Source organism: Achroia grisella, unplaced genomic scaffold (genome assembly GCF_030625045.1).
Source record: "Achroia grisella isolate CSIRO2021 unplaced genomic scaffold, CSIRO_AGI_Agris_v1 utg2906, whole genome shotgun sequence".
In the NCBI taxonomy this organism is placed as follows: Eukaryota; Metazoa; Arthropoda; class Insecta; order Lepidoptera; family Pyralidae; genus Achroia; species Achroia grisella.
In genome coordinates, this window is record NW_026712780.1 from 141,902 (window position 1) to 286,080 (window position 144,179).

The window sequence follows — 144,179 nt, forward strand, 5'->3', positions numbered from 1 at the left end:
GGGTGAATAAGTGAATGGTGTTTCTTACCACATCTCCGACATGTAGACCTTTGTTTGCATTTGTCAACGGTATGATACGGAATCAAACAGTTGTAGCATAATCTGTTCTGTTCCACGAAGCGTTTGCGATCAGTATATGTAAGGTGGGCAAATTCCTTGCATTGATATATAAAGTGATTCCCGTGACAATATTTACAACTAGTTTTGAAGGTCGTGTGAAAGGTGTTAGTAGTTGCCTTGTACTAGGAATTTGACATGGTCTTTGTGGATTCCAACATCTCAAGAGTGCGAAAACGTGACTCAAGGTAGCTGCATAATTGTTTAAATGTCGGCAAGCTATTACCGTCGTCTTCTAGACTGATTTGTTGTTCCCATAAACGGATAGATTCTGGATCTAACTAGAATTGCATCCCAACTCAAGGTGTATACTCCAATATTGTTCAATGCACTTAGACATTCATTTGTTGTGTCAAGCAGGTTTTTAATAGTTCCTGCTGATTCTGTAGATAGCGACTTTTGTGACAGTAATCTTTTTAGAATAGATGTGACGATAAATCGTTTATTATTATATCGCTTTTGTAATATCACCCACGCATCTTCATAATTAGCTTCACTTATGGGTATGTGTTTTAATAATGTTGCTGCTTCTCCACTCAGACTCAGACTTAAGATAATGTAGTTTTTTACGTCCATAAGTGCTGAATTTCGATGAATAAGCGACACAAATAAATCATGAAATGGTATCCACTCGGAATATTTTATAAATACGGGAATATTAATATGGGGTAATTTTAATTCCGGAGCCATAGCTGTATGCTTTCGACTGAGACGACGTGGTCTGATTACTATCTGAAGTCGGATTAGGTGAACAAAATGTCTTAAGAATCTCCTTCATCTCACATTTAGCAGCAGTAAAAATATCTTCAGTTAAATCATAAATTTATTCTTTATGTAATCTGATTCATGTATATTAATCTCAGTGGTTATCATCAATATTTGATGATTTTGTTTAAAGTTGTTCCATAAATCTTCTAACAATTCTAATTTTACTTGAGCGTATGTTTCCGTCAGTCTAGCTTTAGGTGTTTTCTTAAAGTTTTTTAAAGCCTTGTCTAATTGTTTATGTAATTCCATTTGTGTTTTAATTAAATTCGCCATGTTAAATTATCACAAAATAAAGTCCAAATGAAATATTCACAAAAACAATTTACTAATCAGAGAAAACACAAAATGTCATTTAAACAGTATATTTTAAAGTCCTTGCAATGTAACACGAATTATTCTAAGTCTCTGACAGATGCATATGGTTACAAGTTAATAAAATATTGCTATATTTCAAAGTTCCAAAACACTCAAATTTCTAAAGTTATTAGGAGTATCAAATTTTCTATTTGATTAGAAGAAATTATTCAATGTTTTTAGGAGTATTCAAATTGCAAGTTTTTAGGATTATTAAATTTTAAAGTTTTTAGGAATGTCTACTAAATTTTTTACTACAAAGTTACTTTTAATCACTTTTAATTCACTAAGTTCCACTTTTAATTATTTTGTACTCACTGTTCTTTAAATATCCAAAGTCCTTTGTCACTTTCAATCACTTATCCACTTTTGTCACTTTTACTTTTTCTTCACTTAACTGTTTTTCTTCATTTTACCTTTTACTGTCTAAACACTACGACGCGATATTAAGCGAACGCGATTTTTTTTAGAATCCGGCTCGAAGGACCAAATGAAGACGTCCGCGCCGCGATATTCAGACAGCCCAAAAACCTCGAAATGAAACACCACATACGAGGGAAAGAGTATAATGATATAAAAAAATGGTGTTACAAAATACTGAATAATAAAATTTTACAATCGTGTATATCAATCGATGAAAACGAAATAATATCGAGTTTCAGAAATCTAACAGCGCCATCTAGTATTCATTTCGGACTAAATTACGTAAACAACATTTGCATTCTACAGATAATCATTGTGAAATATATAACCTATTTGCTACATTATTTTTATACTAACAATACTATTTAATTATACAGATACTACATTTATAATTAATACATACTAGATATAGTGGCGCCCTCAACAAAGTTGTGACATATTATTTTATTACACAAAGTTACCAACAAGCATAACTAATAATACTAATGAATACGAATACTGTAATTTGTCAATATCGATATCATTTACTACATTTAAAATAATGAGTACATCACTAGCAATAAATCTGAACCGCTAAAGAAGCTTACGTCACTGACGTATTGTTTATAAATCAGAGACCGCCTCATAATCTCAAGCCGACAGTATTACACAACCAATTTATATACTACCCACATAATAATCATGTTTTGTATAAAACAAAGGCCTCCGAAATTTAGCCGGGTTAACCTGTCAGTGGGAATTGAAATTAAAATAGCCAGGCAGTATTGTACTCGTCTTATTTTAGTTTGATAAAAGCTCACTTTAATAATTTCCGGATTTTTGTTTTCTTGACTACTGATAAAGATTTAAGAATAATTTAAATAGGATTAATTGTTAAGTAGAGTGTTTTTGTTGCAATTATGTATAAATGATGTAGATTCAATGTAATGTAAATGTGTTATTTTTTTATATTTAAATGATGTAGATTCAATGTAATGTAAATGTGTTATTTTTTTTTATTAAAACTGTTTCTAAACAATGTCAAGTATTTTTTTTATTGTTGGCCATTAGGACTATTCAGAAGTAGCACATATTTTGTACTTTACAGATCAAAAGAGATGTAAGAGTCGTTGACGTTAGAATCTTCTGAGGGTAAAACCAGTATAGGTGCGCCACTTTTTGAAATTGCCTCCTAATTTTCCTTTTTTCATTTGTATAGGTATTCTTATCCTTGCAAAGGTTGCAAGCTTCTGGTATAACGGAAGCGAGTGACATATGAACTTTTGACACCAGATGGCGCCACTAAAATGTACAATGTAGGTATATATTTTATCATTTGAATATAGTAATTAATTTACTTAAATATTTGCTCATTTTAACTAATTTAGGTCGAATAATAGTAGGTATAGATAGCTCGAAAAGGGGTATAGGTATCGATGCATGAACATAGTTATATGTGAGGACACATTCACATACAATATTAATACCGAATACCTTATTAGTTAATGGTCATCAATTTATTTCCATAGGTTACACTCATTCACTACAATAATTCCTATAGTTGGAAAAAAGTTAAAATAAAAATTGCAGCGGCTCAATAGTGTAATGGTCTCACAAGAGACGTGCCTAATTCGATAATTAACAGGTCCAAGCCATTAAATCGAATTATCTATGACACGTTCACTCAGAAGAGAAAGATAACTACTCATTAGATGTAATATGACCAAAATTGTTAGATCTCTTAAGGGAGGACTAATCGCCCCTTTTTCGTCTCGGTGTTGGGGATCAGGAGACGACAGATGGATCAGGTAATAGTGGTATCGGGTTAATAGAGAGACTGCTGATTCACGTAGGTAGACACCTCGGTGTATCAAAGTGGTAACGGCTCGGTAGAGTTCTCACGATCGCGAAATTGATAAAGACGTTAGAATTCTTCAATACGATATTGGAGTAGTGAGAAAGAAAAATAAAAAGTGTTTTTATTATTTAATTATATATTAAGGTTTATAAATACCTACTTGTCTAAATGGAACGGTTAAATATACGTTTGAGTATTAGATGAATCTGTTAGATTTAGATAACAAATTTTTAGGAGACCGTCACTAAGTTAAAAATGTACTTAGTTGTTGTAACCTCATAGTACTTAGGTATTAAAATAAGGAAATATTTATTTTGTTATTTGCACAAAGTTTTTTATGCGATCTTTTCAGTTCACTATACAGTATGCAATTATTACACAATAATAATACCTATCTAAATCAATAGGTATTATTATTATTATAGGTATAAATACTAGTTGTGCCCGCGACTTCGCCGACATGGTACCTTAACCAAATAATGAAAAAATATTTGATAATGTAACCAAAAAAATACAAAAAAAATTTTTTCATCGTTCTAGCTTTAAAAATGAGGAATATCCATACAAACTTTCATCCCCTATTTTATTTTACCCCCTTAATAGGTAAATTTTTTTACAAACGTTGAATGTCATAATTATTTATATTTAATCAACAGCTTAAAAATAAGTTTCAGTCTCTAGCTTTAAAAATGACTTCCGTACAACCTTTCATCTCCCCTTTCCACCCTTCTTTCGCATTGAAAAGTAGCCTATGTCCTTTCTCAGCATTTAGACTATCTGTATACCAAATTTCAATTAAATCGGTTCAGTCAATCATTCATTGGTAGAATTAATTAAAGCAACAGGAAATAAAAGTGCTTACATCATTGCTTATGACTTAACATTGGATCGATTCCCTGTTGCTTTCAAACAGGGGATCCAATTTACTGCTGAGCCAAGGTTCGAAACCATAGAGGTCCCACAGACTCAACTCCTGTTTGAGAGATAAGACTTCAGATCTCTCAAACAGGAGTTACCTTTTACCCTCTTCATAAGTCCTTTCGTGGGTTTAGAAACTGTATTCCACTGCAGTTGTCCGCTGAAGCTGTAAAGGCCAACTATGTCCAAGAATCTTAGAATAGTTCCGAAAAAAGCACTCATACGTCATCATTCACATTGCATATAATTTCACTGCTAGAGATAGGTTTCGCTCTATGTTCTGTAAAGATTGAGTTTGCTGTTGGTATGTTCATCAGGCGGAATGACGGCAATTATATCCTCTTACAACAGGCTAGGCTTCATTCCACTATTTTTTTCTATATATGATTAAATATTAGTGATATATTTTCTGCAACATATACGAACCTGTGTTACCACTATAAAGCGAATATGACTGCAAATTTGGTGTCCATAAAAATATATTTTAATTATAGATGTAGTTGTAATTCTATATAATGTGTATGGGTAAAACAATAAGAATAAATACTATACATTAATCGTAAAAACACAATCAATATTACAATTTCATCATGACAATACCTCATAATAATAATTACTTTATTTTTTTAGCAAAATCAAGCTCGTCATATGATTAATTATTAAACACTATCATCAAATTAACCGTTAATGAACATTGAAGGTGTGGTGATGCTAAATCTTTGTCGCACCTATAGTTGACTGTAAATACCTATTTGTAACATATACAATCCAGTTTTTTATAAATGATGATGAAATGGCGAGTTCTTGCTAATGATAAGTATGGTACTCTGGCAGGGCTTAAGTGGAAGATAACCAATATGATTCCAGGGGTTTAGGAGGGGGCTATGACAAAATAGCATGCGATGAACGAATATGACTACCGGGCGATTACGACTACTATAGACATTTACCATAAGTATAGCAAATGTCCTAACTGTAATATGTAAGTTTATTGTGGTCATAATTAAAAACATTACATTTTTGTTATTTCATTATAGCTGAGTAGGTAACCTGCACAACTATACAGTCAGACCGATCAAATGACGATCGTTCGTTTTGGTGTCCAAAATCTGTGACCTTGAAAGAACCGCATACGACTAATAAGAGAGGAAACCGCAACAGTTGCGGAGCGATCCGACTCAAATCTGACCACGCCTCACGGTCCGTTCAGTAATTAGCGATCATTTATCTTTGCGCCTCTGTCAAAACTGTGTCGCTCACACCAAAACATTTTAAAATATACCATAATTAGGGATCAGTTGATTAATTTATCCGCCAGAATGAGCTCTCTCAATGTCGAATTTGGGGTCTTTCAAGGTGTGAATTAGACGATTTTTCTCGTTGATAAAGGTTGACGGATGGACGGAAAATGTACTTTTGTGTATTAATTATGCATGGTTATCTGTTAAATTTATTTAATTATATGCTGCCCGCCAATTGTAGATGGATCAGCGGTCTGGTTTTGTAATGTTGGGTTCTGATTAATGATACATTCATTGTATTACATATCTAGGTAAGAATTTTAATAATATCGCATTCAAATTGTCTTTAATGTTATTATGTGTAAAGATAATGACTATTTTTATTCAATATTAACGTTAATGTGACTAAATCTATCAATAAATTTAAATATACTAAGTAAAACGATTAACAGTCCACTGAAGGACATTAGAATTCCAGATAAATTTCCGGTTAGAAGAAATAACTCAATTTTTTATGCTACTGGATAGCTGACCTGATGAAAAGTGGTAACCGTTGTCAGGCCTATTCGAATCAGCATTAGTTAGCTACCTTATATATATTTAGATAATCCTCTAGCTAGCTACTCAATTTATTTGGGGTCATAATGGTTTTGGTCTTGTAGGTCTGTTTGTTTATACGGGGTTGTTACTTGAGAACGTTTATCTAACTAATTTATTTCCAAATTACATAATTCAGATATATTATAATTAACATTTTCATTGTGCCATGTTTTGGTTATCAATATCTGTGAAAATTAATAGGTTACATGCATTGACTATATATCATTAGTCATTGCATACATTAACTAAATAGCGTCTAAAGCGAATAAAATTAACATAAAACATACCGACGTCTGTACGAAGTACGCATACATATAAAGGGTTACCCAAATTATCCTTCACAATGGCCCCATGACTGAGAAACCTGTAATTTTCTTTTTGTGCCCTTTCACAATTGGACCCAACTATTGTTAGCAAGTCGCGACTTTGGAATGACCTAAGTGGATATTCATAATGCTATAACAATAAATATAGAGCCTTCAAAGAAATTATTTAATAAAAAAAAACCACTTAATAACTGTTATTTATGAAAACAAATGACCTATTTTTACTATTATTTCTTTCTGATTTTTTATTTCACTTGATATTTATTGCAACTATGCTATAGTAAAAATATAAAATCGTATTTTATATTTTTACTATGGCATGGTATTATAAAAATGTTAAACCGTGTTTTAAGAACAATAGTTTAAAACTACTTTAGTAGTATCGACTTGGTGTTGGCGATTCAGATAGGACTAATTAAAACTATTAATGAATGTTCATTTGCGAGGTAGTTAGTATTATATTTATCAGGTAACTTATTCCATTATATTTGTTATTAGGATTAACATTAGAAATTACAGTCTATGACTATAAATTATTTTTAAAGTTACTTTATATATAAATATTTTGGATCTAACATTTACTTAGATTTTATAGTGTAGTACATCTTAGTGGTAATATTTAGTTTAGTTATGAATACATCCATATCCATATATCCACACTTACTCGAAATAATATTTAAGATGGATCAGTTTATAAGTAATGTAATGGTCATTTAGATACACAACAATAGGAATTACTTATTCATCTGACAGCTCTTCAAATCAACCCAAAAACATCGATGATAAGTCATCCACTAATTGATATCGACACCCATTAGGTACATCCGTACATCTCAGTCAAGCACTCGGCCCGTCCGAAAATGACAATCACTCAAGAACAAGTAATCGGTATTAAACCGGCTTGTCAATTTATATTGTCTCGTAAGTAATTCCACATTCCCAGCTCGATTGTAAGGCGTTATAATGACAGCAGGATGACGTATGGATTTGTCGCTTACGGCGTTTGGAGGCGCGCGCCAGCGGCCACATCAAAGAGGTGGGCTCCTTTGATGTTGCCGCCATTCCGCGACGAGTGATGGGAAGTGACTCCCACTGTTTTAAGGCTTGTCGATATTGATGTTTATCGAAAATACCAGCGCTCAACCTTTTTAAATAAGACATCTCAGATCTCCATTCCAGTACAATCTTCAAATCTTCGAATTGAGCATTCGAAGATATGAAGATTAGACTCCAATGGACTCAAATTAGATTGAACATTAAAGGCATATGCTTACGGCCTAAAGAAAAAACTCACTGGTCAAGAGGTCTGAAGAATCAAATAATTAATTGAAATATATAGAATATTTCAGAGGACTAAGGTAACTTGCCTCTTTTTTCTAAAATGTTACTGTCTGATTAGGAACAGAATTTTTCTAACACAGCTTACAATGCTAGCTGCTTGGGGGCTGAAATAGATGAGACTGAGGTACCTACCCTCGGAGATACTTACAAACACAGCTTGTATGACTGCGCCAATCCCAAATAAGGGGATATACTCTAACATAAAACAATTATAGTGACTTTTAAGAAAAATCTATGTCCGCAATTTCTTTTCTTGAGTTCTCTTATGTTTAATTTCTGGAATCTGATCAATTCATATGCTAGACATTCATTAGCATGATCTTAATCATTTCTATAGAAATTGAATATTGCCCATGGATGCATGGATGTGAGGACAACTTAATATTTTGTACCTATCTGTTTAAGACATAGAAGCATATTTTATAACAACCAATTGTAACCAAATGTACATACATAATTCTTTAAACTACTGTAATATTCTACAGAGTGGTAACAAATAACGCAGAATGTATGCAAAATATTTCTATCTAAGGACTGTTGTAACCTAAATTCTTATAGGTATTATTATATTAAGCGTTGTAGCATGGTCCTTTTATACTACAGTGTTAGTAATCAATCATATTCGTCTGTGATACGTGTGTTAGCTGAGTTCTAGCTTTTATTTAATTGTAAACTAATATATAAAACACATCATATGTATAAGCCAACTAAGATAAACTTTTTTTCAGTTGAATAAAGCTTAGCTGTTATTTTCGTGTAACACAATTAATTTTAGATGTTTAAATATACCAATAATTATATATTTTTTAGCAGATGAGTTGACGCTGAAGTTGAATTCGAGTGAATTTTACACGAGGTAGGTTAGAAGTAAATTATTATAGTTTTGTCGATATCGATAATTCTGCGCCTTATCTCATCGCAAGGTAATAAAACGAACGGAGCACGTATTTTGACGTGGAGCGGCGCTTCTGGTCATTTGTCCCGTTCGCACGGATTGCTTCGTCCCTCTCACACCGGCGAAGTGTCTGGGAGGCTATTATAGCGTTATAGCTTGGTTGAGCTTTGCTATAAATTATGGTGCAATAGTGCTAGTACTCATTCTTTTGGACACCGCTTAGGTAAGAAGCGAAACAATCTGGCAGGTAGGTATTGCCAGCTGCAATACAAAATGGGTCTTATATTGCAACTACATGTATAAAATACTAGAGTAATATCAGAAATACATGGACTTCTGAAGCATAGGTATAACGTTAGACTATTTTAGACGTAAAACAATTTAGGATGTTTAAAGTTAGTTTTAGCAACTTGTCTTCCTTTTTTCCTTAAAGTAGGTACAGGTTTAGTCCTAAAGGGTACTAAGTCAAAAGCCAGATAGAATACTCATGAAACTTAATCAATTTCACCGGGAAATAGAGGAGAGATCTTAATAAACATGTTTTTGAACTTTTTCTACAAAAATAATCAAGTGACGTGAGAGTTTTTAAAAACGATTTTATACACTTCACTGGGAATGTTGCTCAGTTTCATGAATTTTATCAAAGGATATCTGCCTTTTGCTATTTGACCTGTGTATAGTTTACGAGATTTTTTTTTATGTAGGTACTTGGAATGACAAACAATCTGAAGGCCCACCTCATGGCTAGTTACATAATAGAATTATCATCAATAATTGTCTGTTTATTAAAGAATGATGCCAGTCTAACCACCTTTTATAACAATATCTACTTATGTATATTTTTCACATGATTTCCACGTGGTTGTTTGCGGAGGGCGAGTTTCTCTTTTGATTATCCTACTCTCCAACTTCAACATATCTATGATTAAGGAGAAAACATTTGTTTCTCTCTTTGTTTGGCATGCTACGCATGCATGCATGCTATGGCATGCTATGCATGGTATATGAGTAAATACTATGGTATTTACTCATATACCACCTACAAATTAATGTACCCACACAGTTATTAAATATATATTCTATTCTTACTAAAACCATCAGCTTTAACATTGAGGCGTAATTTATAATAATCTATGACAATTCTCGCAATGTCATCTAGTTTCAAGCTAAGCAGGGTTTAAATTATGGGTTCCTTCTAGACAACTGACATAAATACCTAAATATATATTTTTTTATAAATACCCAGACAATTGTACACGTGCATATAAATGTTTGTACCGTTTGAGGTATCGAATCCGCGACTTAGGAAACTTCCAGAACAATATTCATGAATGTTGTGCCAAGATCGAATCCGCGACCATCGGAAGTATAGCAGTTTACTAAACCACATAAGCCGTCTGTGAGTACTTGTGCCAGAGAAGAGCGGTTCGGTCCAATTGTGAGTAAAACTCATCACTCAAATGTCTACGTAACTACCAATACTAGGTAGTAATATTTCTACGTAGGTACTAAAGTTAATACTTAAGTCTTAATTTATAAGTCAAACGGGAAATCCATCCATCAAGCATTGCACAATACGAGGTTTAAACCGAAAGGCTCAAATTGATGAATTGAAATCTCTGATTCGTCTTGTTTACTCAAAAACTTAGATTGAAATAAAAAAAAGCGGGCCAATAAACAAGAGAAACCTCTTTGGCGGCATTCGTGGTCATAAAAATAGCTATTAGGATGTCTTATTAACACCTATTTCGACATAATTAGGACCAATCTACTACTAAAACGGTCGAGAGTTATTTAATTGTTTGTGTTTTATGTGAGTAAAGGTCGGTAGGTATTAGCATGGATTTGGTAAAATTTGGAGTTAGTAGACTCACTTGTAGGTCGCAGGCATACACCTTGTCCTAAATAGTAAGAGATTAGATATGTACTAAAGTACAACGATAATTTTTGACTTGATCATAAAACATAATAGGAAATAATCTTTTTATACCTAGGCAAGGTATATCTATTATACAAGTATTCCTCAATAACAACCTTGTTATCCTATTTTCAGAGTTACGAGTACATTGCGTCATAGAAACACTAAAGATCCTCAGAAGGACCTAAAGAAACGGTAAATTACAGAATATGAGAATGAATTTTTCTACTTTTAGTGGTAGTAAATGCTTGCATGTCTCAAATATATTGCTTTAACAAGTGCTTAATTTAATTTACCTACTTATTATCGAGCTGACATGGTACAATTTTAGTTACTAATCCTCATTGCTCTTGCTATTCTTCTCCTCTTTCCGGTGTAAATAATTTGCCAATGGAGGAAGAGGGATGGGGCTTGTTAGTGAGGGGCACTGGTAGATCCATTGCAAGTTCCACTAGTTTCCACTGTTCCATGAATTCAAATAAATGCAAATGATAATAGTAACAAATACCTAACACCAAAGCCAAGTGCAGAAACGATAATTTATCATCTAAACAATAAACTAACCGGTGCCAGACGCACACACATGGTGTGATTTATAACTTATTTTATGAAACCCGTACGGGCGGGCGATGTTTCTTTTATAAAATTAAGACCCATATTCATCAGATACCTGTAATGACCTTTAATGTTCTTTGTTTAAAACATCAAAAAATTAAGAGTTTCCTATGACATGTGAATTGTAGTAAGGGTTTCTTTAGATAAAACCATATTGTAAATGGTTATCTTGTGCCTTGTGATTTGTTCTCAGGATTTATTTAGATTATACCATATAATAACTGGCTAATTTAAAATATTCTAAATTAGAATTAGAGGTTTTTTAAAGTTCTGTTCCTGTTCCATCCTTTTCTTGATTCACAACTTGATTCACACTTTAATAAATCTCCAGTCTCTGTATAAATTATTTCAATTTAATTATTTATATAAATGTCGAAATACATCAAAAATTCCAACATAACATTATCTTGTATCAACTACTAAACTGTATCTAAATAGAATGTCAAACGAATTCTTCTCTCCTTCTAAAGAAATCAAATGTTTTCCATTTAATGTGTATCTTTCGTTACATTTGAAGTCATGTAAACAATTTTTATTCCCTCCCCCTCTTTTCTTGTATTTTTCCCTGAATAATAATTTTCATAAATTCATCGTGTTGTATCAAATGTCCCAACATTTTCTCTCATCTGTATTCACATTCAGAGGTTAGTAATGTGAGCATAGTTTAATGTTCAAGAGAAACAAAGTTGGGAAATCATCTATGGAGCCATGGATCGTGTCAATTATTATAGAAACTAGGTATATGAGATCTTTTAGACCAACGTGTAAATGAGTCTTAACAACCTTTAAAACGTGCGACCGCATAGTGAATACTCGGCTTTTATATCAAACGAATAATTACAACTTTATGTCATACCTTTGATGTTAATATCTTGTTTGTTAACTATGAAATTACAAACAGTGATGAAAGTGTTAAACAATATTGTGCTTTAACTCTATAATGCGAAGGTACTATACTGATCGTTCTATAATGACTAGTATCCTGTATTTGTATAGGCAGCAAATATCTTCATTGGATTAAAAATAGGCATGAAATTAGCCAGAAATTGTTATATAATTGAATTATGGGCAATGAAATTTAGATAACATGCTTTAATCTTTTTGTTAATACAGCAAACATCCTTATTTCATGTTTTTAGTTATTACAGATCACGCTTTAAGAAATATTAATGCTTACGTCTGTTTCTAAAAAAGAATATTAATTATAAATAGAATATATAATATAGTAGCAACGTCCTTATTTAAAATTAGAATGTGATAGAAAGGTTTTATAACTAAAACATATACGAATATATAGTATACACATGATACTTTGATCCTGTATGAAATTGAATTTGTAATTTTACACAATTTTTTTAGTGTAAGACTGTACAGAAAAAATAAGAAATAGACATTTTATTTCCTAGTGCAATGTTAATTAAATGTCTGTATACCTAATTATTTCATACAGCAGGATTATAGTGAATATAAATAATATAAGGGATAATTCTCTTATATATAATATAAGAGAATTATCCCTTAATATAAATCCACACTATGGGAATATTTTTTTTGTTCAATGAAATTTTGTTCTATGTAACATATAGACTAGACTTTGGTATAATATACTTCAATAAACAGTCAAAGAATGTCTCAAATCGGTGCAGCGGTTTCTTAGTTTCTTCGGTTTTCCTCATTCCAAAAGCAACTCTTTCTCTTTATAATATAGTGTAGATACACATTGGCTTAGAATTTTAAGCTGTCTTATACAAAAATCATGCTTAATTAGCTCTAACTATAAACATCACAAGTATCGAGACAACTTTAACCGAATGCCATAGCATTAACTTCACAACCGATCACATGTTAAATAGATCCGAATAATGTTATTAAAGGATTAATATTTTATTCTATTCATTCTGTATACAACTTTCGACTTTAGTGCAGAGGAATAGAATTGATGATCGTACAAAGAATTAATAAGTCAAATCCGCCGCTTGACAGCCAAAGTCCTTCCAATCAAAAGGACCTTGCCTCATTAGTACTTATAGTACGTCTGAATTGATACGCGAACAATGACGTCTGGATTCCTAATGCGACAAGGTCTTACTCGGGAGATTAAGCACGTGTCACAAGTATTAAGTTCTGAGGTGAGTAACAAAGACGCGGTGCCTTTGACTTTGATGTTGCTTGTTAGTTGGACGACCTGCCTGTCTGGTTGTTGATCTCAGACGAGTGGAACATGATCAATTAAATGTATCTTGATTCTGTTGATGAAGAAAATTAATATGATGTTTGATTTAAATCAATATTTACTCGGCATTCTTATATCGGATCAATAATGAATACAAGTAGGAAAGCGAGTACCTAATTGTACTATGCTTTAAAGGTCTGATAATTGTCTTCAGTTAGCAATAAAAGTAGGTACTTATTGTACCAAAAGTACCAATTGAATTTCTGTTAGATTCGATTGACACTGATAATACGGATACTGTGTACCCGTGTCGAGGTTTTTTAATTATTATTCTTTTCATCGACTTAACCCCTGTGTTAGGTACAGCACGTATTAACGTGGAATAACAGATAAGAATGATTATGAAGTATAATAATAATCTGAAAACCGTTTCCTATATTCCTATTTACATTGTGGGCAATTGCAAAAACTGTAACCCTTGGCCTTTAATATAGAAATACATGAAACATCTCTATCTGCACTTAGATACATGATGTATGTAGAGTCATAGTTTTTTGTATATCTTGCCCACATTAATTTTAAATATTAATAATATTTAAAATAATAGTTGTATGATTACATGTTTTATTCCTATATACCTAACTAATTTTAGCAATAAGAAAAATAAATCAATTTTAGTCTAAGATGAGACTTGAATGTTAGGTAAATGGTATTCTCTACCGTCTAACTTTTAGTTATAAATAGAAGACATGGTCATGGAAGAAAAACTGTTCATGGAGAAAAAATATTTCTACAAATTGTAAATTAATATCTAAATCATAAGTTTTAAGTAATTTAATAATATCTATTGGATTAACTAATTGAAAACCCAATTGGTGACTACAATAGGAATCAATATAACTAGTATAGATTTTGTTAGTTATCGCGTAATTATCTTATTCTATAATATATCATAATTGTTTTATTTTTAAAGTAGGTCCATAACATTTGCGTATAGCATTATATTACTTATGGTACATCAATTTCCAAACGCCAGTTTCACAACTCTCAATCCGCTAATGGTCCAATAAACGCCCATTTATAACATAATTGTAGTTTAATATACCCACACACGCGGCCAAACGGCTAAAACATGACAAAACCGCTTCATTATCGGCCATTGTGCGATTTCACTCCACTTTCAATAGCTATTGTGATAAATTTTTGGCATATCTGTTTATATACCCTTAACACGTCGACGGAAAGTTTAAACTTGCATGTTAATAAATTATGACTTTAATGTCATCGGTGCAAGTAGGCGATAGTTATATCATTTGTTGTATTTGAATTTCGGTCATGTTCGTATTAAATTTAAGTTGCAAATTGTTTGAATGTACTGAATTATAAAAGCATTTGTGTTTGTGGTTGTACAAAGTAGTGTCGTTTATTTTAGGGTCCCGTCATGATCTCCCATAATCTAGTGAATTCATATCGCTCCTACTATTGTGCAGGATATACCATAGATACTATTAATTACTACAGAGGCCGTGGTTGGAGTACGTGATTTTATTTCTGGTTTCTCTTCTATCTGTATTGTGTTTGTTCTCTTAATTTTTTAGGATATCTGATATGGAAATATTAAATTCTTCCTTCATTATCATATGAAAAAAAAGTTGAATGAAGCTAGTTAATACTGTCATAATGACATTCCGTCGCGACTGTTACCAAATGAGGTAGTCAGAGGCATTATCACAGTTTAATTAACTCTACACTTGACATGTCTACATTTAGCTGAGTAGATTTGAATTCAATGTGAAAGAAGGCGACCCTACCAACTTCTCTCGGATTATTTTTTGGTTTGTTATGGTTTCCAATACCAGATTAAACTAGACTAGGCTAGACTTGTACTTATGACCTGGTGTATTAGTAACAACTAGAACATGACTTTATACGTTAATAATCGGAGGTAATGGTATTGTGTATCTTACCTAAAATACATAATTATAGCAACACTAGCAACCTAGTATTTTTTTTATTTCTTGGTCTATTAGTACCTAATAATTTTAATACTAATACCTACAGAACCTATGCATGAGTGTTTTTTTATAGAGAAACAAATGTTGCGATATATCATTTTTGCGATGTTCTCTCGTTAATTCGTCACAGGAGGCTGGCTATATTTGGGTCATTCTTTAGCCGCAAGCCAGGGGACTGTGAGAAAAAAAAGTTGTTGCAAGGGGATGACGCGGCGTCAATGGTTTGCCAGTTTATAGGATAAAATGTACTCGCGATAAAAAAAGTGACATAGTTCCGTTTCTAAACAGCTGTTTAATGAATATAGATTAAATCACAATGAACGATATAGGCTGTAATGGATAAAACGAACGTAACCACGTGCAACAACAAGTACTTAATAATTTGTCCACAATATATGCAATATCATCAATGTCAAATTATGTTTTAAATAATCTATTATAATTGTAGTTGCTTCCTGTCGATTTTAGAGGAGTAGGTATGTTTAAATAAAATTTAGAAAGCAGAAACCACGATGTAAACATTTTATTTGTGGCTAATGAGGGAATTATCTATTATTTTGTCGGAGAATATTGGTCGAGTATAATTTATTTATTATATAGCGGAAAACTAGTTCTCTTAATAATTCATTACATGGACAAATTAAAACAACATTTTATCGGATTTAAAATTATAAAAAGCTAGTCACATTAGTCACATTATTAACAGAGTTACTATTATAACGTGTATCCGGACATATACCTATAGATAAATTTGTTCATGATTAGGAGTTTCGCAGTCTGAAGTTAATGGTCATAATAAAACAATAATGAAGTAACTAGTAATTCAGTCTGAATTATAATGTTTTTAATTAGATATCAACATAAATATAACATAAAATCATAATACTCATAACTTTTATTTAAATGCTATCAGAACAGTAACTTACTTGTTTTTAATTTTTCTGCGAGATACGGTTAATTGACAATATATTTATAGTTTTTAAGCACATCTATTAAGTACATTTAGTAGAAAACATAAAGTTATAATATAATAAAATGAACAAAATAATTCTAACGGCAGAAGAATATGTAGTGGGTGTAAGAATAAAAAACATGAGGCAACTGTCAGCGCCCGGGGCGGCGCGTGCCGCACCTCAAATTAATTATAATGACGCATAAAAGTAATTAAAATGACGTTTCCATTAATACGGGAATTATTTATAAATTACTTGAGTAGTGGAACGTTTAACAGAAATATTTAATGACTTACATTAAGAAGCACAGTTGGGAATTAAAATGGTGACAAATAGTAAATAACGGTAGATTTTAAAAGGATATAGAAAGATAAAGGATCCGGCTTAGCTTTAGGACAGGCAGTGAGTTTAAAATCGCAAACAAGCTTGTTAATTTACATTATGCGATAGTCAGATAAAACTATAGTCAACGTTGCGTAATTTCAAGAAATCAAAGCAGGCAGGCATGAGCGGCATGAGTATGAGTAGATGTGACGTGGAACTGTATCGAGAATTCCTGAAAGGTATCAGATATTTGATGGTCGATTAGAGCCATACATAAATTATGTTTCATTAATTTAATTTTTTTTTTAATATTTTAAGGAAGGAGTTACATATGAATTTGAAGGCTGAAGCAGAAAGCTGAAAAGATATGGATGGACTGTGTGTAAAATTATATGGTAAGAAAGGAAGTAAATACTATATATAGTATAGTTAACATTTAGTATTTGAACATACTGAAATTGAATTGTTGTTTGATGTCTAAATCTTTCAAGGTATTAAACCCCTACTTCTTTTTAAATTTAAACTAGATTATTATACATACTTTACAGATTTTATTGTAATACATGTATTTTATTTATGTAAATTTAATAGCAAATAATGCCCTGTAATATACAATATAATGTCATGTAAAATATAATGGAATGTCATGGCATGTGCTATGCGTTTTACATGGTTCACAGGAGGTGTATGTACTTACACATAATACTTACTAGGTCATGCATTACTGGTATATACCGCTGCTGTATATGGACGTTTTGTATACGATGCGGTTCGCCCAAATTAATAAGTACATACTTACTTCATTCCTACCATCCGCCCAACCGCACTTCGCGGCAGAAAGTGATAGGAAACCGCGCCCAATGCAAAACGTCTTAGTATAAGTTTTACCTTCTATAACTATACAATAAGTAGTATCGTGTTGTGTTGACTAAAAAGTTGATGTTTGTTCACACAGTTGTCCATCCTTTAATGTAGAGAGTCGACCAATAGTGAAGGTAACAATCTAGAAGTAGTAGTGAAAAAAAACCTAATCCATTATGCCCTTTTTTTAAATTTATATAAAAACATATTGCAAATGATTTACTTACCAACTAGGTATATGATGATATTTTTATTTATATATATGACTCTTGGAACTACTACCTATTAAGACTTGGAGTTTAAATCTGTATGTTGATTCGCCTTGTTTCCAAATAATTATTATTGCATTTCTTGAATTAGTTAAAGTACCTATGCATGAGTATAGTAATAAACATGAAGTCGCCACATTATGCTAATACTTACTCAACATTAAACTGAATACTATAACAAAGTAAATTACACAAATGATTCGGCCAAAGAATAATTACAGCTTGCAACACCTCCACAAAACAAATTTCCTACCTTTCATTGCGGTTCTAAAAACAAATGTAACATAATAACATCCTATGATTGTACGCCATAATTATTTTCAATTTGGAATTGTTGTATTCGAAATCAACAACTGTTTTTCAATGTTACCAATTTGAATTGGCCCCTCGCATGTTTCGCCCAGTTTGCCAAAAGACTATTCAAGTGGTTTTCCAGTTTATAGCCTGGGGCACACCTATAGTGGTCACATTACAATACAACGTTTCACCCTGCCATCGCTACAACCAACCTCAAAATTAACGTTTTAAATTTCGAACAAAGAGTCTGAAAGTTGTACGTTTAATTTTTTTTAATATCGATTCCAACCCGTGGATCAAAGAAAAGTCTTAATTACTATATGAGAAGTAACATAAATTAACAGCTCTCGGCCATATTATTACTGGTTTTGTTGGTATGTGTAAAGTTTCGCGTTAATATTTGTATTGGTTATTTAATTTTACAATTACATATACTTCTTATTATGAATGTTTTGTAGCGTCGTGTATTGTTACTGATATTCTTATTATTTGCAAATATAATAAAAGAAAACTTATTTAAGAATTTATTGTGAGAATAATGCATTGCACTTACAGTGATCCGTAGATCACTAGATGGCGCTGTACATTTCTTACATGGAGATAAAACGTTTTTTGTACGATCTGCTTTTGAACAGATAAATAAAAATTTACCACAATGTACTATTTTTTAAATGGGACATTAACATAACTTGTACATGAGACTTACTGAAATTGTTGTTTTATATGTTGACATACATACATTTTATATAGACATTATTAGACATGTTTCAGTGAGAAGATCAGTGACTAAGAATAAACAGGAGAAAAATATGATGACTATTGGGTCAAGTAGCTATAAAATTATGTTTTGATCATTCAATTACCATTGTCCACGTGCCGTCTATGAGGTTTTCTATAATATCTATCACATTATAAGGTTCCGACGATAAAACTACATAGTTGTACCTACTGCAATTATTTATTGTTTACGCTTCATCACATGTTTGAATGCTGACCATAGTAAACGCTATAAAATATTCAAATATGATCGAACTCTCGCGTGATAAGTCTCATAGATCCAACCATATTTGAACTCTGATTTCTGTATTTGTATGAAGTGTCGCAGGTCTCACCACATTGGTGATTGCGGTTTGTGGGCGATCAATTAGAGAATAACAAACTCGTATCCGTAACTAATAGTCGTACAGTTTTAACAATTTGAGCTTGAATCGTTCGATGTAATTTGACATCGACCATTTTGTGCTTAGTACACACTGATGTCTAACATTAAGTATTACAAATATCAGATTTATATTAAACATATCTCAGGCTATTTATTGTCAGCCCCTCACTGTATTTTTATGTTATTTAATGAGTAATGTGGACTGTCTGAAAACCAGCGCTGTATAAGTCCTCCTCCTCCTACCTCAATGAGGTATTGAGGTTGTACTTATATCAACAACAGCTGAGGCAGCTCCTATTGCCAACTTTATATGTTATTTTTTATTTTGTGTACTATTTGTAATTTGTTGTATTATGTTGGCCATAAATGAATTCTATCTATTTATTTCTAAACTAAATTTAAGTTTAAGGTAGGTTTATAGCAATATACTAGAATATGCTGACGTATGCAACCTAAAACTTATTTCTTGTGATGTCACTTTACCTTAGATGTAAAATTCACAATGATTGTTATACGAAATACTTAGATGTGTACCTACATATTCTACTATTTAAGAACTTCAATGTTTTTTATTTCCTATTTAGTAAATATTACTCTTATAATGTTCGAATTAAATATTTTTTACTTTGTAATAGTCTTTATTGTATACAGTTTACAAGTATAAATCATAATGTACACTATTACGGTCATTAGAACAGTAATTTATAATATAGGTAGCCATCTTATTTTTACTATTTAATTATCGGCAAATACGTAGTAATGTAACTTTATATTATTACTGAAACAAATTATTATTTACACAGTCCGTAATATTCTGAAAAAATAATTTATCAGCTTAGGAAGTTATCAGTAATCATATTTTTACATCTGTATGTTAGGTAAGGCAGGAAAATGTATCTGCTAACATCAACCAACTTCAGTGAAAATGCTTCCCTGAACTAGACTCTACTACTAAAAAAGTCGTCTGTTTGGGTATCAGTCTCGCCCATTTCTTATTAATCGGCTTGATAGCAGAAATAGGTGAAACAGATACCTAACGGATACGGAGATATGGTATTTAAATTACAGCATAAGGAGGCAGGACTGCTTTGCTCTCAGGAATGGCAACGTAGGTATAGGTACGTGATAAGACAAGTATAACCCCATCCATTCCATCTTCTTTAAGATGGTCCATGAACTTGTTTGCCATATCTATCCATTCTAGGGTATATAGATAAAGATTGATTATTAATTGGTATTTCATTTTAGGATCAACAACGGTGTGCAATAATCCTTAAACTGTATTTGCTGTGGGCACGCGACGCGCTAACATCAAACGCTCTTTTGCCCAATTCAAACAAAGCGAAATCACGAAGAGCCTGATCTAACGTCTCGAATGGATTTCATACCAGACCATGAGAATATGGTCATTTAAGACGGCCAAAACTCAGTATGGAGTATTTTTAATTATATGAATTCTTAAGAATTGCAGTCAATAATACAATAAATTACTTTCGATCATTTGACATACATTATTAAAATATACTCCGAATTAATATCAGTATTATCGAATACGTAGCGTAACAAAATTATAAAGGAATAACTAGTGTAAGTACCATATGTTTCAATTATTACCTTCAAATTCCTCATTGAGTTAAAGAATAACATCATCTCCTTTTCCTTTACAATGCCTTCGCAGTGTCTGAGTGAATTTAATTGAAGTGTGTCAATCTAAGATATCATCTATCAATTAAATATAACTAATTTGATTCAAATTTCTTTTATCCTTTGTATACACAACTATATAAAAAGTCATCGAACATTTTTACAACATTTCACAGTTGAAGTTATTCAGTAATGGTTTGAATACTGAAACTCTACAACAGTATATTTTAATGAAATTATTTAGGGTTTTTGTATCAATTGTAAGTATCTATCAGTTATTGTACTTAAACAAATAACTTTTCACTTCATCAGTGACCAAATTGTCTTTGCAGCATTATCTGATGACTTGGCTATAATAAATTGCAACTATATACGATTTATTTATAAGACTGTTCTAATTCTTGAAACTCTCCATCAGCTAATCCATTGTATCATATAATTCACAATTTTGTGTTTATTTTTCCAAGCAAAAAAACCTAGGTAGGATTGTTATTTTTTTAAAGTTATGTTTGTTATTGTTAACTTTTTATCTTTGTATGTATCGATTTGTTTGAGTTTGCATTTAACTGTTGTTCTAATTTGTTTGTATAAAGTACTGTCTATTGCTAAATATGTAGTATTTTGATATTAAGTTTCGTCATTGAAGCATTTTGTCTTTAATATTACTGAAAATTGTGTGTTTTTTATGGGGTTTCATGGGTTTCAAAAGAACAAAAAATAGGTAATAAAAGTATTTTTACGATTTTATTTAATATAAGCTGTCATATATTTTTAAAATTTTAAATAGCATATCAAAGGTACACATTTCATAAATATCTCCATAATTATTTATAACAAAAATTTTGAAACTTCAGCCGTTGAGACCTCATCTCCCTGGGCGTCTCACCTAAAAGTGCTCGCGCCGTGAACAAGCATGACTTATTATTGGTTTATCTAAAATTAAAAAACCAAAATGATTCCGTTAGTACATACATATATAAAGCTCGTATTTGAACGAAGGAAAAAAAAATATATTTACATTTTTTCTCCGACTTTGAACAAAAAATTTAATTTTTTGGTTAAAGAATCGCCATTTATTGGCTTAAAAAAATAATTATAATTTTCATCTTCTTTTTGGGCGCATACTCATGGCTGTTTCAGCCAAGTTTCAAGTCCATCCCACGCAACAAAGCTGAGACTCCTTCATTGAATGTGCCAGCAGCGACATATGGCAGCGATCCTACACGAACGTGGCACGATGGGCGGAACTTCCGAAGGGTCTAGCACTTAGAATTGTATTTAGGATCGATTTAAAATTTTGAGAGAATTTTTTTAACATATTGTACTATTTAATAATATGTAGTGTAACATGTACATGTAACCCCTTAATATTAATATCGTTGGCCGTAGCTAATCTTTACAGCTTTATTTAAGCGATAATGATGTATAGGCTGGCTAAGCAGGCACTACAACTCCTGTATAGTCTTATGTAACAGCTGAAGGCCAATTACTACCTGACTCATAGACTTTAGTCTGAGGGCACTATGTAGGCCTCGGCTCAGGCCGTTGTAATTTAGATTCCCGTTCGAGTGAGACAAAAGATCGATTACAGGGAGGACGGGAGGGAAGAAAAGGGTACAAATATGAAAAAAATCTTTCAGAATGTTCAATGCACTTTCTTCCTTTGTCATCCTTGAAAAATAATCCACATGGTATGTTATGGGCGAAATCATGGTCAAGTGTCATTTCGTTTATATAGGTTTTTCGTTTATCGTCAAGGATACTATCAAACAGATAGGATCAGTAATCAGTAACCCCATTGTTATCAATGTTTCATGTCTGCTCGATATCCACGCGGTCGCCCTTGGCAACCATAGTGGGTAATTCTTGGTGAACTTGGGGTACCAAATTTGAGTTCATTGTTATCCTATCATCCTACTAGTTACTCGCCAGGGCATTGCGTTAGCTAAGACACTATATTACCATCAATAATAAAATCCCACAATCCACAGTTAGGTATATTATCTTCTACAAAACTTAATTATCGGACTTTTGCATGGTACGCCTATGTCAAGATAATAAATTACTTTTTTAGATTAGGGTAAGCTTAAATTATCTCAGTAGGGGGCAAATATTTAAACAGAAAACCGGTTTAGAACACATAATAGTTTATTTACACTAAGTAATATTCACATAGTTCGTGTAAGCACGAGTGCCCTAATGTATAAAAAAAGTTACATTTACAATAAGCATGTAACGGTAGTAGGAACGAGGTTTAGTCTTAACACATGATAGTCTAAAATGGTCACTTTGATTAATAATAAAATTCTAAAATGATTCATAATTACAATTCATCTAATTTGACTACTTTCAATGAGGATCCGTAAAATTTTATAATGATAGAAATTTTATCGAATGAATTATAACATCTGAATCATTCCAGAACATCAAATGATGAACAAAGTGAACTTTTTAGATTCGAAGTACACATTACAATTTGAAACTTGCCTAAGTACATAGGGCTGTGATTCTAGTGAATCCTGATCAAGAGAAATTTTTTGTTTTGTTTTTCATGTTTAGGTTAATTTTCATACGAATTTCATTCGTTTAGTGTACCGGAATTAATCTCTTTGATTTTTGGAGTAGGCACATAATATTAATGACTTATGAATGATTCTGAACTGAACAATACTGACGCTATATCTTCATTTCTGTAGTCATTTTCTTATTTTGATTTTGTATTGAATAATACAACAAATCTCGTATCGAGCAATTATTTTCGTTTCTTTTTTTAATATTGTACCTGGAAATAATAAATATCTAATTGATATTGAAATATCAAAATTGCAGATAAATTAGGAATATTTACAAATATCGTTAAAATATTTTTTAAATTAGGCATGTATTATTCCCGACTTCATTTTTCTATTAGGTCGATCCTATCATTCGGAAATCTATTTTGTCTAAAATGAATAATGTTTAATTTAATTAATAAGAGAAATATTGTAAAAATGATAGAGATAATGGAATTTAGTTTATCACACGTTGGGAATAGCCAACTTAAATATATAGTAGCCAGATAAATTATTCACTGCAGATACTTCAAACATATTTGCAGATAATTAAATTATTAATAATCCGACAAGGTAAAATTCATTTGATTTGATTTGATTAGGAGTTTATGTTTATGTCATTAAAGGTCAGTATCTCAGAAGAAATATGTAATACAAGTATGTAAGCAAGAAGCTATGCTTCGAAATTGTAAAAGATTGGAATAAACGGATGATATAAACTATCTCAAAAGATCCCAAAATATAGTGCGTTGAAATATGGTTAATTTTATGTTTAAATATAATTATTGAACTAACTATTCCAGTGTTCAAAACGCATTCAGCAAATCAAATTAATGCGAGAATTAGTTATAGGTTCGCTTGCCCTCTACCAAAGTCGGATTAAACAGTGTTATGGGCTAGTAATTGTACCATCCTATTCTTTATGATTGTATAAATGAATATATATTATTATTTATCAAGTTAATCGTTTTATAGTTTCTAACATTCTAATATTTCGCATATAGATGTTACTGCTTATTTAGTTACTAATTAACAAGTAATGTATTCATTAATTTTAATTTCAAATACGTTTAATTAAACTGATGTAACTTATTTATAGTTGTAGTAGTAGATTATTCAATATATCATTTAACTGATTCACACATAAACTGAAGTGGCTGTATCTAAATGCTTTATTCTCAATTCATTTAAAATACTTGTATATTTGTACTACGATTAGGAAAAATCACGACATCTTACCACGTTTTATTTATTTTTATTGAGTTCGGTTGAAATTCTGCAGAAATATCGAGATGATTTTTGACGGGTGATTTTTCGTAATTGTACCTACGTACCCATAGGTAAATGTTAACCGCGTTATATTTATATATTTGGTTTTGAAATATTCCCCTGAATTTAAAAAGAATGCTTGTGGTACAAGTTATATATTTATGTATGTAGCAAATAAAATGTATTCTTTTTATACAATGAAGGGTTTTAATACTTTGATTTGTAATTAATAAATACAATCTAGTTAGCTTTATATCTCAGACATTTTATATAAGATAGCTAATTAATTAAGTACATTAAATACAGATAGTTTTGCGTCTACAATAAAAAAGAACAGATTTTTTCTGGACTAAATACATATGTTACAAGATATTTATAATAATAATTGAATATTTAATAAGTTATGCCTTCTCACTGAGTAAAATGAATAAAGTAAGTTACCTATGTACTTAGTTTAAATATTATTTTAATGTCGAAAAACAAAGTACCCGATAAATAAAAATAATAATTCATGAAATTATTCTGTGTCAAGGACAATAATAAAAATATTAAATTTGGCAAAATTTCAATTAAATTAAAGTGAGATAACATTACACTAATAGTCACTTTATTAATATTGGAAAGTTTTAAGTAAAAAATTTCACTTCTAACTAATTTAAAATTAGCAAAATTACTAATCGTAAATTAGACTAAGTACATATTTGTTTTTACATTTATTCAACAACTTTTTATAAACATTAATTAGTAGAATAATTTTAAACTAATAATCTACATTTACAATTAAAATTTATGTACAAAATTGGATTTGCAAGTATAATATCGCTGGTCTATAGAAACAAAGTTTGTATTTTTATATTGCACTTTTAAAAGTAAATATTAATTTCTAATATATAAAAAGATAATAAATTATTTTCTTCACTGGTTAAACATTGCTATACCTATTTCTATATGCCAGACAATAACAACCTGTCCACAATAAATAATTATAGTATCTCTATATAATGTTAAGTACTTAAATAATAAAATCAACTATCACATTTATTTCGAAGCTTCTTCATAATGTATTTTGTACAACGATAAACTACAACCTCGTATGTATTTATTTACAATTATATTTAAATAGTGATGTACTTGACTATTCTAGATTAGTGAAGGGATGAGCTAACGTCACTAATGAGTCTGTTTCGAAAATTAAATAGTGTTGCACATAAAGTTCATAATCGAAATCGATTTAATAATCGAGTACGCGACGATTGTAGTTAGCACTAGGCGCGATCGCCCGCGCCGCCTCGTTTCATTTTGACGCATTCACGACAAGATTTGTAGCCGCCTCCTCGCTCGCACCTATACTCATGGCTTTCTTCTTCAGTATTCCCAAATCAGTCACGTTTTCTAAGAAACTCTTATGCGCCGAGAGTACTTTAGCGCTCTCTACATCCTTTTTGAGTTCCTCCATATCTCGCTTCAGTTTTGCTCGTCTGTTTTGAAACCATGTGATTACTTGGGCATTGGAGAGTCCTAAGGAACTAGCTATCTCGTCTCTGTCGGCCGGCGATAAATACTTCTGGTAAAGAAACCGTTTCTCCAATTCGAATATTTGATGATTTGTGAAAGCTGTTCGTGATTTTCTCTTCTTTTTCGGCTGTGGTCTGGAGTTGAAGAGATTCAAGTGATTTGACTGACCATCTGAAACAATATAACGACTTATATTAATAAAATAAATAAAAAAAGACAAATTGTATCGTTCTGACATATTCAAATTAATTTGTACTCAGTATTACCAATTAAGAATTTATTAATTGATTTTTTATGATCAATTTATGGATCAAAAATCCGACTAATTCAATTTTACCAAGTCTATAAACCAGAAAGTGATCTTGTTTCCTTTCATATCATAAATGGAAAGTCGAGGGTTTGGTTTATAGATAAAATGGTTGCGTCCGAGTCGTTATCAGGCACTAAAACATTATTCGAGTCTATGACACTATAATAAAGTGCCCGCAGCGCTAAAATGTTATTTCACTGTCGTAAAGCATATAATAAAACACACCCAGAATCGTTACATTTTAACGAGCACACAATCACATACGGGCTGTTTTAAAATGGTTTTAACACAGTAAAACAATCAATGTAACTTTGTTAATATACCTAATATTAGATAGCTCGATTCTCTATCGCAGCTAATTGCAATTTTACGGGAAACTATCAGTTTTTACGCTGGCTAGAAATCCAATTTTCCTTTTATAGCTCTAATAAACATAACGGAAATGAAGATATGTATAACAATGGAGCTATCGGAATATCCGGTAGTCGGTGGCCTACTTTAAATGTAATATTTTCATGCATCCAAATTGTGTTTTGTATAATTGCTTCAGTGTAATTAGCATATTTTTTAAGGTTCAGCGTTTTTATTAATATTTGATAAAGTTTTTCATATTACCGTAATTTATTAGATATATAGAGAATATTTTATACCAGAGTATCATCAAACATTCAGTTCGCCTCGTTGTTGCAGCTAAAGTGGGATTTCACCATCATCTACTACCAATGATGAAGGTCGATCTTCATCCTTAATGGCATGAAGTCATGAATGGCATCGCCTTTATCATAGACAGCATAGATTAGAAGCCAGAACAGCCAGAAATAGCCAACCAGTGAGAATGTCAACTACTCAGGCTAAATGAACGACTATTTTCTATGAAAACTAATCAGGTCAGTATAACACTGAATTTGTATTATTATTAATATTGAATTTGTGAAACCTATTTATGTACATATACTCAATTACTATTTTTGACAAAGTCGTTTCTTTACTATACCTAAGTATTTAGAGAAAACAACTTCATGTACATAGTTGATTGATTGAAAACAGTATGAAATACGATTGATGTTTTTTTAATGTCTCAACTATACTTCACAATGCTTTTTAAATTGACTTATAAGTTGTAATAAATTAGAAAGAAATCTTATAATTATTAATAAATACGTTTTATTATTAGATTATTAGCAATTAGAAAACATGTGAAAGGATATTAATTTTCACATACATTTCTAAAACATATTTATTATTGTTATCTAAAATGAAATTATACTTATACTTAAACACATATAGAGATAATTTTTTTAATGTAGCTAAAATATATTATATAAAACATGGTTTTAATTGAACATTAGGTATAAGTTACAAAAACAAGATTCTTTTATGCAGCAATTGCCTTGTACTAAAACTTCTGTGTGTACGTGTGTGTCAACATCTGTCTGCCTTTGCCTCTATCGCCATACAATATACTTTGCATGGTGATGGGGAAATAATACTTGGGGACATATAGCTCGGAATCACCACATATATTGAAATGCTCATGCCCATTATTGTATATAGCCGACTATTACCAGATACTATAAGTTATGCTATTTGAGTTGCAGAGCAAATTCAAAAAGATATTACCAAAACCCACACATTGTAATCCCGTTAATGTTTCATTAAAAATGTTTACACTTGTAATAGCATAACCTCTGCTATTTAATTTTGTGCTCGTAAAAAGAATCATTACCAACGCGACCTCCAGATATATTTTGAGATGTTACCACACCGGTATTCGCAAGTCTGTGTGGTAAACCACAGAAATTAATAAAATAACACATTACACTTTAAGATCTGTGTCGTTAGTTTAACTGCCTATGCATTGTCGAATCATTGGAATTTTTAACAGAAAATATCATGCTTTGAGACGGACCGCATGTTTAACTGATACTTTAGTGGTCGAAAAATTATAATAAACTCCATAAGGGTAAATTGAAAATATTTTTAGGCACAAAACTAATGGTTTACCTCATATCGTTTATATATTACTCATGTGAAATGAATTCATGTGAATGTTGATGTAACTTTTATTATTTTGTAATCCTGTTTTGTTATTTTGTAAATATTACGTAGTGACAAATGTTATTGTATTATTTATTATGTAATTTATTCTCTCTTTAACTAGTCGTTTTTGTCTTTGCATATTCCTATCCTTATTATTATTTTGTAACTAAACTGATATTATAAATTTTTCTATTTTTTTACTTGAAATGACGTAATTGATTTTGAGAATTGTTTCTGATAGAAAACACTAGAACATAGTACATAATTAAAAAATAGATATCACTATAACAACGATAGCAGTACCACGGGGCGAAAAAAAAGAACGTACTTCATTATTGATCTTGTAATTATAAATCTACTATATCTTGTATATGCATGTTTACCTCATTAGTGCCCGCGTAATCTACTCAATTAAAAACAATAACTTAGTTATTGTTCAGATACCCCAACACTAATTTGAATTTAAATGCAATCACATTTATTACGCGTCGATTTACTTCGGTCACCGTCACGTTCAATTTAAGAATTACAGAAGATTGCCAATTCATTTATAAAATACATGTAATATACCGTCAGCACCAAAATGGCACATCAGCAGTATTAATCATGGCCTAATCGCATCCTTAGCGAATCAGAACCTCAATTAGGACTGTATAAAACAGCAAAACTGCCAAAAAAGCGCTACGTCCAACAGACATCGTTAGGTCGCTGGCAAAAAATCACTAATCGGACACGGCTCTGTGAATTGTGACTGTGACGCATATAGCATTGATGTTTTTTTTTATTGGATGATAATGGTATGGTGTGGTGTCTTCGCTAACGGTATACGGCTAACAGGGCATCAAGGAGTATGATAGAATGAGCATGAAGTCGATTGACTTTACGCTCCATTCCATCCAGCTTGGTTTCCAAGGAGGAGGTCTATATCACATAGCATATTGCATGCAATGCACTACTTAATCCCTGTTACTAATACCCCCCCCCCTCCCCCTCACTAGCGTCGATCGTTACTTGTCGATAATAAGAAATCTACTCGAATTATTATTCAACGGACGCGACGTCTAGAATATTTTATTGCTATTTTTTGCATTAATTATACTGTCATACCTACCTATTACCCATTTCCGTCAGGTAATTAATAAGATATCGATAGATCTTAAGCTTTAGATACTTAAATACCTACTAATTATACTTAAAATTATTTATAATAGGATTATAGTCATAAGAATATTATGATATTAAAATGTTAATAATCTAAATCTTAATCTAAGCGTAGATCAATGTAAAGCGTTTAAAATATCGATCACAGGAAAATTTTGGGTTACTGTTATATTACTTTCTTCATTGTTGTATTCAAATCATGAAAGTCTAACGTATAAATATAGAATTTATTAGTTTTATGCAATTGTTCAATTTCTTTTTTACACATAGTATATTTTAATTAATATTATAACCTACATGTAGGTTATAATGTTATCATTATGAACCAAAAAGGCAGTTTATTGTCCGTACGACCTGCCGTTTATCCCATCACTCTATTTTAGAGACTACCAACTATCTGTTTCAGCTATATATCCCAAAAGGTGGCGGAGTCAGCTCTCTTAATTTTCTAAATATTATATTTTTTGCAATGAGGCCTAAATAAGCTACCACCGACTTACTAGACTACTATGTTATCTACTTTTTGTTACTAATATTTCAAAGGTTTTTTTTTATTCAATAGGTACTTGAAAACTCGTCTTTTTATATTGTTGCTTAGGATTGGCTACTTAATTAATTCTTCAATAGCATCACGTAGGAACCAGGTTTGTGAGGACCAAGTCAGGACCCTATACATTGATTTTATAGAAAATACTTGTTAGCGTAGCTATTATAAGTACATTGCTCTTTTTGTATGATTAGAAGAGACAACTTTCCACTGTAAAGAAGCAAGTGATTGTGTTCTTGTGTTTTTGTTGTATTTTGAAAAAGTTTAGTTGTTCTGCTTTGATATAATGAATGGAGTTGAATCCAATACAGATCGATACGCACGTTTTACGCATGTAGCTAATAATGTTTAAGAAGTTATAAAGGTGTGTATACACTTGTTACCGGAAATTATTTATCCTTCTAATTTTAGTAACAATAAGGAAAATTTATGAGGATGGATGATGTTTTTTTCTGGATGATAATGGAATGCTGTACTCGCCTGCGTATAGGTTTACACTGACGGGGCACTAGTGGAGGATGATATAATGATGATGCTAAATTCACGATATGCTCAATATATTATTTAAATTAAAACTATAATGATCAGTGATTGCTAATTTTACTTCAAAACAAATTCAGATTGTATAATGATTGTTAACATAGGCTACCATATGCATAGGATTCATATTAAGTATATTAATATTAGTTTGAAGTTACTGTTTATAAAAAGGACGAAAAATTATATTTAATTGATTGAAAATTTCTCCCTATATTTGCTCGCCAGAAATCACTACACCTACAGTTACACCTTTAGTGCTCGTGATGTTTGAACAAAAGCTGTATACAGCGCGTTAACGATCACAAATTGAATGTCCTGCTTAAGTTTTTTCTCTAAATACTTAATTTTTTCCTATCGTACGCCTTGTTATGCGGAACCCTGCATAAGGAATCTAACAGAAAAAGTCTTTTTCTCATGTCCGTTTCTATTGTGCGCAGAAAAAGCATAGCGAAACCGAATATACGCGTAGGTAGTTTACCAATACCAATGGATTTTAAAGAACTTGATTGATGTAGATCGATTGAATTCGTATGAGCTTTAAAACAGAATTTTTAGTATATGTTATGATTTTTTTAGTTTCAACTGTTATTGTTTGCGTAAAAATATGACTGTAATCTATTTCTTGCATTATGACATTCCCCGATCAGTTATAATGCATTCATAGTGATAATATCCTAATGTCACACTTATTGTGATCGACAGCGATTTGCTTAGCAACTCGTATTTCAGTTGAAAAACGAGTAATGGCATTTTGGCATTTAAAGAAGGAGGAAAACGCTAGGTAATTTTAATAAAATAATTCATAAGCTACGGTAACCATTTACCATCAGATGGGCCGTATGCTGGATTGCCACCATCGTAGTATAAAAAAAATTGTTAATTTATGGATGGGAATAGTATGTTAGTTAATTGGCCCACTCATAAATTACGTTATACCAATTTTAGTCCTTTTTACCCCCTCCTGTGGGGTGGGCCCCTTGTCACAGCGGGTCAAATTTTAAGAGTTGAAAGTCTGGGCTCTTTATGGGTATTACTTAAATTGAAACGTAATATCACAAAATCTAAGACCGGCCAGAGTTTCCATTTTTGGTATTTTAACTTTTTTTAATACATAGTTTCATGCACTCTTTTTCGAACAAAAATGATTATTCTTTGGTGGTCCAATCCTGAAATCCAAAGTATGAGTGCGGGGTTCATGTGCGTCCAGTGATGTCCATGCTGACATTTATGCATGGAACTGGTTACAAATTTCCATTAGGTAGATCATTGACCAACAAGCTTCTTTGACCTTTTAATTACAAAATGAAATCTATTTGGACAGTCATCTAATTTTTATTTTGTAATCGAAAACATTATTTGATTGTATCTTTCTAATTAGAATGCAAACTATATGTTCGTTCGTAATACAATTACAAAAAGTGGTTGTAATAAGCAGGTGTGAATAAAACCGAACAAAATAGTAGTTAGTATGCATAGCAATGAGCGAACAAAAGTAATGACACACATTTTTCATACTGTTTCTATTGATCATTAACAACGTTATGTACTCGTACCTACGTATAGATATTAACCCTACTTAGTATCGATAATATATATTATTTCGTGTGGTTCAGACTTTAATCCTTTTTTTTACGGAGGGGTTTGTGTTATTACTAGGTGTTATAGATCTGTAGCCCTGCGACCTAGAGAAATGCTGGCTCTTTGTTTTACATTTCGCTGTCTAGGTCCGTTATAAACAAGAATTGAAGGATATTCATAGGAGCGATGGTTTTTATCTCCTCAGGATAGAGTGTGTACTTTCCAAAGGAGATCTTAACTCTCATATTACATTTATATTTGCACTGACAAAGAAGTATTCATGTTCGGTAAAGTACATAAAGGCAAACAATGTATTTTATACCACTGCAATGGTAATGAAGTCGATAGACGATCTGATGGAAAGATATCGTCACATATATGCATAATGTACTAAATCTTACTTCTTTGAGTATTTGGAAATACAATAACTGCTTATGATCTTCAATGTGATGATGCATGTTAAAGAACGGGAATGTTCATATGAATAGAAACAAAGTTTTAAATCTTTAAGTGGAAACCAGAAAATCATTATCTGGTGATGAATACATATACATATTTTTCAATTATTTAGGTCTAAAAATCTAAATCAAGAATCCCAATTAAACTGCGGTAATATTGTGTTTAAGACATGATCCTAGGTACATATCCTATGATAAGGGTATAAAATTCATGCAACAGTTGATATAATTATTTACTAGGTATGTTTATTATTATTTTAGATTTCAGACAGACATAGCAGTCTGTCAGGTAGGTACTGTCATTCCAGACTTATTTATTTCGGATCTTGTAATTCTAAAAGCAGTATAGCATCGAGTTAAGGAGACACGAGTCATTTTTTCAGCCATTACGCGGCATTATCAAAACATATCCCCACAAAGTGTGTACGGTTGAACGGGTGGATTCCCATCACGGGTGATTTAGTGGCGCGGATGGGCGGCGAGCGACAAACGCGCGACTGTCGCGTCGCGCACACAAAATGGCCCATGACTGTGTTTGGGCTTCTTAATTAGAGATAAGTATCCGGTTAAGTGTTGTTTTTTGATAATTGTATGTTTTAGTAAACTTAAGTAGGTAGTCAATGATGTTTAACCTTGATATAATATTTGTAACAAGAACGTTCTATAGAACCATTTGTGTATGTAAATATATCAAGAAATAGTTTAAGATAATAATACTACTATAAATAATAGTGTATGTTTATTTTAGTATTTTGTGTAATAATATTTTTACCGTTAAGTTATGATTATAATTTTAACTAGCTTTTCTTGCTATTGCTTTCAAATATTTGTACAAAAACAGCAACAAAGTGAAATAACGCGCGTTTAAATAAGGGATCGCTTTTGTCTCAACAAAATGGACAGATCATTTCTTAGAACGTTTTAACATCCTCAATACTCTCTCTCTCTCTCTCTCTCTCTTTCGATGTTATACTGTGGATCTAACCGTATTTACAATTTTTTTTTTCATTTCACGCCAATATATCTGCTTAAAACAGAAAAACAATATTTCTTAACACCATAAAAAATATGCATCAACCAATTTGACAAATGAGTGAGCATTCAAATCGAAACGAATTATTCGTGGCCGATTTACTCCATTGCGGGCTTGCGGTTGTTTCTTGGTATCGATGCCAAAATAAATTTAGATTGTATCGGAATATGTTTTATTAAAAAAAAAAGACTATTCAAATAAGTTTACAATGCTTCATATCATTCATATTGTAAATGGGGAAGACATGCATAGTCATGCTATGTCTTTCCTATTTACAATATTATTTTACTGTGTCAGTCTATGATTGTTATTAACTGCTATACCTTACTGGTGTTTTGTCAAATTCCTTTGAAAATTTCAAGCTGTTTTTAATTTATTACCATTATATTCATTTTAATCTATCCAAATTGGAATATTTTAGAAAACTGACCGTAGTTGATAAGTTTTCTTAATTTCCTAATTATCAGTCACGCATTTGGCGTTACGAATTGAATATTCATAGTTAAAACAGTTCAACGTCTGTCAGCTCAGTTAGTTCATAATAAAAATGTATCAACGGCTTCGCAGGCAAGAAACTCACGTCTATTATTCTGCGGTAAAAGAAAAAAACGTTGTCTTACACTTCTTGCGCGTACTTTGGTCTAGCTAATGAGAAAATGATCAGGTGTCTTGAGTGGTTTAGTTGGCTAATTATGTCTTAGCAATGAACATTGTACATGTTACATGAGCACGTAATTATGTTAGCTACTTATTAAACTTTGTAAGCTGTTTGTTGGCTTCTGCCCTTTAATTGCTTATGTGGTTTTGTTAAACTTGAATGTTAAGAGCTTAGACAATGACAATGTACACTTATTTGTTAGATAATTACGATAATGGAGTGCAAATGGTTTCAATGTACTATTAATAGAAGAACATTAAAAGCATTTATTTTATATTTGTGTTATAAATGGCGTTATTTTGCTTGTCTGATATTGTGTGGGTGGTAATCGCCTAAATTTTGTCTTATATTGTTAGATGATTTATTCATTTTTGTTGTTGTATGTCCTAAATTATTAGATAGACTCTACCTATTTATGTCATGGCAAATTTCGAATCATAGCAAGGCGTAATATCCGTGATGATCGCTTATGTAAAAATAAATTAATCAACATTTAATCAACAATTTACTTTATTAATTAACTAACCAATTCACACAATGCTATCTAGTCCCAAGATAAGCAGAGCTTGTGTTATGGGTAGTTACTAGACAACTGATTTAAATACAGAGTTACAGTTTTCTTTGTATATACGTACATAGACATAAAAACACCCAGATCGATACAAACAATCATACTCATAAATACAAATATTTGTACCGTGTGAGGAATCAAACCGGTGACGATCGGACGTAAAGCGGTATGCTAAACCGCTAGACCACCGAGGTCGTTTTATTCCATTAATTTGTTTTATGAACAAATTAAATAAAACAGCAGAGTCTTTTCGAAGACTGCAGAACATAAATAACATTATAGATCCACTGCTCTAGTGAATATAAATGAAATTAGTTTATTTAATATAACAATAATGTGGGTAGTAAGAAAACCACATTCTCACGGGCGCTGTTCACACGGCGTGATTTTTGGGTGCGGACCGCGACACGTATCGCTTCTGGTTTTACGCCCCGTTGATCTGAGATTAGATCGTTTTTATCGCAGCATCACTGTAAAAATGTTACGATATTGGATTTATTGAACTACGTACCTATATACCTGTTATACATATATTTCCAAGACCGTAAGGGTTTTTGACGATTTCTATTCGTGTTGTTTTGGTAGCGTTCAAATATTTTGCAACCCAAATGTAATGAAAACCAATAAGCGTGTAAGTTAATGGTAATTTTTTAATGCAGCACTTTATAGGAGGCTAGTTTTCGGTATACTACTTTGTTTCATTATTTTAGAATATACCGAAACCTATTAACTTTTACAGTTTTCACAGTAGTAGAAGTTATAAGGTAGAACTAACAACATCTAAATATTAGTCAAGTGAATGTTGTTGGCGCACATTTTATTGGTGTAACGGTTCACTTTATAATAGATTATGGAATTTGAACCCCAAGTGATCTAAAATTACTGGTATTGTTACAAATCTATGCTGGGCACTGCCTACATACATAGTATCATAAAAAGAAGCTACAAACTTGTATACTCTATTGTTATATTTATGTAATTCTTTATTCCATTAAATTTAAAATTTCGAACCTGATATGTTGAAAATGATATTATATAATACCTATCTAATACCTATAGGAATCTGAATCTGTGATAGCAAACAAATAAATACACACCAGTTTATCTATTAGATACATTAATATACTTATACTTAGGTCAGCACTGTTATAAGAAGACACAGTGGTCACTTTACGGTATTTATAAAGGCAATTTATTTTAGTTGTCTATTTTCAATACGGAAAAGCATCATTTAATTTACCTGAAACTTAGATAATGATTTTTATATCTTCATATAGCTACGTTAGGTATTAACATGATTAGTATATATGTACTATATAAATTTTCAATGTGATCTAACTACCAATTAAAATAAACATTTAGATGTAACGACCAATTAAGATAAACATTTGATTGATCGCAACAACATAATCTCAAATATAAGTGCGCGGCCGTTGGGCCCACGCCAGAACAACACAATGTCTCATTATGAACAATTAGTATGGCATAAATTAGCCAACATTGTCTTGACATGACGCGGCACTGTTGCTGTACCTAATTGTTGTGAACTATTATTGTCTATTGCTGTTAACATTACCAAGATTAGTACCTGCTTTACTATATAACGATTTAATTATGCGAATGTAGGCACATTAAAATAATTACAGTTTTAGTTAGCTACATATTAATATAATTATTTTTATATTAATGTCTGACATATCGTGCGTAACAATCGTATATAGGCTGTAGTATTTTTAAACCAATTGACACTAATTTACAATATCTTATTAAAGATACTTTAGACATAAAAATTTATAATATGTAATTTTAGTATACTAGTTTAGAAATTTATTTATTCATACTTGTTTAAATTTTAACTTATTTTAGTATTAGGTACTATTGATTATATTAGTTTGTGCCTAATTAAAAAAAAAACTAATCATTCTCTAAGTATAAGCGGTTGGTCACGCGTAGCAAATAGCGAGCATGTGAAGTCTCAAATTCGGCGCCTTGAACTTTAAAAAAGAAGGTATGACTGTGTTTTTAAAGTTTACCACTGCATAAATAACTTTTTTACAATATTCATAAATATGAATAATTTACATTTCTCTTAATTTTTTTTGTATCTTCACTGATAATAAATCTATAAATAATACAGGACATATGCTAGAAAATTACAGTAATCATTAGCGGCGCTCTCAAAGAAGGCGCCAAAATATTTTAAATATATCACAAACGTAAATCAAAGGCGCTTAATAGACCACAGTGCATTTGGAATTCAAAAATACGTTCCGCAGTTCGCTAGTTGAAAAAACCCAGTGGTGCAAAAAGCGCGACACTTTGTACAAAAACGTTGCACGCGTGGAGTACACCGGCAGTTAGTGCACAGGCCGTGACAGTGTAACGATCTATGGTTATCATACAGAACAAGGGCTGCCAACTTAATAAAGAAGAAATCTGGTAATATTTCGTACAATAGCTCATTTTGATTTTCATTCCATAATGGCGTGTGCCAAAGATGGCACCGAACATGGCTCCTACGTGTGCTAACACTGATGACCGTGGCGATGATGGCTTCGTCAGACAGTCAGAAAGTCGTACAGAAAGAGGCACTTAAAGAGGACCAATCGAAATCACTGTGGCACGGCACTTACTGGGCCCAACTTCCTGTTGCATGCTGCTACACCGACCACGGCAAAGTACCTGTCCCGCCTACATACGAATCAGGAGTATACTGACATTAAGGGTGACACACCTGGAATCGAGTAATAACGCGAGTTTCAAATCGTTTGTTGCCCGAATTCCCACCGACATGCTGACCACGCTCTATATCTGTATCGGCGCTACCGTGGCAGATTCCCATCGTCAGTGCCGTGACCATAGAGACAATTTGAATTTATATTTTATTATTATTTCTTATGTATGTTGATCTATAAGGTATTTATGATATGGAATAAAAAAAATTCGAGCGATTTTTGTGGGTCACAATCTCGAGTAAACTTGTACGACTATGTCCTTAGGACATAGATTAAGAAGCTTGTATTAGTAAAAGGTTCCTCATACGATTGCCATCCCTGCTCTGAACGCACATCTTTACTGCTGACAGCGACACGCTTGAGTTGATCATCTTTTAAAACTTAAGAAATTAAAATAGCTAATTCGAACGAAAAATGTAACTAACATACTATACTTATGGGTCTATTTTGTGTATGATTATATATATTATGTTCTATTTTGTGCAAAGTGCAAGCTTAAGAAATGTTTATAATTGTAAAGGATATATAATTCTATATACTTAAAAAGTCTAAAAATATATGTTACTTGACAACGGCCGAAACGCTCACTTTGAAGTTTCATTGAGCTAGCTGTTGATAACTTTTTATACTACCTCTTCAGTCCCAAGTAGTCAAAACAAACCATTTATGTCTCCTCTAAGGTACCACTTGAGTTTATTACCTTCCTTTATTTTATGTTTTCCTTTACTACTTTTTGTATAGTTAAAACAACAATATTAGATAATTATTTTACAAGGATAGACTAGTCAATTAAGATAATATTTATTGTTGAAAGTGCTAATAAAAATATAATAATTATCATTGTTTAGTTACGTTCTCATTATCAATAACACGTAAATAATCCACACGACTACTACTTGTCGTAATTAATTATAGATTTTGATGTTTGGATCACGTCTCCGCCATAAAATATCTAGTAACATGAAGTACATTGAATTTTGAATTTTAGTTGCTTTGTTATAAACCCGATTACTCATTAGCATCGTTACTTGAAAGACGTAGATATGTGGAATTGATATTTGAAAATCCAATTCCTTTCAATAATACAATACGAAAGCAGATAAATAATGAAGAAACGGTCATAGACATTTGTCTCCCCTTCAGCAGTAGTAATCCGAGACGTTTGTCTTTGTATTCCCACAGTGGGCCGAGTCAGTTGCGCGGTTGGACATAAATCGCGTTTAACAACAATTTGCGAGAGTTATGCGATTGTCGATCTGTCGGCGCACTGTGTACACATACGGTATTCGAGGCCCACTGTGCGGAAAATCTATTTATTTGCGTGGCTTACCTCCTGGAAAAACGAGTCATATATCTTTGAATTTTTATAATAAGAATTAAATTGCATTTATAGTATATGAGTATAAATTGTTTTATTTTATGATGTTCTGAATAAAGCATACATACAAACATCTGTTTGTATTTTTTGCCCAAAACTTAGGTGGCGCGTTCATTCATAAAAGTTGTTATATTTTGATTCGTGAGAGAAAACTTCTCTAAGTCAAAATAAAATAACTATATTTGTAACTTTAATATAATTTAATAAATGTACTTTAAATTTATCATTGTTATATTGTAAAAGAATAATATTACAACAAAACTGAATTTTTAGGATTAATAAAGGAAGCGATATATTATTTATACCAATTCATACATGTTACTGTCTTTACGACGTTTTAAATATAATATATATGTTTTAAATGTCTATTAATATATTTGTCAGTTGATTTGATAATAATTTCGCTACAAGATTGCATTTTGGACACGCTTGAAGCAATAACGCACAGACCACCGACGGCGTCAATCCAATAAGACTACTTAATCGATTAGATTCACCGAACTTTTTAAAATATTGTTTAGGCCCTGTGATTTATTCAGTGATTTATAAATATACTATCTGAGCCTGCAACTTTGTACCCATATAACTTTGTTGGTTGGAATAAAAGAAATGATAATTTTTAAGTGAAGTAGGTATTTACATCAAAGAAAATGGTTAAGCTCATTAGTTCGTATAAACGCAGCAGTATCAGACAAAATTGCTAAAAAAATCTTATATTCGGATTCTTTTACGTAGATAAAGTATCCCAATAACAGTTTTTCTCATATATCTTTTATAAAGTGCAGACAGCGATCAGTTACGTTTTTATTGTGTTTATAAATGTTAAATTGTATATACCTATATTGTAAATTAACTGGTTTGTTATGAAAACAAATTGTGTATACACATGAAACAAAGATTCCTTGAAATGCGAATTAATCTGCCCCGAAAAAGCCCAATCCAAAACAGTAGCCACGTGATTGGATATAAATCACTGAACGCCAATAATGTGGGCTGAACTGCCTCAGGGGATCAACACTGCGCTCACCCCAGCTTTAGAGAGAAATTCGTACGATGAAAACACTTCCTTTTGTCACATAATTGCCTAAATTGTTATTAGACAGAATAAAGACATATGACTGTGGGACGCAGCCGACGGCGAACAGGGGGACATTTGTCAGTTTCTTGCTTTTTATTTAGTGGCCGCGAATGGGGCACGTATTTATAGATGGCATGAGAGATGTTCGTTTAATAGTGTGATTAGGAGCTGTCTGGGTACGCTCGTAATATTTGGGGACGTCGGTTGTAATTTCCGAACGGCTGTGAAAGATTTATGCTAATTATTTAGTGAGTAAGGCGGCGACATATCTACTTCACAATGTGTTTGAATAATGTTCTCATTTTACTATTATAATAACGGTGAGATTATATTCATTAATAAACGAGAAAAAGTATTGTAATTGGTACATTAATCATTGTAGTTCATAATCTGATATTACCTATAGAACAAGTGTTTAAAGGGTTTGTTCAAGGTTATTTTCATATATCTTTTAAATCTAATGGGCGAAATTATTTTTGAGACTAGTATTTCTAATTCATAATTAGTAGATACATTACTTTCCACGCCAACGATATAGCTATCTAGAATTGATATTTAAAGTTACGGTATCTGTTAGTGACTAAACAAATTTTGATACTAGCGACGTGTGAACAGAAAACACTCAACACAAATGGTGATGTTTATAGCAGCATCTAATTAATCGGCATCATGGGGACGTCTACTAGTTGGCTATCAACATGCATGTGGATAAAGACATTTACGACGATTTAATGTATGGAAACGTTTAGAACTTGTATCACAAACATTTCGGCGGCCAATAATAATAACAAAAACAACATTTTGTGTGCGGTCTAAACAAATCACTGCCACATGTTCGGCACTAAAACCTACAACAAAACGCCCCAATGACAGATATATTAGTGACATTGCAGTCGCATAAAAACCATTATACGTGCACAGATGCATAGTGAATTTTCAACCCTATGTACCTGATTTTATAAATGAAATTCCCATTTTAAATATAGAAACTGATGTAAGTGAACCTAGGTACTGTCAAGTCGAGCGGTTGACACTTGGAATATTGTCGCATTTTTGACATATTTACACCAGTGAAGCGGATTTTTTTATTCAGATTTTTGACTTCTTGACATTATATCATTTCACACTGTGCGTCAGGATTGCCAAGTAGCAGATAAATAAATTGCTTTGCCAATATGGAAGTCTGTGCTAGTGTATTCACGTGTTATACTTATTGAAACATCTTGGGGAGCCGGGTGGTAGTTTTGCGTGTGGTCTAGAAATCATTTATTGTTTGTTTCAATTTGCCATATAGGTACCTTACAGTAACAAAACAATAAAAAACTAAATGTGTACGTCAACTACAATCTGGGTGCATACAATGACTTATTACACTAGTTTGAGAAATATTCAATAAAAATAGGTTCACCTTCTTTTCCGAATCTATTGTTCAGATTGTTCTATAATATATATAATCTAATGAATATTTTGTCTATACATTTACAATTATGATGACAGCCCATCATCATTATAAAAAATGCTACATTCGATTTCTTCATTTTGCCGAAATTCACATTTCGCAAATGTATGTCGATTTAAATACTACCTATATAGATATCTTTAACTTCAATTTGTTTTTTGTTTCTAGTTTTTAGTTCAGATATTTCATATATAGAGTATTTTAGTATTAATATGTCTTTCATAACGTACTCCCGAATTGATTCTAAAATATTATTGTTAACCTGCTAGAACTGTTTCTAAAGTAACAAGTTTCTAAACTAAATCTACAATTGAAACGTATCGAGCAAAGTCAGGGGCCATTGTCAATATAATGAAACAGATGTATTTTTTTATTTTAAGGGATTTTTAACCGCATACCATACTAAGTTTGTCCCCTCACGACGTTCATTTGTACCAGTGTGCGTCACTAATTGAGACATATTGCGTAATGTAGTATGTTTCTCGCCACATTAAACAATACTGGAGGCCTACTACGTGTACTATATCAGAAAATGAGTGTAGCAGGCAGATATTTTTGTTTCAATAAACATAAGTATACCAAAATCGTTAAGATTCGTTCAACCGTGAAAGAGTAATAAACTGTAAGAAAAAAAAACTTTCGTATTTATAATATTACTAGTGTTCGCCCGGTGGTCAAAATTCGACCATAATTCATTTAACATTCAGTAAGACTTATACGTAACAAAGAATATTAATCTATTCGCAATTGATTGACGAATTGATCTAGCCGTTTAACACACCTCTTTACTTCCGATGTTCGCGGGTTCAATTCCTCGCACTATGCATTTGATTTTTGTATCGGTCTGGGTGTTTTCTATCTATATTATCTATATATCAGTTGTCTAGTAGTCATAATACAAGCTCTGATAACCGTGGGACTAGATGACGTTAATTGTCCAAGGTTATTTAATTTGACCACAGATATTAACAATAAACAATAGAGTATATATGAATGTGAGTGTCAATTATATGTTTTATTTATTTTTTATGCATAATTTAAAAAGAATCCTTCTTTATATAAACTGTAAATGTGCGAAATTTCATAGTCTTCCGTCCGCGCAATTTTCGTAAAGGAGGTACAAAGTTTTTGCTCCACGTATTAATGTATGTATATTGTATACTTCAAGAAACAAGATAAAGGCAGCGATACACGAGCGTTTACGGATATCGGCAATAATCGGGGTGCGGTGTCGACCAACAATTTGAACGTCGACACGGATTTAGATTTATTCCTTGTAGCGATTTATTGCGTCTCCCCATTCGCACGAGACCCGCACAGGCTGCCTCAGATTCTGTGATATATTCTCACTTCCCTGTTGGCCACAAATAGGTAGGAATATTTTGTTAACAAAATATTATTGGTAACATTGATCAACTGTGTTAATTTTAGGTAGGTACACAGGCTTAGCTTCCTTTTATTTACTGAAGCAACGATTTGAGAACTTCGTTTCTATCTTTTCTTACACATTAATATCTATAGAGTATACACTATATAAACTACAAAATAAATTCAAACTTTTAGTATTATAGCAAGGTACAAATGTGTTTTAGGAGGTAGTAGTAGGTACATATTTATGCGGGCGACTATACTATATCCATTATGTATCTAATCATCTAAATAGGTATTATTAATTAATTTATGTACCATATTTCAAGCACTTATATACATTTCATTTCCATAATTATAATTACAACTTATTCATACAACAATTCAATTATTACACTATCATTAATTCGGTAAAGATCACCTCGTTTTCTACTATTAGATTACAGTCAAAATACCACTATTTAGTGGATTGATAAATCGATATCACCCTAGCAACCGTTTTTGAAGAGAATGCAGTGAGTCTTTTATTTTTTAAGCTTTGAGATTTGTTAGTAAATAACTTCGGCGTAACCTACTTCACAGTAATAAGACAGGTAATGTACCCCGAAAGTTTCTTTGTTCTGAAAGTCCTTTCAAAGTATAATGATTACTGATAAATAAAAAAAATTAAACATATACTTCGCTATAATTTATATAAACGAAACTATTTATAAAAATATGGGTATTTTGAAATCCTTCATGTTTTAATTTTTAATTAGGTAGGTACTAATGCCTATGGAATAGAAAAATTATTATTATAAGAAAACTTTTGTTGAGAGTTTTACTACAGAGTATACAAATACACAAATTTACTAGACAATACAATACAAATGATGTGTTAATTAAGACACAAAATAAGAAAGTACAATTCGTTTTTTTTCCACAGTGGTTACTTGATTAAATAAAAAAATGTGTTTAAAATCAATGAAGCGTATTAATTAATTAATTAATATGCATTAAAAAGCGCATTTAAACTGATAACCCTTTGAAGTCGATTAATAAAATAACATAGACTTCATTAATGTAATGTTTGACTTATTGCCCTGACTCTGCATTCGTGTCACGTAGTGTTGTCGCAAAGTTCCCGGGATCCCTTTAGCAAACAAATGATACCGGGGTGGGGACGATTTAGCGGGATAACACGGGACTTGAGAGCGCGGCCCGCTTTCAATTTGTTTCAATTACTTGCCGACTGACTCTGACTAAATTGCCGTTAGTTTGCAAATAAGTATTGTCTTGCAATTTTAGTTTCATTACAATTGTTTACATTTTACACGTTTTTTGACGATGACTATAATTAGAAACCTATATACTTTACTGACCAACATTTATTGCATTTGTTTTGGAATAAAAAATACTATACACAACTTTGTAGTAAGTAGGTAGATTTTGTCAGTTACATTTTATGTATAAATGTTTCAACATAATTATAGTTAGATGTACGTAGAACCCCATTTAATATTTTAATTTCATTTAAAAAATATCACATTTTCACAAAATTTACACTTAAGAAGTAGGTTAATATGCAGATAGATTGAGTAGTGTATAATAAAATTTCAGAAATTTAATACATAATTTCCACATGAGAGAACACTGTCCGCCTATCACCGTAATGATCAATTTACGCATATCCAAAGCCCCTCAAACAAATTTGTAGTTCCTTTAGAGAGCTTTAGCGGAACGAATCGCTTCACTTTAGTCTATTTACTTTAATTCGAACTTAAAATTATCAACAGTGAATGTTAAATCGCCTATTTGAACATATCAAGTGCACGGTGGATCAGTCGGCGGAATTAAGCGGACGAAATTCGTTCGACAAAGTGAAATTTCGTTAGCACGCGTTAAAGGGAGTTCGAGGGGAGTGTTGGGGTCAGGGGGAAGGTTGTCACTGGAGGGGCGTTTTCCATTTCACGCTCCGTTCACCGCTGATGACACCGCATTCCGTCGAGCAAATGGTTCGACAAATGAAGTGAGGGCGCAGTCGCGGACACGCCCTGCCACGTCATAACTGTCACTTCAGCTGAAGGGAGACTTCACCCGCTCCCATTTCGGAAGTGAAAGGCTTTATACTGATAAATTGATTCGATTTAACACCACCGCCGTCCTTTTATCTAGAACTTGTCTTTTTAGTAAATGAATCTATAACGGTAAATGGATGTGTATAGCTATATGTCTATTTGATACGTTTCTATAAATCATTTTCTTATCAATGATCGAAAAGAATGAGCCATTCTTGTATTTAACCACCAATATTAGGGTTTATGAATAGTGGAAGCTTAAATTAAGGAGTTCATCGTTACACATCCTACACAATATAACGCAGTGTCATTACTTATATTAAACTCAATCATCATTTTCTATTTAATTATCTCTTTCAAACATTTAAAGAACAATAAATAGTTGTTATTTAATCTGTGTTTAATTGTTTAATACAAGGGCTCGCTGGCATTGTTTACGTAATATTTTATTAGGTGTGAGCACAGTTCGAAAATTTTCCGTAATGCGCAGACGGGTGTAAGTATTTACTATAAATTAATTCATAATTATAAGAACGACGCTCTTGTCGTTGGAGTTTTTACTACTTTCCACTATCTTCCATCATATCTTTACACCTTGATACATCACGATTTCAATTCTGTCTTTAATTTGCTTGATGTAGCTGTGCCTAGATCTTCCTCACCCCCTTTTTCATTCTATGTATCTCTCTATAATAACTTTCATAAATTCATCTTGCCGTATCAAGTGTCTTAAGATTTTTATTAAGCATTCATATTGTATTCGCACGTAATGTAACAGCCACGAACAGTCCAGAAGCGAATATTACATCAGTTTCGGAATGCATTTATATCGTATTCTTTACAATAGGTACTTACATAAACATAGATACTAGAAGCATACTAGATCTTAATTATATTAATCGATTGTAACTAAGAACTTTAATTGTATTTAAGAAAACAAATAAGTATATATATACTAGTGGAATACAAAAAATAAAATTAGTATCGTAAATCAGTTGGGCAGTATAATAAAGAGTTACTATTGGTTTGCATCGGAAGGTGTTTTCTTATACATGATATTTTTATGATTGTCACGGAACACTCAAGTCGTCGCAAGGTGTTTGATGTGCAAGAAGGCAATATAAAAAACTCTTTTGTTGATCGACTTACTTAGTAGCCGCAGTAGGCGCGTGCTTCTGTTTATAGTTACTGGCCATTGGCACGCACGATTATTCTACAGATAGCTATTGTTACGCGATCTTATATTGATTGGTTCTATGATTATTGTAAAGATCATCATAAATGTCTCTAGCTAATGTTACTTACTTATTATATCTAATTATATTCAAATCTTAATTATTTACTGGCGTCCCGACCCGGCACTGCACGGGTGAAATTTTTTAAAATTATTATATAGCTCATGTTATTTACCGACTTCTGTACCTTTCCATAATATTTAAAATCAGTTAAATAACAAAAGTTTGTTAATAGTACTCTACAGGACTCCTTACATCCACCTGCTGGCTTGCACGGCATTCCCTATTTTTAAATAATACTATTATATCTTCTACTACGCCTTTAATTACCACCATGGTGATGATGACTGTACCGACCTCAGCATCCTATATACAGTCCCACACAGTATAGTTAAATTTATTAGTGGATGGATAAGAATGATCGGAACCAAATAAGTGAATGAACCTTTCCATATAAGTATAAATTGATTCGTTTCGAATTCACCTGTACCTATATGCACTTACGTTTAAGAAACGAACATAGATTCCCGATTATGAACAGTGATGACAGTGGGATCGATTTGAATCCCGGCGGGGTGCATCCCGCGGCAATCCCGCAGGTGGCGGGCTATGACAATTTGAAACCCATAGCTGACAATTTAAAAATGGAACGCGACGATAACTCGTCATTCTATGACAATTTGTAACGCTCGCGGTTTACAGCACTATAAATTGAGTGAAATGGTTTTTATGAAAAAGTGGTTCAGAAGCTTGCAGCACAGTAAGCATCGTCATTATGAAAATAGTGTTGAGTTACACTTAACAAAAAAATACCCATATTGTCATTACTGAGTGTAAAAAATAAAATTAGGTAGAATCGTGATTCGTGTGCAATCTACAATGTGCTAACCATCATCTCAAGTAGGTACTCAATTTCTTTGGAACTGACCTCAAAAAGGAAGTGCACAATTGAACTGAGTTTTTGTGTGCGGATATGTTACATCTCCGTCAAGTTTGAACCAACTGTGAAAATATTTTTTTTAAATAAAAGATATTGTTAATTTATACTAATATTATTAATCTAAAAAATAAATTCCCTGTTTTGGATTTTTTTACCTAATTCTGTAATAATAGCTATGAATATACGTAACTTTATAGAAAAACATGTTTTAAATGACGAAAATATGTCCGCCATAATTCGAGTTATGTTCTTACACAGATACAAAATACATGGCAGAAACACTTAGCAAAAACTTAGCATGCCACGCTGTTTATTAACCCTGTACAGTACTTAACAGTTTAATGCGAAAAATCGATTACTGTTAGGCATAATAAACACGTATTTAGTAACACGCATACTGCAGGCTGTAACACATTTGCATATATTTTTGTAAATAATGCCGGGTGTTTTTTTTAAATTGTAAGATAGAGAAAAAATATTTTCCGTCTCTATTAGGTAAATGTCTAGCAGTTGATACATGTTATAAATGGTATAAAACTTGATATGCTGGTACGCACTTCTACATGTATTGGATATACTCGTACATAATATTACGTATCTATCATACTTACATGTAACATGTAATTTAATAAGAAAATATTGAAAGATTTAGAAAATAAATTAGTAGTTATAAATTTAAATTAGTGCATAACCAACCAGTACGCAATCTGAAATATCAGATAAGAATAAAAAAAATAACATTGTATAGCAAGCAGCTTTAAAAAACATTTATTTAAGCTTTTCCTTCTATAGTATAACTACCATATGTGATATCTACATTCAATATATTGAAATTATAGGGAATTGAGACAAGAATGGGAATCAAGAGAAGTAGCTATACTACGAGCGTATATAGGCGATGGATCACTTTCCATCAGATTGCCTGTCTGTTGTTGCCATTTCAGGATATAATAAAAATAACAAAGAAAGTAATTATTGTCTTCAACGCCTGTTAATAACTGTAGAAAGAAAAAAAAATATTTCTACCTAAGTATAAATTGCCATGTCTGTCTCCATATTGTATTTGTGTCTTGACATATTTTTCACAGCGTACAGCACTGAAAAATCGTATTGCTTTTCAGCGCATACGTTATAACTGGTCCAAGTGACAGCTTGTTAAGTGTCACAGATTATTAATGTCGCTATTTTGAATATAATTTAAGCCCGATGTAGAAAGCTTTTTAATTTCGTTACAACGTTAACTTGAATTTTATTTTTAAATATATATAGTTATAAAATTATACTCCAGTTGGATATATTAAGTTTTTTTGTTTATTTCTATGTTTTATAATATGCAATTTGACCCTTAATTTTAATTAATAAGGGTACTTACCCTTTATAACTACACTAAATTGGTATTAGGTATACGTATGATAGGCAGTAAAAATGTTTATTTCTTAATATAATAGTACCTACGCAGTACTACCTATGCAATTACTAATTTTCACCGCAAATATTCAAGGGTGTTAATAAAAGGAAGTATCTATGTAATTGTAATGCAATTTTATATTTTACATTGTATTTTGGGCTTAAAAGTATTGATTTTAAGATCTTTTTGAAATCGATACAGTTAATTTGTTTTCCAATAATTATTCTGTAGGTAAGTCTTATTAGTTTTGGCGTATCTATTGAAAACTTTTAATGTCAATATATGTATAACTAGATGTGCCGACGGTTTCACCAGCCTATATTTTTATTTAGCCCATATAAAGATATATAAAGTACATTATTGGAAAAAGTTTCATTAAAATACATTTAGTAATTTTTGCGTAAAAGAGTAACAATCATCCATACTTACAAATACCATTTATAATATTAATAAGATTGCTATTTTCAATTGGGTATGTTGTTAGCGTGTTTACCGTTCCAGTTACATAAAAACTTATAACATATATATTTAAAAAAATATGGCTCTAATGTACTCTGTTATATAAAACCTAGTTTAAAATATAGTCTGATGTCCCAACCCAACTCCAGCAAGCGTAACGTCAATGATGAATGTCTTACATATGTTAAAAAAATTTAAAAAATGGCGTCTAATTAAACAGCGGTTTGTGATCTGCCATGGAAATGTGCCAGAGATCCGGTACAGTTAAATCTGGTCGTTTAGATCGGACGATTGTGGCTCGCGATTTAGATAAAGTATTTTGATGCTATTATTTATGTGATTCCTCTAGATAAAGGCAGTTTCTTTAATCTGTGCTTGTAATTAATTACGGTGATAATGTTGCTTGTTTCTATGTGATTATATGTGTATACACTTTCACTCTACAATCATTATAATGATTTGATGGCTGTTCTTATCAGGAATAAATGACAGCCTCGGTGGTCTAGCGGTTTGGTCTACCGCCTTACTTCCGACGGTGATGGGTACTTTTCCTCGCTCGATACAAATATTTGTTTTAAGAACTATGGTTGTTTTCTTGGTTTTTGATTTGATATCCTACATATTGTATATTAGGTAGTTATATATAGGTAGTCGTATTAGGTATTAATATCTAAGTATCACACATATACAAACTTACGTATTGTTCAAACAGAAGTAGATAATTAAAAATGTATACTTAAGTCATAACAAAATAACATTCTGTCATCCACAAATGACTGAATAAATTAAAAATAGTTCGTAAACCATAAGCAGAACAGGTGCAAACTGTGCTTGTTTACATTCCAATTTAGATCCAATTCGACAACTCATATAGTAACGGTGAACTATGAGAACTAGATGGACAAATAGACGGACAAACACAGTAATATATGCCAATCTGATTTAAGCTCTTTGTTAGCTACAAACCTTTTATATTTTAGAACCAGTCGGCGATTTTGAGAGCAAAGGTTTCGAATGAAGTCTGTACCCATAGACGAACATACTTACAAACGTATGTGCATACACATAAATATAACCAAACAAACATATAAACGTTACAATCAGTACGTGCTCTGTATCAGAAGATTAATCTGTGTAAACTTAGTTAAGAAACTTAATGAGCCACTTTCATATAGATCTATATAGATAAGATGTCAAATGTGTAATGCACAAATTATTAGAATATATTGACATTGAACATAATATCGTCTATTCGAAGTGACTTTGTTGAGTTTTTTATTCATTGATCACAGATATTAACCTCGCTGAATACCATTTTTGTAACTTATGTAGCATAGGTATAGAATAGATTCTATTCTAGATGTCATTTGACATCCTTTAGAGTTCGATTCGATTTCACGTATACATATATAATAAATATCGTACAAAATCCAAGCTTAATGCCTGATAGCATTCTCCACCAGCTTACTTTTAGGTGTATGTCGGCATTTTTACAACGTTTTTATTTCTATTCTAAATTACATACATATTACTTTCCCTAATATATTATTATATATACACATAGGTATCTACTTATTATTACATGCTTTATAGGTTAATATAAAAATAAACATCTCAAAAACAAATAAAACTTTCCACAAACACGCCGACATTTAGTCGCCCGAGTTCACGCACACAATCGTGGCATTGTGCTACTATCCTATCATTTTCCGATTCACTACTCCCACATATTGCTTGCTCCTTTTTATTGGTGTTTGCTCGCCGCTATAGTTCACGGAGCCTTACACATGTTTCGGCTCTTTTGTTGTTTGTTATTAATAGTTTTATGTTTGATGTTCGTGTGTGGTTTTATACTCAATCATTGCGATAAATTTATTGAACCTTTATAGCTACTATTGTATTTGTAATGTAAGTGTTTGAATTGATTTGTTTTACAGCATCGTCCTTTGTGTGTAAATGTGGATAAACTGTATTCTTTTCAACTGACTTATAAATGGACATTAATTCTTCAGTTAATTTTTTCTACATTTTATATTCTTGTTTGACAAACAAACATATTGCTTTAATTATAGGTTTTACACTGGCTATATTTTATGTAAGGTTAATTTTTATACAAATATATTAGTACTAAAGCATGACCAAAATTAATATGAGTAGTGCTTGTTACTTTACTTAACGGTTACTAAGAAAACTTCTTGTTGAATTATGAAGGTCAAGGGAGAAGGCCTAAAATAATAAAATAGATCTAATTCATTATATATCTATACAACAATAAATTCCCTAAAAAACTAGAAACAATATTTTCTTACGTTCCAATTTCAAATTAAAATTAACAAAATGTGCAATCTGTCGAAAGCGCAACGAATCATCCCCTTTAGGCGTGAACTATAAAACATTAGCGAGGGATTAGGCGCTTTGTTTGCAGGCCGCCTGAGTCTCCAATATTATTGTTAACGGTCTGATGGACTGAATCACTGCTAAACACCCTTTACATTAACTCTCACTTCGCACGACACAATGTTGATTATTAACATTACCGTCAATGTAAAACGACCATTTTAATGTAACACTTTAAAAAACGTATAATGACAAAGCGGAATTATTTGTAAGTCTACGACGCGTAAAATTGAATTTCGCCCAATAAAAATATTGTTGCAAGTGTGTTTGGTGAGCGTTCACTCAGATAGAAGTGCATTAGGGTTAAAAACTATATTGTTCATTACAGTCTTAGAAACATGGACTGAATATATAAATATTGTAACATTTTCTTCAGTATCTAGCTCTATGTAAATTGAACCTCATAAATACTACATGTATTGAGTAGGGAGTAAGTACCTAGGTACTACAGATACTTTCACAGTAGGTGTATCTACTTATTTAAAATACTTAGCCGCGCAGAGTTACTTTTTATTTTTATTTGAAAAGAATGTATGTTTTTATAATAAGTAATTTACTTGTTATATAAAATATAAATTTTATATTTATAGAATATCGATAATTGACATAAATTTCAAAGTCCTTATGATTCCCATCAGCTTTCATGGTTTTCAATTCTTTTTTGTCAGATCAGTTTCATACAACGACTTATTTCTATTAACAATTCGTAGACTTCTATTAGTAATACTTCTGATACTTCTGTGTTCCTAGTATTGTAACTTAAATAATAATTCGTTACATTCAAGCAGTTATTGCTCCGTAGACCGTAATTAACATAGTAATGGGCGGTCAGAGACCGAAAGTCGCGTGTCCGCGCAACTATCGCACGACAATCGCTCAACTAAATCGTGTGCTCACACGACATCCAACGACAAATCACTGGTATTACGAACTAGCCCTCATTAGCGACGATAATTCTGTTTAACTGAACAAGAAACTGTGAACTTTTTGGGCGAAAACATATTGGAGTAACCCACGCACTCATTAGCCTGCTGAATAATTTTTGTGATATGGTTTCGAGATAAGGTAGCCTTACGTCGTTAGCTGAATAGATTTGTACTTGGTTAGTAATTTAATTAGTATGGCCGTTTATTCGACGGCCTCAGTGGTCTAGCGGTTTAGCATACAACGTTACTTCCGATGGTAGGTCTGGGTGTTTTCTATGTATATTACGTAGGTTACAAAAATATTCTATGTATTTATATCAGTTATCTAGTAGATACTTATTACCTACTCATAGCACAAGCTTGCATAGCTTTGGTCTAGATGACTGTGTGACATGTCCTGTGGTATTATTATTATTTTATTCGTCTGGGTGTTTGCCTTTAAATCTGTTATGCGCATGATGAATAATAGTGTTCTTAAATTACCTAAAAGTATCAATTATGTTGCTTTGCAAATAGATACGTGCAAGTCACTTACACGAATTAGGCACACCTACAGGTATTCTATTTTACCATGTAATTACTATCTTAAAATATATTTACAAAATATGTTAAGTACATATATGCGTAATATACAATTTTAACGTAACAAAATTCTCTTCTTAATCGCTATACGCTCGAATTAGCGTTTATTAGCTCGTAAGGGAACACAACGGGCAATAAACGAAACAACAGCACATTGTGCACCTCCCACTGCAAACATTATTGAGTTTTTCTACAACGTCCTACTCAAATATTAGGCTGGACACACACCGCCCGACCGAAAAAACAGATAACGAGTTGCGCCGCTACCGGTCAAAGCAGCCGCCAGTGCTGCCGAGGCATGGGCGTGGCACGTCACGCACAAAACAAACTTAAAACGACATGCGGGCAACCAAGACGCCAACATACGACACTCACGCACCAGAACGAGAAAGGAACAGCCCGGTGCATGAACACGACTAATTTAAAACTGGAAAATAATTGATGGTGCGCTCAAAACAAACAGATATGGCCGAGAAAAAGGACGGTGGTATACGAAATGTTCATTAGCGACAGAGTTGGAGCTACTCTGTTCTTAATTTAAAAATTGAAAGCAATCGCAACGGTGAGTCGACGTTAATGTCAAACGAGGACGTTTAAAAAAATATATTTCCAATTTAACCACGCTGATGATTTTCATAAAATCAAAACAAAAGAGAATGATAGAGCGGAATTAGATGGATGTAATGAATGAGCGGTGGTTATTAGCGAATTGAGACCGTTAAAATGGAATTAACTCTGGCAAGCTTCATTCTGATTCTAATTAATGGCGTAATAAATCTAGTGAAATCAACTGGAGAACGAAATAAAGTGCCGGTAGGGGATAAGCTCGATAGATATCCATCTACACAAACAAAGCGTTCAAACAGTAGATACTGTTATGCAGGCAAGCTTGCAATTATTATTTTAAAATAAAAAAGTACAAATTTTTATATATTATATTGTTCAAAATTTTTATCGAGAAATGTAGTAATTTTACTATTTTAGATATCTTCGAATCTAGTCCAAAGTATTTAAATTAGGCAGTTACAACAACATTTTTATAAGAATAATGCTCATTTTATTTTAATAATTTTAGCCGTTTTCGGGCATTCGTAAGTAGTAGCGGTAAATAGACTTACAACAATTATAAAGAATCTGTAGTCACAAATTAGAGTTGTATCTACGAATAATTCATGATATTAAATGATATAAGCACATGGTATAATTACATAAAAAGTCTACGCACATGCAGAAATTAAAAATAGAAAATAGCTAAGATAATACTGCAAACTATAAGGTTTGTGACCACATCTGTTATATCTGCTTGTATAGGCAAAGTATGAAAGTACATAACTTTGCCTATACCTACAGGTAAAAGTTACTAATTTTCTTTGGCAAGTTTTAATAGGCAAACATTACTTATACTACGCTGTATGCATTAAATAACAAAATTTATAAAAAAAATAAGAGCAAACCAAAAAGGTTTATGACACCAGAGAGTTTTTCTGAATGTTTTTTAGAAGACTCGTGGTCTTGGCGCCAATATTTTGACAAGCCGATGCCGAATGAACACAAAACAGACTCCAGTGCTTCAATATTATGAAATATCGCTAAGTGGGCGTTTAGATAAGAAACACGTTTGAGTAAGCTTCCCCTTATATTATTGGTTCTATTGATCTTCGCGTAATGGGAGGTGAGCGCGTGAGCGCGTCTATAATAAATAACTGTAAATAAAATAAACACAAATATTATTTTTATTTTATTCTTGGTGAATGTATGAGGTAGGTAAATAAAATATCTTCTATACCTATTTTTTTATTTTTATTGGGTTGTTTGGGCTATTGTCAGATGTGTAGCACCTGTAGCACTGCGACCTACATAGATCTATTGTGCTCGCCCTTTTCAGAGTTCGCTACCTAGACCCGTCAGGGACAAGAATTGAAGGATATTCTTAGGAGCGATCGTTTTTATCTCCTCGGGAAAGAGTGTAAACTTTCCAAAGGAGATATTTCGTTTATGCATGAGTGGGCTACAACCACATAGGATGTGAAGCGGCGTTTCCTCTTCAGTTTGGCAGAATCTGCAGATACTTGTCGTGCATAGGCCTAGCTTAGCCATATGCTTGTTCAATTTGCAGTGTCCTGTGAGGGCCCTAGTCATCATGCATATGTTGTTTTTACTCAATTGCAGTAATCTATTGGAGTATTTGGTCGAGAAGCCCGATATAAGGTCTTTTGAATGTATTAATCCTGGCATTTCTTGCCAGTGATTCAGTGCTTCTCGTTTGGTTATTAATTTGAGATGTCCCAGTTTTAGGCAACGAGGCACACCACAGAAGGGTTCGGGGCCCAGTTGGACGGTTTTTGCCCCTAACTTTGCCAGATGGTCGGCATTCTCATTGCCCTCAATATTTGAATGCCCGGGGACCCATCTCAGAATAATATTATTTCTGCTTCCTACTTCATTTAGTAGCAGGATACAGTTTCTAATAAGTTTAGAACGGATTTCGTACGAGTTAAGTGCTAGTAGAGCAGCTTGACTGTCCGAATAAATGTATATGTTCTGATTGATGTAGTTGAGGCTTAGGATTACTTCCAGACATCTAATTAAGGCGTAAGTCTCTGCCTGAAAGATTGAGGCGTATTTTCCTAAGCCTATATAGTTGCAGATTTTGGGTTTTACACCACATATTCCACATCCTACATCATCTCCTATTTTGGACCCGTCTGTAAACCAGACTAGGTCATGCTCTGAGTGAGACGGTGTATGGTTATTTTGCCATTCGTCTCTTCTAGATATTTCGATTTTGTAATATTGTACAAAGTTACACTCTGGTGCCATGTTGTCTTCAGGCATTCCCAGAATAGGATCACTCATAATCGAGTCTTGTATAGTTTTTATGGCCAGGGAATGCCAAGATATCCTCCTTTGGGAACTTATTCTGAGCATATTGGCTTTCGCCTTTTCCTGTATGAATAGAGGAAGGGGCGTCAAGTCCAATAATGCGTCTAGAGCTGCTCCCGGCGTGGTGCTCATGGCTCCTGTAATAATCAGACAAGCAATTCTCTGTAGGCTGTTTAGCTTGGTGGCAGCTGTGGATACTAACTATATATATGTATAATAAAAATGTCATGTCCGTCTACATGGAAGATATATGAGAAAAATTACAATTGGACTTTATGAACAATACAATTTTAGAATGTTTATCTGTTGGTTTACGTGTTTGTACGTTGTAATGTCAGAAACGGCTTAACCGATCTAGGTAAGGTTTTCACTAATGTATTGTGGTAAGCTTCAATATAAGGTATTTGTCTACCTAAATATTTACTCTGAATAATTAATTACTGCTATATAACTTAAACCTATTTTTAATAATAAAATTTCCATTTGATACCACGACGAAATAATTTTCTATGGACCAGCATGAAGTAAATTACAAATAGATTTAACTCGAAACATTCATAAAATCCAAGATACTTTCGTAAAATTTTATAGTTATAGAAATAGAGTTATAAAGAACGGTGCTTCAAAATCGACCTCACAATTGTAAAAACATTAGGTCCCACTGTTAATAGGTTTGAAAGTATCTATTGTAAATATTGACCGATTGTTTATTCATAAGAAAAGACAAAGTAACTTAATAGTTTCTGTATAAGAATTTTGAAGTAAAACCAACAGAAAAACCAGGAGACCACACAGAATTGTGCAAGTGTTGCAACAAGGGCTTGAATAATGTCCTTTTTTATAATACTTGGGTGACCCACGTGCCGACGGCTGACCGTAGACAAAAATAACAACGTTGCTATTTACGCAAACTCTATCCTGTGATCTAAAAATTATGGTTTGAGAAATAGAACGTAATGTTCCTTTTATTCAACTAGATAGTATCTGAAATATATATATATATATACCTACCAATTGTTAAAAACGAGAGTTGACTTCAGCAATCGGTATATTGCAAAAGTGTGCCATAAACAATATAAATAGGCACAGAACAGATGATCTTGTGTAAAGAAAATGTTATTTCTATTAAGTAATTTAAAAGTATGAATGGTAGGTAAATGGAATGGTCAATTAATTAAAAGAACAGCACCAAAACTCCAGTACCAGAACTAAATAGAGTCAGTATAAAAGCATGTGAAGTATTATATTCTACAAACAAAATAAGTATAACGTTATATCGGGCAGTGTATAGATGAAACGTTTCTATGTAAGACTAATAAAAACAAAATGTAAACTGCACGCACTCGTTTTTATATGCCCATGATTGTTATATGGAGGGAACTTTTAGAAAATATTCTTGTGAAAAAGTTAATTGAAAACGATTTGTGACTTTGATGTTTATTTCCATCTACTAACCGGGTCACCTTCACCTGGATACAATACGAGTAGATATACCAAACTTTTACCAACTTCACCTATATTATTTTTTACGTGTGACATTATCAACCTCTCTGCCTCAAGTTTTTAGTATCAATCAACGATTCTTCGGTTTTCATAGACTGAAATAGTTCGACTTTCGGTTAATAAATCAAATCAAAATATATATCTTAATTCGTAGGTGCATTACAGACACTTCAGTCAAGCTTATCGTCAGGTCGGAGTGCTTTTGAGCTCAGAAGAACTTGTAACATGTTTACAAAATACAGATGAATGTTTAAATTAAGTTATAAAGAATTTAGTGACCCTCAGTACATATTTGCCGTTGCTTTTAATCAGCAGCCGTTCACGAGTATGGGATATATAATTTGACTCACTAAACTCATCGTAAGGTATATAAAATGGTTCGTAAAATATACTTCAAAAAGGATATTGTTCTTTTTGATAAGATAAATATATATCTAACATTGAGTTGGGTAAGACATTTGTATTTCATCGTTGTAGATTTAACCAATTTAGGCACTAAGTATGTTGTGACGATAGATATATTAGAACTCGTCTGCGTTGACAGATTTATACAAGACGTTAGAATATACATTATTTGCAATTCGTTATTTAACGAATAGTTTTTAATATGTAATTAATTTTAATTACATATTAAAAACTATTAATATTTATATAGGTAGGTACATATGGGAACATTACTTTAAATAAATATCACTTTTTTGTAGATCTCTACCGAAGTTTAGCAAAGTGGGCCACAATTAATATTTAATTTAAAGAAAAGTACTCTTTAAATTTTAATTAGTTTAAAATAGTATTTCCAGGGCATTCAACAAATACAAATTTCCTTCAAAAACAAAGTAGGTATAATTTTTCATCAAATTCAGCATAGCCGTTTACGAGATAATTACTTGGTTATTTATCCTTACTTAACAGGCTTTCCATTCAATTATTGATTTCAAATTGTACTCGTATTTACTATAAGTTAATGTCTGTTTATCAAAATACAAGGTACCTACAGGAGTGGTGAAAAAAGGGGGAACTTGTAATATAGACTTATACAGAGGTCGAAATAATGAAGACGGGCCAGTTCACTTGTTCTAATGAGATACAACATGATCCCCACGTATCACCCCCGTAATAAGGCATGAACTTAGAGCGATGAACTGATCGCTTACTGTATTGAATATAAAATTAAATTAATGTATTTCATATTTACAAGAGTGTATGATACACTTGAATTATTATATTCCATTTTTTTTCTTTTTATAAAGGTTCTATTTAGTTTATGCTATAAAGCAATTAAAATTTGATAATGTCCTTATAACATCCGTTTTCGGGGAATAAGTCTCGTTCGTCTCTTCTGGGAGTAAGACGGTTTGAAATAGCGTTTTATTTAAGCTATCAATCTCCTACACCAATGTAATTTATTACTTTGTTACAACATTATTACATTGAAAAGAAATGGTCATGAAATAAATAAATAATAGACATCATTCCTGATGTTGGCGTAAAAGAAAGTGAATCTTGTAACATCATTTTCCATAACATCTGGGTATATTCATTCAGAGCTAAGTTGTCATATTGTTTATCCTGAATGATATTTACAATTCATTACTTACAGAGACATTTAATGTTATGATACTAGAGGTCCTTTTGACAGAGTTTACACTAATATAAATTCACGTAACGATAATAATTAAAATTAAAGACTAGTAAATATTAGGCAGTGCGTAAATCCGCTACCATTTTATGAATTAAGCCACACCCCACATGTAACTTCCAGTGCGCAGTAAGTAACCCACACGAGAGAGGTATCGTTAACTTACATCGCTCGTTACTTACTCATCATTTGAGTAATTCTTCTAATTGGTTTCGTTATATTCATATTTGCATACGAGAAAGCTGGGGTTAAATTTCGGGCCGTGAATACGGATAAGAAAATTATATATTTATACATATTGTATAAATCATAGTTGAAAATTTGTGGAGATAAATAAAACGCCATGATGGAATTTTTACATCTCTAACAATATTTTTATTCTTAAAACAAATGAATGAAATTTAAAATAAATACAAAGGAGTTTTTATGTCTCGTACATAAAGCTCCCAAACAAACAAATGTTAAGAAACAACATTACATAATATAATGTTTTATAAAAATCTTATTAATAAATAAAAGTAATATCGTTTAAGTAAAGTATAGTCTACACACTAAAGAAATTAATAACTGTTTTGTTAAGACATGTTAAAAATACTAATGTTCAAATCTTTTCCTAGCTCAGTAATTCATTCCTTAAAACTATTATAGAATGTATAAATATATCCGATAACATATTGCAGTTTAATAAGAATAAAACATTTATTGGAATTGTTAACAAATTACTAGTACACGAATCTTTAAATAAAATAATGTATATACCTATCTTTACTACAGGTTTTTGATATATAAACTTTTGAATGATGATAATGCATAGTTTTAATAGATATAAATTCCAGATTCCCTAAGTGATGACTTGTACCACCGGAGGCTAGTATCTCTCAATATGTGAGGATCTACCACACACAACAAATATTTTGAAGTAATCGATTTATGTAATAACAACAGAATGACAAGTATTGGAACAAGTTAAATCATCTTGTTTATTATATACAAATACACTCAAACTTGTAAGATTAATTGTTTTCATCCTACATGAAGTAATTTGCGAATCACTAAATAACAATAAAAGTAAATAAAAAATTAATAAAAGAAAAAAGTAACTGAACTGAAAGCTGAGAATTAATTATTAGCTTATTCTTTAACACAACTATACAAAATGTTATAAAAATCAAATTTACAACAATAATATAATTTTTATATATACAAATTTTTTATATGTATAATATATACAATAACCAGATGCATTGAGACTTGTATTATAGAATCCCACTAATTGAATTGTAGGTGAATCTTTTAAATATAAATCACGCTTGACACGTGGTACATGTAGCTCTAGGTATACAAACAAATGATCATAGAGTAAAGAACTTAGACATTTAGTCCTGCCACTATATATCAATTTTATAATATTGTTATTCTTCCTTATAATAGGATAATATGGCATATTAAGTAAATTTATAGACACATTACCTAAATTACAAAATAAGGCATATTGTGAATCTAAATAATTGTTACTAAATTTTATATATACATTTTTACAATATATATCATTAGGAAAACGTTTATTTAATAATAAATTCATTCTTTGCATAATTCTTGTAAACAAATCACATACTTTAAGTTCACTTACAAATTTGACATTCCGATACATTTTAAACTTATTATTTAAAATAACACCATTGTGTTGATGTACTTTTTCAGTAAATGAATGTTTTGTTGTTGCTGTAGCATTGGGAGTGGAAATATCTACATTCGAAAGTTTTTCTGAAATATTATCTACTGATTGATTTGCGAGTATATGCATGGAATGAGTATAATTGCTCACAGACTTGCTGTGAATTTCCCCCGAAACAATATAACCGAAAGATGTATTCTGTAATACGCATCTCCCTGGCCCTAATTTAATCTTGCCGGGAAGCAAAACATCAAAAAATATGTCCGCGGCTAATAATAAAGAGATAGGACCTGGAACGTTAAACGTGGTGTCAGCCAGTATCACATTATTAGGAATTTTAATGTTACACGAATCAATCTTATGTTGGGGAATAGGTAAAGTAATATTATTTACAACAGAACAATTTATGGAAGTGGAATAACTCGTGTTTAAAGAACTTATATTAATATTTACGCCATCTTTGACCTGCTGCGCCTGTTGACCTATTGTCACGATATTAAATTCATTTTTAAAAGGTGTAAGACCTAATTCTTTAACAAGGTTACGAGTAACAAACGAAGTTTGACTACCACTGTCCATTAATGCGCGAACCTTACGAAAACTGCCATCACTAGCCTGTACATTGACTATGACAGTAGGTAACAAGATACTTGTATTTACAACAGTGCTACTGCAAGCAGTGCTGACAGAAGTAGTTGGTGTCTGTGTATCTTCTTCATAATGAAGAAGAGAATTATGACATTTGCTACTACAATGAGAACATTTAAATTGAAAATTACATTTTTTGTTCATATGCTTATTAAGACATATCACACATAAATTATGTTTATTTACAAAGCTTAGTCGGTTGTCTACAGACTCCAACTTAAAACTAGTACATTTGTATAATCGATGATCAGTAGCGGAACAAAATAAACAATTATATAATACAGGTTTAGTATTAACAAAATTAGTAAACTTCATCTTACCCAAATGAATTTTGTTACCATTCTCGACCTTATTACCCTCTTCAAAACTGCAAGCGCGGCGCTCTAAAAACTTCAATAAGTCATCTAAAGTAGGAAGCTTGCTCTGATCACGTTCTGCAAAATATGCGCGACAAGTATACTGGTCCAACTTGCGTGAAATAATGGACACAAGAATCATATCCCATGCGCTAACGGGTTGTCCCAAGCTGTCGAGGGCGCCGACGTTCTGCCGCACGACGGACACCAGCTCCCGTAGGTTGGCTGCTGTGCCTCGTGTGAGAGGTGGTATGTCGAATATATGATATATATGACTTGTAATTAAAATATATTTATTACTGTATCTATCTTCTAATAGTTCCAAAGCTTTTGAATAGGATTCGTTAATGAGCGGAAGACCATCAATCAGACTAAGAGCATCGCCGAAGAGATATTTTCGTAAATAAAATAGTTTCTGAATATTTGTAAGATCACAGTCGTTATCAATAATTGCTCTGAACATATCAATGAATGTTTTATATTTACATATATCTTTTCCATCATAAGAAGGAATCTCCAAAACCGGCAATTTATTTTTTATGGATTTAGGCATATTGTCAATGGATTCACAGCGGGTAGACTTTAATTTCAAATTATTAATTATAGACTTTATGCGTGATAAAACATTTAAATATAATTCTTCGGTATCGTTGAATAAATCACTTTCATCTGTCTCTTCAAGAAGGCAAATTTGTTCTTGCAAGCTATCATATTTACTATAAGCCATATTAATTTGTTCAATTCTCACCTCCAAATCCATAATGTCTTCATATTTACATTCTTCAATATAATTAGCAACTCTCGTTATCTTACCCTTATAATATGCTCTCGACCGCTTCAACTTTTCAATATTATCTTCTTTAGTCTCCATTTTTAACAAAAATAATAATATATATTTTCCAACAAGATGCCCGTGTTATAGACACAATCAAATATAACTTTGATTTGAGGCGAATTAAATGTGAAAACAATTAACTATAACGTAAATTGTTATATTGCACTGGTTCTAATATTATTAATATGTCGAAGGACCATTAACTATGTATAAATCATAGTTGAAAATTTGTGGAGATAAATAAAACGCCATGATGGAATTTTTACATCTCTAACAATATTTTTTATTCTTAAAACAAATGAATGCGAACCGCGTTCGAAATTTAAAATAAATACAAAGAAGTTTTTATGTCTCGTACACATATTAATGTCAGTATTAGAAATTTGCTTTATCTTTTTAACCGATTTTAAAAAGGAGGCGCAGGCGGTTCAAAAATATTTTTTTATAGTTTCATTGATATCTTCATCACTTGTAAACCTATTTTTAAGATTTTTAATTCATTGGGAGGGTATAAAGTTGTTCTCACAACGGTGGACCTGATGATCTGATAATAAGATCCCAGGGTTATTATAATTGAAACATGTACTATTATAAACTGGTATTTTACATTGGAGAATTATTACTTTTTGATTTATAAATCGTTAACAATTGAAGTTAGATTTATGGTGGCTTGAATACGTGTAAATTATTTTCAAAAATTGTACATTAATAAACTTTCTGCAGAACCATATTGCTTGAAGTTGTCTATATAAATAATGCCTTAGATATAAAGATAACTATGACCTATTTTATTGTCTTATATGTTTTAATCAACCAAAGAAAAATTGAATCAATTTATATATCTGACTGAGTCTCCGGTGAATATCCGACAACCAAAAATTAATCCGAGAAACGGTGCAGTTTTCTCGTTTGTTAGATACGGCTTGTATAGATATACAAGCCAAATATGTACATGTCATGTGTAGTGTTCACCATAATGTCTACAGTTAAGTATGCCTCTGTCTAACCCATCTGGGATATCAGTCATAACGATATGCACTATATACGTAACATGGTCGATAGCTTTTTACAAATCGACTAAAAACTTGAAGCTTTTTGTATTTCGTACTTAGACTATTTTAATTACTGATAACGACTGATAAAGTGGACTTTAAATAGCACTTACGCATTACAAAATAGTTGCCCACGTATCATTTGCGGGCATTACGTGGAAAATTATTACAAAGTTGGTATTAATTACTTGGCAATTATTTAAGCTACTGGCTGCAGTATTCTCACGGCCGAGCCAACATTCATTGCATATTGAACTCTATAGCTATACGAGAGAAAATATAATTTGCTTTGTTATGAATCATGTACTTTTCTTTTATCAATAATAGAGCAAAAGTATAATGTTATACGTCCATATGAATTATCAGTCCTTATAATAATATAACAATGTCGTGTTAATGTACTTAATAAAATTATTGCATTTTGTAATAAAAAGGCTGTTTAAAGATATCGGTACCTATAAAAGAAACTTTATGATACATGGATTGTAAGTAAAGATATTTATGATGAAAAAAAGCGCAATAAGGTTTCTAAAGCCACATAATTTATAAAAAAAACATGTATGAACTTCGATGGTGTTAAAATTGTCAACAAAATTCAATTTATGTTGTTAAATTAATTTTATAAACTCATTTAATATACTCAGGTCCTTATGAGAGCTACTTATAAAAATTAAAGGCCAGCGGCCACCATCTACATTGTGTCAATTAAGCATCTGCTGCTTAAACGAGACTGGAAACATGTATTAAGTGTTGCCGCGTCAAGTTCCAATAAATATGACATAATTTAATAAAGGGCGGTGTGACCCTGGGTAATAATACTCGGAAATTATGGCGGCCAGACATGCGACTACATCGCCGCTTATTGCTGTATATTTAACAGATTCATAACTGAAACTTGACTTTATGTATATTGACAGTCTCGGTGGTCTAGCGGTTGAGCACACCGCTTTACTTCCGATGGTCGCGGGTCCGATTCCTTGCAAGGTGCAAGTACCTATTTGTATTCATGAGTATGATTGTTTGAATCGGTCTGAGTGTTTTCTATATATATTATGTATGTATTTAGAAAAACAATATCTAAGTATTCATATCAGTTGAATAGTAACTATAACACTTGCTTATACAACAACCTTTCGTCCTGTGTTTTAATAACAGCCTATAAAGGTTATATGTGCTTTCATACTTTTTTTAATCAATGTTGTATTCTTTATAGTCTATACTATTTCAATTTCGATTTTTTATCAGTTTACTAACTTATTAGTTTACCTTCATTTTGTACGAATAACAAGCCTCTTGTGATCTTCGCCATTCATTCCGTCAGTACTAATTAGTCTAATTATGTTAGTAATACAGTTCAATTAATTTTCAGCTATGGGGCAACTATGCTATTAATTAAATCAATGTGCTTAATAACTGTAGCAATGGCATAATCGCTCTTGCTAAATGCTGATTGGTAATTAAATTACGGAGTATGGGTGGAACCTAGTGTTGTTGGTGGGGCAAGGGTGTCACAGGTTATAACACCCGTCGGAGTAATTTTGTAAGCAGTATAGTTTATTATTTCATATTTTACTTAAATTAAATAGAGGAAGCGTCTATTTGTACAATGTTGCCTGCATTGTAGTTGTAAAATGAAAAATACTGACTATGATAGAAGCTATGTATATTGAGTATTATATGTATTTATGTAAGAAAGTATAGCCCTTCTATTATACCCTTCCACTTTGTATAGGTGTGTATATTTTGCAACTAATAAAATAATTTATTTCAAATTAAATGTATTAAAATAACATGAATTGTAGAATCTAAGTTCCTACGAAGTTCGAAACCTATAACGAAAACTAAACTTAAACTAAAGTTCTAAACTCTCATTAGGTAGGTATACTCAACAGAATACCATTGTAGGTATACATACAAATGTGTAGATAGGTATATGTAGATTTGTAAAACCAATCTTATATATCCGTAATAAGGTTAATATATGCTTATTATACGTTTTAACGAAAGATCAAGTCAAGAAGTACATGAACGTATGCCTGAGGCAGACTCATTAAGGTGAACTAACGATGTAATTGGCAAACGTAAGTACTTGGTCTATGCCGCAGATAATATGCCAAATTGGATAATTGGCTACTTGTCTTGTTGTCTAGGAGGGTAACGTGCTTCACGATTACAATAATATCAGAAGATTGACTCGCAACATAAGGTACATCGGTTACTCCTACTTTTACATCCCTATTGTTTTTGGATATTAAAAATACTACAATGGAATAGGATATCTTATATATAACTAATACTTTGAACCAAAACACGTCTTACAGATACGCTGATTGGCAGCTGAAATATGTCCCTTTTGGTTTGTTGCATAAATTTTCATTTATGTTAATTATTAACCGCTTCATTACAAAAATTATTTCAAAGTCATCACATCAATTCGCCACAACCTTTTTAGTAGTTACTTTAGTATAATATACTTGTTCAAAATAAAAATGTTTCCACTTACTATTGATAGATTGGTAGATTACTTGTACTTCTAATATATTTGACATAAATAGGTATAATAAATACATCTAATTAAATTCAAATATTTTATTAGATATGTAAAATTATAGATTCATGTCTGTACGTGGTATCTCTGAAATTATTTGTATAAATAGAAGGTTCAATAGACAAATTATCATTTGACTAATAACCGGAATTGTCCATTTTACCGTAACACTAACAACATAGAACAGCGACATGAATGGAGTCGAACATTCGTAAAGATGTATGTTAACTGTCACTGTTAGACCAAAGACAATAGGCGTAAATGTCGCCTCTAGCGTATACTTGAGATAAATATGTTGTTATTCTAAATATAATTGGGGACTTTATCCACTATCCATGTAACTAGGTATAAGACATTTCGCTATTGCTTTTTTCGAATAAAAATTTAGTTTGAACAAAAATTTTTGATAGGTATTTTTGTTGTTAATAAATAATTATTAATAAAATGTACTGTATACTGCGGCGCTATCCGCTTAAATTTGTATAAAAATTATTCTATATACCTAATTATCTAGGAAATGTTTTTTTACATTGTACCAAATTAAATCCACTTTAAAAATTTGATCATCCCATTTATTAGTCTCTAACCATCTTTAAATAATAATAACACACGGGCTTCTGCTATAGATAGGTAAGATAACAATAGAAATATAGATACATTTTTTTTATTATAAACATATAAAATGTAATACAAATATCTGTATCGAGCGGGGAATTAAACCGGCAACCATTGGAAGGCAATGTGCTAAACCATAGATCACCCGGGGTAGTCAAAATGTTTGAAATATATTTGTTAATCTATTAAATATGGATAAAAAATTATTATCCATCGAATAATTATGACGTATAAAGCTAACAAATTAAAGTCCTATTTACATATCTAACGTGTTTAGAAAGTTTAATTACACTGCTTGTGTTTACATGTATACCTATTTGCAAATAACCCCTTAATTATAGGCCAATTAAGTGAAGAACCAAAAGATAATATATTGCTATAAATATATTGTTAACTAATCATACAAAAATAAATGTCAAAAATGCAGTAAATTGTTGTAGTTCTCAAGTTATTTGTAAATGGTACGGTGGAACTTTGTAAGGCTTGCTCATACACGCATAGCTGATACTAATAGCTGTGTAATATTTTCATATCTGTGTATAGTATCCTGATTTTAAATTTAGAAATTGAATCCATAAAATTGAAATAAATGGCCGATCAATTATCCTTATGACAATGTAGTTAAATGTAGATGATGTCTTGGCAACATTTTTTGGTGGATTGCCAAGCCCGAATATGCGGACATAATAATTTCGACATCTTTAAAAATAATCATAATAACATCCAATAAATAATGTTTTTTTTTATTTTCTACAATAATAAAATTATTAATAAATAAAAAAACAGTCATATCTAATTTTATATGTACCTAAGCTGTTTGCTTTCCTTTTTTGTTTTTTCTTCTAGCTAGAAAATATTTGCATATTGTAATATACAGTATATTATACAAATATTATATAAATTGTATAGTATACAATTGGCAAATATTTTCTAGCTAGAAGAATAAACAAAAAGTAAAAACTTTCGTTTTAAAATATAACGTGAACGCGTTTGATTATTCATTTCACCAGCAATATTTCAATCGATTAATACCGTCCTGTTCCCTTGGATTTAATGAATAATAATCTGGCATAAATTAGCAACAAACTTAAAACATTATGAAGACAACAACCCGATGCTTTAGGGCTCGATTATTCATCGATATCGATGATGACGGCGCTATCGATATTATAAACCATCGAGTATAGTAGCGGCATCATTTTCAACTTATTGAGATGTTATTATGTAAACCTACAATTATCCTTAAATACTAGCATAACGTGTTATAACGCTGATCATTTGTAAGTACGGTATCACACTTTACATGTAGGAATCAATGAGTGGTCAACACAATTTGGTCGTATTTCCCAGAGTCTCGCATTATGGTGCCTCGGGGACTATCAAAATTATCGTTTTTAAACTAGCCTCAATCATGCAGTTGTAATGTATTTTAAATATGCTAAGCCGTTGGTTCATTAAACGCGGCCTCTTTCATCTCGTCGGATGCCGTCAGATCGCGCCATTGTTTCTCGTTGATGTCATTTTTGATTCGTATTGTAGTTATTGAACGTAACAAGAAAATGATAGACCTAATAATAAACTGCTTATGAGAAAAGTTTTGACATATATCACCGTATGCTTTTTCGTATTTAGTTATGTATAATGTTCTAATATTTCCACGAAATATGTAACATTTATATCTAAAATCCAGACTTAGTTTTTACTATCTTAAGTTATTACATAGGTATTTAATTTATTACTTTATTTTATACAACATATGTAATTTAGTTTTCACTTTATAAGATTATTAACTTGATAAAACTCTAATTTGTAAAATCTAACAAAAATTTACTAGGCTGATTTATTGATTTTTACAGTACCGTTCCTTCTTAGTGGTGTAAAACGTATTGCGAGCTATGTGCCTATAAGTGCTGGGAAGAGCCGAGTGGTCGCCCGCCCACTATCATGTAAATTGCGAATGTTACTTCTGCTGTGACGTACAATTTATTGGTCTGTATTAAACAATAATAAATTTATGACCAATTAAATACAGTAATTGTGCCATTACGTTCCTATCACATTACATACTAATACAACAAATTATAGATCATTGTATTCTAGCGCCACCTACCACCGTTTGTATCCTGTTACTCTGTTAATTTTGATTCATGTAATTTATCTGGTGCAATAAAGAATATATTTATAAAATAAATAAATTATAGCTGTTCTATATGTATAGCCACATCTGTTTTGAGTCCCATTTGACTTCAGAATATGCCAGAATTTTTGCAAATAACAATGAGTGTCTTCTCGTCCTGACACGAATTGTTACTCAACATAATAACTCGGTTTGGAGGACTCCAACTGGACACTGCCCTCACAATTAGGCCCAAGTCAAAGTCGAATTTAGACAGTTGTAAAATCGAAAGTGGGAGCCAGTCGGTCTCAGCCGGGTGTCGAGTTAATCGCACTTTAATAGCGGCGGCGATCTACAAAGAGAATGCGCCCGCGCCGTCGCCCGGCTCCAGGATAGGGTTGATAACAAATATAAAGTTGAAGAGTGTTTGAACGCGCTAATTTCGAAAACTAAATTGAAAAATATGGTAAAATTTTATTGTCTCAGTGCTTCAAAAGATTTCTCGCTTATTTGATATAAGTAGATGAAGTTAGGCTGATCAGCTATTCATTATGTATATTGCAAACCAAAGGAAATTGAAATAGAATTATAAGTAATTAAAATCCAATGAAAGTAATAAAAAAGTTTTAAATATCAGCCAGTAATATCATATTTAATAGTTAATAATTATTTAACTGTAATGTAACAAACATCCTAATATTATTAAATTTAGAATGTGATGTTCCAGAATCAGCGTAGCCCACTTACTTAAAAAAATCCTGTCTTAATCATTATAAGATCATCAAAATAGAAAAAGTATATTTCTTTACTTAGTAGTTTCGGGTGATTGATTAGTCTGTCTGTTCAGTAGTTAGTTTCTATTTTTATATAGGTAGGTAACAATATTTATTTAACAGATGACGACATGAAACTGAATAAAAGATGTCGGTATTATATAAATAAAGAAGAAAAGATATAAAAACAATGAATCAAAATCATTTGCAACTGAAATAAACATTTACAAGAACTCAGAGATGACAACCCTACAATTACATTGGAACGTCGTGCTTATGAATGAGAATCATTCATATAAAATACTTACGATTAGAAATGTTTGGAGTTTTAACATTACGAATAGTTGAATACCAGTAGTTGAATATTCTTCTACTCCGTTGAACAACAAAGATTTGTGTTGTTGCACATCAAATTATTAAGAAATCTTAATTATAATAATTTCACTCACCAGTTATATTAAATAAAATATTAGCACTTGATTATGGACATAGCAAGTCACAACACTTGCCATTCAAGTGCTAAGAGTCACAATAATGATGACAATGAAAACAAAACCTGTGACTGTGGTCAAAAATCTAATAACAAAATATTCATGTAGGTCAGTTTAATCGCTCATATTAAATTTTTTTCCTTACCACTACAGTACCGTTCTAAGGATTGCGTAAACCTATGTATTATTATTCATCAAAATGAAATTTACAAACACACTAAAATATTTATAATAATAAAAAATGTTTTTATCAAGGTAGGTGTATTTATAAACAATTAGGGGAACTATATTAAAATAATGTATTTAACGTTTCTTTAATTTAATTACTTTTACGTAATTAATTTACCTGGATGATTGTAAAAAGACATCTGCGTGTGTCGTCTTAGTCTCACCTATTTCAGCAGCTTGCTTTGTAAGCTATGTTTCGCTTGTAGGGTGCGATTAGGTAGTGAAATTACAGGATAAGACACATGACATATTAGTTTTCTGGAATGAAACGGGTGAGGGGTATCACTGTGGTGCTGTTCATATATATAGGCGACATTTATTACTTACCATCAGTTTGACAGTCAACATCTGTGCCATTCCAATTACATAAAAAATAATTACTTAAGCTTTAACAAAGTTAGTAAAAAATATTTAAGATGCACGTGACGATTTAGAGCAGACAAGTGTTAGTAGTATTTATTACAATTATAAAGAGAACTGTTTGGACAAGAAAATTATTATGAAAACATTTGTCTACGAAAACAAAAGTGTGTGAACAAATAACACAAAGACAATATGAAATTACATTAACTAATTACCGACTCCAGCCCTTGGTGTTCAGTAAAATTTCCGGTTCGGTTATTTTTAAAGTTTCACACTAGAGTGCATACTTGAATAACTACTTTTATGAGTGGAAGAATTATTAAGTAGTTTTACTCATAAATACATAGTTTTTATTTTGACCACTGCGACTATCAGACTCATGTTCCATCAACAAATTATAAAAATAAAAGTTAACAAGCATATTTTGTACTACAAAAAAGTTCTACTTCTTACTACAACAGTAGTGTCCAAATACCTATTGTGCAGGATCAATACTGAAGTAAATTTATTCAGTTTTAACATGTAGGTATGCGTACAAAGAATACAGTAGAATTAGAAATCTCCACATTTTAGACGGTTGAAAACCAAAGACATATATCTAAGTCATGTGATATACTTATATTTCACATTTAATATTGCGTTGTAATAAAATATGTAAACTGTGCCAAGCCTATAGAAATATATATAACATTTTAGAGTAAAATGGATTAAAAGTAAAATGGACAAACAGTTTCATACAAAATTATTGTGTGCCTTGTGACGTAAGCCCGCGATAGAGGACTATCATTTAATTTTTTTAGTCTGCTAAATTCGTTCAACTCACCATTCCAAATTCAAATATCCGTAAACTCGTTCTCTTTTTAAAATCTCATCTAGCATTATTTTTAATTTCCCGCTAAGTCGACTAACACCCGCTGGTCGTCATAACCAGACAGTACGTGACCGCGGCACTCTTTGATATCGAGCCTTTTTTCTCCCACCATTTACACTTTTTTCTTTATGTTTTCTTTAATTCATTTTTGTTATTGGCCACAATATTAGGCGGCTACTGGGCAAAGCGCAAAGGGCTGTTATAATTTAGTTTTATTTATGCAAAATAAAAGTGATATCGCCGTAAAGATTTATTATAAGGATGCGGGGTGGCCGCTTTTGTGTAACGTACAATTAAGACCACTGGTTTTCGATTTGTTATGGCAGATATTTTTAAACAGTATTCAGATCAGTTAAAAGTTATAGTTTTTTCGTAGGTAGATAGTTGGGTTTTATTAATAAATTTGTGATAATTAGCGCTGATGTCTTTTTAATTAGTACAGGTACTCAATGGAGTTACTATTGATGATTCCAGTCTTTTTATCCCTAAGTAAGTGTATTATGTTTTCTGTGGTATGCGTCAGCATAAAAAAGGAGAGTATAATTTTAATATAAGGTATTATTTATTTAAATATGTGGACAATATTTTAAAATCTATCTGAATGTGTGACTGAGTAAGTAAGGAAATTGCCGACGGCACTGCGCCGCAGTGTCCGAAACTGAATATTTGTCGAGAAGAGCTGTTGCTTACCTCCACATAATATATTCTGGTGTATATAATTAAAAAATGTAGTTTGAATTAAACTTAATAAATTAATGTTTGTTTTTTCAAATATTGTAATTGTTATGTTATTTACATTTTATACTCGTACAGCCCTTAACGCTAAGAAAGTTTTCTAAATGAAATTAAATGTAAATGAATTTCCTATTGGAATGTTCATTATTTTTTTGTATGTAAATATAGATCTTTAAAAAGTAATAATATACAAATAATAAAAATAAGCGGAGGCTAACCTTTTTTCTAGTCCTAAGTTATGCTATTTTCATACATTATTAAATTAACAAACTCAAAAATTTCAGTAAAATAATCATGAATATATACAGGAGCCGTAACTGGACTATTTTTTTTTTTCTCTTTATTTTTTTTGGGATTTTTGTGCACATAGTGTGACGATGACAATCCCATCGTACCTATACTAAATAACAAAAATAAACTAAAAAACTTAATCTAATATGATACCATCCAGAACAATAACTTGGCTGCATCGGAAGCTGGTTCTGCCAATAGTTCATGAAATACTCCTACGTCTAACCTATTTAACATTAAAGCTTGGATGGTATATTCTCTTTTATATGCGTTACGAACACATTCCATTAAAATTTGATGCAGATCTTCTTTTCCACAAGCTTCACAATTAGGGGATATCACTTTTTTCATTAAATAAGCAAATTTATTTAATGGAATGTGTCCGGAACGCAGTCTATTCGCAATAACAATGAGCTGCCTATTAATCTTTGTGAGTGCGAACCATGGAATACGAGGAGGCTAACTGGACTAAGTTTCACTGTTTTATTACAGAGCTCCTATTAATACGTCCAACTTCAATAGACCAGCTCATTATTGCCGTTATATTATATTAAGTATTTTAAAAAATTAATTCATAAAATTCTGCTAATGCGACTGGCACCGTGGCACGCTATAGAATGATATTTATTCGCAATAATGTTGATGTTAAAGAAACACTAATAAATGCACTAAATGTAGAGACACTAGATTAGCCAGAGATAAATTAAGATTTTATGAAAAAGAACCCTTCATTATCAGAATGAGACTGTAGAAAGGCATATTGAACTATATATCTACACATTCACAATATTAAACGTATATACTTATGTTCTTTTCACTCTACCAAAGAGATTCTAAGACAGTTAGAGTTTCTATAATCAATTACGAAAATAGTCTAGCGAAATAGCACTTAGTACTCACTGCTTAACCTGTAAGAGATGTGGCATAATGATAGACAAATATTTCAATAGCTAACGTAAATAAATTAACTAACAGACACGCTAAAGATAATAATCTAAAGATAATAATCGTAATAGTCGTGATAAATTACTTTCTTCTATAACAAAACCGTTTACATTATCACATAAAAAAAAAAAAAAAAATCGTAATAGTCGCTTTCTTCCATAACAAAATTACATTTGCAAAACAAAGCGAATACTCATCTCCTACTTGAAAGCCTATGAGCAATGGTGTCCATGGCGAGGCTGGGTGGGGTGTGCGGGTGAGACGGCAAAGGTGTGAGCAGGAGGAATATAGCGGTCGGCACAAAGCGGCAGACGCCAAAGGCGGCGGCGTCCGCTAATTGGAGAGCGCGGCGGCTTCAAAGGTCGCCGCCGCTACAACGTTTATATTAGGCAGGTAGACTGCGCCCGCGCAGCGATTGATTAATTTCACCGCGAGATCCGCGCTAGGCAATTAGTATGCTTTTGTTGTGTGAGGTCACTTGATACGCTTTTTGATAGATTCGAGTATCATTGGTGCAATATACTCGAGGACATATCGAGCTTCAGTGTGGTAAGCAACTCAAAATAAACTATTCATATTTTTTTTTTTCTAATTGGAATGGCGAACAAGCTGGTGGACTACTTGATGGTAAGTGATAAACTCGCTTATTATATATGAAAAATACCAAGGACATCACGTTATCATGTGATGCAACTTAGGAGTACTAAAATGCTCCATATATAAGACCTACATTTTATGTAATTTCACTACCTTGTCTCCAAGTAAGCTGCAGCTACAATAGATGATACTGAGGAACCCCCGTAGACGACTTTTTACCCAGTCAGTTTATGTACAATGAATAAATCTTTATTTATTGTACAGAACTATTTATATAGTATTAATGTAATAGTATTTTCAATTTGTAGATGAAGATAATTGTGCAAAATGAGAACGCATTGTCAACGAAGACTCTCAAGTCCACCTCTACGAAGGTCCACTGAAAACTACCGTTGCGGTCATTTCCTGATTAATTTGCCACCATAGACTTAACTTCACTGGTGCCCGGACACCATGCCATAAGCACATCTTGGATCACAATTCCAACATTATAAAAGCCTATCGACCTATTATTAATGGCATACTTGACAATAATTTGTATAGGTCTATATACCAACATCCCGATTTCTGAAGTGCCTTCAGTCTTTATCGATTTTCAGGTTCAGCTTTGTGTCCATAACAAAACCAGCATATAAATCTACCTGCCCAGAACTATTTTTATATAGATACTGCATTGCATTGCATATTCAGACCCACACATGGATACAATATAATTGTTTCCACGCGTGGGTCTGTGTAGGTTTTAAATTATTACATTAGCTACATGCCATTATTTTCCTTTTTAAACATATTTCAATGCAACTTTTCTTAACTAACCTTATTATATATCACATCTAAATAAAAATATAATAAGACTAGTTATGCCTGCGGTTTCGCTCGCTTGAAATTTATAGCCTATGTGTTATTCTGATGTATTAGCTATATTACTGTAAAGTTTCAACAAAATCCGTTCACTAGTTTCTGCGTGAAAGAGTAATAAACATTTATCCATACTCACAAACCTTCGCATTTATAATATTAATAATAATAATAAGATATGTCCTAAATAAATAATATACATTTAAGACGCTTTATTTAAAAATGTTAAATTGATCAATTAAGTAAATTAAATAATTTTAGTGTAATACGTAGGTTACACTGTTTTATTTACAGAATCCAGAAAGTAGGTAATTGAGTAGGTAGTGTTTTTTTAAGGACCGATAGTAATTGATTTACGGCTAGCTGAAATTACATAGGTATTTGTTTTGTTACATTAAATGTAAGTATAGTTGATGATAATTATCAACATTATTAATTTAAAAACGTTATAAGAGTGGGAACTATTCTTACGAGATTCTTATAAGAATAACTTACGTTAAAAATAATTAGTATGCTATATTATGCTGTTAAAAAGTTGCAACGTGAATGTAGAGTAGATATATAATCAATAGTTTACGTAAGTACATGTTACACGTGTAAGTCAAAGTAAGTAGGTATCTATATGTAAATGGGATGTTATTCAAATTGATGATCATCAAGAACGCGATCATGCCAAGACACAAATTGGCTCTTAAGTAGATGATACTTAAGGGAATATATGTATAATTTTATACAGATAGTGATCTATAAATTTTCAATATATAAGTAGGTGTTGTTTTTGTTTAGGTAACTAGAATGGCAAACTAGCTGACCACTGATAAGTGGCAACCGTCGCCTATAGGTATACCTATAGGTTAGGTATAGGTTCACCGAATATGTTCTACCGATCCGTATCCGTATCCCCCTTTGTACCATCCATCCATGCGCTGAAATTCTGGATTATAACATCATTCCTCCATACTCTGTTATTTCACTGCCAAACCCCACTCTTCAATCGAAGTATATTTTAGAAAGCAAGCTATTTGATAGATGAAAATTATTTTTTAAATTTATGTTCGTAAAGATGCACCCGCCTCTGCTCATGGTAGGTGTAATACCTTGCCAGACAATCAGTAAAGGAATTTTTTATGGATGATAATGGAATGGTTTTTCCGTCTGCGCTAACGGTTTACGCTGGCGGGGCACCAGTGGAGGATGATAAGATGAGCATGAGGTCAGGTCAGTTAGCCAACCGTGACAAATTCACTGAGAATTTATCACGATGGTTTCCAGGGGGAACCGCGTGGTCAGGTCAACCTAACATGGTACATTGCTAGTAATGGTGTTATCAATCCACATTACTAACAATCCAATCCCCCCCCCCCCCCCCTCCAGTAAAGGATTAAATCAGGTCACTTAGCGACTTCACGAGAAATCCACGATGGTTTCATAGAGCAACCCTTGACGCTTACGCTTGGTGTTAGGACCAAGAATTACTAATAATTCATCCTCTCAATAAAGGTACGTATTATTACCTATAGGACACAAACTACAAAAATTAAATATTAATAAATAAATGTGTCCACAATCTGGATGTTTCGATACAACCTAGTTTTCAAGTCTATTGACTTGAAAACTAGGTATATATATTTAAGATCATCGAAAAAAAATCATGTACATATCTTTATTAATAAAGAAGTTATAGATTTATGAGATTATCAAAGAAATTGTAGAAATAGTAAATATTATTCTGGTTGAAAAATACAATTACTTTATAATTTATGTAGTCGGTGTGAATTTTATCACTTATCATTTAAATGAGGTTAATAATAATTATACAGATTACCCACACTGGGTTAATAATTATGCTGACAATCTACTAAGTAATTTTCATCTTGTACCACAATTCAGTGTTACTTTCACGCTTAACCCAAATATTACAGACAGGGAAACATTACCCGGGGCTCAACTCACGGAAGTCAGTCGAACCAGTCTCACTACAAAGGTGTACAAACGCTCAGAAACAAGCGTATAACTCAGTTGTGAGCCACAAAGAGTACCGCTCCATTGTACCCACCTACCCCCATTTACACCATCATCCGTGAACTGTTGACACTAAGTCCGATTTCGTACCGATTTGACACGGCTTCTCTCATCTAACTCACCGACTTACGGTTACATGCCTTGTCATTCATATGCAAAGGGGCTAAGGTTTAAAATAGCCTGTTCTGGTGACCGGAATAAGTTGATGAGGATTTCCTTTCGGAGCTTTTGATATGATTTGAAGTTAGAGACAATGATTGCTTTACCAATAAAGTATTCTATGTCAGATGGAGACACTATAAAATAATGCATTGTCGGAGTTCATTAATTTCTGTAACACTGAAGAAAATAATTTTCAGATTTTGTTTCAAACAAATTGACTTGCAACAAAATTATCATAAAACCAGAATTATGTTTTGGTATTGATTAATTGAAAAAATAATTAATAAAATGTTTAACAAAGGCAAAGTCTGCTAGGGCAGGTAAATCTATTAAAAAATGTGGAATATAAAAATATTGCATTACCTAGGTATTCCAAAACATTTTTTTTATAATTCTAATTTAGAATGCTTTTTAAAACTACTTGAAAACAATTATATTATCAGTGACATTAAGCATAATGAAAAAAAATATTGTGACCATAATGAATATACTGAATATTATAAACCTATTAATGTAGGTATGCCCTAACAAGATCAGTTGAACACTGTTTAAACCACCAAAGCGGTTCTAATTCATAATGAGCGGTTACCAAGTATCAAAATAAAATGAGAGCACAATAAGAACAAGAGATCATCTAGATAGCGATGGAGGGCGATGAAATGGCTTAATCTAAGGCTCACGGTAACCATGGATGTATAACAACATTAGGATGAGCAGGAAATTATAATATATCGTCCAACGGAAGAGATATAGACATTATTATAATCTGTATTACAAGAACAATATTCAAGAAAGTGAAGTTTTTACTGTTAATGAATGAATGATAACCGTCGCTAATATTCAACATCAGGGACATTATAGAATTTACTGTGTAGCTCGAATTCGATTATGAGATAGTAATCATTTCAGTGACTTTATTTTATAATGGTAATAATAATAAACATGTTTAACTATAACTACCGAAAAAAAATCTTTCGTAATATTCTCCATATGTAATATACGAAAGTCACGAGTCGAAAGTCGAATTTTGTAGATGAACCTATACCTGTACCTGAAAAAAAAACCTAATTGAACTTTTAAAAATGTAGAATAAAGAAGCTGAGTGTACCTAAATATATATATAAAGATAATTTATCGCATTAGATATACATTTTATACGTCTATCAAATGAAAAATTTAATTGGAAAGAAAGGGACTTATTAAGCTTATTAGTCTTGGTTTGTCGTTACTATGAAGTATAAATATATCAATATAAGACGTAATAAATACATCACGTGTCATCTACGGCGGACCGTTTGTTAAATTAGCAAGTCAAATACCGGCGAATCATAATATCGATATTAAAAATCACACCTCGAGCCAAGTGCGAAGGCTTTTTGAGCACGATCCTGAACCGGTTCACGCGGCATATGTTCGCCGGTGGTCGATCGGAACTAATTGTGAGGCATTAACCTTATTATTCCCCGCCCGCATCACTTGCACATCTTATGCATTCTTCAGTATGAATACTTGAAGTATTCAGGCTAGTTTTTAAAACGATTTTTTTGTGGTCCTATTATAATATGGTCGGTTAATACGCGCACCGGTTAGGTCGATTTCATTAAATATGAATAATGTAGTTGTGCTACGCAAGGATGGCTGGCTCATCTCCACTGTTTGTAGAGTTAGGTACAGTATTATAATGTAAAGAAAGAAAAATGTAGAAATAACAATCATTTACAGTCATCCTGAAGACTAAATTATTTTAGTTCCACATTTTTTAAATTATAAAGTCAACAGTCTTGAAATTGTCTCAAATTATCACTGAAGAGAAACAACTGAAGTAATATGAAATAAAATTGTATGTAGAGTCTTTGTACTTAGGTATAATTAGGTACTAGAGGGGTAATTGCTATGGTAGATGGTATTATATATTTATATTCGATTAAAAAAATATGACATAAATAAATCAAATGTAATAAAAAAAATATATATATTATCATTATTACCTACACTAAAATTTAACCAAATCTGAATAATAACTAGTTTTTGTTTTTAAATAGAATAGATTTAATTCCTATGCTCAGTTAATAATAACAGTTTCTACTCTTCTTTCGGATCACACATCCGAAATTTTTTACTTTAGGCAGATTTTATGGTACTTACCTATCAGACTGGTATATATATATTATGAAACGTCAATATCATATAGTCATTTCATAACGTTAAATTTATGGAGTTTAACTTGATTAATCAACCTTTAATAGCACCCCATTAAAGGTTATTTCGAATCAACCAAACTCGTACTGGTCACAAATTCCATACATTATTGCCAGATGTAAACCTCTGAAACCGTACGGTACTGAAAGTCACATAAAATCGCACTGGGACCAATGGCACAGTGTTTAATTAACCCCGGTCTAATAATACTCAATGCGAGTTACCCAAGTTACGAAGTTGAGATGAGGATATATCGATAAAATTGTATCGATGAAATTTATTTTTATCAGGGCTAAGAGGATTGGGTGGTTGTTAGTACCTAATAGTGATGGTAGCCCTTTTACTAACAACATAACATTGGAATAAGATAGGTAATATTTTAAGACTCTATTAAAAGTTCAAGTAAATAAATTAATTAAGTTGAATTGAATAGGTAGACCTTTATGAGGTCTTGCTTGGAAAGTATAGTAGTGAATTCCTAGTGAATTCGCCACAATGCCGGTGGCCCAATAGACGTGGCTTCATGCTCATCCTGTTATCCTTCCCTGATGCCTAACATATTGTACTGCCATTGTAATATCGTCCATTAAAAATATACTATATCTATAATATTTCGTCAAGATCGGCGAGTTTTGAAAAATTTATTATGGGACTTAAAAACTTAAAAATTCTTCAGTTTTGAAGTCAATAGGTAAACTAAATTATTGATTGCCTTTGGTGTACGTAATTATAATGAATAGTCGATTATTATTTATGTACGATATCGACTAAGACGATGTAGATAATATTTTTTAAACCTACTAATTTTCCTATCGATACTTTATCGATACCAACAAAGAGTTGACTCGCGACGTCGATTAGTCAACTCTGGATTAGAACAACAATGGTCTATTTAAAGCGGTCGATAGCCACCGCCCGTACCGATCGCGATGTATCAAGTATCGAGCAAATCGGCTATTTATTGTGTCGAGTGGTGATTCGACTTTGTTGGTATAGTATATCTATGTGTATTCGATCAACTATAGTGAAGTAATATCTATAGAAAACATATATTGGTATTTTAATATTGATTGAAAACCTGTAGGTATATATTTTTTGCGTTATTTTTCATGAACACTGACTGAGATGCTGCAGATCCCTTTAGAATGAACAGTAATTTAAAAATGCAATTCTTTTTTATTTTTTTATTCGGGAGTTTGCACTATTGTCAAGTGCTTTGGATCTGTAGCACTGCGACCTACATAGATCTGTTGTACACTGCTTTTAGAAAATAAATTTATAAAGCTGTCTTAATTTAGTAGGTGAATAATTAAGTAGGTAGACATTGAGTTAGAAGAACTGGCGAGAAATTTAACTACTGTTTTCAAACAACTTCTTTTAAAGTCAGTCTAATTGAGGGTAAAATTCTAATCGTAATCGTAATTATTTAGAATCCCGTACATGAACCACTAATACCATGCCGTTTTATCATTTGAGTATTTGAGGCTTTGCGCAATAAATATATTTTATTAAGTTTTAAATTTATTAAAAGGCAATTCCATAAATCCTTTGGTATTAGAGTAAAGCTTCATATCTCCATAAAAGACCATTGATAAGGGTATTCAATTTACAATTTAAATAATATTGAAAGTAAAGATACGACGCATTCATTCATTCATTGAATTGATTAAAGAAATATTGTTACTCAATATTCATTTTTGCATAGACTATGTTGAATTTTATTAAATAAAAATTAAATTAACCTTTATTATTGTCCAATTAGATGTCTACTGTTAGTTCCAAATTCAAATGTTCACAATATATTTTTATTATAAATAAAAAAGTAATTGAACTGAATATGATAAATAACCAATAGGTAGATAGTACCTATAATAAAATTCCGTCAAGCAGTCAGTGAAAGCGCAGAGTGCGAATTTTCACAACAGTTTATCATTTTCGCTTATTTAGCTCTAATTGAAATCATAAAGTAATTCGCAAACTATTAGCCTGTCAAATATTTAAATTGCCACGCAGCTTCCTCGTCTTAAATTGAATGCGGTTTGTGTTATAAAGTGCAACGCAATACCGACTGCGGTTGAGTTGCGTTTTGACTTTGTGTCAATCTCCCCGCTGGTACTGACTTATCTTTGTATAATATACCTAGTAGAAATAGCGATTATAACTAGTAACTATTAAAATTAACAACAAAATATAAACATTTAGTATTACATACAATTATAATTAACGGGAGAATGGTAACATTTTGACACGGTATTTGCAACGCAACAGAAAAGAGATATTGATAAGCAGATTTTTAAAATGATTATTTTCTTATATAGTACCAGGCTGTCGTAGATAAGGCTATTCAAGTCACATCAATAGTTTCACCTACAGCAGTCTGGCGCAATCGTATTATCTATACATCTATTAAATATTACATATAAATAAAATTGGAGTGTCTGTTTGTAATATTGAAATAACAGTTTTTTATTACATGCATATGAATATAAATACGGTACATATACACCAAAAAACGCCTTTTTACAATTTGTCTATCTGTCTGTCGGTCTGATTGTTCCGGCTAATCTCTGAAATGGCTGGACCGATTTTAACGGGAATTTTTTTGGCAGGTAGCTAATGTAATAACGAGTAACTAAGGCTACTTTTATTTTAGAAAAAATATTTTATTTTAGAAAATAATGTTAAATTCCACGCGGATGATGTCGCGGGAACAGCTAGTATACCTAATATATTTTCAATCATTAAAAGTAAATATTTAATATTAAATAAATATTATGATAAAACAATTAAAACGAATATTGTATAGCAAAAAGTTTATGTTTATGATCACATAATTTTACAAAATATTGGATACACACAGAAGTAGAGACCTACGAGTATAATAAATGCGTTTTGGCTCCCAAAGACAGTAAGGTAATGTAATATGAAAATAATTGTTTATATAATTGAGAATAAGATATATTATTTTAATGTAGGGATAACTCTATACAAATTACTTGTAATATCTATTGAAACTATATTATTATATACAACTCTCTATAAAATTTTCTTCTACACAAAAAAACGGCATATAGATTACAAATAAAAATTTTACATTCAAGTAAATCACAAAATATATTTGGTTGTTCGGAAATGGTAAGAAAATCTTTCATTGCCATATTAGGTGTAATTTCATTTGAATTGAATTCTCCCGCTTTTATAGTCGTTGGAAATGAACGAATTGTTGAGTTTCATATGAATGTTTACAGTAAAATCAACAGAAATTACTATAAACATACTTCAACGTTTTTAATTCGTCTTATCACCATTGGTTAATAATAATGTCAGTGGTCCGCCATTGTTCCGAGTTAACCAATGAAAGCCGACCCAGCTAGTGTCACGTTTGTAAACATAATTCAATTAAGTAGTTTACCCACACAGCCGTGTTACAATTCGCTTATCACATGTTATCGCAGTCGACAACTACAACCAATATGCTTTATCGATTGTAAACAACATAGGTAAGTCATTTACGATGTGCATAATCTGACCAAAGCGAATGGCATATCGATTATCGAGAATCGATTTAATAAATGGAACATATAGTTGATTTAACACAGTACCTACCTTAATGAATTATTATTTTATTTTACATTAATTTATTATTATATTTCAAATGTACCTACAGCTGTTTTCGTATTTTTAATATTGACATTTTGGGGGGGAAGGTAATTGTAAGTAATGTGGACTGATAACCCTATTGCTAGTAATGTCAGGTTGACCTCCACGCGGTTCATCCTGGGAAGCATCGTAATAAATTCCTAGTGGATGGGCTAACTGACCTGACCTATCTCCTCCACTGGTGCCCTACCACCGTAAACCGTTAGCGCAAGTGGGTGAACCGGTATGATTATAATTATCATCATTAAAAAATATGCATATTACTCTTTTTTTATGTAGAGTGTTTATATATAGTATATACCTATATAAAACAAACCAAAGATACTTCATTAAATATCCCTTACCTAAAATAAAATTTGGCTCCACCCATTAGGATAAGACAAAAATATGGGGTGTCGTACGATTTTTATCGGCAACCAATTAAATTAGGTCGCACACCTGACCCCAAAAACTTACAAACCCCCACGGTAACGCATAATTTTGGGCGATTCGGTGGAGGCACAAAGGGAGAATAAAAAATCAATCGATTGTGTTAAGCGATTAACTTATCTGAATCAATATCTAAAGGTGCGTTCCTACTGAACGAAGTTTGTAATAAAAATTTTATTTACAATGTTATATTTTTCGTAATATCCGATTGGGGGATTTACTGAAGGGTGACAGAAATAAAAATGTTATTCTTAGGTTTCTTTAACGGATGAGTTTCTTTTACACTTTATTATTTAAGTAACAAATTATATTACAGAATTACTATTTCAAAGTAATTAATAAATAATTGTAATCTATAAACGTATGAGTAATATAATAAAAGCTGTGAGTGGTAATTTTATGTTTTTTTTTAATATTGTATACCTACCTAATATGTATTATTTTGTCATTGTTTGTTTTCCTAAATACATTAAAAAAAACAAGAGAAAAGTTGAGAATATAAGTAGTACCTACTTATATTCAACCTTTTCTCTTGTCTCTTCTCTTACCATGAGAAGATATAAGTTAAGTTATATCGAATCTCACATTCTGCAAGAAGGAAATTTTAGGTAAAATAGCGGGGTTACCCATGAAACTGGATAGTCTAGATTCTAGATAATTAGGAATATTTTCCGCATGTAAAATAATAATTATTCACTTGTGACATCTAGTATCACAGTAGTGTAAAAATCTGAAACCTGACTCATTTGTATGCGTATCAGCGAACATCGGTCTGACTCGCATCACGTCAATTTAAACAAAATAACAGACTACAAAGGCCCCGGCGGTTTATTTACAAAAACAGGCCTATAATTCGACACTCGGGGTGTCCAAATGTGGGGGTTATTAACTAATGACCGCTGCCGATGCTATTATGTATACGATAGAAAGGTGTGCGCTTTTTATCGATTGTCTTAATTTAGAGCGTCGCCGTTGTCTTTAAAACTTATAGATACTTGTATTAGCTGCGTCCTTATTCGCGTGGATTTTTATTGTTAATAAATCCATTACCAAAACTAATATATTTTCTGTATTAAATACTATTCATATATCACAATTTATGCAAATTTCTATAATTAATTGAGATATCATATTACCTATAGATTATAATGTAGTAAACACCCAGTATTAAATTAAATAGGATCTTTTGTTCAATCTGGAAAGAATAAATGTGTAGTAACAACATACCTATAGTAGTGTAGATATATTATAAATTACATTCCGCAGCGATTAAAAATTGGTGAACAAAATTTATTTCTCAATACCTACTAATTGACTTAAAATATTTTAGATTATAATTCGCATTAAGTCGTGAAGTTATTTTTTTATTTCAGCTTATGATATTTATATTCAATACGGTTGTAATTATTCCGCCAATCAATTATTTTAATATAGATATCACTTTAGGTAGGTATAGATTTATTGTACCAGTTTATATAGAATAATGTTCTCAAATTTATATAAGAAATTGAAATAGGTATGTAACTATGGTATATAACTCAATCTGTTTACATAAAATATTCAAAGTTAATATAAATGAATAAATATTCAAAATTATGTTATAAAATTTATTAATAAAATATAGTTTCAGCCCTTTTATACCTATAAAATAATAATAATAGAGGAATACCGTTTTATTTTGAAACTCAAGGGACGCATCTTTTTTAGTTGAACGAATATTATCTTCCAAAAACCTTTCAGTGTATAACACAGATGGATGCCAGATAAGATGTTATAGATGTCCGGATAATATAATTAAATTAACAGAGGTCAACTTCACCTGGCTCTTTCCAATAGTATGTGATGGATAAGGACCGATAGACGCACCTTGCCTTTTAAAAGTTTATGCCGGCTTTTGTTTGAGGAATTAAGATAATTAATGCTTAAAGTAATGGAGGTGTAGAAATACATATAACATTTAATAGGTATAGTTTTATGTTCTTTGCGTGGCTTTTTTATGAAGATTAATTATGTAGGTAGGTAGATATATCATAACATTTATAACAGTATGAGTGCGAAGTAGGCCTAGTACAACTTTTTTCAAATAAATAGCGTGTGTTTTGTATTATATAAAAAGTAACAAAAACTTTAGGTAGGTACTTATTTATTCTTACTTAATATAATCATTCATGACGATTGCCATTTTATTTTAGGTATATGTATTTAATTTGTAGTACCTACGTGCTAAATGTAAACTACCTACTCATATATCTATCTATATTTTATTAGAAAGTCTAAGTATATAGATCTCTGTGTATGGTCTAAAATCTATAAATTATAGCCCAAACCCTAAATAAAATAAATGTTATATTACCTAACAATTATTAATCTGGACACAATTCCAACAAACGCTAGTTTCTGTTATGAAGAGAAATATTTAATGAGACTTACGACCTCATTATTAACAATGAGTTTCTAAAGGATTACTAACCTATAAAATCGGGTTAATCTTTACATGGTCCTTTTTGGATACCATCGCGGTTAATTCTTCAAGATTTTACAGCAAATTACAGCAAAAGCAAAAAATTCCAACAATTCATCACATTGTCACAGTTTCAAGCAAATACTAAGTATTGGCCTCCTTTGCAAATTAAAAGGATCGCTTCAAATTATTATGTAGTAGCATAAAAGATATTATTACTACAAAACCAAATTAATATAATGTCTCCCCGTTGCTTGCCGATTTAAACCATTCAATGTAAGTTAGTTAGTCAGCAATTTTTGAATGATGCCTAATAGCATAGTGTGCGACTGGCCTTTTACAGCGGGTGCCTTTGCCTCAGAGTTTTTTTTCATAATGGGGGTAATAAAAACGTGTGCATTTCTGACACCTTTGCGGACCCCACGCAGGTTGGTACGTCATTTGCGGCATAATAGAATATAATAATTCTGTTGCCGACTGCCGACTTTGTGAGTTAAGCCTTTGATTGGTTGTTAAATTTCATTTATATTTATTCATGGCGTGATAATTGAATAAATCATAATCGAAGTTGCATTTTATTCATTAACATTTTAGATATAAATATTATTCTAATAAATCGTTAATGATAAATTTTATTTAATTTTATATTACCTATTTATGTTTAAAAAATACAAGAAAAGTTCCACATGTATTTAAACAAAATCCACATTATATATTTTATATTATAAGTATATTAAAAAAAATAAGTTTATACCTACATGTACACTATTAAATAGGTAAAGGTGTATACGAACGACCTATGTGGTGTAGCGCTTTACTACCGTTTTACTTCCGATTGTCACGGGTTCAATTCCTCGTACGGTGCTACTTTGTATTTATGAGTATACCTAGTTGTTTTTATTGGACTGTGTGTTAACCATTTTTTTTTATTTGATGATAATGGAATGGTGTGCTCGCCTGCGCTAACGGTTTACGCTGGCGGGGCACCAGCGGAGGATGATAAGATGAACATGAGATCAGGTCAGTTAGCCCGTCGTGACAAATTCGCCAGGAATTTAGCACGATGGTTTCCAGGGGAAACCACGTGGAGGTCAACCTGACATGTGATACATTGTTAGCAATGGGGTCATGAGTCCACATTACTAACAATTCCATTCCCCCCGGGTGTTAACCATTATGTATTTAAAAACAATAGAATTTAAGTATTTATGTCAATTGTCGAGTAGGTCCCAATATCACAAGCTCTGCGTAGCTAGGGGCTAGATGGCGCTGTATGATTTGTCTAGGCTTATTATTATTATAGGTTACAGCTATATAAATATATAAAATCTTAAGATACTGCTTAAGAGGATAAATTTTACATAGTGCTTTAATATATAAATAAAATTAATATCTACTAGGAAAGTACTAAGGTACTACTTATGTAATTTAAAATGTTTATTTATCAACGCACAGCTGAAATACTGCTGGGTTTATTGACATGAAATTTTGTATTGTACATATTTGTATATGAATTTCGTATAGTACCTATGTAACCTAATTAAAAAAAAAGATAAACATATATATATATATATATATGATAAGCATACATATGATAGCATATTTTATGAAAATTTTATGTCGATTCGTTGGCTCTATAGAGCTGTATACTATATATACCTACCGATGAGTAATAAAATTACGCAAGTGCATAATGCATTGCCCATTGTGTGGTAGATTCTATTAAAAAATCGTCACAACACGATAACGTCGTGGTATTCACATAAATGTCACATAACAGAATAATAACCCGCTTTAAAAGACACATTTGAAAAGTTTTGGAGGGAAAAATATTGTAACAATGAATTAGTATAGCTTTTATTTATACACATACCTAGCTGTGTAAGTACAGCTTGACACAAAATAGATAGGTTTCGTTGGAATAGGCATTCCTGGCAGTCATGTTCAACCTTCAGGAATCGACTTATAAAAGAATAGTGTTCATCCTTGATTAGGTGTGATGATAAAATAAATATAACCGATATAGTCAGTAGCCTATAAAGTATAAATTAATATTATACAGACAAAAGACTTGACTTTATTTTGTATGTGTCTAATAGATATACCTACAATAAAAATACTATTTTAAAAATTATTTCTTTGTATCGAAAGCTACTACTATCCGAATACCTTTGATTGTGTGTGATTGACAATTAAAAAAAATATATATATTCATACCATAACTACACATGTTTCGAACTTGGGACTAGTTACTGGAATTTATATACAAATGCTTGATGTTCATAATAAAGATGTATGTCATTTGAAATACAAAAAAAAAATGGATGGCTACCTATCAAACGTTAATGTACTAATATCTAATGTCCCGCAGAGCAGCCAGGGATGTTGAAAAAACATTATTTCCGTTCATAAACAAGAAATGACTTCCTCAATCAAGCGGTTATGCCCATAGGTGCTGCAATGACAAATGGATGTTTGGCGCTTATACATTTCAATCTTGTAGCATATGGAGCACATCAGAACCTTTGGAACAGAACCGCGTCGACGTTATATTCGATTTCAAACCCCATTGTTAACTGCCGTGATGTCTTCTTTTGTGCCAGCAACAATAGGTTTTTTTGCAAAGTTCGTGTAAATTACACTCGCATAGTCAATTTAATATTTTTTTTAAAAGGACCCAAGAATGACTGCGTGTAACTTTAGGGTCATTAAAAGCTCATTGATTTGATTATGTTATTAAGTGGTTAATTTTTATAAATGTGGTTAGTTAAGGATTTGAAAGCGTTAACTCAAGGCTTATTATATTGCTTTATTTTATGTTTTATTCATAAATGTAGTCAGTAAAAAAGTTAGTATATTATTTTCTAGAAAGATTTTGTTTAGACTAATTTTACAAAAACATATTCTAGAAATCGAAACTACAATACCTACTTTCGTAATTAATAATCACTAAAATATTTTATTTATACAATTGATACTTAAGACCAATTTTTAGACTGTTATTTTATCATTAAAAAAATGTAGCAAGTACAAGTAGATAATTAAATTTAATATTTTTTCATCTAATTCTGGCTATATGCAAGCGTCTAGTTATTACTGTAATTATATATGTATATTCGTAGTTACATACATATTTATAACTATTTAAATTAATGATATTTGAATAGCCCACAGTCATCAAATACGTATTAACCATAGATCTCATGTAGTTTAGGTATGGCTTTGCTAATGATGTTTGGAGTGTAAAAAAATATAAGTAGGTAATGAAACATCTGTAAATTACTTTCTAACCTACAACATACTTTTTAATAACTATAAATATAATCTACCTGTTAATAAAACTTAAATACTTAAGTAAATATTTATAACAAAAAAAATACTAGATAATATAAAAAAAGCATAGGTAACATGAACTTATTCTGATTTGATGTTTGATTGAACGAGTGATCTCAATAATTGCTGGTGGCACTGGTTAGAATTGTAAATTATTTTAAAATACTATATTCCAGTTATCGGATGAGGGGAATTGCATATACCAAGATAAGATTAGTATCAAATCAAATGAGATACATAACTGTAGTCTCAAAATTTAAAATTATTTTAATGATGAACGTCGCATTTGTAGAGGAAGTCTAAAGGTACATTACGCTACAGCCAATAGGAGCGCTGCATCAATGAAAAATGTTTTTGAAAGTTTCAGTTTTCTCTTCAGTAGATAGGTCGAAGTCAGTTAGGTGTATCATTGTGAGATTCATCAAGAGTTACCCGCGATGGTTTGAACCTCCATGTTACTTAGGTATATATAGGCAGTAGGCACCTATTACAAAAATACGGCCATTATTTCCCATTAGGTACTAATTAATAATCTGCTTTTCATAATACTAGGTATTGTACAGACTTATTGTAAATATTAATGTAAGCTAATAGTACCTGATATCTAATATCTAAATATAAGCTGTAGATAATAATAATTAAAAGTCTATCCTGAGCGTTGTTTGACTTCTGATAGAATATTAGAGATTCAGAATTCTAATATTCTATTATAACGAAGTTGCAAAATGTATCGTGTCACTAGGATGCCAACAAGAACTGTTAATTATAGGTATTGTTACATAATGACACGAATGATACAATCACATAAAGAATACAGAGTGATTGAGTATTAATTAGTGCTATTAATAGCATAAACACCTCATTAGTGTCGCATTTATTTAATCGGTTGCTTATATCCCTAGATCAATTTGTCACCAAGCATAGAGCACGATTTCCCTGTATTGTTTTTATTAGATACGTAGATATATAAGTAGTTATTTAAGTAGGTAGGTATACAGAATACATATGTGTATTTTTTAAATTTAGTTGTCTTAGTAAGTGATTTTAATTGATTTTGTACGTAAATAATTCTATTTTCTTCATATTAAAGTAGTATAAGTAGTTGTCAAAAACGATTTTCTTTTATTTTAAATATCTACTATTATCTACTAAATTAAGTACCTAACTTACATTCAGTGATTAGATATATAAGTTTTAGAGGTTAAAAGGTGGGTGGAGGTGTTAGAGGTCATTGCATTTTACATATTAACCAAATTAAAAATATTGCTTATTACTACACTTTTTGCCGTTGTAGGAGTTTTATAGTACGTAATTAGAAATAAGCGGATAGTAGGTATTCATAAAGATATTGTAGGTAACTATTATATAGGTACCTAAGAGACATAAAAAAATTCCTTTATTTTAGACAGATACATTATAAGTGAAACTAGCACATTGTTAGAGTTCATTAACATTTTTACTATGTATAGGTACATGATTCTATAATAGAATATTAGAATTCTGAATCTCTAATATTCTATCAGAAGTCAAACAACGCTCAGGATAGACTTTTAATTATTATTATCTACAGCTTATATTTAGATATTAGATATCAGGTACTATTAGCTTACATTAATATTTACAATAAGTCTGTACAATACCTAGTATTATGAAAAGCAGATTATTAATTAGTACCTAATGGGAAATAATGGCCGTATTTTTGTAATAGGTGCCTATATATAAGTAACATGGAGGTTCAAACCATCGCGGGTAACTCTTGATGAATCTCACAATGATACACCTAACTGACTTCGTTTTCATCCTATAATCCTCCGCTGGTAACCCGCCAGCCAGTTATAGCATTATTTCATTCTCCACCAGCGATTCCCCGTTAGATAGTGCAGGCGGGTGCAATATTCTTTATTCATATTTAATAAAACTATTGCCTCATTCAAGTGCAGGCATCTATCATCCATTAAAAACCAAAAATACTTTTCTACCTAGTGTATGGTTGTGATAACCTGATAACGGTAGAATTAGATAATAGATTGGATGAGACGTTCTTGACTTATGAATTAATATGAATAGTAGATCTATTTGTGTAATTCGAGAATAATTACTAATGTCTTATTGTTAGTAGTAGTTAGTAGGATGTTCTGCTTGTTCTCATCATTTTATTTTCTTATAAGATTCATATACATATCATATACCTAGGTATATTAGGTAGTTAACTACCTAATTAAGTAGGTAAACAGACATATCTATATTATGTAATAATAACTATATGTAAATGATATTTACCTATTTATAACATAGGTATAGGTAGTAGGTACTTAAACCAAGCTAATGTATGAACAGTTAGTTGAATTTACTTAGGTACTTTTTTGAAGTGGATAAGTAGATAAAATCTAAAATAATAACAAATAAAAATTTTTTTACTAACGTGTAATTTATTCTTGAAGTATCTACCTACGGTTCACTAACATAACTATAAGAAAATGTAGGTAGTATCAGTCTTGTGTTTACCTCTAAATCTAATTTAATAACAAAATAAAACTTACCTCCATTGTCAGCATTGTTAGCTTCAAAAGTTTTGCTCGTCATGTGGAACAGAGCATCCAGGGGAGTGTGGGGCGCGGTAGAGCCCTGCTGCGAAGCTCTCCGCGGCTCCGAGCAGCAGTCTGATGCTGATGAGGACCGCTCCGAAGCTGAATCACAGCATTCCGCTGGCGCCATATCCCTCGGCCTCAAAAGACCCAAAGCTGCCAGTCTCCATCGCTCTCCGTCTAATAAAGCAGCACCAGCCAAGCGCTGTAGCCGCTGCAATCTTTCAAATCCAGACGCGTCCCAGGGTCGAACTATGCGCGGAGGTGTACGCGGGCTATGCGATAAAATGTCCAAAATAGAAAAACTTTTCACACCTTCCCCTCGCCGTTCCTCGGCTGGCTCCGAAGCCATCTTCAGCCGTTTTAAGGGTCTAAAGTAGTCGTGGGGTGACGGTGACCGCGAAGGTGCCGGTGACGGTCGCCCAACACTAATATCGTCTTCAGAACAACTATGTCCAGACATAGACTCCTCCTCCATCGTTCAGTTCACAAATCCATCACACAACAGTCACAGTTTAGTACGAAGTGTTCCGCCGGTTGTGTTTATCTCACAAAACATCAAGCTAACACAAAATACGGTTAACGGATCGACGCGCCTCGCTCAACTGACGTGGCTGTGACAGCCCTGGTACGGGCGGTGAATGTAGGCGTGGCCCATTAACGTCGACGAATCAGAACGCTTCATTTTATTATTGTGAAGCTGTGATTGGTCGTTGGTGGATCGCTAGGTGCGTCGAGTTGTCACACTCTACGCTCCAATAAAACCTTTTAATCCGGCCCTGGATTGGGGGGCGAGATTCGTGGTGTGATTAATTTAGCTCGCCGTGGGGCAAAGTGCGGTGTGTGGCGCGGCTGGTGTGGGGAGGGAGGCGCTCTGTTAATTACCGGGATGAAGACGCGACTCTAACTACTTGCTCCATTATTTAGCGTCGATAAGGTCGACGTTTGTCACTAGAGAAATTGCCACTTTCCTTCATTTATAGTTCATCGGTTAATTGTCGAAACTGGGTATAGTAGCGGACAGTTTATTGTTGGAGGCATTAACTGGTTACTATTAAGTGTATTAATATGCTCACCTAGATATACATAGGCACAAATGATCCCTAATCGACTGTTAATAACAATTTATGAGGCTGGTCTCGTAAATTACTACATGCTCGCTTTTTACAATGCCTCTGTACAACAATTATTTTACCTACTTGGCTAAATAACTTTTATCGTAAATTTAATGATGATTAAACAATTCTTATGAACAGATATCTACATATATCTACCTATATTGTCTACATTTACCTATCTACTTTAGTTACCTAATAGGCTAAGTTTTGCTACTTAGGATCTAAGTAATTGTAATTTTTTATATAGGTAACAGGAATGGTAATAAAGTGGATGATACCTAAGTGGTAGGTAACATTCGCCTTCGATATTGCATCATCATATGACGCCTATGAGGCGGCCCTCATTGCCATTCATGAGGAATGGAATCTCAATTTGCTCAATTTGCCAGAAAAAAAATTGGAATGTGTTATAAAATATTTTTTTTTTTTGTAAAAAAGCTTATTATAAAATTGAAGAATTTATAAATGATATTATTATTTTTGTAGAAAATATCTAACTTCATAGTGCTGACAATGTTATCTGATTGAACAGAGATTAAGTGCGTAGCGGTTTCTATGTTGATTGTCGCAAACCTAATCCTTGTTGTTAATTAAATACAAGTAAATCAATATTTATTTAAAAGAGCAACACAGAAGTTTCCTGCTTAGATATTCTTTTTGTGATGAATCTGCATTCCGAATAAGCGGTAGAATCAAAAAACTTAACTATTCAAAAGTGCTAAGATATATTAAGTTTATTTAAATAAAGATTATTTCTATGTCTATTTCTAATATCCTATGATGTTACGCCTACATATTCTGTATTTTACTGCCATATCTCACCCATTGACTGCAACCCAATAGGTATCTACTTACTACCACTTATTCAAGCTTTATTACAGACCGCCAAATAAATTAATTAAATTATATTGTTACTTATTGTTACTTAGCATTAATAGGTAGGTATATTGTGTAATCAATTATTTATTTGTATCTATTTCAACATTAATCTATATAAGATACCTAATGCTTGAAACAATTAAAGTTATAAATAAATTATTACAATAGACAAGAAATGGTTTAGTACCTACTTAGGTACTTACTAATAAATCTATAGAACTATGTATCTATACTTATATCTATTTATACTTATATCTATTTATAATAGGTAACTTAAATGTCTAATGTATGTAAATACCCACTGATGGGTACAAAAATCTGTCGCATCACCTTAAAAGTAACAGTGCATGAAGGAACTCATTAAATAAATAACAAATCCAAAATGGCGGACGTAAAGGATAACCGTTAATCGACTCGTAAAATTTTACTGGGTAGGGACGATAAAAACCAACTCATGTCACACAGAGCTTAGAGTTCAAAATTATTGTTAGCATTTGTGGAGACCTAATTAAATAAAACTAATGATTTTATAAGTAGGTATAGGTATTATCTAGAATAACCGTTTGCGTAGTGTGTGATTACATTATTAAAAATGCATTTTATTTTTATACCATCACCTATTCTGTAGACATGCATTCTGAAATTAAATTATATTCTATTTAAGGAGTAATTTAATTTTTGAATGCCTATTAAAAAATAAGTACTTTATGTATTACTATGTACGAAATGAATAAATATCCAATAAAATGGGACATCTAGGTATCCTCCTTTAACTCAACCTTGATATCTATTATTTGAATTATTAATTTATAAATAACTTCATATCTATTAATTAGATAATATGGACTTAAATAATTAATAGAATTGTAGTAGATACACATTTCTAATATCCAACGAAGTTCTCATACCTATTTCTAGACTAGGTATACCTTTGATTATCCCCATATAGGATAAGTATTATAAAAGACGATATACCTAATTAAATTAGTTTAAAAGATACATAGGTATATGTATCTTTATATTTATTTTGAGATATTGATGTAGGAGGATCTATAAAAGAAATGATAGTAGGTAGGTAGGTATATTTTATTTCTTATTGTGCTGATTTTTATTTTTATCCAGTTCGGTAAATAATTTAAATCTAGAAAATATAGTCACCTGTATTACAAAACATTAAACTGTCTAGGAATCTACAATGTAGCAATTTACCCACTTAAAAATCATCCCCTCGGTTTAAATTTTTTAAATGAGTTTATAGAGGCTAGCTACCTACAAACCTATCTAATACCATAAAATTATGTGTAATGGCTTATTATTTTTATAGCATAAAGGACGGAACTACCGGAACATACGCCATATTGCACGTTCCCGCGATTATTGGCCAATCATGTCTATTTCCGAACAATTGTACAATAGATAGCCATTTATTACGTAATAGGTCCATGACATTTACAATAATAATAATAATAATCATCTTTAATAATTCAAGAAAAGAAATAATCACTTACGAAATTCAGTATCAAATACCTTAGGTAATTATAATTATTTAGGTATCCATTTCTGACACCGTAATAACCTTATTAGGCAGATGTATTTTTTTTAATTTATTGAGGTCAAAAAACAGTTGTACCTACCTAATTAGATAGATAAAGCCTTTATTCGTATCTAAAATATTACAAACAAATTACTATAAACAACACATTATTATATGACTTAAGGCTATTGTTACATTTTTTAGCAAATGTGTCACACACTGTGTTAACTACTAATTAGGTACTAATAATAATATTACGCTGCTCGAGGCGCGTTGTACACGTACGAGGCGTAACATGTCCTATAGTCTCCATTAGCAACATTTCTCGAGAATAGCTAAGTAAGTACCTACCTACCGATATAAAATTATTGTGCATTTAATTAAATGAACAAGAAAACTAAATTAGATAATACCTAAGAAACTATAATAATTATCTCTCTTAATTGCCATAGAACGCTGCTAAAAACTTTTTTTCCATACTGTTTTAAATACCTTAGTCAAACTTCTTTTTGAACGGTTTCATAACTCGTTAAAAATTCACCCCCTTTCTATTATTGTTCACCATTAGGTACCTATGCTTAATTAAATAGATAATTATAATTTTAATTTCTCTAGATAGGACCTAGGTATAGGTATGTGTAGACGAATTGGCTAAACCTAGGAATGAAGAGATTATTTTGAATAAAGTACCTGTTACCACAGATAACATAATATTACATACTATTACAAATGAATGTAGAGAGCAGAGGGATACCGAAAATGAAATGGATGGACTGTGTGAAAAATGATATAGCAAGAAAGATAGTGAATAAGCAGATGACTGCGAACAGGGATGAATGAGAATTGAGAAAATCAAATTAGGTAAGTCGACTACGAATGCCGTTCATTCGTAGTCGACGTACCTAATTTGTTTTTCTAATGAAGAAGAAGATTAAGATAACCTACCTACTACCTACTTAAATATCGGTTCAGTTTAGATTTGCGTGGTGGGACCACAAAGAAAGTGCTTGATAATATGCGTATACCTTCATAAACATGCAAAATTGACGGATGTTACAGACTGTTTCCTTTAGGTAGGAATAATTAGTTACATACGTAATGCGTTTAGTTTCCTTTACTTTATTTAGGGTCCCGTTCTCTGAAATTAGGGTGCCGTCCGTCTTAATACGAATGTTTAGAAAATAACGTTTGGTTGACTTCTACGAGATCCGATTTTTTTATGGATGATAATGAAATGATGCACCCACCTGTGCTAATGGTTTACGCTGGCGGGGCACCAGTGGAGGAAGATAAGATGAGCATAAGGTCAGGTCAGCTCATCGTAGTAAATACTCCATGAATTTATCACGATGGTTTTGAGAACTGTCTTGATGTCAATCTGACCATGCTGAGCAATGGGGTAATTATTAGTCCACATTACTAACAATTCTTTCCCCCCCCGCGCTCCGATTAGAAGTTATATTGGTCAATACTTTGTGAATTAACCACGATATGTGACTGATATTTCTGCGAGTTAATATAAAATAACTCAGGACAATTCAGCCAGCGCCATCTAGTCCCAAGTTAAACAGAGCTTGTATTATGTGTACTACATACAACCGATATGAATACATAGATAGGTACAATTTTTTATAAATACATATATACCTATAATATCCATAGAAATTGCCCAAACTAATACAAACAATCCATCTTACTCATGAACACATATGTTTATACCGTGTGAGGAATAGAACCCGAGAACATCGAAAGCAAGGCGGTGTGCTAAACCGCTATACCATAGAGACTGTCAAATTATGCGACCCACCAATGAAAAAGTTAGAAAAACTGGTCTGTACTTTTTTATTTACATTATCTATGTTTTACAAAAATATATATAGGCATAGATATCAAAGTATTTATACCAGTTATCTAGTAGGTACCTATAACACAAGTTCTGCTTAGTTTGGAACTAGATAGCACTGTGTGAATTGTAGTAGGTTATTATTATAGATTGGTTACTAAAGTTTGGCTATTTATATCGCAACTTAACTAATTTCGTAGATCACTTTTTTCAGTAAAGTTCATCCTGATTGTAGATATATTTCAGTATATACCGTTAGCATTGGCGGGAACACCATTCTATCGACGTCATCTGTAAAAAACTTTCAAAATATAAAAAAACATTCTACAGCTGAACTAATAAATGACTTGTCCATAAAACAATCCTGCCCTATGACTACCCTATATTTAGAGGTGGCGAACTATTTGGTAGAAATTGATAACGGAAGTAAACCCCACTACCGCATTATAGAAACCTATTCCGTGTGTCATTAGGGGTTTCTAACACCCAGGCCAACACACCGGTGAGTTTCATGTTAAGTCTTGTGAATTAGATACAAAAAATTTATTGAAGTGAAAAATTCTTAGAACACTACTAATGCCTACATGATTAATTTTATTATCAAAACTCGAAAGATTTGTATATGATGACATTACTTAGATTCAGTATCTCTTGGAGTCTTAACTGTACAGAAGTTACAATTACGTACCTTCCTAATTATTCTGTGATTATTATACATGTATTTCATGTCCACATGGATACATACACATGTAAGCAGTGCAGAAAATCATAGATAATATAATATTACCTACTTGGTTGTATGGAATGGTGCTAAAACCAAACTAGTATACATTAAGTAGGTATTTTATATATATAAGGATGTGCTAATATGTTAGGTATATGAGCCAATATTTTTTAAATAATATTAAGTTGCTTGAGTTAAAATAAATTATATTGACGGCCTCGGTGGTCTAGCGATTTAGCACATCTCATTACTTCCGATGGTCGCGGGTACTATTCTTTGCACGTCACAAACATTAAAATTTGTATTCATGAATATGATTATTTGTATCTTATTGTTTTCTATGTATATATCTCTTGTATCTGTATTTGTATCAGTTATCTACCCATAACACAATCTTTAGCTAGCTTAACTTGAGACTAGATGGCGCTGTGTGAATTGTCCCGAGATTATTATTATATTATTGAATATAATAAAACAATAAAAAATTATGCTCAATCAGATGAGATTGGTAAATGTAAACCAAGTCATAGGATGGGCACCCGTGATAGAATAGAATAGAAAATGCTTTATTCAAATAAACTTAAATTTAAGCTCTTTTGAATAGTCATCATTTTTTTTTCAATTCACCGCTCATTCGGAAAGCTATCTCATAATAAGAAGAATGACCAAGAAACTTGCGTGGTCTCTTTAATATAATTTTGTTATTACTTTACATTTTTAAATTGAAATATGTGTTTGACGTGATAGTGATGATTTTTATCAACATGGTATTGAATGTGCCGTCAGTAACGCGATAGTATAAAACTGGCCATAATTTCGGGTGCGGCGTGAGCGGTCATTATAACACATCTCAATTTAGTTTCAACACATAAATTGTAATAAGCAGGCGAGCGCTCATGCGGGTGGCCTTAAGCCCGCCTGAGAAGGGCACGTGGAACCAAACTAGATTACACAGCTTCGGAAAATGTTTAATGCGCTTGGGAGATTGTAATTAAACAATAGGCCCCATTAATTGTACTTGAAAACGTGTAATCTATGTACAATTGAATAAACTTGAAATGTCTATTTGTAATTTCAAATTAATAGCTTTTCACTTAATGCATGAAAGTATATTTATACGGTATTTAATTACATCAATTTTTTTTAATATTGCCTGTTTCCTTTTGCTTCCTCTAATCTCATAAACGGTTGGATTGACTCTGATGGGATTTCGCAGATAACTAATATGAGCAGTAAAACTACTTTTACTTCAGAAATATTATTTTTCGGAATTATAAATATTCATATACACTCCAATTACAGTATTTGATTTTTTTATGTTACAAGCTGTGTCCGTGAATTGGTTTGGCGGCAAAAATATAAGTAGCGTGCGTAGTGTTTCAAGTACTTTAGGTACGAATAAATATTAGGATTACTAATACCACAAATGTGTCTGTCTCTCTATTTGTTTGTTACCTTTTCCCCAATAAACGGCTGAATAAATCCTAATGAATTTGCTATGAAAACGGTAATACACACACTGTACTGTTATCAAAAAAAATATCTGGAAGGGGTTAAAATAATGGGCGAAAGTTTGTGCAATCGGAACCGTGTGTTATATATAAAAAAATATTTAACAATACAATATTCATACTCAATTGCGTTTACTTTGCACTAGTTAATAAAATAAATAACCCTGGACAATTTACACAGCGACATATAGTTCCAAGTTAAGCAAAATTTTTGTTATGGGTACAAGCCAAGTGACAGAAATATTTAATAAGGTACATTTCTTCTAAATTTAAGCATAATATATATAGAAAACACCTAGATCAATACTCTTGAAAACAAATGTTTGCTTTGTACGAGGAAAAGAAATAAGGCGGTATGCTAGGCTAGATCTTGGACTTTCATTTTGGTAGAGTCGTGATAATTATTAGCAAATTTTATTCCTATAACAGAAAATTATAAATTAAAAAAAAAATTGGCATTTTCTCCTACTTGTGCTATATATAACATAAGTACATCAACGCAGTTATTATAAAACTACCATTCAAATACTACCAAAAAAGATATCAACGGAAATAAAGATCCCGTGGGGAGTATTACGCGTCATTTACGCGTTGCTCGTTCCCAAATCGGCCCAATTTCCGTGGGGCTATTACGACACGTCTCTATTTTGGCCTAACACATTACGCAATGTGTGGCCCGTAATCGGTTATGATTATTTAATGTCAAACTTGGATGACTTTTTTCGTAATAGGTATACAGCATGACGGAATTATAGTATTGTGTGTATGGTTGCATGTGTGTCGCATTGCATTTTATTTCAACCAACTTTAAAAAAAGCATGAGGTTTTTAATTCAACAGATTTTTTATGTTGTCTCATGTAAATTTTATCAAGAAGTGCGCAGTAATTTTTGAGTTATGTTTACTAAAATATAGTTGAGGGTGGGTTTTTTCCTGGTATTGTTTTGCGAAGTATTTATTGCATGGAGAGTATTTTGTTTTCATTAATTAAGAGTAAATTTAATTAGGTATATAGGCATATATTAATATACTATATATACTTACTTAGCTACAGTAAAAAATACCTCCCAAAGTTATTGAACTGTTCTATCACGTGGAGTCCGACTATGTGATGATTCGAAAAACTATAATTAATTCTTCAGAAAGATTTTTTATACAGTATATAGCCTAACTTGGTCCATATGCAGTTTCACTTACCGTACTATGACAATGCATTATAGACCATAGCATCGCATAGGTTCTTTTCCATAGGTTTAGGCTTTAGTCTCCTATTAGAGAGCACGCTATTCGGGAAGTATTAAATAGGCTTTGAAAGGAAGTTGCTATTTTAAGCCACTTCGTTTCAAAATTGCTTAAAATATTTATTGTAACATTTGTCAGAAAAACATGTGAATGTTTTTTCTAACAAATGCTGTATAATTCCTATGACGTGACGTTTTTACTTAAAATGAGAATAGAATAAATAGGCAAATCAACAAACAATTAAAGAATGCCTAGATCCTTTTCGGTTGTAATTTCACTACATCTAAGTGTATTAGAAATATTAGAATACAGTTTTGGTTATATTACGATTTTCTTGTAGCTGTGTATATTTAAGTTAGGTAATTTCCCATTACCTATCTGCATTTACTGGAAAACCGCAAACATATTAGGTATAGTGCATGTTCGAACAGTAGCGCAATGTTAAGAGAATTGCACCAAATTGTTTTCTATTACTGCTCAGTGGTTCAGCTCCTGGAATTGATTGTAGCTCTAGAATTAAGGCATTAGAGTGTACGGACCGTCCGAAGTGAGTGTACACTGCTCCTAACAACTTTTTGAAATCTATAGTAGGTAGGTACCTATATTGCATGCTGTATTAAATATTTATTTTTAATATTATTACACTATAGCAATGCGGCTTGTTATTGCACTTGTAATTATTGTAGATACCTCAAATGTTTTTGGATTTTGTTATATAATTAGAATGATATATAATCTCATGGACCACCTGATGGAAAACAGTAAATAATATCAATACATGAATAGCACTACCAACTTCATGTCATGTCACACCCGTCATACTACTAATACATTGCCATTCCAGACGAGTAAGATCCCTGCTTCTTGTGTTATAGTTTCATTACCTAATAGCACCATATGATGTAAACAGAGCCTACACGAAATATCTGCTTGGCGGCTACTTGACACTGAGTTTGGGTACCCAATAGTAGTTTTCATCTATGATTTCTGATAAACAAAATTTTACTCGATGATGAACCGTTCCATACCAACCATATATATGTTTGGCGTATATTATTTGTTTGTGTACAATGGGATAAATATAGATATAGTTGCTGAAAGAAACCCACTTGTTACTTCTGTTACATACTTTATACCTGTTACTGTTCATTGTGTGTGTACTCAACTATTCGTGCGTTTATATTAACTATTGTACTTACGGACCACCGTTGTGGGATTGCGAAACAGAGTATTTATGGTAAATAACATAATAAACTCATGAAATCGTGATGACAATGCTTTAGTTCTGTATTCACGACTTCTTTTATGTTACAAATACGAAAATTAGAGGCATTTTAAATTCAAATAGTTCCTTATATGTACCATCTGCATAATTGTAATCTAATTATTATATGATAGTGTTGTATAGTGGTTCACTGCAACGACTTTGGATTTAGAATGTATAAATTCAAATCTGGACTACCTTAAAAATCCTAAAATTACAGGACAGTATATAAATTGTCTGTAAAAGTCTGAAATATAAATTAACAATAATATAAGTATTGTGGTTATATTTTCTATGATAACATTGATATGAAACCAAATTAATACATTAGCTTTAATGATAAATGTTCTATACTAGGCTATAATAATAAATATATTAATTATAATAATAGGAACCATTATGGTACTGCACTCACTGTGCCCAACTTCCTGCTGCGTGCTGCTGCAGCGACCACTGCAATGTACCTGTCTCATCTGCATTACGCCACTAAGGAGCAGGACAATGTAGATTATATACAAACCAAGGGTGACTGTAATTGAGGGAGACACAGCTGGAGTCGGGTCACAAAGCGAGTATCAAGGCGTTTGTGGCCCGGGACCCCACAAATTTGCTACCCACCTTCATGAAGGAGGACTACTGGCCGAAAGGTGTGGTGTATCGTCGCTACAGAGGCAGATTGCCGTCGTCAGTGCAATTTATATGTATGTTAATCTATAAGGTATTTATAAGATGGGTCTAGTTGCCTAAATTAAGTAAATAAATAATAATATGGAATTTTATTACGAAGTAGACTTTGTACAAAGTTGTCTGCGGGACTACCATTGTTTTGTCTCATTCTATTTCAGTCGCAAATCTATGCCTCAGTTGAAGACTGAGAGCGATCATGACATGTCGGGGTACTGTTTATCTATATCGGCGACGACTTATTTTTATTGGGTGTTTTGGTCTGTTATCACGTACTAAGATACAACACTGGGACCTGCATAGATCTATTCTGCGCGCTTTTTCAACGAAAGTTTTTCTTTATTAACTTCAGCCCAAAGTTCTCTACCTAGACCCACAAGGAGCAACAATTGAAGGATATTCTTAAGAGCGATAGTTTTTATCTCTTCCGGATAGAGTGTAAACTTTCCAAAGGAGATATTTCGTTTATGCATGAGTACAACCACATAAGATGTGTAGTGGCGTTTCCATTTGTGCTTAGCAATATCTGCAGATTGTTGTTTAGATGACGGTTACGATGTACTTCGTTCGCTTCGGCGCCGTTACTTCTATGCTATTCTTCTAACTTTGTAAACAAGAAATTGGTTATATTAAGAGCAAACCTGCGGGATACGGTTAGTTACAAATAAAAAAGTCGACACGTCAATATACGTGGTGACATGTCTGTCGTTACGACACGGCGACAATGCGATGCGACACGATACGAGATGTGACAACAGATAGACTCGTCTGAGCGAGCCTGCGACGTGGCTAATCACTCGTATTGTTGTGTCGCAGATGATACGTTGTGACCATCGTATTGGTGTTCAATGGGACACATGTATGATATTAACAATTCATTCATTCTTACTTATTTATCGAGATAAAGCACATCGAAATATAAAAGTGTTTTTTCTTATAAATTAAAAGGAAAAACAAAAGCTTTCAACTACCTTCTGCGTAGTTACTATTTATCATTATTTTCTTAATTTAATATAGATATAATATATGTATAACAGAAATTGCATTGTCTGTGTTTACCTTACACAACAAAATATAAATACAGATTTCTGCTGTATATGGCAGATAGGTACAAGCAAGTTTAATGAAACTCTATTTCTAATGTTAATAAAAGTGTAAAGCTTAATATCATATTTTTTTAAACATTTTTGCATAGATGTATTAGCAATCAATGTATTATAAGTACTTACCTATATATAATAACCTAAACATAATAATTACGTAACTTTATGTACGCAGTTTTTATATAAAGTATGGCAAAATAATAACCGTGTTATTATTGCGATTAATTCCGGATAGAGTCATTACATCAAAAACGAATACTGATTTGTATTTTGTTATTACTGATAGATGTACCTACATATATTTTGTATATGAAAAAAATCATATTAGCTATTGTATGCCCGAAATCGCAAACCTAAAGTGTATAACTTACTGTAGATAATAATTGCAATTGCAATTAAAAAACATGTATAATATTATTTTTTGCAATAAAAACTAGTGAATTTAATAGTCTACTGCCCGTGTTAGACTCATATTTGCGTAATTAAATTCAAACTAATAAATAGTATAAGTGTGAAATGTATCTGTCTGCTTGTAATCTTTTCACGGCTAAACGTCTCGACCGATTTCAAGAATATTGTCATGAAAATATCAAACGACGACGGACATATACGATCTTTTATCTAAAAATACCAAACGCAGTCACGGATTATATCTAGTTTGAAATATACATATTACTTAAACCATAATGCAGGTGCGTATTAGGAGTCCCTTTTATTTAACAACGTGTGACCACACCACCCTCAACAATAAGGGGCCCATTTAATTATCTGTGACCGATGTACTTGGTATTATTTAGTGTCACTATTCATACAATGATAGATAGATGCACTACAAGCTGTCGATGAATGCTTAATATAGATCACAATGCCACCAAAAATAACCTAATGGGAAATAAATAGAAATTCACGCCGCATTAAAATAGGGGTAGGTTGACATTCTGTAGTAAATACATTTGTTAATATTACCGACAGATCTATGAATTAATGACAGATAGCGGGGCATCAAAAGACGTGTTTCTTTCAATCTAATTCCTAGTCATATGCTGGACTCGCTTCTGTTTTCAAAAAGCATTTTGCAGATGCTGTAATTTTTTCAATACTTGATTTTAATCAATGTATTGCCACATCATCATCAGAGCACTGCAGTCCACTGCTGGACAGAGGCCTCTCCCAAGGCACGCCACTGGGCGTGGCGGTATTGCCACATGAAATAAATAAATTAGTTTCTAGTATCCAGAGACAGAATTATGTAACAGTAATATTAAGAAATAAAAATTATAAAAATTGTAATAAGTCATTAATTTTTATTATTTTTTTAAATTTTTAAATCAAATGATCTTAATCCTTCAAAAGGATAATAGTTTACGGTTATTATTGGTACCACAAGTATGTTTGACCCGTTCTTCATGTCTATACCGATGGTTGACACTTATCACCATGCAAGTCGACCATCAGATATCGAATGCACCAGAATAATTAAATTTAAAAAAGCAATCAATTCAATAATCTTTAAATAGATTATAAATCTAGCTTAATTACCTTTTGTATTAGTATACGACTTATTGGTAAATTTATTTGTTTTTGCTCTCAGAAATATAAGTATTGATATAGAAAACCTACATACAAAATTCGTCATTTTTGAGGCAATGCTTTTTTGTTTGGATTTTTTGGGTTATAATATTTTTTTTTCATTGGTTAAAGTGACTATACCACTCGGGCGAAGTCGCGGGCACAGCTAGTGTAACTACATATATTTCATTAGTTCACTCTCATCTATTAGTATACCTACATCATCTCAAGCTGCAACATCGTATTTACTATCTCGCAACAATATGCATTATCGACTGTCCTTTTATAACAAAACAAACATTTTATATGCACAAATGTTTTTAAACCAAATACCTACCTATGATAAATTTTAAATATTATCTCAATGCATGCTAATTTTCACAAGGGAACGTTTCAAATGTTCGTACAAACGTATTTATCGTTAAGTCAACAGTCGAATCCTTTTCAATAGTAAATTAATGGGGACCACCTTTTAGCGCCTCCGTATTTAAGTTCCTTCGAAAACCCTTTAGACTTACAATGTTAATGTCGCGCTTTAAAACTGCAGCACTTGTAATATGAACGTTAGGGTTAACGTTTAAAGTACAAATTTATGTAAAGCGTTTAAGGTGGTGTTTAGTAATAATGGTAAATCAGAAATGGTCATCTGTCATCAACGGATGTCACATTATGGGTACGTCTTTTAAAGATTCAGAGACCATACCAAATAAGCAAGGTATTTTTTGGTTCTAAAAGGTAATAATAATAATTCTGCACAATTCACATAGCGCCATCTAGCCCTAAGCTAAGCAGAGCTGTTATGGATACTAAACAACTGCTACGAATACACAACAAATTATATAACTACATTTATTTTATAATATAAATAATATTATACAAACAATCATACTCAAAAATATAAAAGTTTGTACCATGCGAGGAATCGATCCTGCGACTATCGGAAGTAAGGCGTTGTGCTAAACCGACGACCAAGGCTGTCAATAGGCATTTGAAAATAATTGTAATTTCAGCAAAAGTGTAGATCTGTATGTTTATTTGATACCTTTTATGACTAAACGGTAACACGCACAACGGCCCGAATGAGAGGCTAATTGCGGAGACTGGAGTCCAACATACAGTGACTAAACGGATACGATCTCGATTCTTCAACCAAAATACAGCTTACAAACCAAGGCATTTTTTATTAAATAAGTGTAGGTAACAGCTTGTATAAATAAATAAATAATCCTGGACAATTGATACAGCGCCACCTAGTCCCACTATAGGGGGGAAGGGAATTATTAGTAATGTGGACTAATGATCCCATTGCTAACAATGTACCTTGTCAGGTCGACCTCCACGCGGTTCTCCCTGGAAACCATCGTGATAAATTCCTGGTGAATTTGTCACGATGGGCTAACTAACTTGACCTCATGCTCAACTTATCACCCTCCACTGGTGCCCCTCCAGCGTAAACCGTTAGGCCAGGCGGGTGCACCATTCCATTATCATTCATAACAAAAAAAAGTCCCACTATAAGCAGAGCTTGTGTTATGGATACTAAACAACTGATATAAATACTTTTTTTCGAACCCGCGACCATCGGAAGTGAAGCGGCATATAGAAATAAAGAATTCCTGATTCACTTGCTCTCAATGGAGTACTGAAGAGAAGCACCAGTGGAGGGCGGACGGAAATGGTCGGGAAAGGCTCACAACACTGCCGAGTACGGCCGATTAGTGGTGGCTGTGTCGCTTCTCTCATTACGGCGAGCCCTAATTGCGCGGCATGCGCTTCACAAACGCGCCGCCGGCTTTCATCTCGCCGACTATACGCTGCGGATATAAGTTGTGAGCAAGCGGGAGAGTTAGCGGAAGCGGAATATGAATTCGAAAATTTAATTTAATTATACATTATACATACATATCATACAAATAAAATATAATATAACCATAATTATAAACTGTGTATAAATACTTATAATTACGTAAGTAAATAATATACTAAATAAACAGTCATGTAAAACTATATTTACTTATTTGTTAATTGGTGCATAAAAGCTGATAGAAAATTATTAATATTACGGGGTATTCGAATGGTATAATCGAAACGTAGGTAATTTAGAATTATTTCAATATATTAACTACACTTTGTTTAAAAAAAGGCGATATACAGTTAACTATTATAAATTAATAGATAATTAATAATATTCTTTTGTACACTAACTTTTTGTTTTTTTTTTTGGGATGATAATGAAATTATGCACTCGCCTGCGCTAACGGTTTACGCTGGCGGGGCACCAATGGAGGATGATAAGATGAGCATGAGGTCAGGTTATTTAGCCCATCGTGACAAATTTACCAGGAATTTATCACGAATGGTTTCCAGGGGGAACCGCGTGGAGGTCAACATGGTACATTGCTAGTCCTGAGTCCGCATTATTAACAATCCTCTTTCCCCCTTTAACTTTATGTTTAGTACCTATGTTGAGCAATGAAACCAAAGTAACTTTCTACCGACCAAGTATTTTGAAGTACATATTATAAGTATACTAGCTTCATTAGCCATCACTGTATAATTAAAATTAATTGCTAATTGAACAAAATCTTTGTATTTTAAATTTATATGTACATGTTAATAGACATGACTACAAAAACGCTTTCGCTTGAGCTTTTTGCCGCTTCCTCTCTACCCACCCACTGTATAATCAACCACAAAAAATGCCATTTGAAAATATTCCAATATCGTATTGCTAATCAAATGTATTCCTTATTATATTGAAATAAGAGATCACACTCATAGTATCCTAATTCAATCGAGAGTAAACATAAGTCGGCCGTGCAATAATTGTTTTTATCCATTTATTGCTCCCCATAGAGGCTGAAAGGTGGTCTTAATAGCCTCTCTATTAGCATCCGAGAGTTATCATCGTGTTATAGTGGATTTGTACTAATTTTATTATGTTAAAGTCGGTTTTTAACTTTATTGGGTTGATCGGCAGCGTTTTTTAGACAAAATGAATGAGATGCGTAATAATTTAGGTTTTAATATGGAGCTATCAAATTAAAGTGTTTTAATTGCATCATACTATGGGATTTCATAGTTGTATGAGTGAGATAAATGATAAATTTGTTTTTGTCGTTAGCGCCGATTTTGAAATTTATTAGTAAAATATAAACCCCGAGAAATATTATCCTCTAGTATTTCATTAGCTAGGTATCGTCTATGAATCATATATAAACTATATCTCTCCAGTTTAGTTAGAGTGAAGAAATTGAAATGCTAAACTTATTATTTGATCCTTAACAGAAACAAGAAATAATCATATGAAATTCTCAGACGTCACTAACCCTAATAAAATAGCACATTCTAATAATAGTAGATAAGCGATGGCATAACACTTTGATTAACATTTCCAAGTTCTGATAAGTAGTTTGAAAATTAAAAGGGAATAGATGAACGACATACCTATCTATTTACAGAGCGGTCAAAATCGTAACCTTTCTTTTTGCTTCGCCGTAGTTGAGTAAAAATGAATAAGTACTTAATTTTATAAATAAATTTATATTATAAATATACATAAATATAAATAAATTTTTGGTTTTTAGTTAACCACCTTTATTTAAAACTTTATTATAGTAAAATTCAAAAGCAAACTGAAGCGCTGAAATGCAGACTAACTATCTATACATTACTCAGATCATTAATCTATCAATATTTATCTAATCATGACTATCCGAAGAACGGCGGTAGGTAGATAATATAACTATGTAAGTCTACAATAGACATTCTCAAATATAATTCATTAACACTTAATTACTAACATACAGTGGGAAATATCAAAGATTCCCGTCTCGATACATTTTTTCCCATAAAGCACGGGGGCGTCTCTCAATACCATCGCACTAATTGTATGAATGGAGTGACCACACACATTCTCAGACACGCGTATGATAGATGTTCTACCAACAAAGATATTTTAATGGACGAACAATGAATGTAAAGATTAAGTATTGCCTGCGGCTTCGTTTGTGTCTTGAATTGTAGGGACTGGAATAGTTGAAAGTACATATACTTTTAACTATTCCATATACTTAGCTACTATATCTACTATTACAAAAGTATATATCAATCATATAGGTGGATTAGAGAAATCTAACTTGTCGCTGAATATTAAGGAAGAATATTAATTAAGGAATATGACCATAGTTTTAGTATTAATTTTTTGAATATTTAAGTAGATAATATATCGATGAATTATTCAGTGCTTTTATCTTTAACAAAAAGCTGATAGGAGGAATTTGTAGTTTGTGTGTAATTTCAATTATATACAATCAGGATTTTAAACCATAAATTCATCCATCTTATTTACTTAATAATTAAATAAGTAAGTTTAAAATATTTATTTAATTAAATTACGAAATTCCACTATCTAGGTAAGTACAGTTTTATGCCATTATGCTTATTTAGGGTAAGGTTGCTTATGTCGTACCCCCTAAGGAAATAATACTATAATATTCACTGCAATTGAAATAAAGCAAAATATTATGCATTTGGTACATCTTTATTTATTTGGCTTTTCGTCAACAATCACAGAAACTTGGAATTTTTTTCACAAAGTAGGTATTTTAACGTTTTTGAAAAATATACCTTCGGTACGATTAAAGCGCATAGTCGCCTAATTCGTAACACCTATAGCCTTAGTCGTACTTAGAAAATAAACTTCAATGAACTCTATAGAAAAATACTTAATAACATGAGATCATATGAAACTAAAAAAATAGAAACAATTCTGTCTGAAATCAACTTAAAATACTTATTGTTAAAAAATCAAAACTTATTACTAAGTAAATAACACATAGAAAATAAAATTATAGGTAACATCTTGAAAAAAAGTAATGCTTAGATAATTATTGAGATTGGACACAGATATCACAAATATATTTCTTTACTTTACTTTCAACGCCTGCATATATAGATCATGTATCCATGTAACCTTTACATTTTAATCACTGGATCATGTTTTCTTCTCGATCTTCCCTATATAGTTTGAATAACCACGTTTCTTTAGCTTTTATTTTTGTTTTTCTTGCATGTTTCATTAGTATTTCTTCCTTTTATACTTTTATTTATTCGTTTATTCTATTTTAATTTTTTTTCATATCTAGTACAACCTGTACTAAATATGAAAAAAATTAATTGTGTATATCTTCCTTTTAATTATGTTTTACTTTTCTTCGATTTCATTTTTATAGGGACTTGAAATTTTATTGTTGTGTTTGGTACCTTTCTTTAATGACTGTTTTTATGCAAGGTATAGGAGATAAAATATTCAAGGGAGACTTTATTTGTGGATTATTGGTAATTTTATCTACTGTTAAATTATCGTCATTGTGTGAAGTATCTCGTGATATTGTTGAAGGTTCCGATTGAATGTTGGGCGGTGTTGATTCTCTAGTTGCTAAAGGTGGCGTTGTAATTTTTGGTGATGAAAAGATTGGTGGAGATACAGCCATTATTAGAGGCGATGCAACTATTGATAATGTTAAAATCGATGGCGATGTGACTCTAGCGGGTGATTCCCTAGTTGGTTCAGTTGAATCGCCAAGTTCTTGATTTCATAGATGGATTATCCATCCATCCATCAAATCAAGAACTAGGTGATTCAACTGAACTTTATTACCTAATAAAAAGTAAAGTAAATTACAAAAATTAACAAACAATTTTCTTAATACCTAAGTTGTACCGGTACGAGTAAGGAAACTTGCACAGGTACGACTTAAGCGGCGGGATAGCCTAACTTTAAAACTAAAATCACTAACATAACCTATAAAACTTCTACTCTTTGTGTATGACTAAACGATTGTCAGATAAGTATTACAAATAGATTTTAACAAAGAAAAAAATTAGGTATCATGTTCCTGCCTTAAAAAGCTTAGAAAGGAGTCAAAAATTTTAATGAAAAGTGTTATAAAAACTTAATATTTAATTATTTTTGCTTCACGAAGCCGCCCAGCGATCCACTTGTTTGCGTTTGTTCGCTCGACTAAATAGTTCAGGTAAACGACATCAGATGTTGCAATTTATATGTATCAGACGAAATATTGCCAGGGTACGATTTAGGCCTTGGTACGACTTGAGCAACCTTACCCTAATCCTGAAACATCTAAGTAGGTAAATAACAACTTACTTGAATATATATATTTATAGTTTAAAATCCTGATTCTATAATTCCAATATCTGTAATATTACTCAATTTCATTTGTCTACATAAAATAAAAATAGGTAATTGGATGTCTGCACAAATTATGAATTCTATACCTAAATAAAATCTACACCAGTAAGAACAGCAAAGAATATGGTATATCTAAACAGTAATACTTTTACAAAGTATTGGAGACGATATTATCTAACTCATCAGATTAAGATTGTTTAAAAATATGCTCTTAATATATTACCTATATTGCTTAATATTGATATACCTGCAATATAATGAATTTTAAGCATATATATCAATATACAAGTAAACTAATGCAAATTCAATGTATAAAACAAATAATTAACAGAAAGCTCGACGTGGAATTGAAACGCACGAATTGATATTACAAAACGACAAAGAGCTAATAGCTGAATTGCTGGCATATGACTAAATAACTTAATGTACTGTACACTATATCTGTTTTATTTAGATCTCTGATATTACATGAGATATCCCTCTTCAGAACAACTAACCAAATAATAATGTTGTCAGCTATGGGAATTTCAACTTTATTGAATAGATGTTTACAGTGTTACCAGTTAGTATGTACTAAGTTTGTAGTTGCTTCTAGTAGGAGCATGGGGGGTCATATATATCTGGACTGAAAACCAAATCGTCCCATTAAGTCTGCCTATTACCGCAATGATATTACCCACAATTTGGTATCATATCAGTAATAATAGATTTAATGCGTTGCTCTGTTATTATATGATGGCTGTTTTTTGGTATTATGTACGGAATAAATTGGTATAGATGTATTAAATTCGACCATTTAATGAGTTTCACGTACCTACCTAATTCTATATGAAAATTATTTGAAAGTAGAATATTCTATATTATTGTGTATATAATTTAGTCGTAACCTTAGGTATATATAATATGTAGGTACCTATCTATTGCTTTTATAAATGGTGTAAGAATTAATGCTTCTTTTTATGTCCAATTCCACGCACATACCTTCGTATATTCATTTGTTTCTCGGTTGAAGTAATTAACTCACCTCTATACTCTCTTTTATATAAATATATATTTATACTAGCTGTGCCCGCTGTGCTTCGTCGTGGAATAGACGACGAACGAGGAATTTCCATTTCATCCCCTCTTAAGGGCAAAATTTATATAAATTTTGAATGTTATATTTATTTACATTTAATCAACAGCCTAAAAAATAAGTTCCAAGCTTTAAAAATGACGATATTTCCATTCAACCTTTCATCTCCCCTTACAACCCTTTAGTCGCATTAAAAAGTAGTATGTCCTTTCTCAGGGTCTAGATTATCTGTATACTAAATTTCATTGGAATCGGTTCAGTAGTTCTGGTGTGAAAGCGAGACAGACAAACAGAGTTACTTTCGCATTTATAATAGGTATTAGCTGAGGCCGCAGACGTTGTTTTGCTATATAAATTAAAATCGCTTTTAAAAAATAGGGGTTGATAGAATGGTGAAAATTAGGTGTTGTATTTATTTTTAATGCCACATATAAATAAATACAAATGAAAAAAATAAAAATAAAATGTTAGGGTTGGACAACCCTTATCACTTAGGGGTATAAAATATAGATTGCAGCTGATTCTCATACCTACCGATTATGCATATAAAATTTAACAAAAATTGGTCAAGTTGTTTCGGAGGAGTATGGCAACTAACATTGTGACTCGAGAATTTTATATATAAGATTAGTAAGGATTATATCTGATCCCGAATAAGTTGTATTAACTAACGTTAAAATAAGAATATGATCATATTTTTTGGTTATTATTTATCATTATTTCCATCAAATACACAAATTAATAAACACAAAACATTTAAAAATAACTTTTCTTTATAAAACAATAGTTGGATTAATAATTTTAGAATATGTCCTTACTTGATAATTAATTAAGATTCGGAATTCGATACGGAAATTATTAAAAATAAAGAATATAAGTAAGTGTAAATTTTAACTTAAAAAAAATAAATACAGTAGGTATAAATTACAAAACAGTATGTGTTCAGTGTCTTTGCCTCTCACAAAACGATAAAGAGATTAAAAAAATATTATGTTCTTTTTTATTCAATCGAGTAAATCTGTATAAATGGGTAGCAATGTTGAAACACTAATTAATGCGTGCGACATTTATGTAGCACGCTAATAGCTAATTAGTTGAGGTGGTCGGTGGGCCGTGAATGATCTTGTCATACACAGGGCTACCACAAGTCCACTAGAAGACATTTTTTAGCACAAATATAGCATGAAACAAAGATGAGAGTGAATATTGTTAATTGTAGAAGAATGTTTGTTTACAACTTAAATTATGGAAAAAGACATAATCTACATATATATCTACTTAAGTATATTCAGATAGGTACTAGTCAAGTAGCAGACATTTTTAGCACAAATTTAGCATGAAACCAAAACCAGAGTGAATCTTGTAAATTATAAAAGGGTGTTTAAGATAAAGATATATAGTTATTTATATTTTTTTTTTCGATGAACATTGAATAATACCCCACCTGCGCTTACACGTACCTACGCTTATATCTTCACTGGGGTGGGGTTCCAGTGAAGGACGATAATATGCGCATGAAGTCAGATCAGTTACCTAATTGCGAAGTATTCACCAGGAATTATCCAATAGTTTCCAGAATATTACGATCCCACACTTGACATGACTATTGCTACCAAAAGAGGTAAATAATTCCCATTATTAATAATCACCTTCCACTATATCTAACTTATTTGTGTGAGTGGTTGTGGACATTTAATTAGATACTTACCTATTTCATTAATTAAATAATGTACTTGATATATCAGATATTTAATAAGTATATTTTTTTATTCTGCCTGTAAGTCGACAATATATCTTATCAGGCCGACCATAGCGCGGTTCTGAAATCATAAGAAAGAGAGATAAACGTTCTATCAACATAAACAAATATATGTTAAGAAAAATGTGGTTCTACTTTCTCCCTTTCCTTGTAATCGAAATTATGACGGCAGAGCGAAGGTTAGAAACTCAGACTGATGTCATATTCTTTAGGCATTAGTGGTCCTTCAGTCGCTCTATAAGCTCTTCCGCAGATATAGAGTGCCTTTTGCACACGCCCCTATTTTCGTTCATAAGCTGTTACCGTTTCACGCCTAAAAGATTTGTAACGAAATTTCATTAAAAGACACATAGTATCATGAGGACAGGCATAGGGAGTATCTTTAACTCAACATAGCAGACTAAGATTCGTAAACAGCCACTGAATAGAAATCGTATAGACTACTAACAGGTTACAAACAGACACTTTAGCTTTTCTAATATAGGGTAGTATGGAATCCTAGCTGACCCTGGTAACATCAGTTTATTTAAGGACCGTTCTCATTATGACTTGTACGATTAATTGCCAACGCTGAATCGTCTAAACGGGCTTTAATGGTTTCTATGGCAACGCTCCGTGACCGAACACACACTAATATTAGCCTCATCTGCTTTAATTTTGTTAAATAAAGACATGTGTGTATCACGCTCATATTTAATTGATTACCATCTTTTGTAAACCTTAATTAATTATTTCCTCTAATATTCATGTCTAATTTTAGAATTTACTATCTTGTCTTATTGCATATGTTTTGCAGGGCTATTAGCTGAGCTCCTAACTTCGTACCTTTCTGAGCACAGCATCTGAAATAACAATATGCTAAGCTAATTTTTTATTAGCTTAATTATGTATACTTATTATATCTACGTTGACAAATTAAAAAAGTAATGAGATAAACAATGAAATGAGAATTGTATTTAAGTAGGTAATATAGGTACTTAGATAATAGGTATGTATGTATTTTAGATAATATTTAATTAATTCTCTGTTGGTAATTTGTACCTGTCTATTTCAATGAAACTAATCGTCACAGTTTTTAGTATACCTACCTAGGTATAATAATACCTAAATAGTAGCTACAAACATCTTGATCATCTTCTTCTTTCCTTAAGGGTGAGAGTCTCCACCACAGGAATGCTTCTTCCAACTAACGCTCTCCTGGCATCATTGTTAAATAGATCGCTGACTGCATATTTCGCGTCACTGCATGTACATATATCGAATAATATCAGTCCATCATGCAGATGCCCTACCCCTTTCCTTTCTTCTATGCACAATAACGTCAACAAATATAACAACTTACTAATTAATCCTTGAGATGGTGATAAGTCCAAAATTTACAGTCGAAATTGGTTTATTGGAAAAACCTTCACATTATCAGACATCGCAATTCTTGCAACTCCTAATTATTTTTTAAGGTAACCACAGTTAAGTAGTTGATTATTTAACAGTCAGTTGCATTGGCGAGGCAGTGGCAATGTGCCAAACGCCAATTAATTCGCGCTGCTGGCCACTTCATTATGCATGCTATGCGAGACGCGTGCGCATCGCATCGTTTTACTAAAAGAGGTACCTACCTATTCTAACGTGAGGTTATTAACGTGGTGTATATTATAGACGTTGTTATTCCTTTATTTACTTTTTAAAGATGGGAATGGAATAGTGCACTCTGGTATAGGTACCTACGCTGGCGAGCCACCAGTGGAAGATGATACGTCTCAGATTCTTGAAATGAAAGACAGTTTTGAAACAATTGGGATATTAAAGGAGTAGGTATCTCAAAAAAAGTGGTGATAGATTTCCTTCTCTATAGATACCTATTATAAAATAAAATTGTAACACGTTAATCTGACTATTGTAGATACCTATTGAAAAATAAAAAATAATAGATACGTGTCTTCCTTTGTGCAATGAAAGCAAAAATAGAAGATGATTAAATTAGTGTCTGTAGGTTAATAATAGTAGGCAAATAATTTTGTACAAACAAACAGACGTCTATAGGGGTATCTAGGTAGATCTAGCTAGGTATCTAGGTGAAAAATAAAGAAGTAGATAATAGTGCACACAATGCATCTCTAAAAAATAGATCTCGAAAAATCAATCAAATATTTATATTTTTTCGAGTACTTATATTATTATTCGTTATCTATATAATAGATAATTATGAGAAGAACTCTTTTAGCAAAAACCTAAAAACTTTCGTAAATTAATATTATTGAACAAAACAATTACTTAAATGTCGGCATTGACATATTATGAGAATTTATTTATCATAGATTTGATTAATTAATTCTCTCTGTTCACTATGTAGGTAATATTACTAATGTTATCTGTGCTTTCCACTATTCAAAGGTTTATTTTTATTTTTACATGTTCGCATGAAACTAATATTTAGGTAGTGATTATGTTTATTTATTATTCGTTTTTATCTAGCTCATTGTACCTAAATAGATAAAAATTTTATTCGTTTACGTACGTACGTTAAATTTTTAATCACATTTAAATGTGATTTAATTTATTTTTTATAAATAGCCGTCTGTCAAACTAATTTTTATTTTCTGTTCAAGGAATGATGTAAGATGTATTTATTTGCAGTCAAGTTATTGTAATCGATATTAGGAAATTATTATTTTTCTGTTATTTTGTATAGGCACAATGGGGTTGTCATTGTCACATGTTGTGTACATACATCAAAAAAAAAGTAAAATAAATTAAAGTGTAATCAAATATAACTATTAAGTATATAGTAGTGCTATCTATTGAGGAATATTCGAACTACATCAGTTTATACTGGAGTCTTTGGCCATCTGGTGTGAAGTAGCACAAAAGATATTTTGACAACAAACTTGCCTGACGTTTCACAGTACTACAATTGTGACAGTTGTCATTGTAATATATTTAATCTACATGAAATAAAGTCAGTGTCACAGTCACTTCTTACGACGTATATTTTATCATTTGAAATGTTTGATTTCGATCTTTAGTATTTGACGTTGGTCGTTGAATGAATTGACACTGACTTCGTTGCTTTTGGTTGGATTGCAACTGCTATCGGAGCGGGAATGTAGAAATCTCAGTTGCTGATAAAAGTGATTGTATTTGATTAATTCGCGGCCTTGTATATAAATTTCCCCGATCACAATGCCGCCAAGTAGTCTACGAGTAGTGTACGCGTTCGCAAGAGAAATGCACCCAAAAACCAGTGATGTGTTCATACAATACGGGACTGCCGGATTTCGTACCAAGTAAGAGCTTTTATAGGCTGAATTATATGTATTTTATTTGTACATAATTAACTAGGTCACATTGAAATTACGTGAACTATGCATTTGTCGGACATTCTCTCTTAAGAAATTGTCACGTAAGCAGTTGCTACAACCATCTGCATTATAAGTACATAAATTAGAGGAACCTCCTATTATAATGACTCATCCATATGATACAACCGTTCATAACGGAAACGACAGTCACGGCAGAGTCATGCATTGGTCAATGACTCCTTTGTTAATATATAAAATCTATAAAACAATCATGGGAATATAATCATTTGTTTTTATGCAAATTAGTTGCATGACACAAATAAGGTATCTGGCTGCATATTTAATAAAAATGATTATGAAAAAGACCTTGTTTTAAATTTAGAATGTCAACAGAATAATTATCACTGGAATAAATTATGAGGTCTCATATGATAAACTGTCATTATTATTACTTACCTATTGTTATGCCCCTGTAGATAATAGAATCATACTTGTTCTTAGTCATGGCACTAATATAGATAAAAGCTGTTTAATTTATTTGATTATATTATCTAATTCACAATACATTCCACCACAGTTTCACAATAATACTTATTAGTAATAGAAATGTAGATTTTGACCATTTAGAATTGTATATTAAACAAATAATATAAGTTTTTGTTGTATTTGTATCTAGTCTTATAGGTAGCACTAAATAAATACCAATATGCATAACACAACACTATTTCCTACCACTACTATAAATTTAATATATTTAATTAACAAGTGGCGAGTCCAAATAATGGGTGGTTTTAACAGTTCAAATTTAACAATAAAATTTATAAGGGTATAGATAGAGCATGAGTATTAAGTGGATGATAGATTAATCTGAATATGGCCAGGCTCGACAGGCAAAAGAAGAGGATGGCAGAAAAAAAAGATGGGTTGATGATATAAAAAATAATGCAGGATAAAAACTGCCATGGATAGAGAGAGTGTTGGCAGAAGATGGAGGAGGCTTTATCTGAGGGGGCCACATAATAAGAAAAAATAAATACACCAAAAATATAGTAATTATATATGTTATGTCGAAGTTTAAAGCTATAATACTTAATAAAAATAAATACTCACTTCTGTGTATTTTGTCATATTTATAACACAATTTAACTCCACTTTCTCAGGTATACAGTTTTCATAAAAAAAGTCTTTTCAAATATCTAAAAAATAAATAAATATTCAATTATGACTATAAAATAGTAATTTGACCTAAAAAATTTGATGAGAAAAGACATATATGAACCCAAGATTCTAACAAAATAAATGTGTCATAAAAATATTCTTTGATCTTGCAGGTATTAATATATAGATATTGGCAGACAGCCAGGCACTTTGGGATCATTTCCTTTGCTCTTTGTTTTACAAACAATTTAATATTATTGATAACACATTGGCTATGCTTATGTGTAGTAATTGTTTGATTATTAATTTTATTGTAATTTGTTATCCACTCTGAATAGATCTTTATGTTCTATGTAACTATATACAATATAAGGGTCAAGTTACATTTGTTTATTAAGCTATTAAGCTATAAACTATAACAAATATGCACCATATTACTCATTGTAAAATCTTCATGGTTACCTCTGTTTCACCTATATGCAAGATGTATTTCAGTTAAAGGGAATATCTTAGTTGGGACATGACTATTTGGTTGTTCGGAATGCCAATGCTCATGTTAGTAATGACTAACATCAGCATGTTTGCCAGTTCTGTTACAAGAAACATTTCTTGAAGTTTAATACAAATTATGCTTCAATGTTAAGATAGGTACTTACCTACTTAGATATTTAATTTATTAATTACAAACATTTGTAATTGGCGATTTGTTAATACATAGTTTAGAATGTGGTAATTACAATTTAATTGGGTGATTATGTAATATTTCTGTGTTGAGCACTGCATATCCACTAGCGATGTAACTCATTGCTGGCCCAATATTTTTTTTATTTATAAAATGTTCTGTATGCTCTATCGGTTTAGTAGGATAGTTGCATTGTGAACCGCCTTATACATATTCTTTTTTTTTAAACAGAGGAAGTGATACAAAATTAAAAATACACTACAATATTGTAAACCTATAAAGTATCCTTTGATATTTACCGAGTAGTCTGTCAAAACATTCCCTATCTTTTAAACCCAACCCATGTAAAATGTGTGATAACAACACTATACACATATATGTATATATAAATAGGCTGTTATCTTATAAATACTATTACTTAGATAAGGAAGTAATATTTTACAAAAATGTGTCCATTGAGTATTTATGGATATATCCCTATACTACTCACGATTTTGTCCGCCTGACCGGTTGTATTGATTGACCGAGATAAAACTAGTCTCTTTCATACACCTTCCTAGATGTTATTTATGTTACAAGTATCATGATAATCGTTTGTGTCTAAAAACATTATTTATTCTTTTAAAGGAATTCAGTAGAGAATTGTGAAAATGTGAACGCACATTTGGTAACTTACTAATATAAGCTTGAAAGTTTGTGAGTATGGATGAATGTTTGTCGCTCTTTCACGCAAAAACTAACGAACGGAAACGGAATCATTACAGTAATATATCAGAATAATACATAGGTTATGATTTAATAAGATATTATGTAAATTGGGTGAAATGTAAAATAAATGTCAAGTAATGTGATGCCGACGAAGTTGCGCGGGACAGATGGTAAAAAAATATACTAGCTATGTCATGCACTAGTGACCTGCCCCATCTTCCCATTTATGCAAATGTTACAGGGTTCTTTATTTTTATTGAAAATAAATACTTTGCTTTCTCTTGGTAAACGATTTTTTTTAAATCAATTAAGAATTCTTTATCTATTACAAACACTTAATCAAAAGATTATGCAGGTCTGTTACAATAAGTATTTACTGTTTCTTTAATCTTTTTACTATTTCCATTTTTTTTTACATTCTTTATTCTTAACAAAAAATCTAATTTTCTTCTAGGTATATTTTTTGGTATTTCATGCTTAAGCTATTTATTGATAAAAATCCATCCTATAAATCCAGTCATTACATTATGTTACCTGTAATGTTGGTTTTGTAACTCTACCAAATTTTTATACATAACAATTTTCATGTAGAAAATTTAAGATGTTTTGGCCGAAGTCCAAGTGAACGCGCTCACTTACTTGGGGCAAAAAGGTCACGAAAACAGATGCAAAAAATGCGATAACTTTTTAAACTCTATATTTAGCTTTTAAATAAATAACCAGATTGTATTTGGATGGTAATAGCTGTGTATTTCATGACCGGAAAGTCAGTCGAAAATTCAAAATTCACACGCAAAGTTTATACTAAAAAGTTTTGTGTGCAAATTTAAATGTCAAACATATTCGAACTCTCGACCTTTGAAGTCCATGTGACGGAGAAGTAAACTCTCAAGGTCACTATGGTCTCTCGACTTTATATTAAATCCTTGTGTAATATAGAATTCATAAATGTCATTTTTTTACATGTACCTATCTAACATAGCAACTTGCCTTAGCATCGCCCGGTTTTGTGACAAAGATCGTAGAACTTTATGCATATATGCACCCAGAAGATATTCTCTAAAAATCTAAATGATCGTACAAACCATTGCATAGTGTAAAAGAAGTAGTACTTCATACTATTCATATTTAGATATTCACAATCATTACAAACGAGCGGATTGCAAAATGCTAACATCAACTATACGTTGACAGTTTGCCATGTGTATGTATTGTAGAGTTCATTCACATCTGCCAGGACAGGAGGTAACATGAGCTATATTTTAAGTCAATTGACATGGCCTGATTTGTAGCGGTCTATTTCAGTCTATGGTAGTACAAAAGTTGCCAAGAATACGATTGAAAGATTTAGATCAAAATGGGCTATCACTTACTAACATGTAATTAGGTATAGTAAATGTGAATGATTTCCGGAATCGTTTCAACTTTAAAACTATAAAGTTTTTTTATATTTTGCATACGATGGTTTTTGATATTTAAAACTTATCAACAAGGTTATAGGACCTACCTAAGCCTATAATAGTATTTCTTATAACGTATAGGGTTAATAGGAAACTGTATCGAGCGGTATCCAAGAAATAAACTGGAAAATAAATTTAAAATAGTCATACAAACGCAGTCTCCTGCTGAATTGATATACAATTCAGTAGGAAAAGTTCACGTTTTAAATTTTACGTTCAGATTTTTACTTTCTGGGTGAAAATGGTTCAGTTTCACGTGTGATAAATTTTCTTGTTTTCCTGTTGTGTAAGTTTCACCGTGTGGTGGCTCAAAAATACTTCACCGGCGTAGGAGGGAACTAAATAACTATAGTTTTGTTGTTTTCCAGATAGTACTCGTTACTGTTTTATATTTACTAATTTATCTGGTTGGTATTTCGAAAATTATATTATGATATTTTAGTAAAATAATTTTTGTAATTAATGTAACAAGAATTATATTATTAATCATAAATTTCTTGAAATCACAAGATTTGAGTTATTCATCTACGCCTACGATATATGTCACTACACATTTTCGTCACCAGGATGTCGTAAGATCGCATACCGCAACAATGAAATAGAAGGAATAGTCGAAATAGAATACTATACCAAACCGGTTGGCCAGACTGAAAATTCGTTACTTGTTGTTATAAAAGAAGTCTAATATCCTCCATGTGTTGACAGATGTATTTCCGATTGTTATAATAGTCTAGTATCATATAAAAAAAATAACAACGAACAAACAAACAAATAATTTTCTTACCTGTACATGCAAATATGTGGCATGTATTTATACAATTTTATATATTGTTGTTGGTAGTTATTTTAGTCTATGCTTTTCTATTCCTGAATTCCAGCGCTGCTCACAGTGCTCTTTACTATTTGGTCTAATATTAGTAGTATGTTATACCTAGTTTAAATATACAGAGAATGACTGGCGAGTCTTCCCACTGATTCCAGCCTAGCTTTTACTTATGACTTTGTTCGCTTGACCACGGTTGATTAGGATAAAAAATAGCACATTTTCTTCTCTAATCTAACGTGTGAGTGGAAGGGGATTATTAATAATGCGGACTAGTGACCCCATTCTTAGCAATGTACCAAGACAGGTCGACCTCCACGTGATCTCCTTTGGAAACCAGGGGGGACCGCGTCGAGGTCGACCTAACATGGTTAACAGTCCCTTAGTTTATTACTACTAACCCCCCCTAAATATTTTAAAACTACGTACGAGAACTTAATGAACTTACTATATTTTCATCTTAGCGACGTTTGTTTTGACTTAATGCGGTCGTTTTCTTTAGGGTGAATGCGACGCGTTCTTTACTTCGTTGAAATATAGATATTATATCGATTAACATGTATACTTTTGTTATTTTCAGAGCCAGTTTACTGGAACATGTAGTTTACCGCATGGGTTTACTCGCTGTAATTCGATCGCGTGTAAAGAATGGTAAGTACACATTATTTTAATAATAACTAGTTTAGATATACTTTGCATGTTCTACTGTTTGAACTATAACTTAAGTTTTGGAATAATGACCATATCTGTAGTGTGGTCATTATTCCAATTGAAACTGGAATGATTATTATGATTCTAATTCCTTTGAAGTGTCATTCTTGTTTCTAGATATACCTATTTAGTAATGAACAAAGCAAACCATTACTGTCTATGTAGACAGTACCTACAAAGTATTCTTGAAATAGGTGAGACCGTAGAAGGAGATAGGTCTGTCTCTCCTATTTCTGCCGTTGAGCGTCTTGCTTTATTAACAGCTTTCGTATTTGAAAAGTGACATGCACAGGAAAATTACACAGTTTTCTCTGTTAAATCATTTTCAAAGTAATTTCTTTGTACTCATTATATGTCATTACTCTGTACTCCTCTGTAAGCTGTCATATAATGATATGGTCCAGGATACCCTTCATGTATAATATAAATGTCTCGTCGTCACCTACCTACTATCTAATAGGATAACTACTATCTACAAGGAGACCAGACGGTATGTTCACCAATCCAGCAGTAGATAAAAATGTATATATAAAAGACGTAATTGACAAAACAGACAGGCACATAATAATAAGGATACCTAATGTTACCATTTATGTTTCTTGTCGAAGTAGGACGCCTAAAAAAAAGATCGTGATAACATTCTTATTACTAGCTGACCCGCGCAAATTCGTCTGCATTATACTTACTTGACATTTATCATTATATGTCCAATTTACATAATATCTTTTTAAAACGTAGCCTATGCGTTATTTCGATGTATAATCTATATTACTTTAAAGTTTCATCAAAATCCATTCAGTAGTTTTCGCTTGAAAGAGTTATATACATCCATCCATGCTCACAATCTTTCGCGTTTATAATATTAGTAAGATTATTATTCGTGGTTTTTTTGTCCGCAAGTGTCACTCGTGTCCTAGTTTTTTTCCTTATTCTGACACGCGGAACGGACAGCCTGAAAGTGGGACTGTTACACATAAAGCGAGATGAATGTATTTTTTATTTAATTGGAATGGTAAACAAGCTAATAACCACGTGCAGGTAAGTAGCCGTCGCCTATATCTATACATGAACAGTACCATGACGGGACTCCCCCGTGGCGCCACTATAGCGCTGGCATTCTGGAGGACTTAGAAATCATGGCTTCATACACTGTATTTTCAGTTCAACATAACATAAACCTAGCAGCTTGTCTACAGAAATAGGCGAGACAGAGGTACCCAAGCAGTCGACTTCGTAGTCTCGTTAAAAACACGTTAAGAATACTAAGCTGGTTGTCGGGTCCGTTAAAGACTGTCGTTGATATTTAATAAAAGTGAGATCTTATATATAATATATATGACATATTTTCTAATATCGCCCCCAATCGTCTGTCTTATTTGTCTTATCAGTCTGTAGTCAATTGTTCTGTCTCTGCTAGTTATATCTTACTAATATTATAAACGCAGAAGTTGGGACGTATATTACGTACATTGGGAGTGGGTATGATGAATGACGATGAATACTTTTACAATACTATAGCTTATATATCAGAATAACACATAGTTTATAAATTTTGCGCGGGTGAAACCGCGGGCACAGCTAGTTATCTTGAAAGCAAGCCAGCAAGCAGCCCTGTCAAAGAGGCCACAACAAATACCTTAATTCCTAACAACTCCGTATTACCTTATAGGCCGCACAATTGGCATCATGATCACCGCATCGCACAACTTGGAGCCCGACAATGGAGTGAAATTGGTAGACCCTGAAGGGGAGATGCTGGAGCAAAGCTGGGAGGAGATAGCTACAAGGCTTGCTAATGTCAGGTATTACGGTTCAATAATAATATTAATACATGAAACAAAAATTTTGTATCTCTTTTTACGAAAATTGCGCGGCGGAGTTTGAAATTTCGCACATTTATAGTTTACTAGTTGTACCCGCGACTTCGTCCGCATGCAATTTTATTTTATTTTTCTAAAATAAAAGTAGCCAAGTTACTCCTTATTACATCAGCTACCTATTAGTAGTACCATATTTATATTTATATGCATGTAGTAAAAAACGGTTATTTCAATATTACAAACAGACACTCTAATTTTATTTATATGCATAGAAGTAGCGCAGAATGCTAAAATCTTTTTTAAATTACGCATAATAATACATTATACCGATAAAAAATCATTAGACACGCTATCATGTCTGTCACACACTCTTTGTATAGATCCCTTCATAATATTTAAACCATAATTTATATTAATAATGGTGGTAATTTCGACCACGTAATAATAATAACTCATGATAATACGCTATCATCATCTAGTTCCAAGATAAGTTAAACTCGTGTTATGGGTACGAAACAAATGGTAGAAATATTTAAATACATTTTTTGCAAACAAATACGCGCATAAAATGTCACACGAATCTAATGATTTTCTGACCGCTCCCCCGTCCATGTCACACCCAGTCACATTTGTAAGGCTCCCCTCTCCCTGTTGTGACATCACATCCTATACAATTTTACACTAATAAAACGAGTGTAAACTCAACCAAACAACATAAAGTTTCTATCGATGAAGTTGTAAATATGTTTAAGTTTTTCGTTATAGTCGTAATTCATCTTTAAAACTTAAATATATTAATTTACCTCTCTCGAAATTTAGGACCTCTGCCAACAATTGTCAAACAGAGTGTGACTTATTTTTACAATTGTTGGGAGATTTCTAAACTTCCTAAGATAGGCACCTACCTCTAATTTGGATATGACATTGGACGTGTAGCAGTAGTTTTTCTTTTTACTCGTCTCCTAAGTTTTTGGAACCAGAGTTGGTTGTAGAAGATAATGTAATATCGCAGAAACTGACAATATAAATGAGCTGATAGTTTTAACAAATACCATTCCGCTAATTAATATATCGCTAAGGTTAAACAAACAATTAATTATTTATTAAATATATGCGTCATTGAAATAAAAACATGCACTTACCACTCAGTGTGTAGTTATGTTTTGATATACCTACTTACAGTTTCGATTATAACCACAGACGATAATAGTTATTATTTATAAGTAGGCACTTATAAATAATAAGGACATTTGTTGCTCGTATGAACTTCTCCAAGTATTAAACAATATACATATTACCGGGTGACATTATTTAACTATGGAAAAAGTATGGCATAATATGTGTATGATCGCGGTCCGAAAATTTGTTAAAATAAAAAATATATTATACTCTCGCGTTTTTCTTAGTCACAGTTGCTCTACAGGTGATAACAAAATATCTTTAATAATAATAATAATTAAGTATAAAGTGAAGAGTGTAACTTTGTTCTATATTCTCAGAGATAAATAAAATCGCTTTGATTGTGCCATTATATTTTATTTTTAATAATTAATTAATTATATAAATTCAGTTGTGTTTTATGGTATTTATTTTGAACACTAAATTACAAACTAAGAACACTAAATTTGAACACTAAAATACACTACAACTACAAAAAGAAGGTAAACATCAGCCTATATATGTTAATAGGGCTATAATAGTGCTGAATTACGCATTTTAAGAGTCCATTTGTGTGTTCCCAATACCTAGGTCGTAAAAGTAATGGTCTAACTGACAGATAATATGTTTAAATCTATTCCGGATGAGCTTACATTCAACTACGCACGCATGGAACCGTGTCGCCTAAATAGGTTTTATTTCGAGCTTCAATTTTAAATATTTGTGTTTTGTTGTTCCGTGTTTAGAGAAATCAAATCCGGGATGTCGGTCATACCCGGTTAATTCCAAGTACGCGTGCTGAAAATCTCGGAATGACTAATCTCATTTAAAGCTCACTAATTTTCATGAATACCTACCTAATTGCATAATTGAAAGGCATTCTGTACCTTTTATAATAATAATTAAAGTTTTAATTCAGGATAATTTAGGACCAGAAACTTGAGACTATACATGTTTTATATAACTTTATATAATACAATTCAATTTTAAGGCGCTAATTAGGTATATAATTATACAAACAAGTAAAGAAATTATTAATGTTTATTAGGTCGCCTAGTAATCCTTAAAATTTCAACATATCTCGCTAACTGAATCAAAAGACCAAGAAATTAACAGTGTTTATTTTTATTTGGTTATAACATAACGTCAATTAACAGAATACTCTATAATAACAATCCTACTAACAATGTAAATAAAAAATATCCTCATGAAATTTATGTGAAGATAGATGATAAATAATCTGGAAGGAATGAAATAGTAGGCGAAGTTAGTGCAGAAGTCGCGGGTAAGAGCGGGGAAGAACTAGTGAATAATAAACAAATTTCATTTGCAGTGACAATGATTTGGAATCAACAACAGGGCAGATAATCAAACAGGTCAATGCAGACATGTCTCTGAAGGCCAGTGTTTTCATTGGAATGGACACCAGGTATGTAATATGACTTAATTCAATTCTGCCGCCAAGCGGCTTGGTTTGTAAAGTGCGTTTCGGTTGCAGGGTTAAATTAACTATTTTTAATTATAATAACTTCTTATATTATTTCAGGTACACGAGTCCTCGGCTGGCGGCGGCGGCTGCTAATGGAGTTATAGCTTTGAAGGGAACGCCTAAGGAGTTAGGCATTGTATCCACACCAATGTTGCATTATTGCGTGAGGTGCCGTAATGATAACAAGTATGGCACGCCGACTGAGGAAGGTAAAGAACTTTCATAGGATTTCATACTGGCAACCCACCTCAAGAGCTATTATTGTAAAACTCTTTAATATATATAAATATGTATATTATTACATTGCACCGCCTTATTGTCTCTGATCAGCGCGATGGTTGACTAATGCGGAAACTAACATCAGGTATTAAGTCCGCCATGTATACTATTTTATGTGCAAGTTGCGCGGGCTAGCTAATTGAAAATGATATACAAGCCATTTTAATTTATAGCTATATTCTATATAATATAGTTAAGCTATGTGTATTGTTATGAGGGAAGGCTGTAAAGGAGATACATGTACTATATGGAAGATGATATGGTAAGAAACAGAGTGAAAAATGCAGTCATCTCATTTTTCACTCTATCTGAATAGAGCTAAATGGTACAGAAAAAATTTACGCCGACCCCAATGATTGGCATAAGGAAAAGCAGATGGTGATGCACATAATATTATACTAGAATTTTATATTTTTTATTTCAGGTTACTATGAAAAGATAGTGGGTGCTTTTAAGAACATTCGCCAGAAACTACCAGTGTTTGGTGAATATAATACGACGCTGTACGTGGATGGCGCTAACGGGGTCGGAGGCAAGAAGCTGAACATCATCAGGAAGAGTTTAGACGGGGAACTGGACCTTAACTTGTACAATTTGGGTGGTAATGGCGGCAAGCTAAACTTAAACGTAAGTTAATTGATTTTTTTGTACCATGTACAACTTAGGTAATATATCTGTAATCTATAAACTTGTATATACATTAATAACTCGTTCTTAAGAAAATAGAGTCCAAGTTGTATCGCTGTATCATTAAATATTATATGTAGATGATGATATAGATAAGATATGTATAGATGCGTAATGTTTGTTTGAGTTTTACAGTAGGAAATTACGTTCCAAAGACCGGTGATGGGTTTTTAAAAAATAAACTTTATTTCACTTATGTATTTCATTCAGTTGAGGAGGTTACTTATATTAATTATATAGTTACATCTATGAATCGCGATTGACTCTATTACTTAATTAAATGATTTTGCGTTTTACGTGATGATTTGCTCGATTTAGCATAGAATTAGTAATCACTTTCATATACAGTATCATAAATATCACATCTCTTACTCATTATATCAAACTCTTACTCATCTAACCCTATACATGTTATCTAACAATTAAAGTATTGTTTCAGTGCGGTGCCGACTTCGTGAAGGTGTCACAAACGCCGCCGGTGGGAGTCGAACACGTGCCTTTCCAACGGGTCGCCTCACTGGACGGGGACGGTGACCGTATCGTCTACTATTTCCTTGACGACAAGTATGACATATTATTAATATAAAAATATGTATATATATAGTTGACCAAATATATTGCTGCGTTCACCGCAGTATGTGATATGTCTCTGACTGTGCTTCCTTATTCGGTAATTTATATTTTTAGCATAACATTAGTTTTATGTAGGTAATACCCGCGCAATTTCGCCTGCAACACAGTTTCCACGTTTTTGCAATATTTCATTATAGCTCCGCATCTATTAGTCGTAGCGTAATGTTGTATAGCCAAATCTCTCCATTCCTAAAAGAATTTTTAAAATCGAATCAGTGTACCAGAGATTATCGCACACATCTTAATACACAGACTTTACTCCTTTATAATATGATTCGTTGTACTAGTCGATTGTACTAGACTTTGAATTTGTGTGTCTCACCTAATTCAATCACCCCCTTGCTTTCCAAGGTGTTTTCAAGTATGAGATTTGGCAGCTTAAATATTTAGTCTTCAGGAATCGCATGGCATAAAAGAAGCCACGAGCAAACATTATATTTTATAACGTCCATAAAGCTGTTTATAGTATATATATTTTATAGTCGAATTTTGACCACTAGTTTATAGTTTCTTTCGTTTTTTTTACAGGGAAAAAATGCATTTATTAGACGGTGACCGTATCGCTACTCTGTACGCTAGTTACATTACTGAGCTGCTGAATGCGTGCGAAGCTCGCGATCTCAAGTTGGGATTGGTGCAGACCGCTTATGCCAATGGTGGTTCCACTAAATACATTACTGAGGAATTGGTAAGTAATTTATTTTACGGATAACTAAGTTATTACTTGAATGACAAATGTGCATGGCAATAGTTGTTCAAACACGGGATTTTCCTTTAATTTCATACACACCTCCATAAGTAATACATAATATAAATAAACTGGTTTTTTAAAAAGCGAAATTCAGTTCAGTTTCTTACCATTTTTTCTCAATTGAATCTGTATACTGAAATGGATGGTAGGGAAAAAATATTAATAGAAAACAGTTGACGTTCATAAGGGCCTAAAATGCCCTATATTAATAAATGATTTTTGGTTTGATTTGATAATGAAATGGTGAATGAAGTACCAGGGAAGGATGACAGGCTGACCATGCAGCCACGTCAGTAAGCTCAACGATCAGATCAGGTCGATCTGAAATGGTACATGTTAGCAAAGGGGTTTATCTTACATATTCAATATGCCAATTCACTTATGCGAGACTCGGTCGTGGAAAGTAGTGAACCGCTAATTTTCAGACCAAGACAATATAACAAAACTTTGCAGCGATTTTTATCATAGTTAGTGGTGTTTCTCTCATGAGGGATTTAGGTATAATCAACAGTTTAAATTAAATATTATTTGTTTAAGTTGATTTCTGTGTATATAAGCACTTTTAAATCTTAATAATTGTATCTAGTTACCGTTAGATATTAGTTTCATTTGATTTGATTACAGTTTCATTTGACTGATCATAACATAACGCTATAAGTACAGTTACCCATATCATAAAATCCCTATTATGCAATTTTCCCTCCTGGAATTAGTAACATGACTTTTTAATGGACTTTAGAAATTAAAAGTTTTCTATTTGAATAAAGATAATCAACTAGAAGAAACATCATAAATCAGTGCTTTAATAAGTACAGAAAGAACAGATACCGAGGTAGATTTTGTTAAGTCTGCGTGGGTACCTCAATGTCACATCAAACGCCATGAGGCAGTGATATGACTGGATAAGAGGCTTAAAATCTTAACCCTCAAGCATGGCTAAATGAGCGATAACACGGGCGTCACATGATAGTTACTACCTTACCATCAAGTGGGCCAGTTAGCTTGTTTGCCATTTCATAAAAAAGTGTCTCATAACAAAAATATATGTTCTAGAAAGTGCCAGTGACGTGTGTCAAAACAGGCGTGAAACATTTACACCACGCAGCTCTCGCGTACGACGTCGGTGTTTACTTCGAGGCGAATGGACACGGCACAGTTCTCTACAGCCAAAATGCTAAGAGTACAATCAGGAAAATAGCTCTTGAAGGGTCAGTATTTGTTCTATTAATTAGTGGTTACTTAAATTTTTGGGTATATTGAGTTTTTTTATGGAAACGCTTATGTTAATGTTTGCACACATCTTAAATTTTATTCTGTATTAACGAGGCGTTGTAAGTGATCAATTTACATTAGCCAATTTTAGTCTTCAATTAAAAACCAGCAATTCTACATATACATATGTACTAATATTATAAATGTGTGTGTATGTTTGTTTGTAATCTTTTCATGATTAAACACATAATTCTAATCTTAAGAATACAACAAAATCAAGAAGTTTGCGATAATGTATCGACACAGCAATAAAGTTCTGTTTTATTCTACAACAGTTGAAAAAATCAAGTAACTTTTTATTCGGCCTATTTTACTCATTTGTATAAATCTGTGTAATTTTATATTATTCACAGTGAAGGTACATTAATTGAATCACTAATAAGTTATACTATTTCTTTCAGAGAGCCTGAACAACGCAAAGCTGCAGAACTATTGTTGAATATAATTGACGTAACAAACGAGACAGTTGGCGATGCAATTTCGGATCTATTCCTGGTGGAGACAATCCTTTGTGCTCGAGGCGAAAACGTTCGTCAGTGGCTCGCTGCATACACAGATTTGCCTTGTCGTCAACTTAAAGTTACTGTACAGGTATGTACATAACAGTATAAGTGATAATATTTATTGTATGGTTTCAGTAATTAAATAAAACTGTAATCTAAAAACGGGACAGAAATAGACAGCCATTTAGAACATTTGAATACATGCTATGTAATATGAATAAAAATGTTTTTTAACATGCCAAATTGTGGGCACTAATTAATGTTTCGTATTTTGATGAATCATCAGATAAAATTTAATAGATTGAATAAAAATATTAACGCTGCTGGGGTAAAGAAAGGTACTTAGCAGCAAGGCATTATCTTGTTAAAACTATCCAGTAATGTTATAAATGTGACAACCTCTATGACAAAGTGGTATGCTTTGTTGAAATAAAATTCTATCTTCGATTCTCAGGCATGTTAATTTTGGAAATTATATTCTCTGTTACTCCGATTTCTATAACGTATTTTAGCTTAATCAAACAGTTGGTGTCATTACATGGCAACTTTATTTACAGGATCGCAACGTCATATCAACAAAGGACGCTGAACGTCGCTGCACGGCGCCAGAAGGTTTGCAGTTGAAGATCGACGAGTTGGTGGGGAAATATACGAACGGACGAGCCTTTGTACGGCCGTCAGGTACCGAGGATATTGTTCGGGTGTACGCCGAATCTGATACTCAACAGGTACTTATTCATTATTTGCTTTATACCCGCGCAATTTTCTTCTGCGTCACATTTTCACCGTTTTGCACAACATCTTTCATTTAAGAGCTGTTTTGAAAATTCTAGTCTGAGAATTCTAGTTTGATTATTCCTCGATTATCCAACACTAAAAGGATTTAAAAAATGGCATCAATAGTACCGGAGATTACCTCGGGGTAATCTAGTTGTTCGTACATCTAAACTCACAAACTTGTATGTTTATTTGTATTGTAATGGTTGTATTCAATAGGTTTTCTCTGTTATTTGATATATGCATAGCATGATTTTGTTTAACGATTCTGATCGTGATTCGTAATTTTAATCTATTTAAATGTGATGGAAGTATAAATAACTTGCTATAATATTGAGAATGTTGAAGGAAAGTTGTATCGGTTATTGTATACTATAAAGATTTATTTGTAGAGACTATCGAGTTGATATTGTCGTTATTTTCAGGCGGCTGATAATCTAGCTGCAGAAGTATCGCAAGCAGTGTTCGACTTGGCAGGCGGAGTGGGCGAACGGCCGGAGTTACCTGCATAAATGACACAATTTTAATAGTAACACTACAGTTCTATATTGTCTAAGCAGACGTCAGACATAACTTTAAATATGCAAACGGCTACAAAGTCGCAATGTGTGGCACACAGGTATTTGAGCTTTAATTACACATTTACAAGATTAATTTCATTTGCACATTGCCTGTGGCGGGGTTTGAGCGCATATCAAAGTGATAGAAATTCAAATGTGGTTATAGCATGTTGCAGTCGATGCATAACATTTTAGTTGCGCATGCTTTTTATTGTAAGGGCTAAATGTGTAGGATACCCTAGACGTGCCATTCTCGCTATTACAATTATAAGTGTGACGTCGCTGTAGATGTAAGTTTTGGAGCAAAAGGAAGCGCACATGTTTGTAAAGCATGAGAAGTATACTTTTGTTTTCGCTAACGTGTGTTTGTTTGTTGAAATTTCATCACATATGTCAAACGTTTGAAGTTATGTCTGGCGTGTAGATAATAATGTGTTGTACCGCGCCTGAGGTGGCGATGGAATTATACGGGGTAAAAAATTACCATATCGATATCATACGATAGATTTAAATATAGTAGACCTTAATATTTTATTGGTTAATATACTTGCGTTGTTGTTAAGGTAAAAATTTAGAAATATATTCGTAATATCATAAACAATCTATTCGGCCGCAAAATAAAGACTGGTTACACGTTATACAGTCATATTCACGTGACAGATACATTTTTCACCATCTCATCGTTTCATGATTGCCTAAGGCACGGTACATCATTAAATACCACAATATATAACTATTCTTTGTAACGCATAGATGCGTTTGAGATTCTAATTATTATATTGAACAGTACCAAATTGTGATGATAAAGAATTCTAGAAAATTATGACAAAAGTAATTTTAGATAGTAATTTTAGGTTTACTACTCAAATGGGCAGAACAAATCTCAAGCAAAGCTTGGTCCTTATAGTATTCGAAACAAGAGGAGTGATTCATAGACTTTACCCCTCTGCTAAAATAAAATAAAAAACATATAATTTTTAACTGATGAAAGGTTCTGATTAAAAAGTAAATTGTTTCTGTCATTAATAAGTTTAATCCATACAACGTTTAACTAGTCTTATAATTTCAACTTTAATTTAATATTAATTATATAGTAATTGAATACAAAACTAGTTATTTAGGCAAATACATATATTGCAAGTAACTAATTAAACAATTTTAGGTACAAAAGCGTCTCGCGCGACGTTCATGTGATACTAAATTGTTTGGTGAATGTTTATAGCATAATGTTTATATTAATAAAAGACTTTATGTTCAATTTAGTACCAATATATAGTGGAAAATACACTAATAATATTAATAAAATAATGGTAATTCATATTTCTTGAATGGATGATGATTCTGTTCTACTTTGTACATTTAGTAAATAATCATAATTTCGATAACAATACATTGTTATCGATATTAATTATAAACAAATAAGAATAATAGAATTGTGAAAAGTAATAATAACATACAAAATACAGAAGTCTTTTTATCTATTTGTTTTATTTATTATTTTGATGAAAAAGTCAAATCATGATTGTTTAATTGTTTACTAAATGTAGCAAGTAATAAACCTTAATTATGACCTATATAAGTCTAACTTACGAATTTGAATAAGTACCAATTATAAGATCTACTACTGATCTAGTTTTATATTATTATTTGAATAAAATTGTTACGTTACAGGATATTACCATGGTAATATTATTTATGAGCTCCTAATATTTCTATGCTGCCACAAACATCTTAGTCATGTGTCGACATTTTTTTTTAATCTATTCTAATGCTGTTGCCCGTTGCTGGCCTTACAGCTTCACGGATAAATCGTGTCGACTAACTGGCTTTAAAGTAATGTTTATTGATTAAATTAATCTCCATATTCGGTTCCACCTAACTTAATTTTTTTTATTGAATTTGTATATTCAATGTCATAATACTACTTTGTACTAGTAGTACTACATAATATAAGATAAAGTAAATATCCTCATGATCTTTATCATGTATGTGGTAGACAAAGGCATTAGTAGATTATTGCCATTATGATAAAAAGACGACTACGTCGAATATAACAGGAAGAAAATTAATATGTACTATCATAATGGTAATTAAACGGCATAATCACAAGTCGATAATATAATATACTTATTATGCATGCGAATTTATTGTACTGTACCTTTTCACTGCCTTTACTTAGTGGTAGAACCAATAGCTTTAGTATAATTAACTATGTTATAAGATTATGTTTCTCTGTGGTTCCGTAGACAAATCTCAAATATTTATCTGAAATATTGTATTACGGTCTTAAGAAAACTTTGGTTAGTGTTTTTACACGTCTGGATAATCATAAAAATATTTGACTAAGTTTTATATTTTGTAAAATTAAAAATTTTGGTAGCAGTATATTGTAATGCAAATTTGTTATTATTAATTAAAGTAGTAAATTTTTATTGTAATATTGATATTGCATTGCTTTTTGATTAATTAAAGTTATTATTAAAATAGAATTTAATGGACAAAAATGTAATTATTTAGTGATGCAAACATTTTTTATCTGAAATGCAAATTGACAAAATAATCATAATAGTACAATTGTTTTTGGTTCGATTAAAGAATTTATACTTATATTTCCTTTGTTACGTCAATCAAGTCAGTGTTGATTGTGTATTATTTTCATCTCAATATATAGTCTATAGCAAAAACAGTAGAAATATATGAATATAAATATATAAACATATGAAAGTAAGTATTATAGACACTACAAATTTCCATTTCATTTTCATCATCTTCCAAATTTAATGATAACTTTATCTCCTTTTTAATGATAAATGCAATCTCTTTGTGAATCAATTCCCATCAGAACTTGGCATTTTCAGAGTGAGACAAAGAGTGATTTTCTGTTACTAATTAGTTTTTACAGGCAACCATTTTTAGTTAACCTTAATTAACTTTAGTTCGTAAAAATATAACATTAATTCATATTATAGGAAGAATTACAATTCGAGTGTACCTAGTGTGTATGATCGTTTTTGTAAGAGTGATTTGACATTTAACGAGTCGTTTTTTGGTGTGTGCTATCGTAACGTAAAAGTACTAAACTCGTATGTAAAAGAACAGCTTAATAGATGTGAATCACAACCACATATACCAGAATTCAGGCGCGCAAATTGTTGTATTTGAGTTGCTTGAACAATAATCACCTTTATCATTTTTTTAAGAAATTTAAAGAAAGAAAAAGATTTAGAAGTAAAATGTTCTATACAGTTATAAACTTTTTTTGCGGTTGTATATAATTGTACACATTATATAAACAAGATGTAGTATGTGGTAAATATTTATTTATTTGCACACAAAATTATATACTTAATGCCAGAATGCATTCCGCACAAGTTATCGTCGAGCGTGTATTACATACAAATTAAATATAAATAAATATCTCGTTTATATTATGTGTACAGTTCTGTTTACTGTATTTATAAGCTAAAAACAGGTGATACGTAATATTTCGTGACTTTAATTGTATCAGTAGGTGTAATTTTAATTCCATTAAGCATTTCGCATGATATATTTGAGCACGTACATATATAACTTTGAATTTTATTATTAAAATATGCTTAAGTATATGCTCAAAATTTTATTTGTGTACGTGTTAGCTTTATAAGTTTATATTTTAGACTGATGTTGTTTTTTTAAATTAATTTTTATAAACTATTAGGAACGATTCTAGCTAATGTGAAACGGTTAAAAAAAATAAACTGCATTGCTATGTTATTTGTTAATGCATAGTAGCTATGTTAAAGTCATAACATCTTTTTAAAATATGTACATGCAATGAAAAGTAACTTTATAAACGGATATTCTTATTATTTAATTTCACTAATATCTTAGTTAAGAGTACCATTCATAGAGTAAGTAGTGTGGACCCATATTATATTGAAATCATAAAGGTATTCATGCTTTACAACTATAGTCTACCTTCAGTAAATTTCAGTCTTGCTTATATCTATAAAGAACTAATTTTAACACTACAATAATGTGTTGCATTAAAACAACCTTATCATGTTATATCTTTATATGATGACTGTATCAAGTATATGGATTTTAGTTTATAGATATAACAATTAACTGAAATCTCGATAGCGTATGACACCTGGCACGTACACATAAGTGTCATAGTATGACTAAGATATTCTTAAATACTATAAATACGGTAATTCTATAGTATCAATGCATCATTGATTGTTGTATTATAACCTAGAAATGATAATTATGATTGAGGAGAACTAAATGTTTTTGATATGTTTTGGCAAAGGAAAAAGTGGTTTAGTTAGGACATTGAGATGTTATGGACTAATGTAATAGGACAGCGGATTTGATTCAATTAATTGCGGTTATATTGTTGCAATGCACTTGTTTAATATTCGTTAGTGTGGTAATAGTGTTTAAGAAGAAGCTTTTAAAGTAGTATAAATTAGAAATGCAAAGAAACAAACTATATTAATTTTGATTTCGCTTTCATAATTTTCATTTCTCTTCTATCACATTAATACATAATATTTCAATGCCGGCTGAAAGGTTGGTGAACCAAATATTTTTTGTACCTGTTTTAAAATTCAAAATATCATATTTCAAATTATTTGAAAACAGCATACTGCTTTATAAATGTAAATCAAAGGTGCTGTAAATAACAATTATGCCTTTAAATATATATATATTATGGAAAGATATTTATTTACAATCAGATTAGCGATATTTTTGCATTTATATCTTAAACTAAACCGGATAAGTTTTGATACGAACGAATCGGGATTAAATCGAATAATGGTTTATTGGATGATATTTGGTCTCTCAGCTATAAAAATTTCAAGTTATTTCGATTTGATATTGATTCGATCATGTCAAAAATGTTCCCGTAGGTACTCGGATCCGTGCCGCTTATTCAATAAGTAAAATCACTGATACATATCATTACATTACTTATCAAATATTCTAGCTAGATTAATTCACAAAATTATCTTCTTCGGCTTGATATTATTGTTTTTTTTATAGAATAATTGACTAACTTACATTGATTGTGACTTCTAGCGAATCACAGTATAGGAATATTATAAGTAATATATTTTCTTTTGTAACCCCAAAATGTAAATCTTTTAGAATGAATTACCTGTTATGACATGAGAATATTGTATTATTACAGTCTGGTTATTAATATTGTTATTGGTGATGAGACTGCTTATAAATTAGGCGGCACGGGTTTCATCTTTATTTTCTTCACGCCTGTTATGATCGGAATCTATTTCTGCATCTTGTTTATATTTTATGTCTTTGTAGTGATTCTAGCGTGCAATTGTTGAGAGATTGTGTGATCTATTGGTTAGTATGCTATTGTTATTTTATAATTCAATAAAATTATTAACTACTACTGTTTTTTTTATTTCAATGTCTGTGCAATTCTATAAAAAAACTTATTTACTGGCAGCCTATAAATATGTGCGTTGCCATGTCCGTAAAATATAATAAAAAAAGATAGTTGAAAAAAGAAATTTTCAAATTAACGGAGATTTTTTATTTAATTTTAAATCTAACGAGTATCCCTCAAATTCTCGTCCAGACTCAAACAATGCCTGAGACTAAGCCACAGTCTTGGATTTATACCTAAATAGGCCACGGCCGGCGGCCTAGGGGCGGCAGATTCCAGAGGGAGGACGGTCAATTGATTTCAAAGGATAACTAAACACATCACTTGTTTTCTGATGGTTTTTTATACCTTAAATAAATCCCTATAGAAACTCATTCCTACCGAAACCTTTATTATCGCGTTAGTGATAGACGAGAGCAGTTTATTGAACTTTAAAGCCGTGTTTACTACAAATGGTAAATTATTATTTTAAAAAGATATACATGGGATGGCGGAAATAAAGTGGTTTACACTCATATAAAATATAGTAGGAATATAAAAAATATTTTACACAGTGGTCATCAAAATATGGGCATCACTATTTAATTTTTTAACCAACTTAAGAATATTCTCAATTCTCTTTTAATTTAAAAAAATATATTTAAATATTGTAATTTATTATGAAATAAATAGATTTAGTAAATATTGGCTACATTACTCTACCACATAATACCACCTTTTCGACTTGGAAGACTACCAAATGTAGGTAATACATTAGTTATCAATAAATATATTTTAAGTTCCAAATGTATATATAAGTATATATATATGCTCTAAGGGTGTTAAAATAAAATAAAAATGTTAATTAAATTATATATTTTATTAAGAAAACATTTGACTTCTAGGTTTATACCTAAACAAACTTTATTCGTTTAATTTCACTTAAGAAACAGAAATTGATTTCTAACTCGATCAATAAGTATTATGACCGTTTTTTATACTTAAATAAAACTCGCAAACTATTGTATATTATGTATTTTCATCATATCATATAATGGAAAGTAAAATTATTGAATATTTATAATAAATTTGTATTTTATTAATCTGTATACATATATTATTAATACATGCCAGTAGGTATGTATCCATTGTTTTAAATATGCCGAGTATAAAAAAATAATATATATAGATACCTATAGATGCTTATTAAATAAATTTAAATTTGTGCTATTTACATACTTAAGTTATCTTACATAAACTACCTAAATGTGATACTAAATATTTTTAAAAATATTTAAGAGATCAAATTTATTATAGGTATATTGCACTAAAATTATAATTTAAATAAGACACTGAAAATTCGCTGCCAAATAAAATATTATAAATTTGAGCCAGGTTTCTTGACGATAAACCTAGGTAGGTATTCTTAATATTGGACACTCAGTAGAGGCAACATACACATTCAAGGCATACCACAGGCAGGATGTAGGTACACATTCAAGTAGGTACCTGATTGGTGATAAAGAAATAGATAACATTAATTGATAGTAAATAATATATACTTATATATATACGGCATATATTTTAATAATGTTGGCCAGAGGGGCAGGGCGTTAGGGGTGCAGCATTTTTTCATTTTTGCCCCGCCACCTCGAAATAAGTGAAGTTCGGGGCTGGTCAGTCAATACGATTCACATCCGATAGACTCTGATCGGGGCATTACAAAAAAATAGTTACAAACTATTGTTGTGCCACGGTTCATGCCATGTTATATATCACAGGCTCAGCTAGTCTCACATACTGTTGCAATTGTCGGTGCATAGCAAGTTATATTAATAAGTACAATTACTTGCTTAAAAAATAATCAGTATGGGTGGATATGTACATAGTTTAAGAATATTTTATGCAGTCTCATTTAATAATTTATAATAATGTAATATTAATAATAACAGAATTATGGAAAAATTGAAAAATAAATTCATTATAAGAATAACAATATTCAAGTAATGATTTGATTATTATAAAATTAAAAGCTTTGATATTGAGGATTACATTTTACAATGTGTAACTGATATATTAATTTAAACATTAATTAAATATATTAACGTTGTGAAATAAAAAGATAGATTTTTTGTAAAAATCAGATTTAATACTATAAGTCATATGTGTAAAGTTACTTTATTTTTACAAACACAGTTTTATGAAACGTAAAACCTTTTTTACACTACTATAATTAAATAATTTCTAGGAGATTGTCTATTTTCTTCTATAGATAAAATACGTAATAAGTTTTGTTTATCTTACCAGTGCTAAAATTATAAGATATTATTCTTTAGTATGTAATATCATATAACATTTAAACACCCTCTATAATGTGGTGTACTACTGTATTATTATAACAATCATACATAATATAATAAACTTTTAACTACATTGTAAAATATAAAATATGTAAATGAAGTTAAAAATTCTGGTATCATTATTATATGGTATAATAATGGAATGTGATAAATGTCAATAGTGTAATAAGGCATGTGCTTTGTAAAATAAATAATAATAAATAACATATACAAATTACCTTAACTGGGTATATAAAGAATATTTTCTAATATTTATAATGTGATATTTTATTATTAACAATTTGCACAATATGAAATGGTATAAGTCTTATGGTAACTTATTTTGGTGTTGGTATCCTCACTTAGTTTGTAATTTTAATTAACACACATTACTAGTATTTTACTGTGTTTATGTTAAAGAAGGCACAAAATGATTTGCACTATCGAAATTGTCCAGGTAATCTCAATTAGAATAACATTTGAAACTACCTATGTTTCTGGATTGCCAGATACATATATTTATTACTTGCTTGAAGCAAGAGCAATAATAATACTTTTAGTTATATAATGAAGTATATTGTTTATTTTTCCTAGACGTAATTTGAATAGGATATTCCATAATAAAATTATCCTGATATTTATAAGATAGGATACTTGGAATCATTCTGAATGGAGAGAATTTACCCTCACATCTAAAGCTCAATGCTCTTTAAAGATCCATAGATGATAAAGTAGTGTTTGTAAGACAGGTATATATTTTAAAAAGTAGATATATGTAAAAGTAAAAATGGAGCCAGTTTTCCACTTTTAATGTAGCATTAAAATCATAGACATAGAGCCTAGTCAACTAAGTAGCCAGTTAAGTTCCCCTGAGATAAGTTTTATGTTTTTTCATTCAATGTTCTACAATATGGTAAGTAATAGAAAAATTATGTCATCAAAATACTTGTTTATATCAATCTATCATTATTTAATTCAATTCACTATTTCTTTATAACATATATACATATAGAACAAATAAATATTTATAGTCCATAATCTAATACAATTCTTATATGCAAATAGATCAATATAATGGAAATAATTTTAATTCAATGATTTTTTCTATAACATAAAGACAAACTTTTGTGATATATATGATGATTTGCTGTGATGCATATTCTGTGATGATTCATACATAAACCTAATGCAGAAGGTTATTTTTCCTCTGTTATATAATTTTATGACATTATTATTATTTATGTAAAACTTCTTAATGAGTGTAAGTTACAATAGTATATGGCTCATAATCTTGTAAAATATTTAAATATACACAGCTATAATTTTTTATGTTTTCAATAAATATTAATCTGGCATTTCTGCAAAAGTACAAAGTATAGGAAACACATCTGTTATTTAATAGATTTTGTCTCACATAACTTTTTATACCCATTGCTCTGTTTAATTGACCATTTCTTTTCACACTTATGTTAGTCCACTAGTTAACGCATAAGCATGAAATTTATTATTATATAAATATTAGTTAGAAAAATGGTCTCTTAAACAGAAGTATTCAATTTGAAACACTAACTAATACTAAAGAAATTTGTACCTAGCCAAGTATGGGTCCTAAGTATGGTGCTTGATCACAATAAAAACACTTTGGAACATCCATTTCTTGTAATTCTACAACATTAGCGCTTACTTCATTGGCTACATTATAATATCGACATCTTCTTGGACCTATATCTTTAATTAATGTATCATAAGGTGGTGAGAGAATGTCGAAAAATGCTGCTGGCATATCTAAAGCCTCTATTTCATGATAATTTGAAACTGTAGGTGTTAAGGTACATGTCTCAGTGTTAGCTCTACATATTCGATTATGACTCACTTTCGCAAACAATCTTCTACGTCTATGAATACCTTGGGCCAAGCGAGCGGCTTCGTGCCTCGCACGCACGGCAAAGTCCAATTCATTCACAGCGTCCTTTAAGGGGTATTCAGAAAAACTTCTAATTTTAACAGCACCCACAATCACTTTTAACAGTCCGTGCATATGAGGATGGTCGTGTAAAGGCATCTTGAAGCCAGGTTTTAACACAAAAATACTCATGTTTATATCACTATTTTGAAACACTTCTATGTATGTACAAGGCGCTTTGTTCGGCTTTCTCCATAACGTTGGCTCACTGAGTCCATCGTCGAAACCCAAATCATCAGCTCTTAGCATATCCATCAAGTATTTTAATTTGTTCAAGTTGGTTGTGAATTCGCTGTTGAACTTATCATCGAATGTCCTCAGTGCGTGCCGGTATATAGAAATAATGGGTGGTACGTTCGTGATTTCCATAGTTGATTTTGTTTCATTTCTACTATCCATATGAAAATTGATTACACTGATACACGAGAATTTTTTTCTTGTACAAAATATTGAAAATAATCGGCACGATAACAAAGTGCACTTGTCAAGAAACGTCATTTTTCATTCAATGTTATAATTCGTTCCATTTTGCAGTCGTCATCGGTATGCTTCGATTTAATGAAATTAGTAATATTATTCTTTATAAAAAATCTTAAATATAATTAGAAAAAAATATTTTAAAGACTAGTTATTGGATGAAATTAATTAATAATATAATAAATAAGATATTTAATGTATCGTGTTGTAACAGCGCCATCTAGTGTCGAGTAGAAGTACTTTTGTCGCATCCAAAGTAATTTGTTGAATGGAAAGCAAAAACGAAGTAAAATATCTTCTATGTAAATATTTCATTTCTACGTGTAATATTTCATATCTAGAATTGATAGATGGCTCTACAGGTAAAAAAAGTATTCATTGTTCAAGTATTCAAGGGGTTACAAACATTCATGACCCGCAATAAACTAATGACTTTGCCTTTTGAAACGAATTGAAAGAGCACACTTTAATTTTTTTTCCTTTATCTCTACATATTCTCTACATAGTATGTGGTTTAAGTATTCGTACTGAGTGACGAATACTTAAACCACATA

The 144,179-nt window shown here is 31.7% G+C and overlaps 3 protein-coding genes across 3 annotated transcripts; 1 reads left to right on the plus strand and 2 right to left on the minus strand.

Annotated features, from left to right (window-relative positions):
- Nucleotides 1–25,666: 25,666 nt before the first annotated feature.
- On the minus strand, nt 25,667–92,769 carry LOC131843234 (homeobox protein BarH-like 1b). Its single transcript, XM_059191842.1, has 2 exons — nt 92,134–92,769; nt 25,667–26,558 (listed from the first exon to the last, which is right to left on the minus strand). The coding sequence occupies exons 1-2, from the start codon at nt 92,654–92,656 to the stop codon at nt 26,167–26,169; spliced, it is 915 nt and encodes a 304-aa protein (XP_059047825.1). The 5' UTR covers nt 92,657–92,769; the 3' UTR covers nt 25,667–26,166.
- Nucleotides 92,770–117,712: 24,943 nt separating this feature from the next.
- On the plus strand, nt 117,713–134,989 carry LOC131843231 (phosphoacetylglucosamine mutase). The gene is made up of 12 exons (XM_059191840.1): nt 117,713–117,980; nt 123,407–123,477; nt 125,207–125,339; nt 127,849–127,944; nt 128,062–128,213; nt 128,708–128,910; nt 129,410–129,534; nt 130,132–130,291; nt 131,408–131,562; nt 132,028–132,217; nt 132,687–132,857; nt 133,332–134,989. Exons 1-12 carry the CDS (start codon nt 117,877–117,879, stop codon nt 133,416–133,418), a joined length of 1,647 nt encoding a protein of 548 aa, XP_059047823.1. The 5' UTR covers nt 117,713–117,876; the 3' UTR covers nt 133,419–134,989.
- A 6,023-nt stretch (nt 134,990–141,012) lies between these two features.
- On the minus strand, nt 141,013–143,646 carry LOC131843236 (2-aminoethanethiol dioxygenase). The gene has a single exon (XM_059191845.1). It carries the CDS (start codon nt 143,644–143,646, stop codon nt 142,777–142,779), a length of 870 nt encoding a protein of 289 aa, XP_059047828.1. The 3' UTR covers nt 141,013–142,776.
- Between the last annotated feature and the right edge of the window lie 533 nt (nt 143,647–144,179).

Excerpts from the sequence above, each read along its gene's own strand:
- LOC131843234 (XM_059191842.1), bottom strand. The coding sequence starts at position 92,656 with ATGGAGGAGGAGTCTATGTCTGGACATAGTTGTTCTGAAGACGATATT. Across the intron at positions 26,559-92,133 it reads TAACAATGCTGACAATGGAG|ATGGTCAGTCAAATCACTTG; the intron begins GTAAGTTTTATT and ends ATATTGTTTCAG.
- LOC131843231 (XM_059191840.1), top strand. The coding sequence starts at position 117,877 with ATGCCGCCAAGTAGTCTACGAGTAGTGTACGCGTTCGCAAGAGAAATG. Across the intron at positions 125,340-127,848 it reads ACAAGGCTTGCTAATGTCAG|TGACAATGATTTGGAATCAA; the intron begins GTATTACGGTTC and ends TTTCATTTGCAG. Across the intron at positions 127,945-128,061 it reads TTCATTGGAATGGACACCAG|GTACACGAGTCCTCGGCTGG; the intron begins GTATGTAATATG and ends ATATTATTTCAG.
- LOC131843236 (XM_059191845.1), bottom strand. The coding sequence starts at position 143,646 with ATGACGTTTCTTGACAAGTGCACTTTGTTATCGTGCCGATTATTTTCA.